Genomic DNA, 144,179 nt, shown 5'->3' with positions numbered 1-144,179 from the left:
GTACGTGAAGGTTTCATGGTGAAAATTCTACTTCTTCAGAGAAAAAATCCCCCATTTTTTTTCTTTGCTGGAAAGGGTCCCCTCTGAGTAAAATTTTATCTAGGTACATAAAAGTTTCATGGTGAAAGGTCCACTTTTTCAGAAAAAGAAGCCCCCTTTTGAAATTGCTGTCTACGGGCCTTATTGGTGTTCTGTAGTCGTGATAGAAGTCTGAATCAGACTTGGTGTTTGCAGGAACTGTTATTGTAATATTAATAATTTAGCCGGGAAATATTATTATAATGTATTATAATGTATTATAATGTATTCAGGGGTCCTTTATGCACTTATCGCAGCTGAGCTCTCTCTAGCATATTTTTGTTCTTGCCAAATTGCTGGAATCAGAAAGGAGTAGAAATGCCAAATTGGCATAATTCCTAGAAATTGTTTTCATTTTCTTCAAATCAAAGTGCGTAAACTTAAAACTTGTGACAAAACAGACACATTCTAGCGAAGGCTCAGCGCGGTAACCTTGACCATAAAAAGTGGCAGCTTTGTTTTGATTTTAAATATTTATATATTATGTATTACAAAAATAAATAAGGTTTCTGAGGGTGTTATTTAATTATTTAATTTAATTACATATTTCTTCGAATGAAATATGATTAGTTTATTGCCCGTTCATCGCGTTATTATAGTGGTAACTAATCGTGCTGCAGTAGGCCGAGCTTGGCTTTTACACGTTGAAATGCCTTGTGCATACGGACTAATTAATGCATTTGTAAGATTGCCTTGATTAGGCACAATAGCTTTCAATGCATTTAATTCTATTATAACAATTTGAAGCAGCGTAATGATTTTTAGAAAAGGCGTACAAATTAATGCCATTGACAGAAAAACTGATACATCAATTAGAGAGAGAGAGAGCGATGACGAAATGAAAATTTAATATTTTCTATTGTCAGTGACACCCTTTTACTGGAGCAATTCTCCATTCAGTCGGAAAGAGATTTTATTTGCAGATAAAATAAGGTACACTGGATATTGGTGATATACTCGCACTACCTGCGTTTAGTTTGTCATCTTTTCCTGAACAGCTAGTACTGTATTGGTGACTACCAACGGGAATAGAATAAACTCGAAGACGACATACTAACAATGCATGAGGTTGACTATCAAAACGATGTTGGATTTTTTAATAGCACCAGCGTCTCCCAAGGAAATATTAGCAGGTACGATTCGGACGACTTGAACTATACCGTGCTATCCCCAGAGCCAAACTGCTGGATGGAGTCGAAGAAATGTTGGTGTAACACTGTGCACATCCTGACATCCATTGGCCTGGTTGGTAACTTTTTCACCTTCCTGGTGGTTCTTCGAAGTCTGGGTCTTAGACAGAAATCCACCTTCGTTTATATTCTGTTCCTTGCCGGTGCGGATCAGTTACGTCTGTCGTTCCTATCTTTCTTTTGCATCTTTGTTGATGAACGAACAGGTCTGACACCTTCGTGCAAGGTAAAGCAGGCTATAAATGTTTTACAGTTGACATGTTTTTGCCTTTCCATATATTACATATTGGTGTTAACCGTAGAGAGACTTATAATGATTTTCAAACCTCTGCAAGCAGCTTCTCTGTGCACGAGACGAAAGGCTTTGCTGACTTCTGTTGTTCCTATTCCTCTGGTTTTATTATTATGTTCTCCACTGATAGTAATTTGCTATTTAAATCGAGAAACAGCATTTCATTTTATGTCCGTTTTTAAGTATGCAACGTTTGTGGTGTGGTTCGTAATCACAATAGCCATTACAGCGATGACGGTCGCCATTGTGTATAAACTTAGGAAGATCCATTCCGTAAGACATCAACTGGCTGGTCATCAGCAGCACGGTGATAGCAGTGGAACCAGGAACACCAAAGTCAATATTCTATTGTTAACGACACTGACAGCATTTATCTTGCTCACTTTGCCCATTTTTATCGTTGACGTCTACTTGGAAACTGTAATCGTATTCGATATAGGAAGTGCCAGTTTCAAAGAACGCTTTGTCCAGATCATGTACATACGGTCTATATTGTTCCTGGTAAGATTGCTGAATCACAATACTAACTTTTTTCTTTTTGTTGCTGCGGCTCAAGTATTTCGGGACGAGTTGGTGAAACTTTTCAAAGAGTGTTTTTGTTGTCGTCTGAACGCTGAAACCCCAGCTAGCGGTTCTGGGAATGATGGACAGTGCTTAAGCAGACAAAATGCGACCGCAACTCCAATCACGGCGTCCACTACTACTTTAACTACCCGATTATAAGGCTACAGTGTATGTTGTAATACTCTGTTGTTCGCCGTGTAAATGTAGATGACGGTTGCTTCTGTAAAGTACACAGGAACGATTTGAAGGTGACTCTCACCGCAAATTTAGTTTAGAGAAATAAATTAATTAATTAAACATTTTTTCATCATAGTAAACGTTTTCGGACTACGACGCGGGCTACAGCGTCTGCCTCACAAATTGCATTAAATATTTAGCAGCTTTTGATTTGCCAAGTCAATACCAAATGTTTGAACATTTGCGAACTCATCCATAGCCTTTATTTTTTATTCTCATCACTGTACTAAGGCTTTATAAAGCAATGTATTTTAGATGGTATCAGAAATATTTCTATTGTGTAAACATAGGAAGTTGTTACGAGTTGTTGCATATAATTTCTCGTCGTAAAAATGTAGTACATCATAATAATGTTAATCACAATAAAATAAATAAATGATAATGAAGATAACACATTGCCAGTACGTCAAGTATAATATTTATATCTTTCGTATATATACATGTATATATGTAGTTCTTAACATGTAATTTCCCTGCGCTTTCAGGCCTGTAATAAAATTTTTCCGAGATTTCTATTTTCTGTTAGGTTATGACTTCCAAATAACAGTATTAATTTGAAAACCTAGGGCTTCTGCCAGTAATACTTTTTATTATATTTGCTTCTCAAGTCACTACAAAAAAGAACTCAAAACATACCTTTTTAGGAAATATTTTGATTAACTCTTAATTGGTTTTATAAATTTTGTATTAATTGCATTTAATTGTATGGAATAATGGCTGTTTTACTTAGATTTTATTTATGATATTTTATGTAGTATTATTTATGATATTTTATGTAAAGTCTACTGAACATTTTAAATGGATTTTAGACTTAAAATAAATTTATTATTATTATTATTATTATTATTATTATTATTATTATTATTATTATATGGGCAGATAAAGACAAAATGAAACTCATCCTCTATATCATTTCGGTCACATAGTATACATTTTCTATCTTTTTTCGGAACACTGTGGTATCTCCCCTTTTCAATCGTGAGTTTATGATCTGACATTCTTAACTTACATATAATTTGTCTAGTTTTAAAGGAGAGATTTCTTCCTAGATAGCCTTGTAGGTCGAAAATATCCGTCAAGTGTCTATACAGTAAACATTTAGATGCTTTTTGTATTGTTTCACGAATTTCTCGAATAAAAATTGTCCCTTAAACGTGTTTCAAAGCCTTTAAGAAAATAAGATTCATCTGGTACATTTTTATCCTCCCAGACATCTGATAGTCCATCTCAAAATCATTCACGTATAACTATATAGATGTAATCGCATACACGTTGAAATGACTTGTGCATACGGACTAATTAATGCATTTGTAAGATTTCCTAAGCATGTGAACATGTGTGGAATTTTTATCTCTTCTTTCATCTGACGCAAACGGTCCTCCCTGCGAATCTCGATCTGACCACCTTTCTTTGTCGATTTCTAAATTATGCGCAGGGTCTCAAACTCGTTTTTGCTAGTGGGTTGTTTTCTTGCACTTAACTTTATTTTATTGTACATTTCATTTTTTTAGTTGGGAGTAAAATAGTCTGAAACCAGAAACGACCTCCACCCACCAAACACAGAACGTTTTATAGCGTTACCATAACGTGATCATAACGTTTTTTGGTAAAATTTACGTTAAGGTGACGTTATAGTAACGTTTTGTGTTTGCTGGGCACGTACAGAACTAAGCTGACATTCCGTTAATGAGCCTATTTCACACAAACCACGAATCCCACGAATCGCCAGGAATTAACAAATTTCAGGATTCGTGAGGATTCGTGAGATTTTGCCAATTTTCTAGTCTAATTCGACACGCTCTACGATTCAGTTACAATACAGGTGCGATTGTGTTACTAATATTCGTGAGATTCGGCTGGAACCGCACGAATATTGTCCAGAAATTCACTACGATTTTTTGGAATCGGGAGTTCGGGGCCAAAATTTTGAACAGCTCAAAATTTTTGCCACGAAATCCCGATTGATCAAGAATTGCAAGAACTGACTACGATTATATACGTATGTGTTAAGAACTACACGAACTGATTACGATTCAACCACGAATCCTGAAATTTGTCAATTCATGGCGATTCGTGGTCTGTGTGAAATAGGGGCATAAACTCGATCAGTGACAAAAACACTGTTTGCAATGACGTTGTACTGACAACCACTTACACTCAGTGTGTGATTAGGTTGAAACACTCTTTTTTGTAACTACTATTGTATGATTCTATCATAACAATTTGAAACGAAGTCCATGTTTCTTGAAATATATGGATTAATGCCATTGACAGAAAAACTAATACGGCACTTAGAAAAGTTTAAACGATTCATTGTAATGCAATTCTAAAGGATCTCTTCCAAAGAGTGCTAAATATGGTTCTGATCATTCAATCATTTCAAAGAGATGATATCGATGCTATGAAAATTTAAAGACAGTCTCAGTGGGTTAGATTAATGTATAGAAGCAAGTTCTATGTAAAACTTTGATCAGATTTGTATTTTGTGAGATTGTTTATTATTATATTAATAAGTCTGAGTCACAAAAGTCCTGTTAAGACAACTAGAATAAAGAATTAGAAAACGAAAACTATTTATCATGATTTCGGAGCACAGCCAGAAGTACTTCCGGCTCAAGGTCACGACCTCGATTTTCCCACGCTTACGACCAATCACAGCAGGCTTCAGTCAGAATGAGATAGACGTCACGACTACACAGCGAAACTTGTCAGACATGTAAGTGCCGCCTGTCCATCTTTTCGGTACGTGTACCGATCAAAAACAGAAAACGTAAAGCCCAAAACGCTCTTATACACGTAACCAACTTTGTATGAGCACAAATATTGTCATTTATTGTGAACAGGATAATATGATAATCAGACACACTTGAGACCTGTGAAGCGCATACTCACGTGTCGAGGAGTAGTTTCGCTATTGCCTCGTATGTGAGTCCTAACTCAGCTTTAAGTGTCCTCCACCGCCCCACCTCCCTCCCAACATACACAGTCTGAGTGCTTCTTCGTCTGTCTCTAATTTTCTTTCGTATCTTTCGAACTGGAGTGGCTATTTTCTTTCGTCCCCTTTTGTCGCTCTCCTCTTCAGACTTGACGCGCATCTGAGCCATGTTTGCTGTTTTGGCGCCAAATAGTAACATCCGGGTCTCAGCCGTAGTACTTCATTCATAGTAAACCGCGAGACTTAGCGAGAAATTGCGCGTTCTGAAGCCGTACTGTGAGGTGGTAGCTGAGTATTTAAGACGAGTCGTCTTTTATTATTTAATGGAACTTAAAAACGGTATTAGGTAGCTTCATTTTCTGAACGGTTTTGGATAGGATATACCTTGGTCATTATGGGGAAATTGGTGAGATTTCCAGGAAAATTCATTTTCTTGCTATTTTAAGGGTTTAACGCGCTGAGACTGTCTTTAATGTTTGGTATTGTCAGTTACAGGAAGGTTTACACACTGTTACTGGTGCATATCGCCATCCAGTTCACTACTGGATACATTCAACACACAAAATGCATAGACAGACAGACAGTTCGATATCTTATTTATTCTGAATTGTCAGCAGAAGCACAAGAAATTGGGAAAACATTTTAATTCATTTTAATTTACTCTCACAATATCAGCAAGACAAGCAGTCAAAATTGAATTACATCTTTACATCCGTCTGCATTCATGTAACTACCGTGGATGGGCTTGGTTAATATGAAATTACTGTGAAACTATCTATTGGTACTTCCACCTTGGGTCCGTTAATTATTTTTAATACATTTGAAATGTCCATAAGCACTCTCCAAGCTTTCCTTTGCTTTGTGTAAAATAATAACGGCCAAGGTCACAAGAGAGTAACCGTCAGTTTGACTGCTTGTATTGGCTAGTCAGCTAATAACATTGAAAGGAAAAAGGGTCCAGTCTCTAAATTTAAACTATAACACAATGGCACGGAATATGAAGTTGGCGGAACCAGAAGTAATTATAATTATTGTAATTAGTTTATTGCATTCCTAATATAGGTATTTTTCACTCGCAAAAATGGAATAGCATTTTCAATTCAAGACGTATTTTCCCAAACGACCTACAGTGTAATGGACTTAAGGTGAGGAAGTCGATTTACAAAAGCAAATATCACAAACTTACTCCCGCAGCTGTTGAAGTGATTGCTATCGGGTGCATTTGTAGGCCCGTAGAAGCACTGTGGTCAAAACAAAAAACTGTGTTCTTTTTTTAGCCAGCAAACTGGGTATTTGTATATTACAATGTACCTGGGAAGGCGGCTTTAGAGCCAGGGTCTTCTGGGTCTTCCGGAAGACGGTCAGATTTTCAAGTTTACATTGACGGTATCTAATTTTTTCTGTCGGAGGACGGTCAAAATGGAGGATGGAGAGCATGCCCAAATTATTTAAGCAAAAGTCGGATGTTGATGTGTTTCCCGGATACAATATTTTTCTACACATTTACCAATTTGCACTACAGAATTCAATCAGCAATTTACAACACATCATTTTAAGCTATATATAATTTTGGCAGTTTCCCTTTATTTTTGAATTGTATAGCATTAAGAAACCAATAGGTCACTTCAAAACCTAAATAGCATCTAAAATTTTTCATACATGCCTTGCCACATAACTCCGTGAATTATCCCACATCCAAGTCTAATTGCCCTCCCTATTGAATACAGTGACGTACAGAGGTCTATGCATCTGCCTCCAAAATTAATACAGCTCTACTGGCATACTTTTATCAACAGTTTTTAACATATCCCACCTAGAACTTATAACATTATAAAAAGTTATACAGAGAATCAATTTCTGTCAATATAAAAACTGAAAAAAAAGAGTGAGGATGTCACCAAATGGTGCTATTCAGTCTCAGTTTTCTCATTTTCATTCCAAGATTTCTGTCATCTTCCTATTACCACCAGTGACTCTCATTAACTGGTTTGGGTTGCCCCCTAAAAAATGGAAGAATAAATTCAGTCCTGCGACAGTTTACCAGGACCATGTCATAACATACTGATAAATCCCATGCACCACTATCTTACTACACGTGATAAGTGTCACTTTCCTTATTCTCTTTTAGTCATAGACTGGGTTCCCATACCTAGATTGATCCATCTGGATCGATCTAACTCCCTGGGGAGTCTCACCGGTCTAAATGTCTAACCGGTTTAAATGTCTGTCATGCCTACCGAATAAGCTAGAGGGTAAAATACTGCAATTAGCCCGTAACACCTTTACTAGGCGTGACAGACATTTAAGCCAGTCACGTTGACAGCAATTTAGAATTTTTTTTCACTCAAGACAAAATTAGGTATCTATGGTGTGTAACAATAGGGACTTTCCAAAGCTACGGTACTGGACCTTAAATATGTTCCAGTACCGTATGGATTTAGGCGAGCGACGTAATTGTAACCTCAGCCTGTGGTATCCCCGATGAAAGCACCAGGATGAACACTGAAAAGCATAGTACAAAAATATATTTTTTTAAATATCGATTACAACATGTTGTACAATGACAGTGAGTCCTAAAAGGGCTAAGGGACTCTTTTGACTTAAAAGCAATTCATTTCGAAATTAAAAGAAGCAAAATAGGTTAGCATAAATTAAGCAACAACCAGTATGAAGAACAACTCCCTTTTTAAGTGAGGCAAGACACCCTCTTCACACTGATTATAACCTTTAAAAAGACATTATGCAACAAGGCAAAGGAGTTATGCAAAGTTCTTTCAACTAGTGTGTGAATACAACACATTCTTTGTCACTTTTACAAGACAATGGAGGCGAGCAAGTGGAGTAATTACAATATACAATAAAAAGGAAATTGGTTTAGAAAGATTACTTCGGGTCAACCATTTGCTTGTTCGAAGAAAAGATATCTTGATGTCGCGACGCGACTCCCTTTATTAAACCTTCATGTGTTTGTGTAAAAGTGTGAAAGACAGGCAACGGTCTTGAGTCGCTGTTGATATTGTTTGCAATTAATATTGAAGTATACCTCCTTCGCCTGCATGTAAACGTGTTACTTTTCCTCATGTTGACTATGTTTCTTTTAGGTGGATGAGACAAGGCGATGAGATCGATAAAAGTAGAGGTTTATCTAAGCAATTAGATGCGATTTTTGTGAAATGACTTATTAAGTAATGTGCATGTACCTAGCGTGTTTAAATTCCTGAATTTCTAATTTATTTAATTCTTATTTGTGTAATCTTTCATACACGGCCTCATATTTGTATTACTCTCAGGCCATACTCTTCGATATTATATTGTGTTACACGGGACTCCTGGAAACCTGAATCACAGGGCATTGTGAAATTTAATTCGTTACAGAGTCTTGTTATCCCTCATGTAGTTTTATAGATGGGATGAACAATGTGAAATAGAAACAGGGTTTACTTAGCTTTACTTAATTTACGACAATTTAAACAAAACTAGTCTGCAAGGCATTCTTTGATTTGGCGTTAACCTGAAACTGGTTTTAAAAGAACAAATATAAATATGTTGGATGGATTAAATCACCGACTTCATTATATTTTAACTAAATGTCTTCATTTACACAGTAACACAGATAATATTTTTAAGTTGTCTGTCGTTCAGCACGCATTACAGGCGAGTACGTAAACAGTGACGATGATCAATCCACGCACAATCTAGGCAAGTATTGTTTCCCTTACGAAAATGTCCTATAGGATTCTATAGGGCACCTTTCCTATAGGATTTCCTATAGGATCCTATAGGAAATTGTTGTAAGTTAAAATCTTGAGAAAAATACATAACTTATAAACAAATATCATTCTAAACAATAGATATTTGATATAGGTCAATTTTATCAGTTGAATTGTCAATTATATATTACTATTAAAGCAAAAATGCTTTTTATTGTTTGTAATGCACAATCTTATAGTCTTCTATAGGATTCTATAGAAATTCTTTAATTTCTATTTTAAAGAAATCTTGAAAAATTGATCATTTGTAAAGTAATCTTTTATGGAGAAATATTTTATCATTAGGAATGATTTTTTACCAAATCATTGAAGCTGAAATTATTTTTTAAATTTATGTTCAGACCATTACAAAAATTCCTATAGGATCCTATAGGAAATCTTATAGGATCCTATAGGAAATCTTATAGGATCCTATAGGAAATCTTATAGGATCCTATAGGAAATCTTATAGGTCAATTCTTTAATTTCTATTTTAAAGAAATCTTGAAAAATTGATCATTTGTAAAGTAATCTTTTATGGAGAAATATTTTATCATTAGGAATGTTTTTGTACCAAATCATTGAAGCTGAAATTATTTTTTAAATTTATGTTCAGACCATTACAAAAATTCCTATAGGATCCTTTAGGAAATCTTAGGCTCTATTCCCATAGATTTTAGATCGATCTATCCCCGCGGGGAGTCTCACTAGATTACTTTCAGATAATCCGACTTAAATGTCCGTCCCGCCTACTACAAGCTGGAAGGGGGTAATTAACTTTCGTGTCCGCCCGGCTGACAGCTATTTAGCGTGAACCCCCAGGGAGTTAGTTCGATCTAAAGTAGGTCGATCTAATCTATGGAAATGGGGTGTTATAGGAATTTCTATAGGAACCTATTAGAACTCCTATGCTAATTCATATAGGGGATTTTTATAAGGACGGAAGATATGAAAAATAATGAATCTGGTCTAAATATCAGTATATAATTTTAATTTTTAATATATTTTCAGACCATTACAAAAATTCCTATAGGATCCTATAGGACATCTTATAGGAATTTCTATAGGAACCTATAGGAAATCCTATGCTAATTCATATAGTGATTTTTTATAAAGCCGGGTTGAATGAAAAATAATGAAACTGGTACTAAAATCAGTATATAATGTATTTTTACTTTTTGTGTGATCATATTCACTTCATATTTCTTCTATTATATTGAAAGTCAACCTTATCTAATCAGATTTTACCTGACCTTGGCTGTTTTAAAAAGTGAAAGTGCAATCCTGCCTTATATATAAAATATAATGTAAAAGCATAAGTGAACATTATTGGTATAGTACTGTCCCTCATAAAGGATGGGAAACGAGGACAAATTAATATGTTTATAAAGATACATTTTATTATAAACCATGCTCAATCACTTGTAAGGTTTAACAGTCAACTGATGTTAGCTAGAGAATACCCTACTCCACCAGCCATAACCACAGATTCAACAACTGTGAATTTCTTTTGTTAGCCTGGCATCTATTATTATGTCACTACTCCTGTAGCAGTTTAAATTCAGGAGCATAGTGGAAGGGTACAGAGTGTAGAAAAATCGGATTGAGGAAGGTATGTATTACAGTAATGCATTGGATCATTTGGGCATCTAATCAAATTGAAAATGAGATAATTATTTGACCTAATTTGTAGTTTACCTTGTAAACATCATATCTATATTGCATTAAACAAGTTATAATTTATAATGAAGAAACAAGGATACATAATGCAATCATTGCTTAGTCTCTTTATTTCTTATAAAACTGTGATATCAATTGCTCATATTTCTTTAAATGCAGTTGAATCTAAAAAAACTTTACATTTCATTGAACTTTTGGTTTGTGATTTATTAAAAATTATCTATTTAATGTTATCCACAACTGCCTCCAAGGGACCATCATGATATATAATTGAAAAAGACCCATGCTAATAAATAACATACAATTAACATGTTAGAGAGGCTGTCAGGGCAAATTTCGTTACCTCACATGTTCTTCAGGGTCGTTTATCTGCCAAGTTTTCTTTCCCTTTAATTTCTTTTCAACCCTAAATGTAAGGTAAACACCATAGTTTGTTTTAAAATATTTTTTGCTAACCTATACATAATGGAAATTTTTGTGGTTTGGACTGATGATTAAGGTCAAGCAAAGACTGGTGAGAATAGGGAATTACTGTTTACCCTCGGAAATGAGTTTTCTATGAGTTTTTGGGACTTTTTTGGGCCCTGGCAGCTCTGTAATGGCCCAATTGCATATTTAACCAGAGTAGAGTTTTCTCCACTGCGGATTTCTGAATTTTAAAATTCGTTTCTGATTGTTCCTGCGGGCTTGGTCCTATGAAATATGTTCATGTTCTTTATATATATATTTTTTTACAAATTATCCAGCTTTAATACCTTGTCTTTGAATAAAAATCAGTTAACTAATAAAGGCTATGAATTGCTCAAAATAGAATTGGTGCAATGATTATTATTGATCTTAGAAAATTTTTCCTTCATCATTTTGCATTTTTGTAGACATGTACAATTAATTGAAATTCACAATGTCTTTCTTTCAGAATACGTCTGCAAATGGTTCAACACAACTCAGACTGAGGTTAAGAAGGCTATCACAGTAAAGTTGAACAATGTGCAAAAGACTTTTATCTGAAATTCTTCAATTATTAAGTGACTAAAGCAGTATGCTGACAATAGACACGGTCTGGGCAAGGGAGGTTTTAGCCACTTATTCTGGCAGGAGTTTGAACTCACACAGGAAAAAGACAGTGACGCCACAGCTTGACAAGACATATTGGATACTTGTGATAACTTATAGAACTTATAATTAAAAAGCAGTAGCAACACCATTAAATTTGCAAAAATCTATGCAACAAGTCTAGTAAGCTGGTTGCATACAATACTGTGGAATATGTACATACATTTATACATATTGAATAAAGAATGTAAACATGATATTCTCTTTTGTTTTGAGGGACCAGTGCCTATTACCAATTTTGCCAAAGATCCAACAATATATAAAAAGCTGTAAAAATATTAAAAGCAGTTAATATGAATTTCTATATCCTATAGGATTTCCTATAAGATTTCCTATAGGATTTCCTATAAGATTTCCTATAGGATCCTATAGGAAAAAGGGACAATTTCCTATAGGATCCTATAGAAATTCCTATAGGATCCTATAGGAAATCCTATAGTAAATCTTATAGGATCCTATTGGAAATCTTATAGGAAATCCTATAGGAAATTTTCATAAGGGTTACAAAATAGATCATGATGAATAAACTTAATTACGCTTTAATAAATACCCAACACACGGATTGGTTATTGTCACTTGAAAGCTTTCGATCAAAGATGTTTAATGAAATCACAAATCATTTGACGATTAAAAAATGGACAGGTTCAAGGGGCAGTTTTTGTTTCAGCTAGAGAGACTTCAGGTTCAGGTAGAGGGTTCAGTGTAGGTGTTTCATCGGATAATAGTAGCATCACGCCCTAGGTCTAAGCGAGTGGAATAGAAGCTTTTTATCCAAGCATCCTATTCCTAACTACTGAGTTAGGACAAAGGTCTAGTTACATGAACTGTGCGATTACAATTAATAGATCAGTTGCATACTTGATTGTTTTTCCTCAGGTGTCGCACGTATGCATCCGTTCTTGAGTAATCTAAAACAAGTCACTAGTGTACCATGTTTGTAACTGTAGCAAAATATGTTCGACATGGCGTTTCTGCACGGCAAATTGGTGAATAATGCCTTACTCCTATTGTGAAAGGCGACCATCTTGGTTTTGAGGATCAGAATGGCTACAATAGGGAATGTCCGGGATACCCTATTTTGAACATCTGTGCAGCAGATGACGTCAAACGATACCTGGATTGGAGCAAGATTTCACGAGAGGTGGGGTTAAAATCTGCCATTGAAACTTCTCTCACGGTCGGGCACAAGTCTATGTTATAGGATTGCATTGAGTAAAATTTGGCGTTGTCATGTAATTTGAGATAGAGCAACGCAATGGCGAATTGCTAATGTATGGTGCATTGCAGTTAAAGTTAACATTGAAAGCAAAACACTCATGCCACTCCCATAAAGTGACAAAAAGGTTGCAAATGAATCTCTGCAAAGGCCATAAAGGTGAATAAATATAGTTGTGAAAGTCCATCATTCCTATTCAAAATGAATAACAATACTGCCCCTGTTATATAATCAAGGTTTGTTAAACTTGTATGTACACTTAGGCATTTGATCTTCAAAAATCCATCCCTGCAGCTGGAGGATTCAAGTCGATTTAGACTGGTTTACATTTGCCAAGCAATGTGATCCATCTTTATCCCAGAGTTTGCATGTGAAGTTATCCAGCCACCTTTACCGGGTATGTCCAATATGACCCTTACGAAAATTTCCTATAGGATTTCCTATAAGATTTCCTATAGGATCCTATAAGATTTCCTATAGGATTTCCTATAGGATCCTATAGGAAATCTTATAGGATCCTATAGGAAATCCTATAGGAAATCTTATAGGATCCAATAGGAAATCTTATAGGATCCTATAGGTTTCCTATAGGATCCTATAGGAAATCCTATAGGAAATCTTATAGGAAATCCTATAGGATCCTATAGGCAATCTTATAGGATCCTATAGGAAATCTTATAGGATCCTATAGAAGTTCATAATAACTGCTTTGAATATTTTTACAGCTTTTTATATATTGTTGGATCTTTGGCAAAATTGGTAATAGGCACTGGTCCCTCAAAACAAAAGAGAATATCATGTTTACATTCTTTATTCAATTTGTATAAATGTATGTACAAATTCCACAGTATGGTATGCAACCAGCTTACTAGAGAATTGTTTTATAGATTTTTGCAAATTTAATGGTGTTGCTACTGCTTTTTAATTATAAGTTCTATAAGTTATCACAAGTATCCTATATGTCTTGTCAAGCTGTGGCGTCACTGTCTTTTTCTTGTGTGAGTTCGAACTCCTGCCAGAATGAGTGGCTAAAACCTCCCTTGGACAGACCGTGTCCATTGTCAGCATACTGCTTTAGTCACTTAATAATTGAAGAATTTCAGATAAAAGTCTTTTGCACATTGTTCAACTTTACTGTGATAAGTCTTTTGCACATTGTTCAACTTTACTGTGATGGCCTTCTTAACCTCCGTCTGAGTTGTGTTGAACCATTTGCGGATGTATTCTGAAAGATAGACATTGTGAATTTCAATTAATTGTATATGTCTACAAAAATGCAAAATGATGAAGGAAAAATTTTCTAATGAGATCAATCATTATCATTGCACCAATTCTATTTTGAGCAATTCATAGCCTTTATTAGTTTACTGAATTTTTTTCAAAGACAAGGTATTAAAGCTGGATAATTTGTAAAAATATATATATATATATATATATATATATATATATATATATATATATATATATATATATATATATATATAAAGAACACGAACATATTTCATAGGACCAAATCCACAGGAACAATCAGAAATGAATTTTAAAATGCAGACATTCGCAGTGGAGAAAACTCTACTCCGGTTAAATATGCAATCCGGCCATTACAGAGCTGCCAGGGCCAAAAAGGTCCCAAAAACTATAAGAAAACTCATTTCCGAGGGTAAACAGTAATTCCCTATTCTCACAAGTCTTTGCTTGACCTAAATCATCAGTCCAAACCACAAAAAAGCAATCCCCAAGTTAAAATTTATAGCTTTTGTGTAAGCAAAATGGTCAGATTTTCACAATGCACATTTCATTTCCATTATGTATTGGTTAGCAATTTTTTTTTAAACAAACTATGGTGTTTACCTCACATAAAGGGTTGAAAAGAAATTAAAGGGAAAGAAAACTTGGCAAATAAACGATCCTGAAGAACGTGTGAGGTAATGAAATTTGCCCTGACAGCCCCTCTAACATGTTAATTGTATGTTATTTATTATCATGGGTCTTCCTCAGTTATATATCATGATGGTCCCTTGGAGGCAGTTGTGGATAATTTTTAATAAATCACAAATCAAAAGTTAAATGAAATGTCATTTTTTTTAGATTCAACTGTATTTAAAGAAATATGAACAATTGATCACAGTTTTATAAGAAATAAAGAGACTAAACAATGATTGCATTATGTATCCTTGTATCTTCATTATAAATTATAACTTGTTTAATTTAATATATATATATATATATATATATATATATATATATATGATGTTTACAAGGTACACTACAAATTAGATCAATTAATCATCTCATTTTCAATTTGATTAGAAGCCCAAATGATCCAATGCATTTCTGTAATACATTCCTTCCTCAATCCGATTTTTCTACACTCTGTACCCTTCCACTATGCTCCTGAATTTAAACTGTCTTGATAGTTGTATACTCATTAGCTGCTTGTCTCATATAAACAAAGACTTAGACAGGATACCACACACCTGATAACAGCTAATAGGCGGTTACTGTTACTAGTGTAACAATAGCTACAGGAGTAGTGACCTAATAATAGGTGCCAGGCTAACAAAAGAAATTCACAGTTGTTGAATCTGTGGTTATGGCTGGTGGAGTAGGGCATTCTCTAGCTAACATCAGTTGACTGTTAAACCCTACAAGTGATTGAGCATGGTTTATAATAAAATGTATCTTTATATTATTTTAATTTGTCCCCGTTTCCCATCCTTTATGAGGGACAGTACTATACCCATAATGTTCACTTATACTTTTACATTATATTTTATATATTAGGCAGGATTGCACTTTCACTTTTTAAAACAGCCAAGGTCAAGTAAAATCCGATTAGATAAGTTTGACGTTCAATATAATAGAAGAAATATGAAGTAAGTGAATATGATTACACAAAAAGTAAAAATACATTTTATACTGATATTAAGACCAGTTTCATTATTTTTCATTCAACCCGGCTTTATAAAAAAATCACTATATGAATTAGCATAGGATTTCCTATTGGTTCCTATAGAAATTCCTGTAAGATTTCCTATAGGATCCTATAGGAATTTTTGTAATGGTCTGAAAATATATTAAAAATTATATACTGATATTTAGACCAGTTTCATTATTTTTCATATAACCTGGCCTTATAAAAATTCCCTATATGAATTAGCATAGGATTTCCTATACGTTCCTATAGAAATTCCTATTAGATTTCCTATAGGATCCTATAGGAATTTTTGTAATGATATGAACATAAATAAAAAATAAAAATTATATACTAATATTTAGACTAGATTCATTATTTTTATTCAACCCGCCCTTATAAAAATTCCCTGTATGAATTAGCATAGGATTTCCTATAGGTTCCTATAGAAATTCCTATAAGATTTCCTATAGGATCATATAGGAATTTTTGTAATGTTCTGAACATATATTAAAAATCAAAATCATATACTGATATTTAAACCAGATTCATTATTTTTCATTCAACCCGCCCTTATAAAAATTCCTGTATGAATTAGCATAGGATTTCCTATAGAAATTCCTATAAGATTTCCTATAGGATCCTATAGGAATTTTTGTAATATTCTGAACATAAATTAAAAATCAAAATCATATACTGATATTTAAACCAGATTCATTATTTTTCATTCAACCCGGCCTTATAGAAATTCCTTATATGAATTAGCATAGGGTTTCCTATAGGTTCCAATAGAAATTCCTATAAGATTCCCTATAGGTTCCTATAGAAATTCCTATAAGATTTCCTATAGGATCCGATAGGAATTTTTGTAATGGTGTGAACATAAATTAAAAATTAAAATTATATACTGATATTTAGACCAGATTCATTATTTTTCATTCAACCCGGCCTTATAAAAATTTCCTATATGAATAAGCATAGGATTTCCTATAGGTTCCTATAGAAATTCCTATAAGGTTTCCTATAGGATCCTATAAGAATTTTTGTAATGGTCTGAACATAAAGTTTAAAAAATAATTTCAGCTTCAATGATTTGGTACAAAAAAATTCCTAATGATAAAATATTTCTTCATAAAAGATTTCTTTACAAATGATCAAATAATTAAAGAATTTCTATAGAATCCTATAGAAGACTATAAGATTGTGCATTATAAACAATAAAAAGCATTTTTGTAGAAGACTATAAGATTGTGCATTATAAACAATAAAAAGCATTTTTGCTTTAACAGTGACATCTAATTGACAATTCCACTGATGTGTATTTTTCTAAAGATTTTAACTTACAACAATTTCCTATAGGATCCTATAGGAAATCCTATAGGAAAGGTGCCCTATAGGATCCTATAAGATATCCTATAGGATCCTATAGGAAATTTTCGTAAGGGGATGCTAGAGCCACATCATGTTTTATATGGCATCCCCACTGAAAAAAAAAATGAATAATTTATGTTCACTCACAATAACAAATTTGACGTGCCGGATACTAAGCATAGCACTATAGTACTGGCTTTTTGAGAGATTGAACTTCAAACTAAAAGCGATAATGATGGCCTTTTTTAGTTTGTGAATAAATCGATTCAAAAACATCAGCTGACAAAACCTATCATACATCAGTAATATATCAACAGAGATGGGATATACACTTCATTATAAATTAAGAAATATTTCCTTACCTGGCAAAGTTTAACATTGGCCACATGAATAATTGGAAGCTGCCGGGGCATCATCCGTCCGATTCTCATTCAATCCTAGCCACTTTCATCTAAAAGGCATGCGTATCAACGGGCATGGTAACTAATGTCATTTTCCTGATGATGTAGCCTGTTTAACGCGACCTTTGCTGCGTAGCACGTCCTCCGGGCGAATTTTGCTTTGCAAGCGTCATCGGCTCTTAGCTTGGCAAATTCAACATGTCAGTTGTAAGTACATATTATATCAATACTTTTTCTTTATAAAGTGAAAAAAGAACAAGCCTGTAGCTAAAAAAATGAGTAAGTTCAGCTATTTTTCAAGTAAAGAAATCGCTGCTCTACTTCCTTGTGGTCTCCATATTTTAACCCCACCTCAAGGCAGATCTCGTAAAATCACGGGGAAATTTGGTCTTCTCGTTGAGAACCCGGACAGCCTCTATTGTCTCCAAAACGCCAAGTATGTGTTCCAGGGGCGGATTTTGGCTGTCTTCTGGGTCTTCTAGACGGTCAGATTTTCAAGTTTACATTGACGGGTATCTAATTTTTTCTGTCGGAAGACGGTCAAAAATGGAGGATGGATCAATAAAGATAATTTGGAAGACTGTCAGAAAATATCTCTGGGTCTGCCCCAGTGTTCTTTACCTTTAATTAAGCCATTTTGGTTTCATGCACTTGTTTCAAGGTCTTTAAGATGTTATGAAACATTTTGTACTAATTATACTACATGACGTAAAGTCTGTGTGATAACTTAATTAAGCCTCCATGTATATTGATTTTGGAGGCTTAAAATAGTTTGTGCTCACATTTTATGAAGCAGATAATAATAAAAATGTATTCTGCACCAGAAAAAATAAAAAACAGCGTACTTCTCATTTACAAAGACGTAATACATAAAGTTTCAAAATGGCGAATTATGCTCAATTTCAAAATGATTTTTGGCGGCCATCTTGGATTTCAGGGATAAAATGGCCACCAATGGCCTTCATAATGGTAAAAAAGAGTTTCTCGCTCATAATTTTGTCCAATATCGTTGGTTTATAAAGAAAATTGCACTGAAGTATTGAAGACAGGTTATCAACATCCATGCTTTTGCAGCGTTCACACATATATAACTTGGTAGTCACTTAAAACACCCTCTTAGCCCCTTCAAATCAACTTCAATCACCAAAACAATATAGAAAATTACTTTTGCACCTCCAAAATAGTAGAAATCTATATACAACATATATGTAGGTCGAACGCTTCAAAAATCAACATCATCATCAGTGCTCTTCGTCCCATGTGGAACATAAGGCCACAGTCACTTCTTTCCATTTGGCCCTGTCTCTGGCTACGTGCTGGGCCTGTCCCCATGTAAGGCCCCCCTCCCTCAGCTCTGCCATCACTGTTCGGCGCCAGGTGGTCTTGGGCCTTCCTCTCTTTCTTTTTCCAGGTGGTGTCCATCTCAAAGCTACCATCCGCCATCTTGGATTTGAGGCACAAAATGGCCGCCAGTTGCTTACATAATATCAAAAATGGATTCCTTGTCCCTAATTTAGTCAGGTTTGATGATCTATACGTGTTTTAGGCCAAATATTGATGGTAACTAATTTGCATAATTTATGCTAATAAATGCATCGATATAGCGTGTCTCTTTGGATAAAAAATTGTTTTGCCCAAAAAACATTCATGCCAAGTTAGACATTTGAACTACAAATGCAGCGTTTGGCCAATTTTTGGTCCTTAACAAGCCTACTGAATCTCATTCTCAACCATGCTCTTATCACACAATTAGCAAAGGCGGAGAGAAGCCTCTTCCCCCACGTAGCGGCCACTCTATAGTCTCAGCGGCAGTATTCAGCATTTAAATTGGCACAGTAATAATCTTAATGTCTTACCCATGGACAACCTAAGATATGAATTATTATTGAAGGTGCTTTTGAAAAGTATAAATGTTCTTATCTTTGACTTTTTCAGAAAGCTGTTTTTCCGTAACACCTTGTACAATTCGATGATTTCCTCATGTGCCAACTCTAAGTCTACCGCGGACGGCATAGAGAGAGCAAACCAGCTGATTTAATCTAAGCTGCTATTAGTTCTTCACTTACAGGTAGCTGGGGTTAATGTTTTAGATATGCTATAAAGCTATAATAGAATATAAAAAATTGTTTTCCGTGTTAGTGTAAAAGCTTTCTACATTACCTCGTGTATTTAATCAATACAAAACACGTCAGTTCCTATAAATTATTCTGTTTAAATACGCTTAGACAGTTATTCGTTAGCTTGTTCCTTTAGCAGCACTATTGTCTCAAAAAAGTACCTGTACTATCCGAGAAGAACCGGTCTACAGGAAAAGAAAATTTAGAAGGCGTACTCGGTTATACCTCTCATCCATGATATAATAAAACCCGCTTGCCTGGATTAAAGAACGATCAGGACTTTGTTGTTCTTTTCCTACCTCATATACCCCCGTGTCACAGATCCCGAAGACGAAAAAGCGTCATAAATAAAGGGAAGAAACCCACTACTAAAACCCCGTGACATAGTCCGGTGGCTTAGGAAAAAAAAAAAAAAAAAAAAAAAAAAAAAGCCAAATCGTGACATGGCAGATAAAAGCATCAAATTTTGCATGTGGGTACCTTTTGACATACTAAATCAAATTAGACCCATAACCCACGGAAAAATTACCGTTTGGCCAAAAAATCCAAAATGGCCGCCAATTTGTGAAATTTTGTAGAAATATATACATACCTATGTTGATTTTTATAAAATAAAGAATTTTCTCAATTTTTCCCACATCCTTATTACCCATATTATGCATATATGTCAGATAACAAACGAGTGTCCGTGGACATTTTGAAAAATCCAAGATGGCCGCCGTATGGCATAGGAATACTAGAACATGTACAAGGGTTTTCAACTAATGCCAAGTAGGAAGATGCATTGCCCACTATCTAATTTATTTTGTTTCTGAGTGCCTTATAATATATTTGTGGTGAGTAACTAACCTTTATTCTCAGGCTTTTCGAGAAAAATCCAAGATGGCCGCCATACCAAAGGAACACTATACACACATAGGGCTTCTTCTGAGAATGTTAATAGTATCCTTTTTGAAAACAAAACAAAACAAAATGGCTGCCATTAGCCATAGAAGGCGGGGTTCAGTTAATACCTGCGGGAGATAGGCTTCCATATAAAATGAAGCTAAATTCAGTTTTTATTATTATTATTATTATTATTATTATTATTATTATTATTATTATCCCTTGATAAATATATGTTAGGTAATTAATGTCCATATTTAATTATTTTGGGGAAATCCAAGATGGCCTTCTTTTTCCTATAGGAAAACTGGTGCCTTGGATTTTATAGGCACTTCTAAGGCAAATCAGGGTAATCATGATTTTATGTCAAAATACTTAAGGGATAGATTTACCCAAATATGGATAAAAATCGTAATTTTTGGTTTTTATGTCTAAATATTGGTTAAATGTGTATCTAACGTTTAACAGAATACAATTTTGAACAAAATATGTTTTTTCTGAGGATTCTGATGCTGCACACATCGGCACCGGTGGCCTGGTCTATGCCCCGCCTTCGTTATCAAGGGCCGTTGGCATGGGTAAACTCGGTTGTCGGACCTTTGCAGCATTAGCACGACTAGAGAAACAATAGGACAGGGATGCGCCATGCCCCCTTTGTCATAACAGCGATCGGCAATGTGGTGCCTATTGTTCTGCTTAAGCTGTTTTGATAGTCGCTCTTATTTGTGTTCAGCGCTAAGATGAATCTTTTTCGACACATTGGATTTGCTTGAAATACGCGTTCTCCTTTGAATTACTTGTTGCTACATGCGCTCTTTCGATTTTCTTGTTAACTTTTTAAGATACACACAAAAAAAAAAGGAAATTCCGTTGCTTGCTACCCGTGACAGCAACCGTCATACTATCGATCCATCTTCGACAACAGCTCGATGCAGTCGTTAGATTTTATAAATCTATGCAACATGGGCAATTTGGCCTAGCATTGAGGCGCAACTAGCCTCAAACCCTCTTTTAAATTTTTTCTGCTTACCAACCCTTACGAAAATTTCCTATAGGATCCTATAGGAAATCTTATAGGATCCTATAGGGCACCTTTCCTATAGGATTTCCTATAGGATCCTATAGGAAATTGTTGTAAGTTAAAATCTTGAGAAAAATGCATAGCTTATAAACAAATATCTTTCTAAACCATAGATATTTGATATAAGTCAATCTTATCAGTTGAATTGTCAATTATATATCACTATTAAAGCAAAAATGCTTTTTATTGTTTATAATGCACAATCTTATAGTCTTCTATAGGATTCTATAGAAAAATTCTTTAATTTATATTTTAAAGAAATCTTGAAAAATTGATCATTTGTAAAGTAATCTTCTATGGAGAAATATTTTATCATTAGGAATGATTTTTTACCAAATCATTGAAGCTGAAATTATTTTTTAAATTTATGTTCAGACCATTACAAAAATTCCTATAGGATCCTATAGGAAATCTTATAGGATCCTATAGGAAATCTTATAGGATCCTATAGGAAATCTTATAGGATCCTATAGGAAATCTTATAGGAACCTATAGAAATTCATATTAACTGCTTTGAATATTTTTACAGCTTTTTATATATTGTTGGATCTTTGGCAAAATTGGTAATAAGCACTGGTCCCTCAAAACAAAAGATAATATCATGTTTACATTCTTTATTCAATATGTATAAATGTGTATGTTTAAGGAATTTTTATAAGGTTGAACGAAAAATAATGAATCTGGTTTAAATATCAGTATATGATTTTGATTTTTAATTTATGTTCAGACCATTACAAAAATTCCTATAGGATCCTATAGGAAATCTTATAGGAATTTCTATAGGAACCTATAGGAAATCCTATGCTAATTCATACAGGGAATTTTTATAAGGCCGGGTTGAATAAAAATAATGAATCTAATCTAAATATCATTATATAATTTTAATTTTTAATTTATGTTCAGACCATTCTAAAATTCCTATAGGATCCTATAGGAAATCTTATAGGAATTTCGATAGGAAATCCTATGCTAATTCGATACAGTGATTTTTTATAAAGCCGGGTTAAATGAAAAATAATGAAACTGGTCTTAATATCAGTATATAATATATTTTTACTTTTTGTGTGATCATAATATTCACTTACTTCATATTTCTTCTATTATATTGAAAGTCAACCTTTTCTAATCAGATTTTACCTGACCTTGGCTGTTTTAAAAAGTGAAAGTGCAATTCTGCCTAATATATAAAATATAATGTAAAAGCATAAGTGCGAACAGCATGGGTATAGTACTGTCCCTCATAAAGGATGGGAAACGAGGATAAATTAATATGTTTATAAAGACACATTTTATTATAAACCATGCTCAATCACTTGTAAGGTTTAACAGTCAACTGATGTTAGCTAGAGAATGCCCTACTCCACCAGCCATAACCACCGATTCAACAACTGTGAATTTCTTTTCTTAGCCTGGCACCTATTATTAGGTCACTACTCCTGTAGCAGTTTAAATTCAGGAGCATAGTGGAAGGGTACAGAGTGTAGAAGAATCTGATTGAGGAAGGTATGTATTACAGTAATGCATTGGATCATTTGGGCATCTAATCAAATTGAAAATGCGATAATTATTTGATCTAATTTGTAGTTTACCTTGTAAACAACATATCTATATTACATTGAACAAGTTATAATTTATAATGAAGAAACAAGGATACATAATGCAATCATTGTTTAGTCTCTTTATTTCTTATAAAACTGTGATCAATTGCTCATATTTCTTTAAATGCAGTTGAACCTAAAAAAACTTTACATTTCATTGAACTTTTGGTTTGTGATTTATTAAAAATTATCTATTTAATGTTATCCACAACTGCCTCCAAGGGACCATCATGATATATATAACTGAAAAGGACCCATGCTAATAAATAACATACAATTAACATGTCAGGGAGGCTGTCAGGGCAAATTTTATTACCTCACATGTTCTTCAGGATCGTTTATTTGCCAAGTTTTCTTTCCCTTTAATTTCTTTTCAACCCTTAATATAAACACCAGGTAAACACCATAGTTTGTTTTAAAATATTTTTTGCTAACCTATACATAATGGAAATGAAATGTGCATTGTGAAAATCTGGCCATTTTGCTTACATAAAAGCTATAAAATTTAATTTGGGGGTTGCTTTTTTGTGGTTTGGACTGATGATTTAGGTCAAGCAAAGACTGGTGAGAATAGGGAATTACCGTTTACCCTCGGAAATGAGTTTTCTATGAGTTTTTGGGACTTTTTTGGCCCTGGCAGCTCTGTAATGGCCCAATTGCATATTTTACCAGAGTAGAGTTTTCTCCACTGCGGATTTCTGCATTTTAAAATTCTTTTCTGATTGTTCCTGTGGACTTGGTCCTATGAAATATGTTCATGTTCTTTATATTTTTTTTACAAATTATCCAGCTTTAATACCTTGTCTTTGAAAAAAATTCAGTTAACTAATAAAGGCTATTAATTGCTCAAAATAGAATTGGTGCAATGATTATTATTGATCTCAGAAATTTTTTCCTTCATTATTTTGCATTTTTGTAGACATGTACAATTAATTGAAATTCACAATGTCTTTATTTCAGAATACGTCTGCAAATGGTTCAACGCAACTCAGACGGAGGTTAAGAAGGTTATCACAGTAAAGTTGAACAATGTGCAAAAGACTTATCACAGTAAAATTGAACAATGTGCAAAAGACTTTTGTCTGAAATTCTTCAATTATTAAATGACTAAAGCAGTATGCTGACAATGGACACGGTCTGGCCAAGGGAGGTTTTAGCCACTTATTCTGGCAGGAGTTCGAACTGTAGATAAGCCGAAATCAAGGTATTTAACTTTAACTGATGCACAAATATATAATTGCAGATAAGCTGAAATTAGTATGGCATGCTAGCAAGACTAGAGCTTGATGTCATCTTGACACTTGCGTTAATTGCGTTTCAGGTGGAAGGTTATATATTATCATTGTTAATTTTTTCAATGATCATTCCCTTACGAAAATTTCCTATAGGATTTCCTATAGGATTTCCTATAAGATTTCCTATAGGATCCTATAAGATTTCCTATAGGATTTCCTATAGGATCCTATAGGAAATTGTCCCTTTTTCCTATAGGATCCTATAGGAAAAAGTTCTATAAGTTATCAAAAGTATCCAATACGTCTTGTCAAGCTGTGGCGTCACTGTCTGTTTCTTGTGTGAGTTTGAACTCCTGCCAGAATGAGTGGCTAAAACCTCCCTTGGCCAGACCATGTCCATTGTCAGCATACTGCTTTAGTCACTTAATAATTGAAGAATTTCAGACAAAAGTCTTTTGCACATTGTTCAACTTTACTGTGATGGCCTTCCTAACCTCTGCCTGAGTTGTGTTGAACCATTTGCAGATGTATTCTGAAAGATAGACATTGTGAATTTCAATTAATTGTACATATCTACAAAAATGCAAAATGATGAAGGAAAAATTTTCTAATGAGATCAATAATAATCATTGCACCAATTCTATTTTGAGCAATTCATAGCCTTTATTAGTTTACTGAATTTTTTCAAAGACAAGGTATTAAAGCTGGATAATTTGTAATATATATATATATATATATATATATATATATATATATATATATATATATATATATATATATATATATATATATATATATAAAGAACATTAACATATTTCATAGGACCAAGTCCACAGGAACAATCAGAAACGCATTTTAAAATGCAGAAATTTGCATTGGAGAAAACTCTACTCTGGTTAAATATGCCATTACAGAGCTGCCAGGGCCAAAAAAGTCCGAAAAACTATAAGAAAACTCATTTCCGAGGGTAAACAGTAATCCCCTATTCTCACCAGTCTTTGCTTGACCTAAATCATCAGCCCAAACCACAAAAAAGCAATCCCCAAGTTAAAATTTATAGCTTTTGTGTAAGCAAAATGGTCAGATTTTCACAATGCACATTTCATTTCCGTTATGTATAAGTTAGCAAAAAATATTTTAAAACAAACTATGGTGTTTACCTCACATTAAGGGTTGAAAAGAAATTAAAGGGAAAGAAAACTTGGCAAATAAACGATCCTGAAGAACGTGTGAGGTAATGAAATTTGCCCTGACAGCCCCTCTAACATGTTAATTGTATGTTATTTATTAGCATGGGTCTTCCTCAGTTATATATCATGATGGTCCCTTGGAGGCAGTTGTGGATAACATTAAATAGATAATTTTTAATAAATCACGAACCAAAAGTTAAATGAAATGTCATTTTTTTTAGATTCAACTGCATTTAAAGAAATATGAACAATTGATCACAGTTTTTATCCTATAATAAATAAAGAGACTAAACAATGATTGCATTATGTATCCTTTTTTCTTCATTATAATATATAACTTGTTTAATGTAATATATATATATATATATATATATATATATATATATATATATATATATATATATATATAATGTTTAGAAGGTACACTACAAATTAGATCAATTAATTATCTCATTTTCAATTTGATTAGATGATCCAGTGCATTACTGTAATACATACCTTCCTCAATCCGATTTTTCTACACTCTGTACCCTTCCACTATGCTCCTGAATTTAAACTGTCTTGATAGCTGTATACTCATTTGCTGCTTGTCTCAAAGCAAACAAAGACTTAGACAGGATACCACACATCTGATAACACCTAATAGGCGGTTACTGTTACTAGTGTAACAATAGCCACAGGAGTAGTGACCTAATAATAGGTGCCAGGCTAACAAAAGAAATTCACAGTTGTTGAATATGTGGTTATGGCTGGTGGAGTAGGGCATTCTCTAGCTAACATCAGTTGACTGTTAAACCTTACAAGTGATTGAGCATGATTTATAATGTATCTTTATATTATTTTAATTTGTCCCCATTTCCCATCCTTTATGAGGGACATTACTATACCCATAATGTTCACTTATACTTTTACATTATATTTTATATATTAGGCAGGATTGCATTTTCACTTTTTAAAACAGCCAAGGTCAAGTAAAATCCGATTAGATAAGGTTGACGTTCAATATAATAGAAAAAATATGAAGTAAGTGAATATGATCACACAAAAAGTAAAAATACATTATATACTGATATTAAGACCAGTTTCATTATTTTTCATTCAACCCAGCTTTATAAAAAATCACTATATGAATTATCATAGGTTCCTATAGAAATTCCTATAAGATTTCGTATAGGATCCTATAGGAATTTTTGTAATGGTCTGAAAATATGTTTAAAATTATATACTGATATTTAGACCAGTTTCATTATTTATCATATAACCTGGCCTTATAAAAATTTCCTATATGAATTAGCATAGGATTTCCTATACGTTCCTATAGAAATTCCTATTAGATTTCCTATAGGATCCTAAAGGAATTTTTGTAATGGTATGAACATAAATAAAAAATAAAAATTACATACTAATATTTAGACTAGATTCATTATTTTAATTCAAGCCGCCCTTATAAAAATTCCCTGTATGAATTAGCATAGGATTTCCTATAGGTTCCTATAGAAATTCCTATAAGATTTCCTATAGGATCCTATAGGAATTTTTGTAATGTTCTGAACATATATTAAAAATCAAAATCATATACTGATATTTAAACCAGATTCATTATTTTTCATTCAAGCCGCCCTTATAAAAATTCCCTGTATGAATTAGCATAGGATTTCCTATAGGTTCCTATAAGATTTCCTATAGGATCCTATAAGATTTCCTATAGGATCCTATAGGATTTCCTATTGGATTTCCTATAGGATCCTATAAGATTTCCTATAGGATTTCCTATAGGATCCTATAAGATTTCCTATAGGATCCTATAGGAATTATTGTAATGGTCTGAACATAAATTTTAAAAAATAATTTCAGCTTCAATGATTTTAGTCCGGTGGCTTAAGGAAAAAATCGTGACACGGCGGATAAAAGCACCAAATTTTGCATGTGGGTACCTTTTGACATTCTAAATCAAATTAGAGCCGTAGCCCACGGCAACAATTTACCGTTTGGCCAAAAAATCCAAAATGGCCGCCAATTTATTGAATTCTTTAGAATTATGTACATACCTATGCTGATTTTTATCAAATTAAGTATTTTCTCAGAGCTTTCCACACCCTTATTACCCATTTTATTCATATATGTCAGATAGCAAACAAGTTCCCTTGGACTTTTTGAAAAAATCCAAGATGGCTGTCATTTGCCATAGGAACAACCATAGGAATACTAGTGCACAACTATTACCAGCTAGAACGATACGTTGTCCACTATCAAATTAAGTCTGTTTCTCAGATCTTTGTTACCCACGTAATATGTTTGTGGTGAGTAACTACGAAGTGTTCTTGGGCATTTTGGAAAATCCAAGATGGCTGCCACGTGCCACAGGAATTCTAGTATACGGGGGATTCAACTAATGGCAACTGGAAAGATTAGTTTTTCACTATCAAATTAAGCTGGTTTCTGAGTGTTTTCCACATCCTTTCTACCCACACAATATGTATGTGGTGAGTAAGTAACAGTATTCTTGGGCATTTTGAGAAAATCCAAGATGGCCGTCATATGTAATAGGAATACTTTTAGTATTACAAAGGGTTGGAACTAATGCCAACTAATTCACTATCAAATTCAGTTTATTTTTTTTTAGTGTTTTACACATTATTATTACACTGTGATACATATCTAGCAGGTAATAAATGTGCATATCTGATCATTTTGAGAAAACCCAAGATGGCCGTCACTGGCCATAGGAATACTACTGGAATTACAACTGCACATCCATGGCTTTTCATCTACTACCAGGGTGAATTTGTGTTTGCTTATCAAGTTTTGCCCATCCTTATTAGTCCTATGATATATATCTGGTGGGTAAAAAGTGTGCATCCTTGGATATTCTGAGAAAAAGATACCTACAATTTAACATTGGAATACTAATGAGTGGGTTTCAATTGCTGCTAGAGAGGCATATGGTTCATTATACAATTACATTTCCATGGGTTTGTTTTAAAAATAATCTTTGATTTTCATTCCATTTATTATTACCCCTATGATGTATACCTAGTCTGTAGCATGTGTGTATCTTTGGGTATTCTGAAAAAATTCAAGATGTCTGCCTTTTGTCATTAGAATATTCGAACGCATAATCATATAATGCTAGAGATACACTGAGTACGATTTAAATGTCGTTAACTTTGGGTCGTTTTTAAATGTTTTTCATATCCTATTTATCCTTATGAAAGACTCTTAGTGTTTTGAAAGTGTATGTATCCTTGAGTATTATTCGGAGAAAACCCAAGATAGCTGCCAGTTGTCATAGGAATATCATTCAAATGCACATAGGTGTCAATTAATAGAACAGTTCAGACATTGATTCCAACATGAAATAAAGCCGTTTGATGTTTAAACATGTTGACATCCTTATTAACCTTACTCTTTATAAATCTGGTGTGTAGCAAGTGTGCATCTTGCGTATTTGAGGAAATTCAAGATTGCTGCAATTCACAATAGGAATAGTACAGTCAACTACTGTCAGAGAGACATTGGGTTCAATATAAAATGAATTTTGTTTCTCGGTATTTCCCACATTCCTTTTGGACTTTTAGATATCTATCTGGTGAGTAACAAGTGTATACCCTAAAGTATTTTGAAAAAATATCATGATTACCCTCATTTGCCTTAGAAGTGCCTATAAAATCTAATGCACCAGTTTTTCTATGGGGAAAAGAAGGCCATCTTGGATTTCTCCAAAATGATAAAATATGGACATTAATTACCTAACAGATATGTATCATGGGATAATAATACTAAAAAAAAAAAAAAAACAGAAGAACAACTGAATTCAGCTTCATTTTATTTGTAAGCCTATCTCTAGCAGGTATTAACTGAACCCCACCTTCTATGGCTAATGGCAGCCATTTTGTTTTGTTTTGTTTTCAAAAAGGATACACATAACATTCTCATCACATATGTATTATGTAAATTAAAAAGATGTGGAAAATACTCAGAAACAAACCTAATTTATCAATTAATATTATATCTCCATGGCAGAAGAAGCCCTATGTGTATACTTGTATTCCTTTGATATAAAGGGGCAATCTTGGATTTTTCTCAAATTGCCTGTGAATAAAGGTTAGTTACTCACCACAAATATATTATTTTGTAATAAGAAACAAAATTAATTAGATAGTGGGCAATGCATCTTCCTAGTTGGCATTAGTTAGTTGAAAACCCTTGTACATGTTCTAGTATTCCTATGTCATACGGATATGTCATCTTGGATTTTTCAATAAGTCCAAGGACATTTGTTTGTTATCTGACACATATGCATAATATGTGTAATAAAGATGTGGAAAACATTGAGAAAATACTTAATTTGATAAAAATCAACACAGATATGTATATATTTCCACAAAATTTCACAAATTGGCAGCCATTTTGGATTTTTTGGCCAAACGGTAATTTTTTTTTCCGTGGGCTACGGCTCTAATTTGATTTAGTATGTCAAAAGGTACCCACATGCAAAATTTGGTGCTTTTATCCGCTGTGTCACGATTTGGCCATTTTTTTGCCCTAAGCAACCGGACTATTTGGTACAAAAACATTCCTAATGATAAAATATTTCTCCATAAAAGATTACTTTACAAATGATCAATTTTTCAAGATTTCTTTAAAATAGAAATTAAAGAATTTCTATAGAATCCTATAGATGACTATAAGATTGTGCATTATAAACAATAGAAAGCATTTTTGCTTTAACAGTGATATATAATTGACAATTCCACTGATAAAATTGACCTATATCAAATATCTTTTGTTTAGAATGATATTTGTTTATAAGATATGTATTTTTCTCAAGATTTTAACTTACAACAATTTCCTATAGGATCCTATAGGAAATCCTATAGGAAAGGTGCCCTATAGGATCCTATAAGATTTCCTATAGGATCCTATAGGATCCTATAGGAAATTTTGGTAAGGGAAGAGTAAGGTTAATAAGGATGTTAACATGTTTGAACATCAAACGGCTTTATTTCATGTTGGAATCAATGTCTGAACTGTTCCATTAATTGACACCTACATGTATGTGCATATGAATGATATATTCCTATGACAACTGGCAGCTATCTTGGGTTTTCTCCGAATAGTACTCAAGGATACATACACTTTCTACACACCCAGAGTCTTTCATAAGGATAAATAGGATATGAAAGGTAAAATATTTAAAAACAATCTAAAGTTAACAACATTTAAATTGTACTCACAGTATCTCCTGCATTATTTGATTATGTGTACGAATATTCTAATGACAAAAGGCAGACATCTTGAATTTTTTTTCAGAATACCCAAAGATACACACATGCTACAGGCAAGGTATACATCATAGGGGTAATAATGAATGGAATTAAAAACGTAAATTGTTTTTAAACAAACCCATGTTAAAGTCATAATAACTCTTCATTTTGGCCAAAAATTGGATTTTCCTGGAGTAAACGGCAATTTTCCCGTACTTACCAATGGTCAGCGACCCCATTCCTGCATTCAAAGTTAATCCAGGGTTTTTTTTCTAAACGTACGGTTTTTTGTTAAAATCTCTTAAGAGATTTTAACTGACGGAGCTCTCTCTGACATCGCATAGTCACTGTTGACCTACTTAAAACCGCGGGAAAAGCAGACAACAACAACACTATATAAGATTCATGAGATATATTCGTCTTTTTGTTAAAAATACATTAATATCCACAATGTGTGCCATCCTGGGCTTTTCGTTATCCGACGCACTGTACAAAAACTCGCAACTTACGTCTGCGTCTGCATTAATGCGCTTGTTTTAATTCCGGTAGTATTCCTATGGCCAATGACGGCCATCTTGGATTTTTTTAAATGACCAAATATGCACATTTATTACCTGCTAGATATGTATCACAGTGTAATGATAATGTAAATATAAACTGAATAATAATGAAAAAATAAACTGGATTTGATAGTAAATTATGTTTTTCCTATCTGGCATTAGTTCTAACCCTTTGTAATACTAGAAGATTCCTATGACATATCGCGGCCATCTTGGATTTTCTCAGAATGCCCAAGAATACATGTTAGTTACTAACCACATACATATTGTGTGGGTGGAAAGGATGTGGAAAACACTCTTAAAGCTTAATAAACTTAATTTGATAGTGGAAAATTAATCTTTTCAGTTGCCATTAGTTGAATCCTCCGTATACTAGAATTCTTGTGGCACGTGGCAGTCATCTTGGATTTTTCAAAATGCCCAAGAACACTTCGTAGTTACTCACCACAAACATATTATGTGGGTAACAAAAATATGAGAAACAGACTTAATTAGATAGTGGACAACGTATCATTCTAGCTGTTATTAGTTGTGCACTAGTATTCCTATGGCATATTAGCCCTTTAGGATCTTTTCAAAAAGTCCAAGGGAACTTGTTTGCTATCTGACATATATGAATAAAATGGGTAATTAGGGTATCGAAAACTTTGAGAAAATAATTTATTTGATAAAAATCAACATGCTACATGTACATGTATTAACATATTTCTATAGGATTCCATACATTGGTGGCCATTTTGTATTTTTTGACCAAACAGTAAATTGTTTGAGAGGGCTACGGCTGTAATTTCATTTAGAATGTCAAATGGTAACTACATGCCAAATTTGGTGCTTTTATCCGCCGTGTCACGAATTTTTCCTAAGCCACCGGACTGATAGACATATCACCGTTAATATTGCACAACAATTAGTATGTAAATAAGTAGCCGCCACTTGTACGCATAGATTCCCTGTAGATAATGTGTATAAAATTTGAATGCTTGTGTGGAATAAACACACTTTAGAGTTGGAACTGATGTGAAGATGTTCTGTTATGCTTCTCTGTGCACGTGAAAGACTGAGTCGGATTTGAAGTCATGTCGGAGCCTATAGATAAGTTAATTCTTTAATGGAAATTGTTACACTGAAATTCAGTGCAATTATTCATTAAATTGAAAGTTATTCGATAGTTTCCACATGTGCCAGCTCTAAGTCGGAGGGCATAAAGAGAGAAAACCAGCTGATTTAATCTAAGCTGCCATTATTTCTTCACTTACAGGTAGCTGGGGTTAATGTTTTAGCTATGCTATTTAGCTGTAATAGAAAATTAAAATTGTTTTCCGTGTTAGTGTAAAAGCTTTCTACATTACTTCGTGTATTTAATCAATACAAAGCACGTTAGTTCCTATAAATTATTCTGTTTAATTTGATGATAAATCAAAGAAAAAAACGGACTGAGTAGGAATAGAATCCACTCCGCCGTGTTTAGAAGCCACAGATATTACCACTTGGCCAGCCGAAGTTGACCGAAATGAAAACAGGACATATATTCTAGATCAAATTTTGGTTCAAAGCGGACAATTTCCCAGAGAAAATTGCGGCTACGTCGAACCCCATGAAGCCCCCACCCCCACCCCAACCCCGGCTACGGGCCTGCAGCAAATCTTGCTATCTGACGTAGTGTTATTAACAATATATGACACCTGTCACACATGCCAAAACTTTACGGGAATTGCCAAAGGCTAGAAAATGTCTCCAAAATATACTTTTAACACTCATGATTAAATTCAAACTAGGACCACCATCTTCCCACTGCTCTTAGGTATTGCTAACACTTGTCAGTTGTTAACAGTTGTAGTTTGGATGAAAAACGTGAAAAGGGGTCCTCGGCTGATCTGCTATTACTATATAGATATTCACTGCATTTAAGTATACCAGTAGAGTGCCAACTTGCTCCGATCCTAAGACCAACTTGCCCTGCCACGGTCCGCGGATGCAAAGCCTACGCGCCTACTCCCTCTTGGTGTGTGGTTCGGGGCGCGCTGAAGGGCTATTTACAAGGTAATACGGTTTATAACTTTGATTCAGCCAAAATTCTAATTTCAAGAGGGGACCATTGGTGTGATTTTTTTACAAATCAAAGAGGGGGGGTCGGGGTTCCCTGACACCACCCCCAATAAATGGGCCGCTGCAATTCGATCAAACTGCGCACCGGTCAATACAAAGCCTGAGTTAAAATTATTTTGAAGAGATGAAGCGGACCAATGTGAAAGGAAAAATTTTTTAGCAGAGCTAGGTTTCGATCCTAGGACCTCGGGGTTATGGGCCCCGCACGCTTCCACTGCGCCACTCTGCTGTCATAATTTCTATGATGTTGTATCTTTTATATTTTTCATGACTTTTATGATGCAACACCTTGTCCTCTGGTCATTAAGGAATGTGTTAGTTGATATGCGACTGTACTCACCGACACAATGAGATAATGAAGAGAAAATAACATTCTTATTTACTAAATATGCAAATGCAAATTAGTCAGAATTTTAATCACTTTGGATCCGAGTTACCACAGAGAATAACAGTACATGAAATAACACGTCATAAAATTGTAAAATTTAATAAAACTGCAAGCATCAGGTCAACTTTGATATACGTTAAAGTTGATTGATAATGATCATAATAGCAAATATACCAATGCAGTAATGAAATTAAGGCCATTTGGTTGTCAGGTTTCATTTTTCAGAAAGTGATACATTTTATCAACTAAGAAATCCCAAAGGCCATCTAACTTCGCAATTACAATGTACAATGTAAAAAAGCGCAGTTTTTTTCAAATGCCATTGAACTTCTCATGATCAAGTATAGGATAGTGTATTTTTTTGGAAACAATGCTAAACAACATGGAATTGGTATCGCCTTAAATGTAACAGTTAAAATGTTTGTGTTTAAAAGGAAAGGGATATCATTTATCTTTACCTAAGATAGAGCATAATGGCAGAAGTCAACTGCACCTCCCCCCCCCCCCCCCCCCCCCCCCCCCCCATTCATCATATTCTGGCGCCAGCTGCAATGACAGTAACAAAATGGGCGCTAGCAGTTGTTGTTTTAATATGTCATTGTTTATATCACGGCATGTTTATTTTAGGTGAAGCCACTCACGGTAATTAGGAATGCTCTGTTTATAGTCATCTACTGGTGATGATAAGAACTAATTTATCTATATTAAAGTCAAAAAAATTACCTGATAATGACATCAAAACGAGACAGATCGTGTTATTTATAAATATGTTATTCAAGAAAAAGTTTGATAAATGTTTGTTTCTCTTTCCCCGACAAGCGAGAGTCCTTGCTGGAAAGGCCTACATATTAAACACCGCAGGCACCGCAAAACCCAGACGCTTTGGGACAGAGAAAAATATTTTCGAGTTAGGAGTTAATTTGTGTTGTGCAATTTTCATATTAATTCCGTTTATGTCAAAAAAGATATTTCGCATGAATTTTACGATATTTTTTTGCGATTGTACTTTTATATTCATTACCACATAAACAAGCACACATGCACGCACGTATCCTAGACTCTGCAATCTTGTCATTATATAACTCCCAAGTTGGTCGAGTCTAGTTGATTCGTGCTCGTGTGTGTTTGTGCGTGTGTGTTTATGCGTGTCCGTCTATGTGTTTGTGTGTGCATGCATGTGAGTGTATGTGTGTACGAGCTTGCACATACATCTATACACGTGCATTACAACGCGTATGTTTGTGAGCGCGCGTGTGCATTCATGTATGTATGTGTGTGTGTGCGTGTATGCGGCTGATGCCATAATTTTTGCAGGGTTTTTTGTTTTCGTGAAAGAACTATAATCTAATAAAAGGCTACACAACACCAATATTATCTATTGTACAAGTGTCCAGAGACCAAATGCTGCATCTTTCCGCCGGGACAGAAGAGCCCCCGGAGGCTGCTGGCATGTTGACGACCACCTGTTGCGTAACGTACTTGGACGCCTGATGGACGGTGGACATATTTTCCTACACGTAAACGAGTCCTTGGCTCTGTTTATCATCCATACACAATACCTATTGACGAGGTTTCTTTTGATTCCTGTCTATTTCGCCCCATCCCTTTTAGCTATGTTGCCAAGCTGTGTTTGGAATCACGAACGCGTATCATTGACTTAGTATTGGTTCAGTGGACGTAATACACCCATGAAGACCCCCGCGTTCACTGCATCCTCTCCACGGCGACATTTCTTTGTACAACACAACAGCCAAGCAGGCCTGTGACGTAATCGTGACGTCACCTGGGCAGTGATTAATGTCAACTGACCGAAAGATGTAATGTCGCGTGCCTGTTCTTTGACACTCCTGATTGAATGACACTCACAGACACGATCCCTGATTTCTAAGACCTTGGTTGTATTTAAAACGGCAATAGCTAAACAGCATTAATTCTACCAGTATATTCTCCAAATCAAAGCCGAGGCTGGGTTAATTTGTATGACATCCTTAAGACAATGGGATCCGTGTTGATGTATCGTGTCTTAGAAGTCCCACAAGGTCGTGTGTGCCATCCCGTGCCGAGGGATATAACGTTAAAATCCCCGCAAAACAACCCACAGTGACACTTGCTCGCGACAAGCCACGAGGAGCCCTAGGGGGAAAAATAGCAACTGACGCGCTGCCCTGTGTATTCGGTTAAACAGCGTTAAAAAAAGGTAGCTGACGCATTATAAATTTTTCTTCTACACAAGAAGTTTATATAGCAGCAGACGCTCTGACCACCTTATTTCTGAGCCGCTGCCCACTCTGGTAAACTGACCATTGGTGTGAGAAGTTCGGACAGTACGGAAGAGAGAACTAACTTAGTTGAAATTTCGGGCCCTGACGAGCTATCACAGGTAAGTGGAGTGGCCATTCTTCTGACTGCACATTTATTTATTTATTTATTTATTTTTTTTTTTTTTTTGGGGGGGGGGTCTCCAATTTTCTCCGAGTGGTCAACGTCGTAAATAACAGGACCTGATTGAATCTCAAGGTAAGCAGTCAAGCGCCATCTGTGTGATCATAAAGTGATACTTATCTCGGGTACGAGTCCTCTTACTTGGCACTTTGCACTTTCTGTGAAGGAGTGGCCATTTTTGTTGTCGTACACAAACATTGTTTGGTCACATAGCCCAGTGACGACCACCGCACAGAAGGGGAGCCGTTAAAATCTGCGGGTGAGTCTTCAACCATCAGTGAAATATATTTGTCATTGTATTTTGCACAGTGATGACAAAAATGGCCCTGTTTAGAATGTCTCTTAAGATACTTTTTCTTTTATCACATTAAAACATTGTTCAACATAGTACAGTGTAACAATGGCGGGTGATGTTTTTTAAAACGCATGTACCTATTGATTTTTGAAAAGATCCACTTATAATGTGCATATTTTTATGATGCAAACTTTAGTTATCATTGCCTTAATTTTTTTCATTTCTTTATGAAAAGCTTGCTATTAATCCTCGACTTCCAAGAGTACTCCTGCATTTTTACATCTAACTCTTTCACAGGGCTTAAAACAGTCGATGAAAAATATAGTCCAAAAATATTTTTAAAAAATGTAATTGTAAGTTTTGCATTCGATGCGGTCAGCCATTTGCAAAAATACTGAAGACCCAAAATACTATTTTGTCTTTGATAAAAAACTAAGAGTTTATTGCAAGTCGAATTTTCGCGCCAAATTGTGTGCAAGATCCTTAACAAGAAGTGAGAAGTTTTTATCATGGGGGTTATAATTCTCCCGTGACTAGAAAACAGATATAAACACACCAACAAGTGCTTCCGTTACGTAAACCGAGACCACTGTCCACTTGTAACCTGAGCCACGACGTCAACGTTTGATACATTAACTTGCTCAGTTGACACGCCGTGGACGAGTGAAAATACCGAAGACATTTTTGACCGTCTAGGACCTTTAGTGCCTTTTGTGAATAGAGTCTGAAGACATCCAGATCCAAATGCTCTTTATGGTTGGTTGAGCAAGTAAACGAAATTTCTTTCAATCACATTTGTTCACCTCTAAACAAAAAAAAAAAAAAAAAAAAAAATTCCGTCAATCATGTTTGTTCACATCTGTCCTTCCTACAGGTGCGATAAGAAATTAGAAGGTCCTGCGTTTTTAGAAAGTGTGCTGGGATTTTTGTTTAAAAAGCATTATTAGGCATTGTTAAATTTAAGACAGATAATAAAGGCTGTCTTTAATTTGCTGAATTTTCCCCGTATTTTCTTTTTCCTCGGGGGTGGGGGGGGGGGTGGGGGGTGGGGAGGGATTTAACCTCCCCCCACCTACGTCCATATGGCTTAGATCATGTATACCTGGTAACTAGAAAGTGCCGTTTTCTTTATGTATCGCTCTTGTAGAAGTGAAACATCACTTATTTTGTTTTATTGCCACAAAAACCACAGTAGAAGATGTGCATCAAAGTCATTAATATCTTCAGTCCGGGATTGTCGTCTGCTTGAAGTTCCCAGACGGGACGTATCATCTTTCTCTGGGTTCCCTTTCACAATAGCACAAAAGTATGATTTTATGCCTTTTCACTTTTAATCTTAAATTTTATTAACGCTAAGGCCAACTTTTGCCTCCAGCTTTTTGATGACGCGCACAATTATACAGATTCCAGCGCGTTCTCACTATATCTACGGGTATGCATGAAAAAAGCCTATAAAAGGGGAAAAAGAGTGAAATTAAAAACTTTACTATAGGCAAACCATTTCTGTAAAAAAATTCAATATACGGTATGCATTGTTCACATCTCTGAACCCAGACAACCAATGTTTTTAAGCGCGGAGATTTCTATACATATACATGTACAGGGGCGGATCAAGGATTATTTGCATGGGATGTCCGCGGAGCATAGCCCCTCCCCCCCCCCTTGGCGTAGGGTGAAAAAATTTGGTATTTTAGAGGGCGAACGATGAAATTTGGTAAGGTTAAGAACTATGATTCAGCTAGTCAATCTTCTAATTTCAAAAGAGGATCATTCGTGTGATTTCTTTCAGCCATCGAAAGGGGGGGCAGGACTCCCCCTGATACCCCCCCCAAATAAAAAAAATCCTCCGCTGATGTACAGTAGCGTGTTTGGAGGACATCTTGTACATATGTCAAGAGCCAAATTCCTCACATGACAAACGGTTCCCTATCTGACCTCTCACGGCACAATAAGACCTGTTCTCACCACTGACGGGGGCGGTGGGGAGGGGGGGGGTCGAACCCCTCACGTGCATCCCTCATTGCCTCTCACCGTGCTCCGCCCTATCAACATTTTAAACACTAAAAAACTAAAAATTATAGAATATTTATTCAATTCTATTTTATTTCTATACTACATACTTTATCATGTCATGGTACAATATAACATAATAACAATATGTAATTGTGTTGCCAGTTTGTAACTGAACAAATATACATCTTTATATAATGAACAGATATACTAGTGAAGTTATACTCATAAAATTGTCAATCTAAGCGGTTAGATATAACTTCTTGGTGTTACTAATACAGAGACAGATACAAATCATTTTCTACATTCCATAGTTTAACTTTAAGTATTGCTACAGTAACTGGCGTTAACAGAGACAAGTTATGTAGAATAAGTGGCTTGCGCAATGCTCTACAGGTGTGTAAGAGATGTCCATGTTGTTTGACAATTCAGGCAAGCAGAAAATGCCATTATATAAGTGAAGCTGACGTGTGCTAGACAAATATTGTCAGCAAATATGAAGATGATGACATTTCCTGCGTGCTCAGAGGAGGGGCATGGTTGAATAATACAGATTTTCTAAACATTTTGTTATTTTCAGTATTATTTATAATTTTGTTAGTATTGTCATTTATCACCATGATGTTCGAATTACACTTTCTGCCTTTATGTAACAGACTGGAAGACAAACCTGAACTGGTTATAGTTATGCTGACGTCACCAGTGGACCATTTTTTGTTTAAGTAATAAAATGATTAATTATTGAAAAATCTTTGGTCATTACTGCTAATATGAAACAAAATTTATAGTTATATGATTTTAATTATTTAAATATGTGGAATTAAGACTTGTTTAGATTGTGATTTATTATCATTACCATCATTTAATTAAACATAAACCCTACACTGACCAAATAATTCAACACTTTAAACTACACGTCAGTCAGACCATGACCGGTTTTGGTTTTTCTGGGTTGATATGGAGGCAGTTGGACAGTGTTTGAGAGCCCCATTAATCAAGTGTCACTGGCAGAAATGGTACGTGTAAGCCCGTGCCAAGCAATCCATGCACATCCCCTCCGTCTATGGTACTCTGCGCATGTATATGTCCCAAGTCTCTACCTGAGCACGTGTCACAGACGCGGCAACGAGCTGCATTGCATAAAACACCAGATAGGTCCTTAAGACAGACGCCCCCCGCCTGACTTCTTTCTCTGTAGTCGACTAACTTCCCTGGGTTTTCTCGGGAAATCTTCTTCTTATAGTATTAATGGATTAGGCATGGCATCCCCCCCTGTATCAGGTTACATTACTGTCTCTGCATGCATCATGCTCTGTGGCTTCTCCTGTCATTTGTTTTCCAGACTTCACGAAATCCTGTCTTCCTGTCACCAGTTTGTCCTCAGTGACAAAAGCAAGCTAACTATTCATTTATATACTATATGTAGAACCCCCCCTCAGAAAGCATTCGCGTAGGCTGGCAAAAGCTATTTAAAGGAGATCATTTTTAAATGAGGCTAGATATCGCACAGTTTCTTTCGGAACTGTCCATTTCTGTGAGGAAGTTTTCATTTAAATGGCTTTTATTTGAATGGTTTTTATTTAAATGGCGTTACTGTAACACAATCAGTCCTTAAAAAGATTATGTTAAAGTAGCTATAAACAAACCAAAAATCATTCGGGGATTCCTATTCATTGGCGTATCATTTGCAGTTTCAGAGAACACGCTTGGAGCAATGCCTTGCAGCACGTGCATGTATTCCTGGGTGATGACATTTTTCTTTTTTTTTAGTTTCAAATCGCTTGAACAAGTGCTGAAGCAAGAAAAGCAGGATCAAGAAATTAAAAACCTCTAACTTCCCTGCAACGAAGAATAACGTAAACCATGGAGCTGTTATTTCCGGAAGAGTTGCTATGGATGGTTATAGTCGGGTTCATCGTGGCGTTCGTTTTGGCGTTTGGCATTGGTGCCAACGATGTTGCCAATTCTTTCGGAACTTCTGTCGGATCCCGTGTGTTAACTCTAAGACAGGCCTGCATTCTAGGGACCGTATTTGAGGTGCTGGGAGCGGTACTGTTAGGTAAGTTGGCCTCATTTGGGTGGAAAATTATCATAAGACTTCTTCAGTCTTAAGTAAAGCTAAATGCAGTCTTAAGGCCCGTTTTGCAAAGATATAGAAGTAATTGATATTCAGTTGTATGAGTACATTCTGGAAGTGGACTTTAAATTTTTTCTTGAAGTTAGGACCAACCCCTTGGCCGGAATTCATTTTAAGTAGGTGCCGGAGTAACAAATTGGTCTAATTTAACAGTATAATAAAAAAGTCCAGTAAAGCGCATGACATTGGAACATCGTTTTATCGTTGATAGTGCATCTTGAATCAGCAGCTAACCCGCTGATTTTTTTTTGTCTTGAAAAAAATAGAGCGCATACAAAACATCGGACTATCAGATCGGCCGGTCAAATATGGCGATCTTCTTAAAAAGCTTAACGCTCAATTCCCAATTAGACACTGAATAGATTCTCCGCGGGGATTACGCATTCGCGTGGATCGGCCATATTTGATCCGCGAATCTGTTAGTCCGCTCTTCTGATTGCGCTCTTAGACACTTGAGCCTAGGCCGCCCGTTACTTGACATTTGGCTGCACTTGTGATCGTCTGAAGATCACTAATGATCTCCATATCAAGCTCTCAGTGGCGCGGGCTGTAGTCGTAGCCATCTCCAGAGCCGTGTCACACAAACTGAATATTAATGTCAGCTTGTCTGCTAGATGGAACACAAGATAAGAAATAAACACCCTTGTCCTTCTTAATAATTAATCACGAGGCTATATTTCGGGTTTCTATATGAAATCATCTTTGACTTAGAGAGGCACGTTCCATTATGCGGTTTAATCGTGTCTATAGTTCCTGTCTACATAGTTATGCTCATTGTTTTGATTTCAAACAATATTTTCAATAAGTTATATATAAAAGGTTTTTTGATATGTTAATACGCCTACATGTGTCAATTTAAAGGCTGAATAAATGGTTTGTTTTTGGAGATTTCCTGTAAGTAGCACATAACGTGAGATAGTTGCATCATATTTTTCATCGTAATAGCACTTCCTTGTCGAGTTCCCAAGATAAGCATCGGACAATAAACAACTAGAATGAAAAAGTGCTTGTCATTTTACGCGTATTGCATTTCGCTGCTTTCAACGATCACCATGGACTGTAAGGGCACTTAACATGCGTTTGGCTGATTTTGCGTTTGTCGTGTGTGTGCTTATTCATGTATATACATGTATATATACAACTGTGTATGTGTGTGTGTGTGTGTCTGTGTGTGTGTGTGTGCGTGTGTGAATGAGTGCGAGTGCATGGAGATTGGCGTATATATCGGTGTGTGTGTGCTGATGCACGCACGCACGCGTTACTATCTGCGTGCATGTGTATGTGGGCGTGAAGGCGCGTGAGTGCATGTCCATGTAGAATATGCAATTTAATGTTTGCATGATAAAAAAAACGTGCCATAGTTAATGACCTTGTGTGTATCTGTCTTGTTCTTGACTATGGGAGTCTATTCTTTTATCAGACAACTTTTGAAGACACCAAGGAATGTATCACGAAGGTGAATAACAAAAAATAAAAAGGTTGTTGTAAAAAGAAGGAAGTGATTTACAAGTGCTGATTTGTAACTTGCACAAATTATTTATCATTATTTATCCTCGACAGAATACAAACCGTAACATATATAATAGCACAAACACAAACATTACTCAGCTGAATTGGAAATAGTCTTTTAAAAGCGAACGCAAATTTTGTGTCAAAATTCAATGTCATAATGGTAGAAATCGACGATCTTCTGCTGTATATTTTCAACGACCACGATATCCATATCTTTCGAGATTGAACTTAATGTGTTTCTTAAAGCAGTCTTAAACGTGTAAAATATTTTTGCAATGCAGTATTTCACGTAGATATGTAAAAATATCAAATGTAAAACGTTTTATTCTTTTGACGCTGTAAATTTTTAGTTAAAAATTATACACATTTTTTTATTTAAGTATTTACTTCTGGGCATATATGTTTATCTATTAGCTGTTGTTATATGTTGACTTATTTATGTGTTTACATATTTGTCTCCGCAGGGTCAAAAGTATCGGACACAATTCGAAAAGGTATCATTGACGTTATGCCGTATAACGGTACTGAAGACCTCCTAATGCTAGGCAACGTGTGTGCACTGTCAGGTAAGGTTCTTGACTGCCGTTTTGTTTCCTGCACAAAACTTTCCCTCTACCAGGGTGGCAGATGTTATAGGAAAATTTTTAAAAAGCCAGAGAATCGAATGACTGTCTATTTATCTAAAGACATATCTGTGAATATCTTGTGAAAAAATCAATCCGTCGCCCTGGTACATGTACATAAGGAATACAAAACCCGAGGAGAGACTGAATGAGTTAACAGAAAATATTGAAGGAGTCTTTATTATTGGGCTTTTTACAGGCATAAGGTTCGCGTTTACATATAGTAAAGATGAATGTTTTTGGACATTTGAAAATTTTCCCTTTCCCCTTCAATGCCCCCTCCAATCCCCCCCTTCAGTGCCAAAATATCTCCTATGGAAAGCCGATGCAAAAATGAAAACCTGTGAACCTGTTCTAAATTTCGAAATATTTAAAGGATTCTAGACACGTTAAACTCCATTTCTCGAATTTTGACGAATCAGCACTCAATTCATACACTAGATATATGTTTTAATCGATCTTCACCTTCTAAAAAGTGTAAAAACAATCTATTGGTAGAAAAAAAACGTTTTAATAAACCTCACCACAATATGCAAAAATGAAGCAACAGATCTGGGTCACGTGGTACTTTGACGACAAAGACGATAAAGGTTTTGAGACTCAGCTGACATGCATGCTGGATACAGACATAGAAGTTTAGGAAAGTTGTGTTGAACGGGGTTGGGCAATTTTCGTTATCCCTCAGTGTGTTGCTGTGGGATTCATAAAAAAGCAGCACTCGTTGACAATCTTCTTTCTTTATCTGTGACGGTCTTCCTTGACTTATTTACTAACTTCGGTGACAATAGATGTGATGCTCGAGACTATGGTCGCCTCAAGTGGTTTAGATCATATCAAAAGGTGATAGTCTTTCAATTTAACTGTCATCAGTTGACAACCTTACTAAGTGCTGATGCATTTTAAATGCATGGTAGTTGACTACGCACCGCGGCATGCGTATGCCCAGGCATTACTCGATATTTTGTCCAAGGTGCTTGATAGAGTAAAGATTGAAAGATCATTTTAGACAAACATTGACTGGAGAAATGTCCACAAGGAGTAAAGGGCTATTGTACCAACATCTTGTTGATAATTTTACAGTTCAATTCTATTTAAATAAGCCGATTTCACAGAAATACAAGGAATTAATTGCCAAATTTAAATCTCCATCACATAATCTAGCTGTGGAAACTTAAAGGTAAATGGACACAAATAAAAATTAAGAACCTGTAAACTATGTATTTTAGATGCCATCGAGGATGAATTTCATTTTATTCCTTTAAGAATTTAAAAATGTCTTTGCTACAGAACAATCAGGCAGAAATACATCAAAAAATATATTACACAAAGCAAAGTGTTTTCAAGCTAATTAAATTGTTATCACTTAACAATGTTTCACAATTAAACAAGTTATGAAAGTACTTAAAATTTGCATCGGAGCTAAGATTAACGTCAGTCTGATGAGTTTTTATTATTTTTAGTAGTAGTTATATTGTTGTTGTTTTTATGACTTTATATTTTTATTGCATTTCATTCTGATGAGCCGTAGGGCGCAATGGAATTGAATTGAATTTCACAAATAACATGGACCCCATATCGAATGATCAAAAGTGCCCGCAAGTCATTCGTATGCAGTATTTTATACTAGTTGGGATAACCATAATTAAATGCTAGTTAAATAATTGAATAGACTCGAAAATGGCTTCACACGGCTTTACGAGCATTTAGCCCCTCGGGAATGAGTGAGTATGAACTTTTATCAGGAGTCAGAAAAATCATCTTACAGGTAGACAATGCAGGTCAGCTTGACAGCTAAACACGCTGCTTGGGGAAGAGACTCAGGTGGCACGATTGTCGTCATCGGACCACGTGACCACGTAGCTCATTAACTCCCAGGCCGAGCAAAAAGGACTTATTTCAAGGCCCAAAATTCACAAAATGAATTTGTGTATTTGAGTAAAGATATCGTTAGTTGGGCATGTTTTCTGAAGAATATGCTCCGTTCAGGCCATTCCTACAATCTGACGATAAACCTTTAATGTTTACCACCACAATTGAAATCTACCATCCTTTGCATCCCACGTGAAGATGACTCAATAACAACAAACTCGTAACTAAAAAACAGATTTGTGGGTCGTAATTCTGTGATCAGATTTGAATATGGGATACCTCAATGGCTAAGAGGTTTTTGTAAAATATCCAGAAGTTTTGCAAGATATATGTCTAAGGCTCGCTGTGTGCCTGTAACAATAAGGGAAATGCCGTGTACATAGTACAGTAACGGACATAGGAGATTTGTCACCAGATCCTGCCGCGTTTGTCAAGACACTTAAAGGCAAACTGCAGTAAATCTGTCACGATCTTGAATTAAGAGCGTTTGTGACTTTTTTGGCGGGCTGATTAAAAGTGTTGAAGTTGACAAGAAAAAGTGAGGTGAGGCACGGTCGCTTCAGGTCAGAGAGTCGGGTTAGGAAAATTACCAAAATGATTATTTATTTATTTACTATTTATCGTTCTCGCTTGGGAAAATTAGGAATTTAGGGCAAGGAAATTACCAAAAAGACTTATTGGTTTACTATTTATCATACTCTCTTAGGAAAATTAGGAATTAGGGTTAGGAAAGTTACCAAAAAGATTATTTATATACTTTTTATCTCTCTCTCTCTCTCTCTCTCTCTCTCTCTCTCTCTCTGACACACAAGTGAAATGTAATGGCGGGATCTCACCACACTTGTGGAAACGGTTCATTTCAGAGTTACTATGCCTTGAGGCTAAAGCTCGTCTAAACAAAACAGAGCAAGAAAACTAGTGTACCTGTACATAAACTGTTTTAACCAACGAGAAGAAATGCTGTCCTGCAATTATTTTTTCCATCGTGCTGTTGCAGTTTACTTTAACCACTATTAACGAGTGTTAATAATTATCGTGATAAAATGGTTTATGACAAGGCCCATTACAGTCTCAAAGCACTTTCACAAAATATCAGATACTTCTGGCGTTTTAGTTACCCTGAATTGGATTTTAATTTTAAAGTTTTTCATTTATATCGTACGTCAAACTCCGGTTTACTTTAGTCAAATATTCGAAGGCACTGTATCCAAAACTTGGCAGGGTTATAGTGTGAAGCGGGTGACGCCTTATCTTGTCGTTAGTTAATCTTCCAGGGTTATGTTAAGACGATTTTTTGTAACATCTGATTAAACCAAAATAATTAAAAGGTGGTTATTTCGGTATTTTTTTTAGTAACTGGGGTACATTGTATCGGTAACAATGCTCAATTTCAGTTTCAAGGAACTTTACAATAAATGCCTAAATACAGCACTTGTGTCTTATATGTTTAAAATAAATAAATAATCAAATAAATAAATAAATAGAAAAAGTGGGTTTGGAAAGGCTGATGACAAGAACCAGTCGTACCATGAAACAGCAGAACGTGCTGGATCTTACAGTTTGATATACGACTTTCTGTGAAAGCTAATTGCCTTATATGTATGTCGATTAATAAATTGCTTTTCTTGGCTTGAACTATTTTTGTCCTGGGACCAAAGACGTTTTGTTTCTGGTAATAAGTCTGTACAGCAGCATCCTGCCGTGATGTCGGGCGATAAGCCCACCCAAGCTGACCTTTGAGAGGCAAAGTTTATCTTCTCGGCCAGGACCCCGTCAACCGCTGACTGCTGGCTGTTATCAGGCGTTAGATCACTGCCCACCTGAGAGAACTAATGATTGCTGAAATAAGAATAAATCAGAGTGTTTTCTGACCCGAGGCAGGTGCTTGCGCGTTTCTGTCTCTTGTTAATGACAATAATACTTCTTGGAGGTGAAACGCCTTTTACTTGAGAAATTAAGGTTAAGACATAATATGCGTTGTCCTTAAAGAATACTCTTAATGTGTGTTTGTCCGTCTAAAAGATTTTGATCAAGTTTTATCTATTATCATTTTTTTTTTGCGAATTTGAACAAACGAACGCATACACACGCACACACCCAAGTAAGCACACACATACGCGCGCGCATATACGCACACATGCACTACGCACACGCACACACACACACACACACACACAGAAACACACACCATTCCACTGGGTTAAAAAGTGACATTTTCCATTCACACTACCATATCCAGAACATTGCCAATTATAAAAATATAAACATAGTTAAACGATGCGTCTTGAACGCTTATCATACTGTGTACGTTGTTTGTTGACGGCGAGTGGAATGAATGACAACGTCATGGCATGGCAGGAAGGTGCGCAGCAAGCTCAAAGACATGCTTATAGAAAAGGACAATGGTCAGATGATGGAATAAAACATGCTGGTGTAACAGGAATGGTAGTCCGTGTTCTAAATATTTACGTGTAAGTCGTTATTGGAAAACCCAACGCTGACAACAATAACCAGTTTCAATCATTCGATGTTCACTCGTTAAGTGAAATTACAAAAAATACTCATGGACTCCCGTCATATTTCTCCCATAAGGCAAAGTTTATTCACGTTGTTCTCGTTCTCAGACGTCGGAATTTCCATTCCGAGTGCAAAATTAACAGATAAAACAATATTTTGCAAGGTGGCTAATTCATGTACATAGATTCGCGACACGAATTGTGGTTAGCTTTCAGAAGGTGTTCTTTGTTGAAATTCTAAGATGTGACTATTCCATTGTTTCAAAAATCTCCGTCAGCTTTCATCTTAGAGTTGCACCTGGTGCCTGTACAAAGTCTCTCACTCAGTTTTAATACGGACACTGTGGAACTTGTAATTGTCCGCGGCACGTGGAGTGGTATTTGAACTCATAATTCACAACAAAGTCGTGCGCAAAATAAGCAATTCTTCATTTTGGACCCTGGAGAAGACACAGAAGCCGAAATCTCGGGCACCGTTTACTTTTTTATTTCACTTATTTCAAAAGAAGCAAAGAGACAATTAAAAAAAAAAAACGTCACCTTTTGTGACAAATTCTGGATGTTCAAATTTTGTCAGAGTAGCACACGTGCACGCGCACACACACACACACACACAACACAGAGAGAGAGAGAGAGAGAGAGAGAGAGAGAGAGAGAGAGAGAGAGAGAATTGCATCATATAGAAACGACGCAAAGCTCGATCCAATGTCATCTCACACATCACACCAGTTTCTAAATTTACCATTATTTCAGACAGATAATCACACTATATATATATATATATATATATATATATATATATATATATGCGAATGCCTTCCTCGCCTTCTTTCGTGACAGGTGACATAAATAAGAGTGACATGTGCTATATAAATGGATCAGGGCTAAATGTAATGATCAGGCTCTAAAATTGCGCGAGTCACGAGCAAAGGTCTCTTCAGAATGCACATGACGTGCGATTAATTTTCTCTCTTGCTGTTTGATTGATTTTTCATTTCTGTACTTTTTCAAATGCACATTGTGTAAAATCTTCGTTTTCTTAAATCTCTGTTGGTTTCGTATTTGGATGAATTTGGTTTGCCGTTTAAAAGTCATGTGATTGACCAGATGGTACCCTAGTATTAAACTGTCCAAGAACTCTCGAGGTATGACACGGCCATGCTACACTTCAACTAGACAACTCTGGGGTGAATAAAACAGGGTTTATTCAGTTTAACACACCGTAGTGGAAAACTTTGAGAACGGAACTTAACGACTTGGCACCTGGACATATGAGCTCTGTGGGGGGGGGGGGGGGGGGGGGGGACTGCCAGAGACAGAGAGCCGGAGCCATCAAAGAATTTTACACCGAAATAGGCCATTACATTTAGCCCAAACATTTTGTCTACGTTAGGCAAGAAGAAATCCGTCGTACAGTGTAGCTCAGGATAGAATAGAATAGAATAACTTTGGTTAGTATTAGACGTGCTAGTCCAGTTTTTAAACGGTGGCAATTTTTCATTAAATTGGAATAGTAAAGCTCATTTATCTTGGGTCAAGATTTATTATAATTCCTGTCTTTTAAGACAATTTTTGAAAATTTACACAAGTGTTTAGGCTAATTTTATTTTTTGAAAAAAAAGGTCCTTGGTTGAATGTCAAACTGTCGAGATCGCCTCAAAAGAGACTAATAAGTACCATAGTAAAAATGGCACTGAAGGTCGCACAACGACTGAAACTGATGGCAAGATATAGAAAAGTGTATAAGAATAAGGTTAAAGTAATGCTCAGATAACCAAAAAAATTGGGGAAGTTATACAGACATGACGACAAAAATGTTGCGTAAGACACGTGGAGATATATTCTAGAAGATTGCGAAATATGCGTAACAGATCGCGTGACGAAGACGTTCGTATTGTTGATAGATTTTATAACTGCGAATATGACAAATTGAGCTGACTGAAAATGTGACGTGAGTGTTGGTATTTGAGTATGTGTGTGTTTATTTGTTTGTTTGTTTGTTTGTGTGTGTCAGTCATGTTTCCATCAGATACAATCCTCCCATGGTCTGATGTCGTAACCTTGGCTGAACGCCGTGGCTCACCTTAACTGTCATCCATCAGGTGACGCTTTAAGGCGGTCTTCCACCAGAGACGCCTTAGCTGGTGATCATGACAAACGATCTGCCGACAATAATGGATAGGCTGTGAGAAAGTTCTCGCCTTGTACTTTCCACTACAGAGCCAATCTGTGAGAGATTGCTAGAACGTTGCGTCTCTCAAATAGGAGGCCAATTTTAGACAGACACATTGGAGGACAACACTGTACGTGTATTGCAAGGCGTCTTCAGAGCTTCATGCAAATAATGAAATTGACTCTATCCCCCTCCCCTTCGCCCAACACACACACACACGCACACACATACACGCGCGCGGGCGCGCTCGTTTGGGCGTGCTCAAATGTTCATCAGTTTCATGTTCTGTACTAAGATCCGTGTTCTCTTCACATCCCGTGCTCTCATTTCAAACAATGTTTACTGCAGTAGTACGTACGTCTCCTAATTTAAAAGGGACCTATCAAGTTAAGTGGCATTGCCATTATAAAAAATTTCAGTTGGGTAGACCGAAGACGCAAGTAGCCGACAGCTTGGTTCTCATCAAAATGCCCGGTGTGACAGGAATGATAGTTCTAGGAATGGACGTCTGGGCTCTCGTAGGATTATTACAGTTAGGGTTAGTTGGGGTATTTGGGTTGGTTTTGGGGACTAATGTCACCTGCGCAAATTAGGGGGGGCGGACTACGTTTCATGGCGGACTAACATCCTTGTTACCTCGGTGTGAATGCAGCTCAGATCTTCTGCTTGACCACTGCCATGGACAACGACTGAACATTACATATCAGAATAAGCTGGGTCAGTCACTTTCTGAGCCTGTGGTCGAAAGTTCTTCCCGCCAGTGGTCCAATCAGTCAGTGACCAAGTGAGGGGACAGAGTAATTGCTCTTTCCACTTAAATTTCTCAGGCGCAAACCAGCGGCAACAAGTCTCAAAGCGACGAGTCTCTTGTTGTCATCGTTGGCTCCCACGCAAAAAAGTTGCCGCCGTCATACCTGTTTTCTGAATACAGTGGCGTGTACGTGACAGCCGATAAATGCGCCTCATGTGAAGAGACGGAGCACAATTTTGTACTTTTTTTTCTTTTCTCTTCCTTTTTTATGATGATTTTCCTGAAGACGATGACAATTTCACTCCATGTCTTCGCGTGCTTCACTGGTGACAACGCTTTACGACACTTCCTCCCATACAAGCGATATTGCCGTCAAATAATTATAGCAATTTGTCATTTTCTCATGATATCACGCGTGATTATGATGCCAAAACAATGGTAATAACACGGTGATAAAATGCTCACCTTTCAATCAAAACCCCAAGCAGAAAGCGGCTTTCACGAAATGACAGATATCTGTCTACGTGAGAAGAGACAGGTAATATGTTAACTGGAATGTTACAGAGGAGGTCGCCAAGTCACGTGAGGCTTTACATTAAAAGAAAAAGAAAAAGAAAATTCAAGCAAGAATAAAAAAATGTCTAATAATAGTCGAAACAAACATTGCAGTTCACATTGGTAGAAAATAAATCAATAAATCAATAAAAAATAATCAATAATCAATAAAATTGATCAATAAATCAATAAACAAATAAATCAGCCCCTGTGGTCTTATTAAATATTTTGCACCTCCAGAAACGCAAGGCTAATGTTTGAGACTAAAACGTTTTCAATGCGGATTAATACAGATAAATCTTTCAGAGAAGTAGATCCAATTTGGGATTTAAAGTTGAGAACAGGATTTGAGCAAGTTAAAAAACTTAGTAGCCGTACACACCAGTAAATAGTCATTGGCGCATTGTTCACACTAATATTTCACTGAGGAAGACGGCCAAACAGTTTGATAAGTTTGAGTAAATTAAAATTTTTCACTTAATTAGGAAAGAGGTGATCTTGTAATTGCTTCAAAAATAACAAAAGGCAAAGAAAAACTGCAGATAATTTTTGAACAATTAACGTTTGAAGGCAAGATGTTTGAATTCCCTTCTTATTATCAGCCCATGGATAATGACAATTATTTCACAATATCACATCATGGTCATAAAACCATTTTTTCTCGTTCCAGGTTCCTGTATTTGGTTGCTAGTGGCAACGTTCTTTAGCATGCCAGTTTCCGGTACGCACAGCATTGTGGGGGCTACTATGGGATTCGCCCTTGTTGCGCACGGCGCCGCGGGAGTCAACTGGAAGAAAATTGGAATGATAAGTACGTGTTCAACTTCAGAGATGATATGGGCACCTGCTTTGTGATTTTCCTTGCAAAGATTTATGTAGTGAAATTTGTAGTATTAAACGCAAATTAATGTTTTTTTTTACTATCGAATGATTTCATAAGATGCATGTACATGTGTTACTTGACGTCTCGAAGAGATGCACGTGCACACATTTGCATGCGTTTTTTGTTCTTTTGTTTTTTGTTTTAAACAAATAAATTTATTTTGTTTTTCGTTATTTTACATGTTGTGATCTTCAGTCGCCTCTTGGTTCGTGTCCCCCATATTGTCGGGCCTGGTGTCAGTGGGAGTGTTCTTCTTCGTCTATTACTTCATACTGTCCAAGGTAAGTATACAAAGATAGAAGTAAGAACATGTCTTATGCCAAACTTTAGATTTCCATAAAAACGCTTTCATTTGTCAACGTTTGGTAAAGCTGAAACCTTGGACAAGCTGGGCTTCGTAACTCGAAAGCATCGCGCATTGCGACCTAGCGCAAGCGTCTCGATTCCATAACTCGCCCAAACCCGCCCCATATACAATGTAATACATTGTAGCCTCTATGTGATATCCCTATTCGCAATACGCTATGCTTTCGAGTTACGGGGCCCGGTCGTCTTGATTTGTAAGTAAATTGTAGCCTGATGTGGCATAGGGAACGACTCTTCGGTATAACACGCATGGTAATATTTTCCTTTGACCGCTGTTTTTAGTCAACAGAACAAGCTCTTCAAGGAGTAAAAGACTGACTTCAATTCCTCAACGACTAACATGTATCTCATACATACAATCTTTCATATAGGGATGTGGCATAAGATGTAAGTATTTCATGTATATTTTGAAGTCGTATTGATGACTAATATTTCACGTGGCGAGGATTGTGATACACATTGTGGTCTTTTTCAGCCGGACCCGCTGTTATGGGGGATGCGATTTCTTCCCCTTTTCTACGGCGCTACCCTCACCATCAACCTGTTCTCCGTGTTCTACGAGGGTCCGCAAAGTAAGTTACAGGTGGTGGTTTTTACACAACTAATTATTTTTTTTTATATAAAAGATGAAAAACATTGATTAAGATTATATCCACTAATCTCAGGTCCCTAGCCGGGGGTGGGGGGGGGGGGATAGGGGGTTAGGAGGGTTCGAACGAAGCCACCTTTTTGCCGGGAAAAGCCCCCCTCTGGGTCAAATGTTATATGGTACAAGAAGGTTTCACAGTAAAAGGCCCACTTTTTCAGGAAAATAACCCCCTTTTGAAATTGCTGGCTACTGACCTGAATCGTGACTTATCAGAGTAAGATTAAATGTTTTGCAAAATATCACTTTAATTTATATCATCACATTCACTCCCAAGTATCACTTTATCCCTCATAGTGCTCTACTTCCACCTGATCCCGATATGGGGGACGTTCTCGGCAGCGTTCGGGGGCGGACTTGTCTGCGCTCTCCTGGTCTGGCTGTTTCTCGTCCCTTGGCAACGGAGACGGATAATAGGCAAGTAGAACCTACCTTACACACTGGAGAGTCACAGAGTAGTAAGCAAGGGTTTGATTGTAGTTGACCGCGCTAATCATAAACTTGCGTCCAGTTATTCCTATGGGCGCTTGGTGTTGTTAACAGGCATGGCTAACAGCTGTGATTGGTGATGTTAACTTTTGTCAAACATTGAACTTCAGACGCGACGAGCGGTCAGGTTTAGACAATTGAACATCGAATAAGAAAAATAATAAATATTTATATTGTTATCAGTATTACTTATTCAAATAAATAATAATCACAATCATAGTTTATATGGTACTAAATATATTAAATAAGAATAATTTAGGATGAAGAAGCTATTTGATGCATTGTTTCTTCTGTATTGAAGTTTGATATTTGAACATTGTAATCTTACAGCACAGTGCGCGAAAGAACGGAATGGTGAAACGGAGGACGAAGAAAATCAGATTGAAAGCGACTCTTCTAACGGTATAACATTTTAGGATGTATTTGTTTTTTTTTATTCATTTTTATGTTTAACAACCGCGGCGATATTGAAGAATTTACTTTCTCCTAAATTTTGGCTCTGCAAATTCAGTTGATGTGTTTCATTCAATCGGTGAGCATTAGTATATTACTTACTCTAAATGTTTTATGTTTATTTCCCAACTATTGCAGACCCAAAAACCGTGGTCAGTGAAGACGATAAGGAAGCAGTGACCAAGGAGAAGCAGGCAACGGAAGTAGAACTGAAACAAAGAATTGGAAGCGCCAGTAGCAGTGACTCTGGAGAACGGAATGATTTTAGTAGAGAGGCAAGTAGTGAACAAAAGTAAATAAATAAATAGTCAAATGAATACACACTGTAAATAAGTGAATGAATTGCCATATGGCTGATTAAACAGGCAGTATATCGATATTTTAATTAAAATTAATGGTGTACTACAAAGATAAACAAACAGACAAACAGAAATAAATGATAAATTTTGTTGCAATAGTTCTGGTAACCGGTCCTTGCCATAAAATCTGAGTATGTTGTTTACAGGACTCTTTGCCACATTCGCCTTCCGTGAAACCCCTGCTGGGCCTCAACTTCAAGAAAGACAAAGGTATTTCTCCGGAACACCCTCAGCAGTCACTTTTATTGTACACACTACATGTTTAATAAAGGGACACTATGAGTGTTAGCAATTTATAAAGTAGCAAATATTTTTTTCTGGAAATTTCAGCTCGTCCACATTTTTATAGTTAAAATCATTAATAGATACTACATAACCATCCTAGACCCGTTTTTCAGATAAGAGTTTCTAATTTTGGAAATCCTCTTACAATGGTAAGAAATAGATGGTGGTTAGAACTCAATTCGTGACGGTAAAAATGATTACTTTTGAATTAAAAAAATTGGTTATAAATTCTGTGAACACTTTTGGATATAGCTTACCGAAGCGAATAAGGTTAAAATGGCAAAAGTGTTGAAGAAACTTTATATTTTGCGATAAAAATGGCCGCTAATAACGCAACCTGTATGCTTTTAAAGATCTTGCCTCTCTTTAAACGATTTTTAAAGGTGCGTGACGAGCTGATGACGGGCAAATCTACCGGTTATATACCAGTCTTTACACAAACCAAGTTTATGCCTTATAAAGCTATGTTGTGCACACAGTGACAAAAAAGGGTATAGACCACTATGAAATGCACATGTACTAGTACATATAGCACTGATGCAAAGTGTACATAGTACAACGTGGTTATTTAGATACATTAATATTGTTCGTTTTCAGATCTTGACAATGAGTCTGTCCACTCGCACAAATCCTACCGAAGGAGCTTGCAGTATGAACAACTTAGTATCGACGAGGAGAAGGTAAAGAGAATGACTAATACTGGCATTTCTACGCTGTATTTTACAACACAATACTGTATTACTATCACTCATTATGATGAAATTTAAAACTGTACAGTTTCTGCACAATTTTACTCAAAGCATACATGGAAAGCTTTCGTCCCAACTCATAACACTACTACACAGGTCAATTTTCAATAGATTACTTCTATCACCTGTACGCCACAACATGTACATAGTAATTAACTGCTATTACTGCTCGCACCACCACTACTAGTACAAGTATAGTAGTAACACCCTGCAATAAGCCATTCCAAACATTAACTTGGTTCAAAATTAAGTAAAAATATGTTGCCTTTCGCTAGAAATACTGGCCTATAAATAAAGCCTTTAAGGCTAATGTATTGAATTTTGTTCCTTTTCTGACCTTTTAAAACGTTTGATTCTGATTCCTGTTCCCAGGAGAGCGCCAGGAAAGAGGAAGGACGGGAAAACATCCAAGATTCACCGGAAGCCGCCAAGCTGTTTTACGCACTCCAGATTCTAACGGCAGTGTTTGGGTCTTTTGCGCATGGCGGAAATGACGTCAGGTGGGGAAGCGATTAGTCTTTACTACGGCCGCTAGGGCTGGTTTTACAAAATGACTTGATGTTATTTAAAAGTTAGAGAACAAAAACATTGATTAACATTTGTTAAAGATAAATGTTCAGTTTTCTGCTAAAGAACTTAATGGGTTACTTTTGCTTTAATATAGCATCCGTACTCATTATTATTAACGATCGCAATGTTTTGTTTATGTGGTCCATTACTGCTGTAACTGATTTATTATCTCGATACAAAATCGCAAGTCTAATATATTTTTCAAACAAAACCATTCGTTCAAAAGAAATACAATCTGACTGAAATAAAATTATATAATTATTTGATAAAAAAGAACATAATAGCCCTCAGTGCGTACTGAATAAATGTTAAAATAGCCCTGACGATAGTGATCTATAGTACTTTTTAATCTAAAATCTCATTTTGTTATTATTTTACCGTCTTTGTTTATTAATTAATTTATTGCAGCAACGCTATAGGGCCAGTGGTCGCCCTGTGGATAATTGGTATAGAGGGAGAAGTTCACCAAAAGATGGCGACACCGATATGGATCCTGTTCTATGGCGGCCTAGGGATTTCACTGGGGTTGTGGGTGTGGGGTAGACGTGTTATCAAGACGCTCGGAGATGACTTAACGAAGATCACACCGTCAAGGTAGGGCGTGTTGATAACGTACAATTTCAAATGAAATGAGATCAATGACGCTTGTTAACCTAAGCTTTGCGTTCCAAAAATTATGATGTAAACACCTGAGCGTAAAATTAATGGCGTTCTTCTCTAGATACACGTATAATGTTACTCAACAAATCTGTAACCTCGTAAGCAAAACCCTTTTGTGTAATACATTTATAATGACCTATTTTATCTTCAGTGGCTTCTGCATCGAGATAGCCTCAGCGCTGACCGTGCTGGTCGCCTCCAACATCGGCATCCCCATCAGTACCACCCACTGCAAGGTCGGATCTATCGTCGGCGTCGGTCGTTTCCGGTCTCGCGAGAACGTGGACTGGAAGCTGTTCCGGAACATTTTCTTCGCCTGGATTGTCACGGTACCCGTGAGTGGTGCAATCAGCGCCGCAATGTTTGCTGGGCTTCGGTTGGCGCTTTGATCACTTTCTGCATCATTGCGCTTCTAGAGATAAACGAAAAACTAAGACACGCGTTTATGCCGGATTGCGACCTATGGCTCGAATATCGTGGACTGAAAGGCACCATATGACGTCACCATATGACGTCATGTCAAATTTGACGTCATCGGACGGAACGCACAATGGAGTCTTCGTATCATTATATATATATATATATATATATATATATATATATATATATATATATATATATATATAAACTCAACCTCTCAAATTCTCATTTTATTTTTTATCTTCAGATCTCTTGGACCTTATATAGAGGGCATGACGTTACATCAAATGGCGCGCGGTTACTTCTGATACTGAATCTCTGATACAATTTTACTCAATTTTTATAATCGACGAACAACACTTTATTTCTTTCAGGTTACGGATTGAAATAAGCAATGAAAAGTGGTGAATTGTACTTTTGGTGCAATAAACTCGGTTGTAAAAACTGGACTCTGATTTTGACAATAATGATCTTTATTACGGTACGGTATCTAAAACATTTTTACAAAAGGTTATGCCGTAACAGTTTACTAAGATACAGGCTATGGCATATATAACTGTGATGACACATTTGAAATATTTTTGAAGCCCTGAAAGTCAAGTGCTGATCATGATTTCTGTACTACAGCTCATGTAATGTGATGACGTTATAAACCTTATGTGTCTACAGATTGACTTATTTCATAAAGTGTAGAGCCATGGTCCCGGAAATAGTAGACCGGAAGGGGAAATGAACACATGGAAACAAAACTTTTCCCTTTTCTTAAAATGTTCTAATTGAAATTGTTTGTTAGTATCATTTTTATCCACTAAACCTTTTGATTCATGTTTGTATCGGAGTTCTACGCTTCAAAAGCAGGTTCAGACGGGTTACTCCATTGTATAGCTGTGTCAGTCTCAACTTTTAGACGTCATCACACAACGATTAGTATCAACCTATAAGTTATCTACTGTGAATTTCTTAAGGCTCAATTTTTAGAGCCAAATTTGTCATATTCGAACCACTGTATTTTTCGCAATTCTTGTAAAGAAATTAAGTTGACCGCAAATGTTTTCTTTATTTTGTCACTTTTTTCATTGCTTTAACAGGGGTGGGCGGTAATCTATGGGACCATTCCCAGAGCATATCGTACTAACTTTGGATCGATCTATCTCCTAGGGGATTCTTGCTAAATTTCATTTTACTTAGACGGCTTAGATGTCTGTCGCACCTACTGAAGTTGATAGGGGGTAATTAAATATCGTTTAGCAGCTTAAGTTGGCCAAACATCTAAACCGCTAAAGCTGAAAGTAATTTAGCAATAAACCCCTAGGAGATGGACCGATCCTGTTAGATCGATCTAGGTATGGGAACCCAATCTTAGACTCTATTCCCATAGATTTTAGATCGATCTATCCCTGAGGGAAGTCTCACTAGATTACTGTCAGCTTAGCCGGCTTAAGCGTCTGTCCCGCCTACTAAAAGCTGTAAGGGGGTAATTAACTATGGTGCGCGCTCGGTTGACTGCAATTGAGCGTGAACCCCCAGGGAGTTAGGTCGATCTAAATCTAAATCTCTGGATCGATCTAAATCTCTGGGAATGCACCCTTAGTGGTAACTTTTTCTTTTTTTTAATATATGGCTATCGATCGAGCAAACATTATTACTTGGCCGCTCGGCGTTTTTAGGGTAATATTTAAGAACACCCTGCATTTATCAGATGATGCAAACATTTACAGTTAATTTGTGTGATCAGAAAAAAATCCACACTAACACGGCACTTTCTTTCTGTATTTAATTATTTCTGCTAACTTTTGTGTTCCAATACTGAAATCTGATCTTTAATGTTTGCATTTAGTTGTGTACGTTAATTTTGTTCTACATAGAGAGCATCTAATGCTTTTAGCGCTTTGCCTCCATTTCCTATGAATAAACATTGTTTTAAAAAAAAATTAAAAAAAAAAAAATGGCAGCCGGTGGGTGTGGGGTGGACAATCCTATTCCAAGGCCTTCTCTGCCCGGTTTCTGCACTTTATGATGTACAACCAAATCTTTTGTCAAAAATATCAATTATTTTATTTATTTATTTATTTTGAAAATTTGTAAAGCACGTATTTGCAAAACAGACGAATAATCATATTACAGAATACAGTTTTTAAATAAATGAAGCCATATTTGCAAAATGAATAGTTCAGTTTAAGGGACGCCCTTTACGAACATTATTAAGAAAGACAAACGCGCTAAGCTACTTTAAAGGTACATACGAACCGAGCATCGGTGGAGCGTGGATTCCCAGTAACACATGTAAACCACTTCTACTAGTTTCTTATACGACATGCCAAGGGATAAACTGAATAGATCACTCGATCAGCCATAAAAGAGCTTTAGACTGCTCCTTTTTTTTAATTTTTGGTCGGAAATTTAACCTACTTTCGTGACCTACTTTTCCGCTCCATTGACATACAGCATAAAATGCTAGCAGAAAAATCAATTCAAACATCATTTTCAGGTAAAATTAAACAATGCCTTTTGGTAATTCTCTTAGTTATAGTTATACTACTTGAAACTATACGCTGGCATTTGGTTGGTTTTTGTGACAAAAAATTGACTTTGTATGCAGCTTTAACCGGTGAGAAGGCCTCTTCTTGCCATCTTCGTGTAAATATCTTCCAGGCAATGCTCGAGAGCGCCACTTCTGGAGTTTTTCTTGGAGACGCTGGTCACCCCCGTGCACGTGTCCACACAGACACCCATCCAGCGAACCTTAAAGCCGGGGTAGATGTTCACGTTCCAGTTGATGGCGCAGTTATTTCCGCGATCCACCTGGAACAAATTTACACTTGCGTTAGATAGCACCGGGTTTTTATTGCTCTTCATTAAATAAGTAATGATAAATAGTGCATGTAAATCACTGATAATCCCTTTTAAGAATGTGAACATCGGTTTGATAAAACAGATATTTAAAAAAAATAAAGATTTAAAAGGAAGATTTATTTACAGTAATAAAAAAAACATGACTGTACGAAGGGCCGAAGGGGCATGCTTACGGGGAGATATCGACCAAATTATTGGAGAGAGAGAGAGAGAGAGAGAGAGAGACTCACCTGTCCATTTATACCAGTGAGTTGGTCAGCAATCCTTACTCCTCCCCTTAACAAGGCTATCAACCCCTGGAGCGTGAACGCTGGAACAAATAAATAAATAAATAAATAAATAAATAAATAAATAATATTTGCTGGGGATTTTCAAATCCAGTCATAAATGCTATTACAAAAAAAAAAAGTATTTACAAAGATACTACGGTCACAAAATTGAAAAAAAAAATGCTTCAGTTTTCAAGTGAATAACAATGATGGTTAGAAAAACTCCCGGAGAGTTATGTTATGACGCTATGAGTGTGGAGCTATGGTCCGGGACCGCTACGTTCCCACGGCGTTACTCATCATTTTCAACCCGGGACTTAATGTGAATAAGATGTGTCTTTCCTGACCGATGTTTGAAGGATGTTTGATCTGCACTTATTTTAATAATTTAAAAAAATTAATATATGAAATTTATGCTATGGATTGCGAGGGATTGCGTTAACTTTAATCTAATAGAAAGCATGGATGAACGAATTGTATTTAATGTTGTCATTTTCCTACTACCTGCCACTGCGTTGAAATCAAGAAAGGAAATTTCGCTGTCGTTTTCTCTCTTTCTTTCTCTTTCTCTCTCTCTTCCCTCCAACTCTCTCGCTCTCTCTATCTCTCTCTCTCCTCTCTCTCGCTGTCTCTCTTCTCTCTCTCTCTCCCTCTCTCTCTCTCTCTTTCTCTCTCAATTGTGAATGTGTGTGCGCGAGAGCGTGATTGAGAAAGCTAATGGAAGATCTAGAGCTGCGAAAAAACCAGCCGTTGCAACTTCAAGTACTTACATGACTGTAGGCCTACGCCTTCCATAACAAACCCTGGAAAAACTCTACGCACGCACTGTTCTACTTACATGATCCTTGTACCGGGCTTTGACACGTTACCACCACCAACACGACCACAGCTAGCAGCAAGGGAACGCGAGCCATGGCGTTGCAATGAGTCTCGAAAGTTTTATCTTAAAAGATAATTGTAGAGCGACCAAGTTGAGGCGGGAATTCAGCGTACTGCGCTCTCCACTTCCAAACACAGTACCACAGACAGGAATTGAAGTTGCTCTTAAATGTTTTCCATATGAGGAGATTTAAGGGGGGTGTCCATTACTGCACAATGTATTTTAAATTTTTGAACTGAAACGTTTTTTTTTCTAGGTGTGTGTATGATAATTGTATATACACGAACAGTAAAATTCAAGATAATTTCTCTTCAATTCAAATCACAATTAAAATATATTTAGTGGTTTCATGTAGTGCAAATTGAAAAGAAACGGTCGAAACCCCCTCTGTACAAGCCTTCTCCAGGACACACATTTTTTACCCTAATCTTCATTCGTCACATTAAATAGGATTGTCAAAAGCTGGTGATATCTGAAAACATGTCCTGAAATTCGAGAACCAGGATTTTTCACCTTCGCTTGGTAAAGGAAATGGGTTAACCATATGTCTTAGAAGACAGGAAAAGTTAACTTGTCCAGAAGCTAGCTAGGCTTCAATCCTAGGACCTCGGGATTAAGGGCACCAGATCCTTTCACTGCGCCCTCTGCTTTTGTAAATGGTACACTCAGTAACCAATTTGTATAGGAAGGCACTATCCCCTGGGGCGACTTGTCCGACTGCTTTTGCTGAGGAGGATTTTCAAATTCATTTCCAATTTCCTTCAAAATTTTGCAACTTTTTACTAAGCCCTGGCCTGCTCTAGAACGCTGATACATGTTCTTATAAAATGCACGCCAACTTGTAATTTACAGAAATTTATTTTTATTTGTGTGACCGCTTCAATGAGAAAAAAGTTTATATCGAAAATGTCTATAACTTCTCCGACGACAATACTTATTTCTATATACGTTGAAAAATTTCCAGTAGTAAAAATACCATTCGCAAGCTTTAAGGCCTACTATATTTTTAGAAAGTTTATTTTAAAAATCTGGGCCATATTTTTACCCAGTAGGCTACATATAAAAGTCCTAAACAACTCTTTATGTTTTTGCTCTCTCAAAGCGCTCTCCGACCTGAAATCCGGGTTCATAAAAAAGGGAACACCACAATAATCTTCCCAGAACCCGGGTTCCCGCTGATTCATAAATTGAACACAGCCGTAAATGATATGTACTAATAAATTGAAATGATAACATCAAAGGCAAAAATCACTAGGACAGCATGTGCAATTAAAGAGCTTGAGTTTTATACAAATCAAAACAGCAAAAAACGTTGTAGTTGATAATGACTGCCCTGGTTGCCGTACACCCATAATTTGACCTGATGACCTCGCATGTCAGATGGGAACGACCGTCGTGCTGTATAAAAACAACGACTGCTCTCAATTCCGAACAAAAGAGAACACAACAGCCATAACAGACATGGGAGGTAGACTGACAAGTGCTTGCATTGCAGTTCTTTTGCTGCTGGGTAAGTTCTGACATTTATTCATTTTGTTTTTAACTGCGTGATTAATTTATGTTTCTGCATGTGAGTGATTTTAGTTATCAATTGTTCAACACTGAGTGAATTTGAGTCTTTTTCTTCTTCCAGCTCTAGTGTGTGCCTGTGATGCCTTGAGTGGATCGGTAAGTTACTGCATGAGTTATACTGAGAGAGAGAGAGAGAGAGAGAGTTAACAAATTAAGTCATTAAATAGTTTCTGACGAGGCGTTTTCCACATCACTTAGTTATAAGTTTTGTTTTTTTTTTTTTTATTATTATTATTATTATTTTTTTTTTTTTTGAGAAATTTGAGTTTATTTTTGTCTGTGTTGTACAAAAACAGCTATGGCGAAAAAAAGCGTGCGTTTACAACTGGGCATGGCAGGCAAAAGTACGGTAATTCCCTTCGCAAACTTGCAGGCTGCTTAACTAAAATGATTTTACTATCTTTAAGTGAAATACAAATGTACCATATGCTACACAGAAGTGGGTTACAAGTTTGCGGATGTAGCATTTACCTACGTAATCGTCTACGCTACTCACATTTTCTCATTTCTGACTAGCGCATGTATGCCAATCGCATACATGTACATGTAGCTTGGATTCAGCTTCGAAGCATCTGAATCTGTTCAGTTGTTTCTCACAAATTTGGAAGCAAAATAATAATAATAGTAATAATACTAATTTACATGTATTTAATTGTGCTTTTTGCTAGAATAATAATTAAAAATGCAAGTTCCAAGTGTTGAGCTGTTCCCTTCTGGTATAGGAGACGTTATAGTTAGTAAAGTATAATACATCTATATATGATTAGCATGGTATTCCAACTTGATAATTTCTGGGTTATTGAGCTTTTCAAACAGAATAATGGAACGTACCTGTTCCATACATGTATGATCTCACAGATTACACTCATTACACTCATAAATGTTTGGTATTTCGCTTGCGTCCAAAAGAAAGTGGAGCAGCATGCGTAAATTTGTTATACCGATAATTTCTATTTAAATTGCAGTAAACACAGCACATGCCGTTAGTTTATATGCACGGAAAATGGTTACTGAAACCTTGAAGGAAAATTATTTTCATTTCGACTGAAAAAAAAAATATCCCATTGCCTTTAGATTGAGCGGAAACCTGGGTGCAGAGTCAACTACAGCGTTCATGGTAGAGTGAGCGGCTGGAAGTGGAAGTGGCGAGCTCAGTGCACTGATTGCACTCAAATTAGCGAATCCGCCACGAAAAGTTCCCGCAGCGGCGCCATTGAACACTGCCTGGAGCAGCTCATGGCCAAGTTGGCGCGAATGGGAAAACTGTGAAAGATGCGCGCGCAGATGTAGGTGTCGTCTGCTGCTCACCCTGTACGCAGTGAGAAGACGGGGCTTTTGTCAACACGGACACATTCTGAGTAATTATTATAAATAATAAAACCCTGATATACTGCGAAATAATGTTTTACTATTATTTTTATTATTTTACATGACATTATTTGTGAAAGCAAATATGACGTGATATGACGTAGAAATTCTTTTGTGATTCATTTCTCATTAGTATAATGCTACTGTACGCAGACATCCAAACATGCTTAAATTAAGTGCTATTTTCGAAATTAAATGACGCATCTCGCGGGTTCATTTTCTTTTTGTATGTAACATAATTATAAAAACACATACATGCCACTTCAACTCTGTTTTAGCAAGTGTTTTTCTAGAGCATCAAAGTTTGAATGCTACTACTGTATGTATATTAAAAAAAACGCACACACGAAGACCGCCACGCTCACTCGTGCATTACTATACAATACATACTGTCGTCTGTCTATATGCTCTGCAAGAACCTGCCTGTGAAACTATACATAAGAGGGGATCCTCAATATTACATATGTGACATTTTACTTGAAAATAAATAAACTACAGTATGTACGGTATTTAATACAGACATATTTTGAAATGTCTTGTTGTGTTTGTTTTTTAATTATCCAACAGCTATAATCCTAGCTGTACATGTGTGTCAGTACAATTTTCCCGTTACTGGGTTCGTGTAATCCATTCTTGGTCTTAAGGCCACACTTTTTTATTTTTATGGATGACATCCTCTGGGTACCCCAAAATCGGTGCGAGAGGGCGAAAAAAAAAAAAACAGTCCAAAAAAAAAAACGGCTTAAGTAAAGGAATGCTGTCAGTACACAGCTGGAAACACAAATTTAACCACAGAAACACGTATCAAACTAACAATATGTCTTTATCCATGCTTTCAAAATATTAAAGCATTGTGAATACTTCGTAGAAATGTAAAAAAAAAGGTCATGAATTGATATACTTCATATTACCAAATCTATTTAAGGTTATTTCATGCATTCATTTGGTATAGCAATCAATAAAACAAATATCAATCAAACAGTGTCTTTATTTGTATTCTCAGAATATTAAAACATTTTGAACACTTCACAGAAATGTTTAAAAAATGATGCAAAGATATGCTTAATACTACCAAATCTATTAAAGGTCATTTCAGACGATGCCATTTTGTCAACTTCAACTCACACGAAGCTGCGAAACTGTCAGGTGGCCTGTCCGACCTTCAGCCCACCAAATACCTCGACGCCCTTGTCGACCCTTTTTTCGCTACAGAAAACCTGGTATTAATGTGCTGCTTTATACAGAATGTCACAGAAATGTTTCGGCCGCCGCCAGCCTTTCGCACAATTGTAAAAAGGGGATATCTCCATGCCCAATATCAATAGCATACCAATCCAAAACGATGGCGCCCGTTCTTTTTATGGCTTTTATTGTTGTGTAATTTGAAAGTAATCCTAGAGATGAATTTGACAGCAAAGTGGCCGCATTTCCACGTGGCGAAAATACGCATGCGCAGAAAGCTCATTTCCTTGCAAATTCAATAACAATGTTTGCGACAACCGACTTCGTTGGGGGCTGGGGGGGGGGCTTTTTTTTTTTTTTTTTTTTGGAGAACGGGCGAAAATCCGTGCGCGCGCAGGATGTCATCCATAAAATTAAAAAAGTGTGGCCTAAACTGAGGAAACCTGCACCCGCGTCACAGATCACGTGGCTTCATCATGCGATGATCATCCCTCTGATATGGGACCCCGAATGTGACTTTATCTGTCCGAATTGGCAAGGGTAACCATCTCACAACTCAGTCAAAAGACGACCAGGAAATGACCGAAAGGCTTCATCCTTGTAAAAAATATGTCGTATCATCATTCACTTATTTATCATAGTTATAATACAAATACCAGTGGGTCGCTTCTTGCATTCAACTGTCTTGCTAACGAACGTCTTCTATTGCGATATATGTTTAGAATAAAACAACGTGATATGTAGCTTTTCCTTTCGTCAATTTGTGATATGTCTTCCTTTGTGGTTTAATGTACATAGTGATTTTACACTCCTATTTTAATCGTGACGTCACTACCTTACGCAAAGCTCCTTTCAATCATTGAGCCCTTAACGACTCCTCTGAAGACATTGAAGTACCTGTACCAGTATAAACTTTTCACTGTGAAAAGCTGATTTAAAAGCCGCCTCTCCTTAGGCATTTATAATCCCCCATTCCAAGGTGGCCTCGTGGTAGTATACAGGTGTCGAATATTCATTCAAAAACCTTTCTCGTTTCTGGAAAACCAGGAGGTCAATTCTCGTATCATCACCAGCCTTTGGGATCACTTTGAATTGACATTGATCACGTGTCTTGTGATCACGTGACTTGCCTCCATGTTCTATGTTAAATGTTCGCCGTCTCCTCCTCCATTGTAGACATGGGTTTCTCGTATTTGTAATCGTCCTCGTCCTCCTTGTTATAACAGCAAGACAACCAGCAGGAAAATATTATGATCAACAGCTGTAAATATAACAGAGGAGCATTTTCAGGTGAAAGAAGTTACCTTGTGGTACAATAATGGTTACTTTAACTCAAAATGGGAAAATAATTGGTTTGACCATCAGCTAATGGAAGAAAAAACTGCAAACGTTTAAAATCTCAAAAAACTAAAAATTTCTTCTCTTTCTTGAAGTTAGAACATATAATTATGAAGTCTAACAATAGAGCATGTTGCTTACTTTGTACTGAAGTATCTAGTCAGGCTCACATAAGTACTCACTTCGATCCGAAATATGTCTAATGACGTCACTATAGCAGTGCTTAAATAAATACCAATTAAGTCCGAAAACACACCAAACCACAAACGGACATATTCCGTCCCTGATTTTTTTATACTTATCCCGACCCATATCACTAACCCAATGCGTTGTTTTTTATCACTCACCTCCAACAGGGCGATTCCTACCCCGATCCCTATCACTAACCCGAGGTGGTTTTCTATCACTTGTTTCACTGCATTGTAACACCCCTGAAAAAGAGAACATACGATGCATACGAGTATATAGTAATACAAGATTCAATATACATCTAACCATTACTTGCTTTTTCATTTTTCTTCATACATTTTCACTCCGTATCTTCATCCTAGTTTTTTATTTGTTCGTGTATCCATTTATCTATTCTCTGTCTACAAATAACAGCGTGAGAAATTAATATGAGAAGAAAAAAAGAAAATTAAAAGGACGAGTATTTATTTGTTAGACATACAAGCGTGCACACATAACAGTAAAAAGTTATTCTGTTCACATTGACAGAATTATTAATACACATAACACACTGATAACTATTCGTACCGTCTGTATATTAGAGTTGACGTCATTTGGTGATGTGGCACAACCGTATAGGTCCACGTAGTCATTGTCATCTATTGACGTCATCTTTCCCAGTTGGAACTTTTCCTTCCCTTCCGCCGTCATCTCACAGCAAAATCGCGGCACTGTCGCTGTGAAAGGGAAGTAAAAAGACAAAACGATAAGGAACATTGTATAACAGATGTGAACTTTTTCAATAACTTTGTATATTTATTAACCAAATTTAAAAACCAAATTTTAACGCGGTTATTGAAAATGTGAAATTTTATTTCTCTGACTGGATTATAACTATATTTAACATTTAACATTAGTATTAAATTAAATTATAATCTTAACAATGGTAAAATCGGGATGACAATGTTTTCCTACATATACAAATATAAAATGTGCTTTTTACATTACATACGAAGCGTAAGGGAAAGGGCGGGGAAGTCAGCAAAACAGAAGTCGGCTTTACTAGAGAGAGGGAGAGATAAGGAGGGGGAAGAGAGAAAGAGAGAGAGTTAAGGGACACTGAGAGAGGGGGGTATGAGAGAGAGAGAAAGAGAGAGAGAGAGAGAGATTTAATGGAAAGAGAGAGAGAGAGAGAGGGGGGGGGGGGGGGGACTCACCTGGGACTACTTTCCCAGTGTCCACTATAGTGTGATCCCATCTGGTGGCATATCTGAAGTCGTCGCCGCCGTCAATACCACAGCACCGCATCTGTTAATAAGATAAATCTTTAAACAACAAGCTACATTATACGTGCACGTTTTCTTTAAATACACATAACACCTGTACGTAAATATAATATTCATAACTTATTTTTCCTTGTGTGTAAAAAATTGGAACTCGCGCATCTTTTCACTGGTCAGACAAAATATAGGTAACATCATCATTTCTACACAGATTTCAAAATATTAATAAAATCGTATCATAAAATAATAAAAAAGGGGGGGAGGGGGATTAGAGTTTCTGTTGGGTTTTCATTATTCACAGGTAATTTTGAACCCCACTTTCTAACCTGTTGCTCTTAACTGGCGATTTCAGCCAACGAGGTTTATATCATATCCTCAATCAGAATAACGCTTGGCAAAAAAAAAAAAAATAAAATAAAATAAAATAAAATAACGGTGACAACATTACGTCGCAGAGGGCCAGCATAGATGTAATAAAAAGAAATACACCTAGAAGCATACAGACAATGCCCTCTGTGGCATCATCATAATATTAAGTCTGTCGGATACAGTAGTTTACGCATTAACCACACAATGTGTGCAGGGGCCGATCTAGGACTATTTGAAGGGGGGTCCGCAGATGCCAAGCCGACTCCATCTCACCCCCTCTCGGCGCGGGGTTCAGGGTCTGCTGAATGACCCCGAAATTTTGGTAATTTAGAAGGGGCCATTAAGCACGGTTTAGAACTTTAATTCAGCCAGTCTAAATTCTGATTTTAAGAGGGAAACATTGATGCGATTTTTTTTTCAGAAATCAAGGGGGGGGGGATCATGACCCCCCTGACCCCCCCCCCCCCCCTCAAACCCGCCACTGGTGTGCTCTACTAACTAATACTTCTGTCTAACCCAGAGCAAAGTTTGTGGCAGCGAACGCATTTCTGTCTCACCCTACACAATGTGCGTACACCTAACACACTCGCTACTCACCCCCATCATGACTGCGTCCCAAGCGAGAGACGCCGGCTGTGATGTATTGAGCCGTCCCTCGTACTGGTCCACTATGGTGGTATTTAAGTAATTACGAATTGCTACCTCCACCTGGAAGAATATGAACTACCTGGTTAGTCTTAAATTAACTAATAAATTAATTAATCGATTGCCTTAGTATGCAATCTCAAAATTTAATAATAATAATAATAATAATAATAATCCATTGGATCACTTACCTTGTTCTGGAATATAACTACAAGTATGGCGCCCGCTATACCAGCCAGTAATATGATGGCCATCAGCACGGCAAACTGAAGGGGAAAAAACATTAACATTTTTCTCATTAAATATAAAAAAAGTATTTCTGTTTATACCTGTCACTTACATGTAAATGTCAGTACTGCTTATATCATGTGTGACATATAATTTGTAGTGCAATCTGATCGATTTGATGCCCGATCAGAGGCAAATTAAGGCAAATAAAGGAAAATAGACCCTGTGACACCAACTTTTTTATACTCAAGAGAGATATTTTGACGTGTCATATCGGTCATTTTCTTCAGTCTCAATGAGACAAAGGTCCGATATCTCGCGAGCAAAAAAATCCAAGAATGTGACAAAAGAGCTTTTGATCTCTGCTATTCACCATTATGATGAAGCTTTTCAAAGATCCTACTGGGCCGACGGAATGCCAAACCAAATAGAATGATAAATGCTATACGTCCCTGCACCGATACTCCCCCCACAATTACAGATAGGCTATAATAAGGGGGAGTATCGGTGCGGGGATCTATCGGTGTGGGGTCGTTTCGATGCGCATAATACAAAAATTTACTAAGGGGGATTATCGGTGCGGGGGAGTAATGATGCGGGGAAGTAACGGTGCGGGGGAGTATCGACATGACCCCGATAAAGAATACTTCTTTTTGCGGTGTGTGTTTACTATAGGTTTCAAATGTGAAATTATCAACAAAAAACTTCATAACCTAATGTTTTGGATCTCACAAATAGTCGGTTGCTTAACATTGTAATCATAGCTCAAACGTCACAGACGCAAAAATATATATTATCTCATGAGTTAAAGATACATTTGGGAATACGAAGTTGGTTTTCAGTTTGTGTCATGGGATTATCTAAAAAAATTGAAAATACATCGAACTAAGGCGGTAAAAAGTTAAGACTCACCACTTTCAATAACACCTTCGAAGATTTGATAATTCCACAACATCCAAAGAAACCAATAACAAATATGACACCGCCCGTCCCGATTACAACATAAGCACCGCTTTTCAGCAGACCCCCCACGTTGAATGCGCTGGTTTCCCCCTGGATGTCAGCGTTCAGTCTGAGCAGACGATCAACTCCATGATTTGCGTTCTTGTCTAGGAGGAGCCATAACCCAGAGCCAAGAAGAGCCGCTCCCAGCAACTGAAATGTACAAATAATAATTACGAAAATGTCATTTATTTGGTTCAAATTAAAAAAAAATTAAAGCTGGTGCTCAAATCTACAAAAAGACTTACATCTTATGAACTTTGTCTTTTTCATTTTTTATTTATCTATTTTATCATCAACCGTTCTACTAAATCTATTTGTTCTTGATGAATCATTGTTGATAAATCCAAAGCTCATTGCACGTTCGTAATTAAAATAACGGACTTCCATTTGTACATTTCATCCGTATGCCAAAAACCATGCAAATAACGTCATCTTAATCTTTTAACGCCTTCATCATACTATAAAACTATATTATACTAAGGCAACGGATTGATTATCATTGGATATTCAAAGATAAGCCTCTAGCTAATTTGTAACCATTTTTAACAGGGATTTTGGCAGGGAATCAATTTCATCACTCAGTTGGCCTCTAGAATAAAGCACTAAAGTTGATAAGAGACAATTAAAAAAAAACTGTTTATTTATATAGTTGCCTGAGTATGAGCTTCACAGATAAGAGATAACGGTCATACTTACACATATCAACACAGTCAATATCAGAAGGACGTATTTTATACAGGTCACCCCAGCCCGCCACATTCTGGAACCTAGAAATAAAAAATATTGATATGAAATAGAGAGAACCATTCCTCAGGCACAAAGATGTCGACACGTCTTGGGAAGAACAATCGATCCTAATTCTAGGACCCAATCGACATTATTTCATTTGTATGAAGTATATGATTTTTCTTAATGTGGAAAACGATAAGTAATTGATCTTAATACAGCAAAAATCTAATTGTCCTGTAAATTTAAGCATCCCCCTAACCACAAAAGAATACCATACCTTATATTTCGTACTTCACCAGGCCAAAGTTTAGATTTCGTTTCTGACGCACTTTCACGTGGAAATGCACCTTAAATATGCAGACTTGTAGCTACCGCATACTTCGTGTTCAAATTTTATTTCAGCTGAAGTAACCCTGTGAGTCAAAGCTCATTGGAAAGTAATCTCTGTTATGTTAAGACATCTGACGTACATATATCTCAATCTCTGAGATACCAGGTGATCAGCAGAAGCAGGTATGGTATTCCACGGGTGTTAACAGCGGTATAGCCTCATACCGGTAGCTGCTGCCAGAGAGTAAGTCACTATACCCTGTGTCAGAGATCCCTGGAACCCCCCCCCCCCCCCTCCCGTGCTGTTCTTGTTTCCAGAACCCTGGACCTCTGAACCTCAGGGTAGTGTACTGAAATTCTCGGCAACTACTCACCTGTGAAGTGTTAAAGGTCTTCTCTGACTGGAGTTAAACACCTGTATATTATGTCAGTGCTGATATTTTAACCCTCAGCTGGTTGAAATCGCAGGTAGAACCACTGCCATCTTTAACTCCATGTTGGTACTGTAAAGTCTATGTACTTAGTAGAGTACGTAAGTCTCGCGATGCTTGCACTGTGTCTCTGTCACTCTTGAAGCTGTAAATAAAAATGGCCAGTTCAGTTCACGTGCCGGTATATAAGGTGTGATATCTGTACACTACACAAAGTACAGTTCAAACAAAGGAACAAGGCCCCTTCATGCCTCTTCCCCCAGGGTTGAAGATTATATGTACTTGTATATACCTTAAAGCTGTGCGTAAGTCACGCGTACATGTGTGTGGCAACAATTGATATATTTATGCCCTGTGTGTACGGATGTATGATGTACTTTGATGTATTGTACCCAGAGCTACCTCTCTCTTCTCTCTCGCTCTCTCTCTCTCTTCTCTCTCATTCTCTCTCTCTCCTCTCTCATTTTCTCTCTCCCTCTCTCTCTCTCTGTGTTTCTTGACTCTTTCTTTCTCTCTCTCCCCTCTCTCTCTCACTCACACACACAAGAACGTTCTCTTCTCCCCCTCTCTACTTCTCTCTCTCTCTCTCTCTCTCTCTCTCTCTCTCTCACACACACACACACACACACACACACACACACACACAGTAACACCAACCCACAGGTACAAACAGCGCCTTCACATACCTTGTAATTAAGTGAACGGTCTAAGACGATCACGTAGAGCTCCAGCCGTACATTACACCGCACTGTGCATAAACCCGACCAGAACAAGACCTGCGCTTTTACAAAGTCTGCGTGGTTCACACTTCAACAACAGCCCGGCATTTCACTGGGTTATTCTAACCTCTTGCATGTTTAGAAATGTCTAGTGTGCTTTTGGCGCGGGGCCTTGTATCTTGGTCTGCTCCACAACTAGCATTGTGCGCACACACTGTGCTTGTTTGTTTGTGTGGCCGTACAGCAAGTGTATCTGTATTATTGGTCTATATTTGATATCAAGGTTTTATTGACTTGACCTACTTTCAACACGTGCTTGCCTGTCAGAATATGCAGCCTCGGAGATAGCTAGGCCTAATGCAAAATACAAGAGAAACTTAACGTACTACAGGCTAGGAAACAGTAGAAATAATGAAGAAGACGTAATGTTTTAAAGAAAACTCTGTGGGTAAAACGAATGCATATGCCTGTATTTGATAATTTGTTTTCTTTTCAAACAAAAAAGTCGGTATTTTTTTCTCTGGGTCGTTGCAAAGCAATTCGGAACCAATTAGTGGGAGAATTGTTAGATTTCAGGAAATCAGAGCCACCTGTCCGTCCTCACGAAGATTAACAATCCTTCATGCACAGCAATTATCGAGCTCAATACTCTTGATTGATTTTGGCGCGTTTTTCTTTGAAGACACTGTCGGGGAATGTTAAGGACGCTGATGTCAATTCAGGATAAAATGATGCATTTTAAAAAACACTGCTCGGTCTTCAGTCGTAGATCCGAGGCAAATGACGGTACAGGCACAGGTAGATTATGTGCTGGCACGATTATTATAACTGATGTTGTATAACACCATTTGTTCCATCAGACAAATAGAAATCTTATTGATTATTTTCCATTATCTATGAATTTCGTGTTTGGAGAAATTAACTCTGAATCAGACCAGTAATTCCTCCAGGTCACGTGACCGGTGGGCAGCCTAGACAGCCTTAGGAGGTATTTCAAAGCTCATATCTAGTACAGTGATACATACATACATCTGGAAATATATACTTTTTCAGAACTAAACAGACACCCAATGTACATGTACTTGTATGAACACATGCACAAACACACTAAACCAAACCCGTAGTCACACTCACACACACACACACACACACACACACACACACAAACACACTTGCCCCCACATTACCCTCTACCAGGGCGACTGATAGATTTTTACGGATATTCACAGATATGTCTCTAGCTAGATAGATTGTCATTTTCAACTGAAGTTCAAGCTGAAGGGTACCCACACATACACACAAAATTAAAGAAGAATATCACTTGTCAGAGACAAGCCACGATACACTCGCGCTCACATACAATACCCGCAAACACACATAAGCTCACATACACACGCGCTCATGAGTCCTGACGTGCGCACACAAATATAAACATTTGTACATATACATGTACATTTGCTCACAGACACATTTGCTCACACACACATGCACGCACATACTTGTTTACACGCACATGCACACCAACACCGACTGACTCTGTCAGTTCCCTTCATAAAGATGTCTTTAGTTACATGTAATAAGCTGAACCCAAAAGTCAAGTGTGTCCACCACTTTCTTGTACTCGCATTGTATATTACCATCCGCATTTTTATTATGTGGATATTTTTTTCTGAGCGAAGTACGGAAAATAACCGTTAATTTAACCAGAAAGCTGTGAATATCTAGGGAAACATTAATCTCTGGCCCTGGTAGAGGGCACTTGTACATACTTGCCCTCCGCGGTTGCCTCTTCACCTTAGCGTCCACTAGCTGTCCCACTCGACCTGGTCTTCCTACACCTTTCTCTAACTAACCTCCCCGTGTGCTGTGTGCTGTTGAGAATCGAATTCTATAAAGCTGAAAATGTATTGTAGTCAGGAATTCAATCTAGTAGAGTGCAGCCATTAGTGTCACACTGACTGTGTGTAATGTGATCTTGCAATCATCTTATAACGACTACACAGGTGCCTTTGTAACCACAGACACATCCCAAGTCAATTTCCAAGCGGTCCTATTTACATTTATTCACACACTTATCTTGCCATATTCTGGTCCAAATGGAAAAAAATAGCCGAATTTTATTCAAAACGACAAAGCAAACTAACACCCCATTTCCATAGATTTTTAGATCGATCTATCCCTGTGGGGAGTCTCACTAGATTACTGTCAGCTTGGCCGGCTTAAGCGTCTGTCCCGCCTACTAAAAGCTGTAAGGGGGTAATTAATTATGGTGTCCGCTCGGCTGACTGCAATTTAGCCTGAGCCCCCAGGGAGTTAGGTCGATCTAAAACTTAATCCTTAGATCGATCTAAATCTCTGGGAAAGCACCCTAAGTCTGCCTTCATGAAGTTGTTGCGGTTTTAGAACCCGGAAGTAGGCGTTTGATTGCAATTCTCCAGTTAAGCACATTCCATCGCCACCTTTTGTGTTGATGACTTCACACAAGTCCCCTCTTTCATAAATGAATAAATAAAAAATATAAATAACGATAAAAAGAAAAAAATAGCTCAAAGTCTGTACCTGGAGATCATAATTTTAGCCTACTATGGACAAATTGAAACCAATGTCAATTCAGTTGAATGAGATATTGTTTTTATAACTGGAAATATTCCCGTATACGGTCAATGTTTCTGATCAATAGTCTAATTATTGTTTAACTATTTAATTTAAATGTATTTGAGTAGATTGTTACGGATCTATCTTAAACCGAAGCAGGCAAATTTTAAGGCTAAAAGTTTCGACCAATTTTCTATCTAAAATTCTTAAGTGAAACCGCTCTATGGAAGTCAGGATAATGACGTCATACGGGGGAAGTGCAATCCGGCCACCGTCTCCTGTAGCTGTCGTTTTAGGACTTGAATTTGTTCAATAAAGTCGCCCTAACTGCGTTCCTAGTTGATCTCCGTTCATCCTAATATATGTCAACGTTGACAATCCCCAAAGGGAAAAATTGTACATACCGTACTGTACTATTGATTTTATCTTCTCGGTAATGGATTAAGGCTTTGTGCAATTGTTGCTGATAGCTTTATATTATCAATTTCAATATAGTATTTTTTCTGTTAGAACGGGGATAATTATCCAAAACTCTCAGATAAAACTTACGTGCTATGCCACAGGCCCAACAAAAGCTTGATGTTGGGTCCATTACGCTGCTTGCATTGTTAGCATTATAAGTTCAAGTAAAATGCGCTCGTATGTTATAGACAAAGTTTTAGATATCTTGTGTGTTTGTTTGCGTGTGTGTGAATGTGCGTGTGTGTGTGTGTGTGTGTGTGTGAGAGAGAGAGAGAGAGAGAGAAAGCGAGAGAGGCGCAATGTTCATGCAAACACTTACCATGACCGGGAAACGCACTCGTCCAAGTTAACACACACACACGTTCCCTTCTGCACCGCGTCGTCCTACATATAACCACGTATTGATTCCTTACCCAGGACAATAGAGAGCCTTTAAGACACTAAGTAAGACAACTAATATTTGCTTTGTGTGGATAAGTACACCGATCGAAGAGGAATCGATGCGAGGATTACCTAACCCCTGCCACCGTGTAGACAGCTGGAGTGTGTTCTTCTCCTCTACCGCAGCCACGGGGCGGAAGATCTGGCAAGAAGTTTTTATCAGAAGAAAAAAAAAGTGGTGTTAAACGTTGAAATAATAATGATCGTTATAATTACGAATTCAGAACCAGGAAGGAATAAATGACAAATATCAACTGTCTGGCTTATGGATCGTAATTTTGTGAACGGTTTTGGATAATATTATGTCTTTTCATTATTTATGAAAGGAAATGTCCATGACAATTAATGTTTGGGTGTTTAAAGGTGTAATGCATATTTTGCGCTTTTAAAGCAATGCTAAAACGACTTTTTTCTTGCTTTTATCCACGCCTTTATTACTACATATCATTCTTTGCAGATATTTCATGTCAGCAAAATCAAATAAGCTTATGGCTTTTCTAAAGCCTCTTTAGATCTCATTAAAAGCGATGTGTCCATATTTGACAATATAAAAATGTATGACCAAGAAAAACAATAACTAATAAAAAAATAAACAAACTCGAGCTACAGAGGTAAGTCTTGTGATGTTTATTTCCGTTTACGTATACATAGTTTTTAACACATGCTCATACATTTCCTAATAATGATAAAATAACAAATTTTCTTCCATGTAAAATAAGTACATCAAAATCATATTACGCAACAACTGCAAATGATACCAGATAGTCAGATTATTATATCAGACACAGAGCGAGGGAGGGACTTAAGTGTGTCAACGTACTTGACAGAACACAACATCAGGCTGTCCTGAGCCATGTCAAGATTTGGCGTCAGCTACAAATGTTTGGTGTATGATCATAGCCAGGAGCTTCCCCAGGAATTGTGTTACTGGGAGTCCAAAATGTGAAGCTGCTCTTTGGCTAACAATTTACAGGGAGACCAACTCAAGCAAGCCCATCCAATACCCCTAAAAAATTTCGAAAGCCGTCCAGTCGCCTTTGGACATACACGTATAGGTCGTCCTCTGAGGCTTATGGCCGTCCAAATGACAGCTGGACGGTTCTTTGAGGAAAACCTTCATTATGACGTAACTTCAATCTGTTTCATATCATGTTGTCACAATAAAAGCGTTGTTACGTCACAAAGTGCAGAATCACACGTGGTTCTGTAACTGGCGCCAAATCCTCAAATGACGTCACAACAAGTCGTCATTGCCGTGTCTGTTGAAGTCGCCAATTTTCCAGTAGCCAATCTCATAACAAAAATGACCAATACATCTAAACCTCTATGAACAAATTGTGATGAAATTGAAAGTTAGAAATATTCACAGCGTGCAGTAGCAGGTCAATTATATCTAATAATCGGGTTATCCTAGGCTTAGAAGGCAATCAGCTGTAATATCTTAACAGATAGTTCAATATTTTTTCAATATTGCGAAATAGGAATGTTCACTGTTTTTAAAAAGTCCATGTCCCTTTCCAACTGGACCACCTCACCCTTTTATTTATTTATTTATTTATTTATTTATTTTGATCAGCTACTGCACATTTATGAACTTCAAATCACCACTCTGACACTTGGAAGCAAGGCATCGAAAACGAACATAGAATTGTTCCATAAAGTGTGTAAATTGTACCATAGCAGAAGTGCAAATATTTATAAGGCATGGGCATATGATATACCTGTAGTTTACAACGTATGTAAAATAATTGTACACAAAAATATATTCTATATAACTATCACAGTAACATTAGTTGGAATGTGACGTATGTATTGGACAAAATGTCATCATTACGAATTCAACGAAATGGGCACATACATAGATTTGATAGGTATACAATTCATCAATAAAAATAATTTGAGACTTGACTATGTACAGACTACAACGATCAATTTAACTTTTAAATAGATAATGCTTACAGTGTTAGAAGCTAAAAAAAAATTTAAGAGTTTTATCAGATTCCTTTATCTATGAAAGCTGCCCTAAATCTCGGAAAGCTGAAGAACAATGGTGTTTTTTTTTTCAAAATGTAACCGTTGTAAAAGCGCTTTTTGTTGAGTGAAACCTTCCACTGGTAAGAGTAATAACAATAATAATAATATAAAAAAGAGCAAGGAAATGTGCACTCTACATAGAGATTTAGGGCAACAACCCAGTAAGTCTGATTATAATATAATATTATAACATATTCCAATTTTTCATCACAGCAACCGTGCTCCAAGTTGATCTTGTTATAAATAATTCCACTCTAGTTGCATGGCAATAATGAAATTCATGACAAAGTCCATTTACTATAATGTTGTGTTACATATACAGGCATCACATTCCGCGTTACTCAATCCTTAGTCGTCGTCCTTTTCGTCTCCAATAGCTTTGCACAGACAGCAAGCGAATATGATGCCCAGGAGCTATAAAGAAAGTAGAATATATAAAAAAATTGTCGCTTTTATAATATAGGACTTGGAAAAAAATCAGTGCTCTCCTTTGAAGCAATACATCATAACAAGCTTTACACAACACTCATCAACTAAAAACACATGCAAAATGTATTTCACCATCTTGAAGAGTATGTAAATAACATTCCTTCTTATCTAAATAACTTCTCGTGTGCATTATCAATACGGAGAAGCTGGAGCTAATCCTTGACATTGGATAAAATGACGTATATTCGCACTAAACAACCAAGGCTCAATTTATAACTTTAAATGAAGTAATGAAATACTGCTTTTGGTACAATTGGCAATACTTCTCAGCATTTATTTACAGCACTGTGAAGTGACACGACTGAGAAATATCCCTGCGTACAGGTATCATAATATATGTGATATATAGACTTATTTGTCTGATCAAAAACCTTCAAATAAAACATAAACTTGATCTTAAATAAACTACGCGAGACTGGGTATATGTCAAAGATATAAAACAATTACCAGAACAAGGAACACGGCTTATTAACATTGCTGAAAGCTGTGTTATCGATGTAAGGTACTTAGTAAAAAAAAAAAAAAACATTCATCGTAAATAAATAAATAAATAAATAAATGATACACAATATATATTAGAGATGATCTCTGTTCTAAACAGTTTCAAGAAAGTCTAGTAAGGCTATAATTCAGATATCTCGAAGAAACGTGATCAGATAAAGTTAAAATAAAGTCTCGTGCAAACGGGATGTGATTAGTCCTCCTCTTTTCCAATGGCCCGACACAGGCAGCATGCGAAAATGATACCGAGTAACTGAAAAGAACAATAGAGGGCAGTGTAAAACCACAAAAGACAGGAGGGAGAAAACATTCAACATAACACGTTACAGTTGTTAGCCTTAGAATAACTCATACGTTAATGCTGAGGAAGCCGGTTGATTGGTCAGTGAGATAGTTACGTAAGACTTGGAGGTTACAATACATCAGGATTACATAGTAGTACAGCAATTAAAAACATTAACACAAACAAACAAATAAATAAGTAAGTTATTTTTTTTTTGGTTACAATTACATTAAGAACTCCATCCACTCTGTCCAGTTATGTCTATGTGGGGTACTGACGTTAGTTCTAGATTCTAGGTTAAATATTTAAAAGACTAAACAGGAAATGAAGAGGGTGCAGTGCGGTTAAAAGCAGCTTGTAGAGATTAGTATGTATGCAGCATAATTTTGATTTATTATTATTTTGGGTGGGGTGGGGGTGGATGAGGTCTACGTGAAACAGAACCGAAATTTTGTTATGTGTGGGATGAAGATTTCCATAATGAAATATGAAATAAAATAAATAAAATCAGAATGGAAAACAATTATGATGTAACAGACTAAGACAATTACATTATGATATGCAGGGTATAAGAGGGGAAACGATTTGCTTGTTATACTCTGTTTAGAAGAAGGGGTACTAAAACGGCTATACTAACGGCATTTTGAATGACTATTCCCGATGATTCACAACGCACTATAAGCAGTGTGTAGAGGAGTAAACCAAAGCACAGGGAGGAGTTACAGGAACATTTTTTTCAGAACTGATGCAGAATTAGGTGATTTCCAATGAAATCACAAGAAAGAAACAAAACAGGATTTTTGAAATCAATCTCCTCATTAAGCGTGGGAGTACTCTTATCAGGCGCGCGGTATCAGAAATGTACGCAGTAACAAGCACTATGCAGCCAACTATCCACATCTAATGAGAAACAGGTTCTAGCTTACAAGAAAAAAGCTGCTAGAAGTTGTTCGGGATCTAAACGACTTCGTTCAAGTTCTTCGTGATGGAGCGACAAAGGCAGCATGCAAATATGATGCCCAGCAGCTGTAAGGCAAGAAACAGAAAGTACAGCTAAATGTAACGGATGTGGCAAATTAGCCCTCACGACCTTCTACTTTGCCTTTAAAAGATTAAAGCATTAGGCTTCAGGCCCTTTTTTTCTCTTATTTGCGTGTTTTGCAAAAACATTTGGTCTCATTGCGTCGTCTTTGATAGAAGCAATTCAAAAGATCAAGGGCGTTTGTAAGGAATAAACCCTTGCCTTGTTTCAACCAAGTTTTTTTTAAGACCGGGAAATGATCTTATTTTTGGAACCTTCTGGGTCTGGATTAGGAGAAGTTAATGATAGGTTAAAAACTTCTAAGCAAAACACTGTTAGCAATATGTTAAATGCCCCTGTCTGAATTCACCTACTGCACAAAGACTCCCAGCAGTGAAAAAAAATCTACCAAGCGGTTAGTTGCGCCCAGCCGCCATGTTGTCACACCTAACACACTCTAAGTACCCCGACCCTCTCTTCTACTTGCCCTCACACACACACACACACACACACGCGCATGCACACACAGACACAAACGCACCTCACTCAGAAAGCGCTGAGGGCAGCGTCATATCTAGGCTACGGCAGGTATGGCACGTGCTAACTACAACACCAGGACGCGGCTGTTCAACTGTTTGCGCCTAAATGTTCCCAAATGGAAACGTGTACTTAGATAAATCCCCGTGCTTGTCGGTGTTACGAAACTAAAGGTCCTTGTAATAAAAAGTCCGCCCTCCCTTCTGTTATAATGGTTAGGGTTAGCCTGACCTAAGTGGATCAAAATCCAGGGCGAGGCTTGCCTGTACAAATGAATGGGAAACGGACTCTATCATGGGGGACTCTCTGTCATGTTACACCGGACCTGCTACAGTGTTATATGCCGTACCGTAGATGAGCCACTGTCCCGCTACACGGGCGGTCAAACTGACTACTGCACCCTTGCAATAGTTCAGTGCACTAGACCAGTACACTAATGAGCCGTGTTCTAGCTACCACAAAGATGGCTGACAAGGATGAGGTGGTGGTGACAAAGGGACTGAAATATTTACCTGCACGACAGCGATGCCAATGCCGATCCCGAGAACGATGCTGCTATACGACATCACCAAGTCCTTTACTTTGTCGTAACAGCCCTGGAACACAGGCAGGATAATTAGTATATGTTACGATAAGAAAAGCCTACAGTGCTATATATTCTGTTCTGGTTGTCAAGTTGTTTCACAATAACTGTTGGAATCAAAAGGCAATGAGAGTTTTTAAATTATAAATCACAAATCAGCAGATATCACAAGTATATTGTTACTAACTTTAAATTGAGGGCTTTATTTTTCTTAGAGCATTTTCCTCTGAGTGCAATAATTATCTCTATCCTTTAGGAACATGTCATTCAGAAACAAATCTTCTAAAAGATACAATATCAAATTCACCCAGCGAAGTCTACCAATACATCCCAAAAGCTCCCGTCTTCTCACGCGAGATCTACACATTTCGCGAGAGGAATCGAGAAGCTGCGAGGTTTCAAAGCAGGTAGCATACTTATACTTACAATGTCGATGTTAGCGTTGGTTGTGGATGGGCTATTGACGCAGTTAGCTATGTCCACGTAGTCGGAGTTAGAAAGACTGCCGATTTGACCGTTCTTGTACTTCGTTTTCCCAGAATCCGTCAACTTGCAGCAAGACAGCGGATAGGTGACTGTGGACGAGAAACATCAGGAGACTTAAACGTAACCTTGAATTGGTATGGCAGTTGTGGCTGTGGACCATTTTAAACAGTTATTTGGGTATGGAACTTTTTAAACAAACAAATGCATCCTTACGAAGTGCGAGACCTAATTTAAAATCGTACGTGTAGCACTAGAGCACGTGTTGCACTAGCTGCTACTGAAATATTTGTGACTTATAAAACACACATGAATATGTATCTACTCTTTGGAAGGCACAGCAAGTGGGTGTGGGTATATATGACTGCAGGTATTGCACATGCGGGGCTAATGAAAGGCGATCCCATCATGCCCTGGCTTTCCTGTATACGAGATTCAGTGTTTGTGTGTGTGTGTGTGTGTGTGTGAGAGAGAGAGAGAGAGAGAGAGAGAGAGAGAGAGAGAAATTAAGGGGAAGAAAACGTTACCAGTGACCGAGGCTCCATTGTAAGTGACAGTTTTGTCCCAGGCGCTGGCGTTGCTGAAGTCGCTGCCGTTAGTGACACCACAACATTGCAACTGCAATATCAATGACATTCTGTTAGAACATCATTCAAATAAATACATCCTTAGTACATGGAACAATAAGGAACCGTATCTGTACATGTGACACGGGTTTATACCCTAGTAATTTCAATTTTAGGGACTTCGCTGCATGAATATGTTTTATGTACGTAGACGCCTTCAACAGGGACAAAATATTTTTACTCCACAAAAAATAATTTAGGCATAATTCTCGTCACTTTCGTCCACTGCATTATATTCACTTCACCCTGTTCATTTATCTACATGTAACACACATTCATTACGATTTACAATTAAAACGAAGAAGTCAACAATAATATTCAATATGCAACCAAGAAGGTACATGTACCCGGTATGTTACGCCATAAAGAGAGAGAGAGAGAGAGAGAGCATCCATCAATCCTCCAGTGAACCGAGAATAAAACACAAATCATACAAATCTCAGCTGAATCGAGACTTTGCGAGAGCAGGGGAAGAGCCCGTATGAAGTGCCCGTATGTTGACTCACCTCTCCCATGGCGTAGTTCCAGGCCAGAGAGATGGGTTCAGATGTGTTCAGTTTGCCGTCAAATTTGTCCTTAATGGTGCCGGTCAGGTAGGTCTTCACCTCTGTCTGGACCTGGGGGGTGGGGGGTGGGGATATGTTAACATGTTATAACACAATTCGTACTGCATTTAGTACTGTGATATTATATTTATTTAAAACTATTGACATTTTCAATACTGAATCATAAAATAAGATAAATAGTGTCCCAGCTGTGCAGAAATGCAGACCCAGACTGCAGCCTCCCATAGAAGCACTTATCAGCTTATATTATACAGCATTTTGTCATAACACAAGTTGTCATAACACAACTTACTGCATCAGTACTGTGATGATATATTAATTTAAAACTCATTTTACCATGTTAGTTAAAATAATGATTGCATTAGTTTTTAACCGTATCTGGGTAAAAAGTAGCAGATTTGGTAAAAAGTGCAGGCACATTTGTGATAGCCTTACAAAAAAATAAATGCATTAGTGAGATACAATTTTATCTGTTTAAACATCACTTTACAGTGTCAGGGAAATATATTGAGTCCTAGGTAAAAGTTATTATAACATTTGTTTTTAACCGTAACTGGATGAAAGGAAGAGAATATGGGAAAAATCGCACGCACGATGAGGCCTTTTAAGATTGCATGTGTGTGCGTGCATATGTTTTAAGTCTCACCCGTCCGTTAAAGACCACGGCCAACACACCGCCTGTTATCTCAATGATGAAGATGATTCCAATGAGAATGGCGTACTGGAAGAGAAATTTTATCAATTATACGAACATCCTGTTTTGTAATATCGCTTGCATAAGATAGAGTTGACGAGCTTTCAATTTCACTATATATGTCGCATGCGAAATGCTCATTTTAATTAAAAAAAATTTTGAGTGATAATTATAATAAAAATATTAACAATCAAGGCAATCATTTAATTTATCAACACAGATATATTCTTAGTAATAAAAGTAATTCAAGGTATATTGTTTTGACACATTTACCCCTCCAGATTAAATATATAAATACTCTTTTTTTGTCCTCCCTGCACCATTTAAGGGGTATATTTTACAAAAATCGACTCTGCTTTTGTCCATCACGTGGCACTCACCAAAACCAAGAGGGGGCGCCACTCTTTTACAGCTCCACAGCAACCGAGGAAGCCGATGACGAAGACTGCTCCACCGCCGGCGATCAGCATATACGCTCCTGTCTTCAGCAGTCCAGCGACATCGAAGGAGCTCGTAATGCCCGCCACATCGGAGTTGATATTAAGAAGCTTGTCGATCCAGTTGCTGGCGTTCGAGTCCAACAAGACCCAGATTCCAACCCCAAGACAGGCCCCTCCCAAGAGCTAAAATCGATAAGAGGGAAATCATTGTACGTTCTTTAAAATCGATATCATTACAGCTTAATTAATGTTAACATGTGCTTTTTGATGTTTTTGGTGTTTTAACAAAAACTTAAACATGCGAAAAAAGATAATAGAAATGGAGAAATTGGTAACATGTTCACCAAACTACTCGTCAAATAAATCCCTTTATACATTTTGAAATTAATTTTTGAAAAACTCTGTCATGTTCCACGCTGAAAATAGCCGAACACCGAAACACTGAAAACACACACACACACACACACACACACACACACACCGATACTCTAATGACCAACTATACAACAGGCTTTGTCATGCTATACTTACGAAAAAGATGATATTGAAGACAAATAATATGTATTTTGCGCACTTGGCTCCGCAACCTAGACCCATTTTGATTCAGTCTGCAAAGAAAAGAAAACATATATATCCAAGTTCCTTCACATTCATAAAAACGAAAATTAAATTTTGTTACAATGAAAACTAACTGCCTTTGTCATATTGCAAAACAGGGGTAGTTAGAATATTTAGCTTTGTCTAAGCTGGTGCACCATGCGAAAGTCACGGATATTTTATCATAAATTTATGGGTAATAAATTTCGTTGCTTTTTTTATTTTAAGAATCACAGAGAATCACGTGTTGACAGCAGGCTAAGAATGCCTTTTAACTTGTTTGCTAGGTTAGGAGGCAAAATTTTTACATTTTGCTCTTGGAGCTTCATCGCGCACATAGGTATATATAGGAAGGAAGTAAAGGCATCGTACCGAGACTGTCAAATCTTAATAACGCGGTCTTTGTAACAGTGTCAGACTTTCGTCCTTATCAAATGGTCGTGATAAAATTGGTTGGAGTTTAAAGTTTCCTTCATGGCTTGTTGTCAACAGTTTAAGATTTCAATTGTCAGATGTGGCGATCATTAACCTGTTTAACGTAAATCGATTACAACCAGTAGACGTTAAAGGTAAAGAAATACTGTTGATTTAACAAACTGTACACATTGTTCCACAAAGGTACCTGTCACACATCGTTGTGGAACCTTAATTTAAAACACAGAATCTCTTAAAAACAACCTTACAGGCAAATCTTACAGATTAGAGTTTACTCAAGGGAGGGAGACCTCCTCATAGAATCACCGCGTCACACACTGATCACGTACAACCAATCAATTACTTGATATCGCTGGGAATGGCTTCCTGATTAACTGACGTCTAATCTATTAGAAGTCTGATAACGCCATAAAGCCCTACCCTCCACCCGAACCACAGAAACATTATTTTCTTTAGACATTTCTATTTCTGTAGATATTCACGAGGTGTGTGCATCTCTGTGCAATAAGGGTTTTTACACAGGCCATCACTGAACAGCCCTCTGGTGGAGGGTAAAGAAGTCACATTTCTGTTCCAGATTGGTATTTTTATTGGTAGAATAGGTTCTGCACACTATACGAAGCATGCTTCAGCGTCCTTATGCTAATTAAGCGTCGATATTTTAATCAAGTAATAGTTGTCTACGTGATAGATGGGTTCCATTTCCGCCATTGTTTTCAGCAATCCCCTGACGTCTTACTGGTACTTCAACGTGATCCAAAATGGCTGCCATGATTCTGTGACAATTGGGTCAAATTGGTGTGTGTGTGAAAACAGTATGGCGTTTGACAAGAGCAAAGAGAGAGGGTTAATTACGTGTATCTTCACCTTTCTGATCCCCACTGCCGAAGACGCTTGGCTTCTGGTTTCACCAGTATGCTTACATGTAATAGGCCAGTAACTGACGAGAACTTTGAATAAAGTAATGCATGCGCCAGTTAGTAGAGGTGGGCATAGATTATCATCATCATAATAATAATAATGCTGATTGTAAAACTATTAAATAATAATAATAATAATAATAATAATAATAATAATAATAAAATGACAATTTACTAATTTACAGTGATAAGAGCAACCTTTGTATTGGGTTGTGACATACATTGTGATACGTGTGATAAAACTTGACACACACTGTGGGAGGAATTAATATTTCATGACGCCAAAGACAAATATGGGTCAAGGGGGGATTAGATCTATATAATAAACATGACATCATTTCATATCCCCTGCTGTGTACACAATCTTCAGAATGATATACAAATAGAATGTCACGGCCGTGGGTCCACTCTGTGGTCCTGATATAGAAGAGCTATTCTGTTAGAAACGTTGGCGACATAATCGACTCAATAGGCTCGGCATTGTCAGGAAAGCGACCGCAAAAATCGATTGTGCACTTTCGATGCTTTTAGAAAGATTACGCAACGCCGGCAAATAGCTTGACTACAGAATTTACCGTTGCCATAATTTGTCATACGTGTTATGATTTATGGGCGTGTATGGGACTCACCCAGCACGAACTGCAAATGAAAAGTGCTGGTGAGTCAATCTGACAGAAACTGGTACAATATAATCACATCATGCTCATTACGAGAGAGAGATCTAATGCTTTGACGACGTCGCTGCCCAATTCCTACTGTGACACGCTTTAGCAAAGAAATTTCAACATGGGCATTGCTATGAGAGAGAGAGAGAGAGAGAGAGAGAGAGAGAGAGAGAGAGGGGGGGGGGGGAAACGCTGACATAATAAAACTGGCGGATTAAGCGTATATCTTGTGTTGGGAGGACATCGGTAAACACACCCCTGCCTCAGATATCACAGCGCTTGTCATGGGTGGGTGTGGGTTCCGAGCTTATTCAGGGCGGGGAAATTCTTGGTCGGATTAAGGGTGTACAAACACTGAGTCACAAATATTTGGAAAACTTGTTTCTTTCGATTGGCTGTCACTCACATAGAGTGCACGTAGCCAGTGGGGTGTGTCTTTGGACCCAGATGATATTCCAATCAGTATTAGTCAGTATTTAACTTGATTTCAAATTAAAACTGCATGTTATGGTTGTGCGCACATCATTTATAAAAAAAGTCAGCAAACAGAATTCTTGTTGGCGGACTTTAAGGGAAAAAACTGAAGTAAAAAGGTTCACAAATCGGCACAAACATACAGCTTATTTTTGTAGAAAGCCTACCCCACCCACCCTCACTCCCACCCCACCCTCAACCCCACCCCCACCCCCAAGACAATCAAACCCGTGGCTAACGGAGTGTATACAAAAACTCGTGATGTTGGGACTCAGAGGGTAAAGTAACGCAGTGAAAACGGGCGTGGTGCATTACTTTATCTATACAGAAGGGACAGAACGCACCTTTCTGGCATATACCACACAATTATAAATTGAAAAAAAAAAAGATTTATAATAATGACAGTAAAAATAATTATGATGATAATGGTATAATTGATTAATAGACTGAAATAGTAAATAGCAGTCGGTGGCCGCTTTCTATCTTGGCACTTGAATATTTTAGACAATCAAGCACTGTGAAGTCAATCCGTACTTTTCGTGTTTACTTTTCTTGTTAAAAAAAGGAAACGCTTTGTGACTGTACAAATACACTTACAGACCCTCCAGATCTAAAATCATATTGGATCCGACCAGGAGCTGTAAAACTGCAGAGCCATATAGTAAATAATTAAGTGTATATCATTTTTATCCACTGGCTTGCCGATCTCTACGCAGCACTTTTGAAAGAAGCTTTCCTGGACTTTATAAACAGAGTTCCATATAAAGACAAAGGAATGTGAAAATAAGCCCTAAAATAATAAGGACAAATCAAAATGAAATTTTCACTCTCATATAAGATTTACTTTATCCTCTGTATTCAGAAAACATCTTAGTTGTTCTTTAGATTAGATATCGTGCAGATAAATATTTTTGACGGTAATCAATCTCCTTAACCACTGCCATCGCATGTCCCTACTGCTATTATTACCAATACACGACAGCGTTGTTTTTTTTTTCTTTTCCTCGGCAGTACAATAAACTAATCAATGAAGAATCGACGTCTGTGACCTGCCTATATGTCAGCATGGTATTTGCTAACTGTACTTAGTTATTATCTAATTTGTTCTTTATGCATAATACAACAAAAGGAACACAGCGGTTGCTTTTCAACACAAATTACGCTGAATTCGAATCCTTCCTTATTTGATAATTCATTACTTTAATTTTCTCTTTGTCCTTTTATTCTACATAACGACGGGCTAGTAATACAGAGAAAAATAATATACAGTTTGGTTCCTCCTATCTGATTTTTGTTGCTTTTTAATACATGTCATTCTGTTTGGAAATTACTCTGCCTCCGGGAACAAAAATGTCTGACGATGGAGAGAGGCTTTCAAGCACGTGCACGAAACCCTTTCTAAAAAAAAATTCGATCCTCCCCTGCAGCACACATATTCCTAACATTAGTCTCACGTTGTCTTTGTCCTTGGCAAACATGACTTAAGCCTTTAGTAGATCTCCTTATCATATCTGGTAACACCTAGCTATTTCAAATAATTAAGTGATAATTGACCTAATATGGATCGTATAAAACATCGGGTAGCTTTTATAATAGAAAACATAACTGTCTTCAAGAATACGAACATTCAGAAAAGCTGTAAATTTCCAAAGAGAAACATATCTGAACGTTTATTCCCACATCCTTGTTGTGTTCCACAAAATGCATCGTCTCTCTCTCTCTCTCTCTCTCTCTCTCTCTCTCTCTCTCTGCCCCCACATCCACACACACACACGCACACACAAACACACATACACACACACACACACACACACACACGCACACACACACACACGCACAAGCACCCCACCCCTCCCTCTCCCGCGAATACAAAATGTTAAGGCCTCTGGGCGTGATTAGTTCCGCCTTCTTACATTGTGAACAGATATATCACTCTTCAAACTAAAACTCTACACGCTACCGACCAGAATATGACGGCTACTACCTTAACCAAGAGACCAAATAATCGTTATGTATATTTACATATGTTTACAAAAGCTCACCCCAAAATTGGCATTAACAGATATTATATAGGGTGCGCCTCCAAATATACACAACGCGCAAGCTATTTTTTTAGCCGGAAATAATTGGGGTTTAGCTCGATGCTGTCTATTATGTTATTTCTATTTATAATGCGTGCGTGATGTATTAGTTTCACATGCATGTATCCTTAGAACTGACTCGATATCATAACAGCATATATATAGCGCCACATTCATGTTAATATCATTAAGCCACCAAGGTAGTTATATTCCACCTGTAGAATTTCACTGCAAGAGAATGTTATTTATACAGGCGATGTACTGCTATGACTTAATATTGCTCAATCAGTGAAAGGAGAGATTGAGAGAGAGAGAGAGAGAAAGGAATGTTAATGTATGTGTATGTGTGTGTGTGTATGTGTGTGTGTATGTGTATGTGTGAGTATGTGTGTGTGTATGTGTGTGTGTGTATGTGTGTGTGTGTATGTGTGTGTGTATGTGTATGTGTGTGTGTGTATGTGTGTGTGTATGTGTGTGTGTATGTGTATGTGTGTGTGTATGTGTATGTGTGAGTATGTGTGTGTGTATGTGTGTGTATGTGTGTGTGTATGTGTGTGTATGTGTGTGTGTATGTGTGTGTGTGTGTATGTGTGTGTGTGTGTGTGTGTGTGTGTGTGCTGGAGAGGAGGAGAGAGAGAGGGGGTGAGAGGAAGAGGAGGAGGGAGGGAGGGATAGATATAGCTAGATAGAGAAAGATAGAGAGATAAGGGCATCACATTAAAAAAAGACACAACAGAAACCGACATCCAGCCAAATCTACTACATGTTTATGAGATCGTATATCATACAGAGTAAGATAATTAAACAGCGATCAATATATCTTTATTCCTAATCAGGTGCGCGTTCCTTAACTCACAATAGGTTGTAGAGTGGGTTATTAGGCTGCAAGCTTCGGAAAATGAATTCCTTTTTGTTTCAGGCTAATTATAGCCAGAGACGGGGCTTGAAGCTTAAAAAAGGCATACATATATAATGTACTAACTAACTTAAAAAAAGTGCATTGTGAAAACACGACAGAGGGAAGGGGATAAGGGGGAGGGTGCCTCTACCCCCAACCGCTTACCCCCATCTGACTATCACCCCATTTCCATAGATTAGATCGACCTACTTTAGATCGACCTAACTCCCTGGGGGTTCACGCTAAATAGCTGTCAGCCGGGCGGACACGAAAGTTAATTACCCCCTTACAGCTTGTAGTAGGCGGGACGGACATTTAAGTCGGATTATCTGAAAGTAATCTAGTGAGACTTCCCGCGGGGATAGATCGATCTAAAATCTATGGGAATAGAGCCTATGTTTACTATTGTTTTATCGAGAGAATCGAAATCAGGGCACACATTTTGGAAATTACGCACATAATTATTGTATCACTGATATGCTGATAGAGCTCCATTGTAAAGATAAAGATATGAACATTTCACAGGGTCGTGTGTTTTCCATGCTACATCTACGCTGTAATCACCATGAAGATTACATATTATTGGAGATCAACTCCCACTGATGTCACAGTAAACCCCAGGGGGGGGGGGGGGCGCTGCACTGTACTAACTTTACCCTCAGCCCACAGGGGCCGCTAGTAGCCTCTTATAATTACATAATTATTGTATCTTTTCAATTTTGTAAACTTTTCTAGCGGCCCCTGTGATTTCAGAGGGAATGGCGGGGTCCTGGTAGTTACATAAGAGTAGACATCTTGATTGGGCGATTTCTCACGGGGGCTTCTGGGATTTCGTAAACTTTTCTGGAGATATCAGAGAGTGTGTTAGCTTCAGCCACAGGTGTATCAAATCCTGCCTACAGACCACGCACGTGCTGATTACTGCCTCCTAGCGACACTAAATTGGCCTTTGATAATGTGTCCTATCTGTATTTGACCAACTCTTTGACACCAATATTAGCTGAATCACCTGTCGATTATAAAGCGTGTAGGTGGTATCAGCTCAACAGCTGTTAGGGTACCAGCGTGACTGGGAACCGTTAATTAAATGTACATTAAATGTTCTTCTGAAAGGGCGAATTGTTTCAAGGGATCAAAAATTAAACAGTACTCTGAATTTGTACAAACTTTCTAGATTTGTGCAAGAATTGTTACGATCGATATCAGAGAGAGAGCGAGAGGTCAAATATGATTACAAAACAATAGGGCGAGATTACATTCATAAATATATATTAAAATATAAGTGTTGGACATTGTTTTCCTTTGAGTCATCTGAACTTATATGATAGACGTATTTGGCGACCCAAATGTCTCGACAAATCCTCTAGTCGATTAGATAGAGTGCAATCTAGAAGACATAGCCCCCTGCATGCACTGGAAACTTGCACAAAGAAAAGCAATGTACTTGCCCCTTCTTCTCTCCATACGATTTCTTTAACTTACCATTATGTTAGAAGCATGCATAAATCCTAATTCTAATTGTTGTGTTTATTACGTATAATACAAACAAAAGGAAATTACATGGTATATTCATTCTATGACTTGTACTTAGTAACTCTATTTATAAACATTACAATTGGTATTATTATAAGTTACAGCAAACTGTTGCTGAAGGCCGGTAATATAATAGGGGTGTTTTGCAGCACGGTGGGATATTATAATATTATGGAAGGCCCGTAGCCAGCAATTTCAAAAGGGGGGTTCTTTTTCTGAAAAAGTGGACCTTTTCCCATAAAAACTTTATGTACCTAGACCAAATTTTACCCAGAGTGGACCTTTTCCCAGCAAAAGGGGCGGTTCTTTCGAACCCCCCGAACCCCCCCTGGCTACGGGCCTGTTAAATAATATGGACATTGGACACAGTGTGACGAGATGGAGGAAATATATTACCTTCACGATCGTTATGCATGTACATGTAACAGGGTTATATGTATGGTGACTCTGAGGCACACCCCCACCCAAAATCATAGATTCTTACACCCCCTGCCCCAACCATAAACAGAACAGACAGACATATTCAAATGTCACGTTGTCAAAGCCAAATCCGTTGTTTTCAGGTAAAACTCAAGAGCTACATGTATTGGCAAAAATCAATAAGAGACCCCAGTTGTACATGTTTTCTTTTAGTAATTTGTTCAACAGTATGCAATAAATAACAGCCATTCCAAGCAGCGACTGAATAAATATTTAACCAGAGGACAGCTCAGGAAATGAAATAAATCGGGATTTATCAACCATAATCTTTATGGAATCGGTCAATGAATTTGCAAAATTATATAGTGTGAAAATTAGTCCTATTCTAACAGCAGAGTGGCGCAGTGGAAGCGTGCGGGGCCCATAACCCCGAGGTCCTAGGATCGAAACCTAGCTCTGCTATCCTTACTTTATTATTTATTTACTTTATCTTTAAAAAAAATCACGCTTTTAAAATGTGTACATAATTAACACTTAACTGATTTTATTGAAAACTGGATTGAAAAATTAGTGAAAAAAGGAAATCGCAATATATCCTGCACGAACCTAATCCCCACCCCACCCCTGCCTACAAACCGCGTTTCTCGTGGTATATAAAAGACTGTTAAATACAGGAGCGGGTCCAGAAAGAGAGAATCGGGGAGGTGACATTAAGCCACTTGCCTTGGCCCTAAGCGCTGTAAGTACCCCTTCTATCCCGTCTTCCCCTCTTATCTACAGAAAACATGCTCAACCAGATTTATCTCCATCTCTGTGTCCTCTATATTAAACCGTAACCGTCCTCGTCAACCTTAACTCCAGATTCACGAGCGTCGTACACCTAAGAAGTCCTCTTTATATCAAATATTGAAATTTGAACCGCCTAGCAACAATCATCTCGACAAGAAACGCTGACAACCACTACAATGATCGGGTCAGGTGGAAGAATGGGAGGCCATGACACATTCCAATCTTTTGTAGAGAGGGGAATTTTCACTGTAAACCTACAAAGGCGGGGAAGCTTAACTAACATGATATAACATATCGACATTGAATGGAATAACCTACAAATTTCACCCACGCAATATTGTTCCCCAGATGACTTTAATAAAGATGTGAAAACCGGTATTTTTAGAAAAAAACATCAAACTGTAAAGTTTGACAGTGATCAGACTTATATCTTAGATAAATTGATCACTACGATTCAGTAAACCAAAATTAAGTCTTCTGTAATTTTTAGGTATAACTGCGGTAATCTTTTAAAATTCACTAAAATATGTATAGGCTACTGAACATCTGATGGTTTATAGACTTTAAATAGTAAATAATATTATATAATTTAGTGCTGAAAGAATGAACTCGAGCGACAGGAGCATTATTTACACACTAGTTGAACGGCTAGCCCAAAGTCATTCACCAAATCCGTAGATGGATGTGTGTGTGTGTGTGTGTGTGTGTGTGTGTGCGTGTGTGTGAGGGGGGGGGAGAAAGGTGGAAGAGGATGACGGAAAGGTACCTGGCCTCTTTAAAATACCCCTGAAACCTCCCCCCTCCTAACCGTAAAGCTCCCGGTGATCGGCAAATCCTCCTGATATTGGGTATTGCAATGTAGAAAGCGCTAAATAAGGTGCGCATATTTTAATCATATATTAATCCCTGTATCTATATGTATTCGTAGCCTCTAACTATCTCCCTTGCAAGAGTTTGATATAGCTCAATGCAATATTCATGATTAACGCGCCTAGATGCTCTTGAAGTCAACAGATTTCGTCCCGTGGTCAATAATTTACAAATACTACGTTACAAAAACAACGCACGGCTCCTGATCAAATCTATGTAGTTTATGGTTCATTTTATAATTACAGGAGATTGTTCTCGACCAGTCGTTATTTGTTCACCAAAAGCCGAGATTCTTCGATTTAAGCCATGACTTCGATTTTGCCGTCACTAATCATTGCTATTCTCTTTAGATTTCTCGCTGGAAACTACCTGTACGTTTAACAATCACATATACGGCTATTGTACAGCTAGTGTACAGCATATACATTGCATAGAACGAAAATGTCACTTACTTTGATTTCAATTCAGAGATATTTTCACCGTGTCTAAAGATTTCGACGTCCACGCGTTTATGACAGCCAGAAATATTATGCCTCGCCCTAGATTCCACAATAGGCACTCGATATTTCAAAGTATGGTCGCAGGTAAACAATTAATAACCGAAGTCAGGCGGAAATAGGCAGTGACGTAGGCAAGGTGATTCAGTTTGCCATGACATTGATGCTATATCGGGACTAAATCCGGCTCCGCCAGCCATTGCGCAACTTATCTACGTGACTTTTATGTCCCTTCCTTAATGTGTACTTCGCTGTGTACATCTTTCATATCAATTTAAGCAAAGTGCACAATAAATGTGGTGCAATAAAGATGTTAATCATGACCAAGAATAGTAGTGGAGAGGAGTGCATTTGTAATGAACGAAAATACCGGTGGCGTTCTCTTTTGAAGAGTTTAACACCTGACCGTGTTTTGTCTAAGAGGGTGATAAAAACCACAAAATAATGATAATAGTTAAAAATAAAATCTTCGAATTAGGACTAAATATATCCTATCGTTTCCGTGATGCCACTCATTGCTGTGGAAGTCCCAATGTACCAAAATAAAAAATGACCCTTGTCATCGTGACAGTAAAATGACGCTGTTTAGTCCCGCGAGTGTGGAATGAAGAGACGGACGTGTTACGATAGATGTGACACGTGATGACGTCAAAACATATACCTCAGATCCGCGTTGCTAAGGTAACCGGTGAATCACCCATATTGTTTTCCTGGGAGAGTATAAATTAACCTGACCACAGAAGGCGGCCTTGATCTCGATCCCAGGTTTCTTACTTTGTCTCTCCTGAGATTTAGGACCCGTCCCCAATGAACGGTAGAATTCTCTGAACCGGTACATTCTGAGAGGGCCTAGGACCTAAAATCTATCCTAGCATACATACATACATAATATCTTTTCCTGATATTAAATCAATTTGTAGCAGAGAAGATAGATTAATTTGAAGTAAAATTGAACGGGAAGCTCGCAAATGAATGAAAATTACAAACAGGCTCGAAATGCGGTCACCGCTGTATTCTTTTAGGTTGGATAGCGCGTTAATACTAATTTCCAAGAATCGTGGTCAAAATATTTACGTGTAAACCGCTATTAGGAATTCCAAAACTAACGACAATAGCCAGTTTCAATCATTTAAAGTTCACTGGTTGCTTGCTCAGTTACATTCTAACCATTTGTGGGGAGTACCACTCTTTAACATCAAACCAAAACAAATGAATCTTGGACTTAACTTCTTGATTCAGATTAACAAACCAGACATCTTTACTGCTTTAGAATTTACACAACGTGCAGAAGAATTACGAACCATAAACAAAAATATAACGTGAAGTCACCGAAAATGCTTGCGAATTTTTGAATTTCACTGTTGGGGGGGGGGGGGGGGGGTATTTCAGAATAAGCAGGCCCAGCTAGTGTACCACTCGTAGTGACCAGTAGTTTACACTGAGGCACGTTCTCTATGCATGCACGACGTCAGAGGCGATCATCAGCATGTTCATAATAGCCCTCAGCAATATTGACTTTCATATCACTTATATAGATAGTGCTCACAATGAATGGGGATTAATTAATTCTTTGTCGTGTTAATAACTACACGTATGTTTAATCAAGGGGGTCAAACTTTTGGAACATCTTAGTTTAATCGAAGTGAATGAATACTTTGATATGAGCTGAGTGCGTTTTTTTTTATTTTGAAAGATATGTCGACTAAGTGCTTCTTGTCAATCAGATTAAAAGGTACATGGTAAAGGCAGAAGTACTGTACGCATATCATATCAAACGATATCATTGTTCTGACGTTTTAAGATCCGTGAGTTGCGTAACATGCACTCAGAGGTCGCCGTAACACTGTTCAAACATCATTGGGCTTGTCACGTCGTCTTATCGCAATGACGTCTTGGGGAAAGTAGTCACGTTATACATCTCTTCCTCGTGGCTGACTTCAAGAGATTACCACGATTTTATTGCATGCGGCTTATTTGTTTATGTTAATTCAAAGATATTTGAATGATAATAATGAAAATAAGCTGCTTAATTGGCTTCCGAGATATTTATGATACGCGGAGTTTTTTCTGTGGCACTGTGTATCTATCTCACTTTGTTTTCCGACTGAGCCTGTCACACTATCTTTTATTATCCTTTATCTTTAATTATCAAATTACCCACCTCGCCCTATCTCACCTTTTTGTTAGTTTTTAACCTTCAGGTATAATTAAATCCAGTGCGCTGTTTACTTTTGGGCTTAAAATTTGTTTACAACTTACGAAAAATAGTGTTAAGTATATTATTAGATAGCGGTGGTTGTTAAATCTGGGGTTAACTAGTACATTTGATAATAGCTTGAGTTGCACAAGAGGAGCAGTAAGTGGATTTTGTGTAACTGTTTCGAGGCTTTGTTCTGTGCTTGTGGACATATTGTCCAAGTTCGTCATTTTCTTCTCCTTTCTCAGTCACTTTCATTGTCCTCACTATTTGTTAAGACGAGAACACAGAAAAAACATAAGCCAAAACTTAAACTAACATAGGCAAGTCATGTTAAGTACGTCGCTGCGACCCGACCATCATCATTAAAATAGTTTCACTGTAGTATGACGTCATTAAGTCGTAGTAAAAACCCCGCCTGGTAGTTTTGTTCAATACCACACAGCATTCAGCGAGCCGTCCCAATCGCCTATCGACCAAGGTGCTTAGTACGGAAATTCTCCAGAAATTTGAGCCTTGAATTTTTTATTTTTGTCGAAGAATCGGGGTATTATTACGACTTTTCACCTTAGTCTTTGACAGAGGGTTAGGGTCGCTTGCTTCAACAAAGTGGAGTCGCACAGCGGTTTTGTCACTAAGGTATAACGGCGGGTGGTAACGACAACAATAATAATAATATTTATACACAAATAGACTGGTCGTTAATTTCGCAATAATGTATTTGAGACCGGCCACTTCAGTTTTTGCACCTGTTATCACGTGCTACTCGAAAGGGGACAATATAATACATGTGACTGTACGTGTGGACTTTTGTCTTAGTATATCTGAGATAGGTCAACTACCTGTGCATGGTCTTAAATGCGATTAAAAACACTTAAGCCTTTGTTGGACATGATTGTTTTAATTTTAAATTTCAAATAAGGCATGATTGCGTAACATTTTCTTAGAAGTCGACGAAAGCGGTGATATTGGTAAACGGCACGGATAGAATTTTGATCAGTTCAAGGTTTTCATATTCGTATTCATCAGCATTTTATTCACTTATGCAAAATGATATCTCCATCTTTATCTACCTGTAGGCCCTATTTTACTACAATATATGCTTATTTTTTCATTCAAAGTTCGGTCACTGTGATTCCTGCACATGACATCGACATTGTTTGAATATTGTTACATGCACAGGAAGGCGAAATTGTAATATTGGAATCAAACTGTATTTAAAATCCCTGTCCCTCGTACCTCCACGCAATGACACAGGGACACATACGTAGGGCCTATACATGTCGCTGTCACAGTATTAAACACTGCTATTAAAACAGTTTTAGAGTGAAAACTCGTCACATGTATTACCATGAATCAAATATAAACAAGCAACCAAAACAATGGCGCGCTCATAAAAAAATAGTCTGACAATTTATTTATGCAGATTTACATGTATGTGTATATTTAGCCAGCTATAAGGTAATGTTCAATCGTCTCATTGTGACGGCAAGCACCGCCTCGTCTCAACTACTACATTTCAAAATGACCAGAGGAAAAAAGGTATTGCATCAGAAAATTCAATGAAAGAGACTTAGGATTCAACTCATAACGTAAAATAACAGCAGAGTGGCGCAGTGGAAGCGTGCGGGGCCCATAACCCCGAGGTCCTAGGATCGAAACCTAGCTCTGCTAGAATCAGTTTTGGTACGTTCCTTTTTTTTCCTGGCTATTCTAAACCTACTAATCATCACCAAAGTCGCTTTGAAGTATAAAGCATTTGGCATGTTGTTTGCATATAAAATTATTTAGACGGAGCGCGCAGACTTGACATGACGTACTGCTCTTTGATAAGAAAAATGCTTAAATTGTTTTTAAAATAGTAATGATAAAATACACCCTGCTTTTATAATTACGAGCAATTACTGATCACGAGAAGTTCACAACAGAAAATAATTTACCTGAATAAAAGAACCACCAGCATGGCCAACTGCATATACTGAGATATTTCAAGCCCCATGGCCATCATTAATATTTTCCAGCTGGTGAACTTTTTCATTTTCTTATCGTTTCATCGCGTCAGCTAAGACCCCATTCCCAGAGATTAGATCGATCCGACTAGATCGACCTAACTAACTTGGGGTTCACGCTAAATAGCTGCCAGTCGAGCAGGCACGAAAGTTAATTACCCCCTTACAGCTTGTAGAAGGCGGAACGGACATTTAATTCGGTTTATCTGACAGTAATCTAGTGAGACTACCCGCGGGGATAGATCGATCTAAAATCTAAAATCTAAGACAAACATGTCTAAACTGGTACGTTCCTTACTATGAGTACCCTCTACCAGGGCCAAAGGTTGATTTTTCACCAGATATTCACAGATAATGTCTCTGGTTAAATATCGTCAATCTTGTAAGTGTGGCTGGTGTAAAATGTGATAAAATATCTGTCGCCCCGGTAGAAGGAAGTTCCGCACAGCCCCGAAAACAAGGTGTTGCATCAAAAAATTCGTTGAATAAACTTAAAATACTGCCAAGTAATGTCTATGACAGCAGAGTGGCGCAGTGGAAGAGTGCGGGGCCCATAACCCCGAGGTCCTAGGATCGAAACCTAGCTCTGCTACTTTATCTATTAGTTATTTTTGTTTTCGGTTAATTTCACATCCTCAAAATATCACCAAAGCCGCTGTGAAGTATAGACCTGGGCCCCGTATCTCGAAAGCTTCGCTGTGTTGCGCACGTGCGCAAGCGTCTCGATTCCATAACTCGCCCATACTCGTCCCATATAATACATTGTAGCCTCTATTTGATATAGAGATTCGCAATACGCGATGCTTTCGAGATACGGGGCCCTGGGCTCCGTATCTCGAAAGGTTCCCTATGTTGCGCACGAGCGTTAGTGTCTCGATTCCATAACCGATTTTATTTCGAGATACGGGGCCATGGAATCGAGATACTTGCGCACGTGCGCAACATAGCGAACTTGCCGAGATACGGAGCCCAGCTCTGATGTATGCATATAAAATTATTTAGACGGTGTTGAGAAATATAGAGTGACGTACTGCTTACAGATTTGAAAAAAAAGCATTTCGGAAGGCTAATATAAAAGAAACAAAATCAAGATGAAGAGTGTCCTGTACATATTTTGCCAACAAGACAGTCATATTTCATTCAAATTGTTTTATTTATCTTTAATTTCAAATATGCACTTTGGGTCGCAATGTGCGTCGTGGTTGTCTATAATATTAGTCTTAAGTCATTGTTGTGCAAGGGAGCAAACGAGCAAACGAGTATAGATTTGTATAGTTGTTGTAAAGTTGTTATGACCAGTGAAGAGCCTGTAAAATGTAACGTATACACATTTTAGTGCTCAATAAAGATTGTATTATATAATATAATATAAAGATTATATTATATAACTAATAAATCACCTGAGTTGGAAAATAATCCAAAGTTATATTTTCTTTTTCAATATACGGTGCAATGCTAACACATTTTCCTATTGCAGACCTTAAAATGATAAATCTATTTAAATAAAAGTAATTAAAATAATAAATAATAAAAATAAAAAGATATTCCCTTTTGATATGTGCAGGAAGACATACATGTAACGGTTAAACTGAGAGAGTTCTATACGATATATAAAACACTGTGCATGGAGTAGAAAAGGCGAAAATGTTTTTTTTTTCGAGGAAAATTCTATCTACCTGGAAAATCCCGGATAGGATACCTTGATGTCTCATGGGTCCCACTGACGAGTGAAAATTTTCAGGCAATGGGACAGAAAGAAAATTCCAATATTCTGTTGACTTGCAATTATCTCAACAGTTTAAAGGGATAATAACTCTTCGTATGAGATCTATATTTCACAATAAAAAAAAATTGTGAACAATTCATACAAATATATTATATTCTGTTTTACCACATAAACGGTAGTTATAGCTATTATTCTGATATCTGAGCTTGTCATCTGACCATGTGACCTTCATTGATGGCTATACTCTGTTATAATCTCTTAAGAGATTTTTACAAAAAAAAAAGGTTTTTAGAAAAAAAACAGGGACTAACTTTGAATGTAAAAATGGATTCATTAACCATTGGTAAGCATGGGAAAATTGTTGTTTACTCTAGGAAAATTCATTTTTGGTTAGAACGAAGAGATATTATCCCTTTAACGACGTTGCAAGTTATACGCGACAAGATATGCATATACATGTATGGAGACACTTAGTACGAAAAAAAAAGGAATTGTTAAATGTAACAAAACTCATGTCATAATATAAATACATATACTTAGTAATGACATAACAACACTTAGTTATATTAATAATTTAAACCAATCATACGCTCAGTGGGTATTTCATAGCACTGGAAAATGGTCGTCATTTTCCATAATCAACTACAGGGAAGAGAGGCTTTGAGCGCATTTGAAACAAGTTGATCCGCGTACTAACTGATCCGCGGACGAAATATGGCCGATCCACATGAAACAGGAGCCTAGCAATTAAAATTCGGGATCGAGATTAAATCCGTTTAATGGCGAATGTGATGGCGGGGAAACCGCCAGGAGGTTAGTCGGCTTGCTTTTAAGAGGGGTCGGCCTTATTTAGTCGGCGGATCAGTTAGACAGCGGATCATCCGTTCTGAAGACGCTCTTTGACCTCAAAATACAACATACAGAGACGTAGTGTACAGTTCGTACGGTAATAAAAGAGGCTGGACGAGAGCGACGGACTAGTAAATGTTGGTGCTGCAAGTGTTACTGAGAAAAAAGTGCGATTTTTTCCGATTCGTAAGTTGCTAATAAGGTGTTGCTTAGAAGACTGTTAATGAAAATATAACACTTCATGAATTAGTTTTATACATAGTACAATATTAAGAATGCAGTAAAATTTCCTTTAGTCAACAGCTTAATATTGAAATAGTTTTACAGTACCTCCAATATTTCGATGTCTAACAGGACATCTTGATCAGGGGATGATATTGGAGGTAAAGCTGTTTCAATATTAAGCTGTTGACTGGAGAAAAAAAAATACCTCATTCTTATAACATTATACAGCTGTTGAAATTCTTCTCTGAATAGCAAAACATTGCTTCCCGGTTGTTTTTATCAACACAGTGCGTTGTCATGTAGTAGAGGCCCATACAATCACGTCTAATTGACTTGAGGGATAGATGATAGTCCTTTCATTTCAAATCATCTACCAACTGTATAGAAAACATAATGTAGGTATTAGTAGACGAGGGAGACTATGAAAACGAGTAGCCGCTGCGCCAGAGGCTTTCGAGCTCCCTAGATTTGCGACATTTGGTTTCCATTGCAGTGCCTCGTCGAACTCTTTATCGTTCATCTCGAAATTGGCACACCTTGGGATTTTACTGGGTACTGGGGGCATTTCTGACTGTTCCCCCTCCTGGAGGACCATAGCCATCCCTTCTACTGTGTGGACCTCTATGTGACAGTGAACAAACCACCAGCCTGGAAACAAGAAAACAATTATCTAGGTACAAATACTAAATTGGTCAAATAATTAATTATTTGAGATAACAAAAAACAATATTGGCCCCCCCCCCCTATTTCTATAATATTAATCAGAATTGATATAAAATTAACTAAATTAAAAATTAAATAAGACAACTATTTTGCCGATTAAATGACATCAAGTGAACCGTACTTTAAAAGTGATATTCTTTAAAACAGAGGCAACTTTAAAGGAGCTCTCAGCTGTCTGTTAAATCGTTTGGAACCGATCACTGTACGTTATCTGGTCACCACTTTACAGTATACTAGTATAGTTTTTATTTATTAACGTGTGATAGTATAGTTTTTATTTATTAACGTGCAATATAGTTATACAAATCAATCGGCCTCATGGGCCTACAAGTCACCGAACTTTGTACAAAAATCAGAAAAAAACATACCTGGGTTGTCCGCCCGGAAGCGAACCACCACGTACCCTCCTACCGGTACGACCACGGTATCCTTCAAGGGCGGGTCGATCACGTTTATCTCCGGAATCCACGGCTCCGCTGCCCCGACGCCACCTGCCCCGACGCCACCTGCTCCAACGTCACCTGCCCCGACGTCACTGGTGTTAGTGTTGGCGTTGGCGTTAACATCAGGCGGTCTAATTCGCCTGGCAGTGTTGTTCCATACTGTGTAGTCATCCCAGGTGGCATCGCTCCACTCAGCGCTGCTGCAGAAGGGGTCCTTACACCTGATATCGTCGGTGTCGGCCAGGAACCGGAAGTCGCTGTCGTATTGTGGGTAGCCTATCTTGAGCACGTGGAAGTGGTGGCCGTGAATGTGGACTGGATGAGCGGTTCCCGGCTGACCTGAAATATCGAACAAATATGTGAAATATATCGGACAAAGTCAGTCACGTAGGCCAGAACCGCTAAATCTCAGGCTTCGTTCACATGCAATGTCTATTTTCTAAAAATCTATTTTCTATTCGCGCTATCTTATGATCACGGTCTGTGCCCTGAATATCCCGCCGCGTAATTACTGGCAGCGCGAGCCAGTTACTTATAGTAACTTATAGTAACTGGCTCGCGCTGCCAGTAATTACGCCGCGGGATATTCAGGGCACAGACCGTGATCATAAGACATACCGCGAATAGAAAATAGAATTTAGAAAATAGACATTGCATGTGAATGAAGCCTCAGCTTACGCAGCTTATATTTCTTGCACGCCTACTGAAGCTGCTTAACGACAGTTTATTGCCCTCTAATAGCTTCAGTAGGCGTGACAGACATCAGGGCCGCTTAAGCTCAAAGCAATTTAGCGAGATGGAGATGGGTCGATCCTGCTATATCGATCTAGTTATGGGAATGGGGTCTAAGTACCTAGTTATTTCTTACTCCTTTATGTGTCTATTATTCCATGAAGCGAATGCAGAGAATGTCTCTTACCTTGCGTATTTATTAATGCTTAGAAACGAATGTCGAAAAATGTGGCTTACCTTACTTATTTATGAATGCTTTCAAACGAATGTAGACAATGTGTCTGACCTTAATTATGTGTGAATGCTATGAAACGAATGTAAACAATGTGTCTTACCTTACTTATTTATGAATGCTTTCAAACGAATGTAGACAATGTGTCTGACCTTAATTATGTGTGAATGCTATGAAACGAATGTAAACAATGTGTCTCACCTATCCCCATGTTCATTATGACGATCTGTATGACGTTGTTTAACTTCAGTTTCTCTGAATACGTACAGTAGCAATCTCCTGTACAGGGCTCATCACACTCATAGAGAGGATCCTGGTCCGGATACAACTAGAAACAAACATCAAAAGGCAACTTCAAACAATTAATGATCACGTTCATATCACAGCATATGTGAAGTGTGTATTGGCCGCTGCTTCACAAAAAAACTTAAGTCAGGTTCCCCAGCTAAGAACTTAATTACCAAGGTTACGAGGTCACATGGGCACATTTTACCCTATCAGGAGCAGTGTTACAGAATTCTCATGGAAATCCTAGTCGTCTAAACCAGTAAACTGACTTAATTTTTTTTTTTTTTTTTTTTTTTTTGTGAAACTGGGGCCTGGCTTGATTGTGACTCCAACGGTTTGTTTAAAGCCTAAAACGTCATTAGTAAATGAGAAAAAAATCGCGCATGTTTGACCAATTTCCCTCGAACTATGTCGGTCTATAAAACATGTATGTCCAGTCTATTGTATAATGTTCTATTCTATTGTCGTCTAAATGTCAAGGAGATAACTTTACCTGCGGGGGAACCCTTGGGAAGCGAAACAAATGGCCGTTGATTGATGATCGCACTGCGTTGGAACCTGTCGTCACAAAACTGAGATACTGAGAATGCATTTTTTAAAAATTAAAATGTAAGCAAATATTTCAAAGTAGACGTGAAGTGCAATTTACTACTTTACACTAGTATGTGCATTATATCTTTTTTATACAGTTGTCTTTTATTCTTTTTTTAAAATCTAATTTACTAATTCTGTGTAACAGCCTAACAAGAATGTTAATTAAACTCTTTTTGCTACATTTGGATCAGATTAGCTGAAGTGGAGGGCATCGGTCCAAAAGTTTACAAATACGTCATTGCAGCAACTTACCTGAGAAATGAAAGTTGAGGAATATCTGTTGGAAGTCGTCATCAGAGGTAGGCATGGGAACAGGGTACCTGTCAATAATGCTGCCGAGAGCTTTGGTCCGGCTTATTGGGATACAGGTGTAATAATTGCCTCCCACGGGTCGGTAGTCCCTGTGTAAACAGACGTGTAGATCGCTTCTTTAACCAATAATCCTGGATATCGCAGGAGGCTAAGACGGCGGCAATGCCTTCTTCTCTCTTTCTCCTCTCTCTCTTTCTCCTCTCTCTCTCTCACTCAAACACGCACACACCCATACATGTACTCTAATGCTCTTGCTAACACACACACACACACACACACACACACACACACACGAGTGCGCGCGCTAGCACACACTCACACGCACATGCGAAATGGTTCGTTTCCTAATATATTTTATCACACTTCCGGATTGCTTTAAGACATGAACTAGCAAAGGCATTTGTTAGTTAATAGCTAAATGGTTTAATAATTCCCATTTCTCCGCGTCGAACACAGTTGGTACATTGTAGAAGCATGCAGTTAAAGAATAACAGTTTGAGAATTCCTCACCTAAAAGGACAGTTGAGCACCTCACATGGGTTGGACTGGGGGCATTGCTTGGGTGTGGTGAACGGCTTCGCTCTGCTGGGACTTCCTTCATACTTCAGAATTGCCCAGCCTGTTTTGGGATTGATAATTGGTTTTAACTGCGATGAAATAAATGAAATCACATAAAATCGATGTATTTCTGGGAGGATGTAGCTGTAGTTTTAGTTGAATTAGATTCCAAATTCATCGATTAATGGCATGTACGCGTCACTGTAGAAAACTCAAGAAGCACATGCAGGTCGCCTGCGCAGTTGGAATTTCCATTACCAATGTAAATTCTTTACCACCTGAATAATTGTCTGTTCTTTTAATTTTGTCATTATTTATGAAAATGAGAGGCCTTAACTGACGTAGGGTATTACGTCATATGACGTCATAGATACATGTACTCACCTGGTCTGCTTCTTCCAAAGACTCAACTCTTATCCAGAAATGTCCGTCATTGACGGGTTGTATGGGATGCTCCCTGTATTGGTCAGTGGCGACCTCTATATCATATCTCTCGCCAGTGTGGATTATGAGATAATCTACCACCTCCATGTCTTGTATACGATTACCGTCCAGGGCTTCTACTGTCATTGAATGCTGGAAGAACATTAAGAAATGTTGAGGAGAATTGTTAATTAGGGTGGTAATTGGGTCATAAATAAAAATTATGAAATACAAGCCGAAAAACTTACGGTAAGCTAACGGTATGAAAGCTTTTCGGCTTTTGTTTAATAATTATCATTTATTAAGAATAGGTATTTTACAAGGCGAACATGATGTCAGGATCGTTTGAAAAATAGTTTTCTCTTCAAGAAACGGAGGTGTATAAACTGCTAGACTACAGACGCACGTGCTACAGTTGCCTCATTCATTAAAGCCGTCTTGTGGAACACGGAAATTGGAGTGAAAATAACTTGGAGTTTAAGGGCGTATCCCCAGAGCTTTTAGATCGATCTATCCCCGCGGGGAGTCTCCCTATATTACTGTCAGATAATCCGGCTTAAATTTCCGTCCCGCCTATTACAAGCTGTAAGGGGGTAATTAACTTAGGGAGTTAGGTTGATCTAAAGTAGATCGATCTAATTTTTTGGGAATGGGATCTAACTGTTGCCTGGGTGAACTACATGCACTATAACATATACCGGCCATTCAGAATAGAAGATCCGAGAATTTACAGCGCGTGTGGAGGTGGGAGGACCGTTAGCGGACCGCCATATTTGATCCAAGGAACAATAAATCCTCGGATCTTGTGCTCTGAATGGTCTCCTAGTTGAAAGGAATGTGATCCCTTACGCTGTCAATGGATACCCGGAGAGAATACTGGGCGGCACCATTGATGATCCGAATTCGTATTTTCTTATGTCTGGGGACAACGAATTCCTCCAGTCTGTTGTTACAACGGTAACCACCCACCGTCACATCTCTAGTGGCATCGCACACGGTGCCTGCAAATATAGAGACCATATATATATGCTATGTGATCTGTACTGGTTCCTACCTTGATGACGTCACCAGTTCAGCCAGATGCGTGCGTCCATTGTGACCGCCATTCGCGTGAAAAATCAGACTGTTACAAAATGATATGTTTTTTAAGATTAAATCGCTATTTTAATGTGTTTATAGCACCCTAGCTGTCTTGTTAGGTCTTACATGTAAGATATACTGTTTACAAAATTGATAAATAAATAAATCAGCTATCAATTATACATTAGTACTGTCTTTGCTGGCATGCATTTTATATAAATCTCCCCAAAACCCATATTTTTTTTCATTTGAAAATAATAAGCAAAAAATGTCCTAGTAAAACACAGAAATACTCTATTTAGCAGGTGCCTTTTTCAAGACACGTGTTCGGAATGGTGATGCGGCCAAGCGAGCACACGTGAAAAAAGATCACAACACACACTAACATGTAAAAGCATAACTAGTACTATTGCAACATTGCAAAACACAAAAACGCACAACGCACACAAAAAAAGGGGTACTCAATAAAACAAAATCACCAACAGTTCCTTTTCCATTGACCAGAATGTAAACTGCACAATTGCAACGCATATGCAAAACACATACAGCAAGTACACAACAAAAACACACACACGTGTAAACACTAGGGGTACCAAATAGAAAAAAATACTGAAAAACAGGGAAAAGGTTGTGTAACTTTAAAAAATAGTCTGACCAAGCTGATTTTCGAACTCGACCTGTATTTTAGTAAGATTGGTCACTCCTGTGAGTTTCAAGACAATAGGCTTATCGGTTTCCCTTGAAATGTGTTATCAGTGTTGTATATATGCTAAAAAAGAAAAAAACAGAACAGCTTTAAAGAATAGCCCAATCATGCTGATTTTTGAACTTGACCCGCGTTTTATGAATACGCTTCAGTTCTGTAAGTTTCAAGCCAAAAGGTAAAACGTGTTTCCACTTATCGTGTTATCAGTGTTATCGGCGACGACGGCGACAACAGGCACAGGTGACGGCAATTTGTACAGACACATCTGTGTTTGTACATAAAAATCGATCACCAACTTAATGTACACACACAAATATAAGTAAACATGAGCTGGGGTTCATGTACCGCCAGGGCTCCCAAATCAAAGCTATGGCCAACACTTCCTTTCCATTGCCCACAGTGGTCAATGCACAATTGCAGCACATGTACAAAACACATACCGCATTACATAACACACTTTTGTGAACACACACTACAGTGCCTCCAGGGTTACCAAAAAAAAAAAAAACGGCAACACTATAGACCTCTACCTTTTCCATTGATGAGAATGGACTGCACTGGCCACACTCCTATGTCCGTCCCATCGTGCTGCTTGGTTTGATAAAAACAAGATGATGATGGTGTAAAACTGTCCGAACTCTGCAAGAAGGGTGCAAAGCGTTCCAGTTCCCAAATGACACTGGAAGACATGGTGGAGGTGTCTGTGGAGAACCAGTCACTCAGCATCAGTGTCATGTCTGTCTCTTTCCTTGCCTAGAGGGAAAAATCGGGTTAAAGTTGGAACTTATTTCCAAATCTTTTAAGATTTAAAAATCTGATACTATTGGGTAAATTTTTTAAATATGTCGTGAAAGATCAGGCTGACTTTGGGCAATGTCCGGAATCTATCGAAACAAGCCGCTCCAGTATTCTGAAATATTTCATTGTCACTACAGTTAAGTTTCCATGGACGTTTAACGATAAGGTCGCTTCTGGGTAAAATTATATTTAGGTGCATAAAGATTTCATAGTAAAAGTTCCACTTTTTCAGAAAAAAGAACCACCCTTTGGAAATTACAATGTATGCAGTTCAATCTTTTGCTCAATCGGTTGAATTAAGCCGAGATTAAATTACAGTGACCCTGCAGGGACGACGCGTGGGAAGGCGCGTGAAAGACGGAGAGACCATTACAGGATTAAGCGGTCTTCCCTTCATGTAGGTCCGCCATATTTGGGTCGTGGCCTAGCTAGCCCTCGGCTCTTCTCATTTTAAATGGGACCTATGATGTCTCACCCTAGTTCTTTCTTCCTCAGGGTCAATGACGATCAGTGCTCCATACAGCCCGTCTGTCCTCATACTTCCCAGGTGGGCGTGGTACCAGTGTGTCCCTGGGGGGTACGCCACAAACCTGTGAACAGTTTATATTAACAAGCATTTTCTGAACAGTTAAGTGCCATAATTTGTATCTATCAGTTTGATTATACGTATTATGTAAAGATTGTCTAATTGGCGTGATATTACGATTTTTTATCGTAACGTTATTAAAATCGTAATTTGTAAACGTACTAGTTATCAGTAAAGTATTATATTTTGTAAAACTATACTTCACTAAAACAAATGCTCTCTCTCTCTCTCTCTCTCTCTCCTTCATAAGCTTTGGATAGAGGTATACCGACCGAAAGCAGTTTCTACCTCAGCATTGTGGCACATACGTACACACATACATATAGCTATTTTGGGCACAAACAGATAGCTATGTAAAAAATCAGAAACGTGCCATATGGGATTATTTTCTCATCAATATGGGGCACAAAGCAGGGGCAGATTTAGGCCATCTTCTGGGTCTTCCGGAAGGCGGTCAGATTTTCAAGTTTACATTGACGGGTATCTAATTTTTTCTGTAAAAAGACGGTCAAAAAATGGAGGATGGATCAACAAATATAATTTGGAAGACTCTCAGAAAATATCTCTGGATCCGCCCCTGCAAAGGGCTACGGGTACAAATTCCTTCGAGCATCGGAGAATATCCACCCCCTGCCTCCACCTCCAATAGTAGTGTAAGTGGCCAAGTCTTTGCTTTCCTCTACTCTTGTCCAATTTTTGATATTCCCCTGCGTCCCCTTTCAATCTAATCGCAAACTTCAGTGCTCTGGGCTCCGTATCTCGAAAGGTTCGCTATGTTGCGCACGTGCGCAAGAGTCTCGATTCCATAATCGATTCTACTTCGAGATACGGGGCCATGGAGTCAAGACACTTGCGCACGTGCGCAACATAGCGAACCTTTCGAGATACGGAGCCCTGTTTGTTCATTCGCTCGTGAACGTAATGCAGGAATCGGATTTATTACTAGTTTCTCAACATGATTTTATCCTACACTAGGTACAAATAATCAGTGTGTGTATCAGCGCTTCTCATTTGTCACTGAAATCAACAAAAAATAATACACCAAAGAATTTCATTGGATATTGATGTACCTATAGACGAATGTCTCCCCAGGGTTGATTGCGCATTGGGTTATGCGGGCCACGCCGTCCATGTATGGCGTGTTTCTCTGCACGATGCCATGCCAATGGATGGACACGCCCTCTTCTTCTAGATTGTTAGTTACACTGATAATCAACTGAAATAAATTAGTCAATATTCAGGGGCGGATCCAGGATTATTTGAGGGGGACGGGGGGAGGGGGGTCCGGAAATACAGGCATCGGATGCAAAGCCGACCATCGACCCCTCGGTGTGGAGTTCGGGACCTGCTCAAGGACCGCAAATTTTTTTGTTGTTGTTTTGGAGGGCAAGCGGTGCCCTTTGGTATGGCTCAGAACTAATGTTCAGCTAGTCAAAATTCTAATAACAAGAGGGGAATATGGGAATATTGGTGTGATCTGACCCCCCCCCCCCCCCCCCGTCTTAATCCACTGAATATCCAAGTCGACTTCTGTAAAATATTATCATGAAAACAGTCCTAAAATAATACAATACAAAAAGGACACCAAATAGTTCTTTATTAAAGAAAAATAAACTCTTCTGAAAGCATGGTCTACACGGGTTACAATTAAAAAATGATCATTCCATTGTCATGAGGTGACGTTATAATATATAAATAAACATTACAATATACTCAGTACATGTACCTGTGTCCCGTTATACGCAACTATTGTCTCCCCTGGAAACTGACCGTTGATGGTGTAAATTCTACGGTAGCTTCCGTCTGCCATTATGACGTCATCAAGATCTGGAGAGATACAACAAGAAGCCAATATGAGGTCTCAATAAAATGAAAATGAAAATGTCGTCCAGATCGGGAGAAATACAGTAAGAAAACAATATCAGCTATACTGGGCATCAATAAAATGTCCATGTTGTCAAGATCTGGAGAAAAAAAGCAATAAACATGATGAAATACACGTGCTTTAATATAAAAACATCGGAGCAAAATCGGCTGCCGTCTATTAAAATGTAACTATGCACCTTTTGAAAAAAAAAGCAAAGAGATTACGACTGTTATAGTCTTGATATTCCTCCTCAATTGAAGTAGACCTTAAAAAAAGTAAAATTTTTGGTCTAGAATTAACAACTGCTTTCACTTTTGCGGCCCAAAGTCTACACAATATCCAGGTTACCTACGAATAGCAAAATCCGCTCTAAGCCACAAGGACAAAAGGTGCAAAAATGTCGACTGCATTGTTACTGATGCTTCGTTCTGACCTCATTTTTTTCCATTGATTTTTATAGAAAGGGACCCTAGACCGCCTCACCTGAACCACGCCAATTGTTATGTCAATGTGGCAGCTTTTTCAGTGCACTGTGCCCACTAAATCATATCTCTACCATTCAATATAGTCATCTCACCCGCATACAAAAGATGAATACCTGGCGAATATTTTACCCATCCCATCACTTGCATTGGCCATTCTATCTATTTTGAACAGCGCTGTTGCAGGGGCGTAACCAGGGTCCCGTATCTCGAAAGCATCGCGTATTGCGAATCGCTATATCACATAGAGGCTACAATGTATTATATGGGACGAGTATGGGAGAGTTATGGAATCGAGATGCTTGCCCACGGCTGCAATGCGCGATGATTTTGAGATACGGGGCCCAGACCTTTTAAAATTGTACGCACAGATTTTCAAAATTCCCAGGTACAGCTAAATGTAGACTTACGCAACAGATGAAGGGAAGTTTAGATTATATGTGCCAAAAATAATATCTCAGTTTTCACCGTTTATAAAATAATAACTTAAAGTTTAAAATATTCCCACAGTATAATTAAGTTCCAGTATATTATTTCATCCAGAACCAACGCTTTTTTCAGGATTGGGGTACAGGCCATCCATAATTGCCATCTGTATCTTACTTCAAAATTTTAGGACGTCAAACTTTTCCAAGTACCGTGAGCGGGGGTTGGAAAAAAATTAAAGATATAATAAATTTCATTGGGAAGGAGGGTTAAAAAATATAATAAATTTCACGCTCTTTCGCGAACGAATACTGTGTATCTAGTTTCAATGTGAACAAAACAGATAACTGATGTGCAATGTAGCAGACCCCTGTATCTGCCCAGTTAATAAGCGCTATAGTGTCGGTGTGAAGCACTTCGATTAAGACCAACCCAGTCTGACTTAAAAAGCTACCATTTTATTTTAATTCTGCAGGCCCCCGGTCGTATTTTACCTGTATAAACAACTGTATCAAATATTCTGGGCGTGGTGGTTAAAAATGGTGTTCTTAATTAACCGGTGCAATTTCTGCGCCGTACAAACAAGTCCCAGGGCGACACTCACCAGACTCAGACATCGAGATATTTGAACAGTTATATTGCTCCCCGTAGAAATACTGGTCAGGTTTAGCATCAGTCTTAAAGACGGGTTTCCCGGTGTTTCTTCTCTCGTTGTACCACACCCCTGTCATACGGTAGTCGATGGTAAAGTTATAGACACACTTGCTGGGGATTTGGTCACCTCGACGCTCACATTCGGGTTTAAATGCAACATTGTGGTTGTAACCTGCCTCAGTTACCTTAAAGATCTGTACTGTTAAAAGAACGCCGAAAAGTAAAAATACAACCGACATTTTATCCGCCATTTTTACACCTGTAGGAGTCGCCGCTATTGTTGATCGGATTTCAGTTCTTGGAATTGGGTCATAACTGCGAAAAAACGCACTGCGACCTCGAACACATTACACGTTGTTGTTTCTCACAATACCCTCACGAGGTGAAATAAAAACAAAACGCTGCTGCTGAAAATCGTGCCAGAATGATAAAAAAAAACGTGATAAAGACGCCGGTTACAGCAAAGCCTTTCCGACAAAGAAATATCAACAATATATGGATAGAAGGTTGTTTTTCAATAACCCTTAATGTATCCTTCCGTCTCCCCCCTTTAGATGCACTATTGACAACAATGGGGCATTTCAACTCCTCGCCCGTTTGTTGCACTAACCTGAATTATTAAATATAGATGTTTGTCGCATTACACATTTATGGGTAATGATTTAGCTGTTGTCCTAGCATTAACAACGGCATACAAAGAGAAATACTGTTCTGCGACTCTCGCATTATACCTGCACACCTAACACAGGGCTGATGTTTTCTGCTGGCTTTCATCAAACGCCACTGGATGCATAGAGGCTCAGCAGCCGCGTTGCTGGTGGTGTGTGTGCTTGTGCCTCCCCCCCCCCCCCCCCCCCCACACACACACACGTTTCTACCATGCTTTAAGCGCAGGAAGCAGAGGGGCTAAGTCTAATCCCTCCTTTGCAAATTTTTTTAGCACTTAGCGCCCCCATCCGCCCCCATACACACGGTTAAATGTTGCCCTTCGCACACCTGGCTTGTACGTGTGCATGTAGGCGCGGACTAACCTTGAAATATATTGGCGTCCAAAAGTCTGCGACCTTCAAGAAACCTTTTATTTTTCTACCTGTCCTGCAGTCTTCCAGAAACAAGCTTGACAAGATAGCTTTATAGGCAGAGTAACACTTCACTTAAAACTGTCAGGTTCAAACCCAGAACGGCACCATTTAGTTCCTTTTCATAGGTATCGGCATTCACTAGAAGAAACCGATCATCCCTTATATATATATATATATATATATATATATATATATATATATATATATATATATATATATATATATATATATATATATATATATATATATACCGGTAAAAACATAAGGAAATAGACAAATTACCTGACAAAGGAAATAGACAAATTACCTGACTAGAAGAAACCGATCATCTCTTATATATATATATATATATATATATATATATATATATATATATATATATATATATATATATATATATACCGGTAAAAACATAAGGAAATAGACAAATTACCTGACAAAGTGTAAAAATTTAAACACGAATTGAGGTCATGTAATTTTACCACTACTCATTTAACATAGAGGACAAGTAATAATATTCTTTATAGTCTGTGTTAAAATCAATAATGGGGAGTACATATTATCTTTCCCAAAACACAAAATTTTCTATATATGTTTTATAGCGTAACTGTAAAGCTGAAACATATAAAAATAGTGGTATGCATTCTTTCAACACCTATTAATATAAATAACCTTTCACCTCTTAATACTTGATACATTTCTTGTTAACCTAAATGGTTTTATTTTTATTTCAATGAAATTTGAATCGCATATTAATAAGTAAAATAAAACCGATCGAATAAAAGCCTTGAAACTTAGGTGAGTACATTTATTTCTAAAAGTCAACTGGTGCGAAAATAGTTTTCACATTCAGGCAACAGTGCACATTGTCAAAGCTACATGATATTAATAATAATAATAATAAAATTCTTATATGGCGCCTTACATTCTATCTCAAGGCGCTTTACAAAAATGGCTAATATACTAAAATCATTAAAATGACTACAATATTTTAATCATAAACTCTCATTGGAAACCATTTAAAATTTACACCACTAAAAATCAATCTTAAAAAACATATATATATTTTTAAAAAATCTAAGAGATATAGACATAATTAAAAATGTGGGTCTTTAAAAGAGATTTAAAATTGTCAAAATCTTCTGTTCTTCTAATAAAATTTGGTAGACAATTCCACACTTTTGGGGCGTAGATTATAAAAGCACGATCTCCATAACTTTTTAGGCACCCCTTCTCTAAAACAGAATGTTCTTAAATAAAATCATTCTCAGTATTAAAACGTGTGGACCGCCGTGGTAAGTTATCAGGCATTTCTTGTTCAGTCGTTCGGTAATGACCCATAAATTTTTCAATCTATTTGTCGTTGAGTTCAGAAATACATAACTTTTTTATTTTGCCGATAACGCGTTCAACAAGAGTTCTGAGCCGAAGTACATTTTTCTTCGTATGTCTCTATCAGTCTTGATAATTTGAGCCCCATTTGTAAACATGAGCAATACGTGACTGGATACAAGAAGTCGTGAAAGTTCTTGAATTCTTTATAAGTAGCAAACCCCGTGTAAAACTCAAGAGCTTTTAGTTTCTTTTTCCATAAATTCATGCTTAGTCTTTCCTTTCTTTGTAATCTTCAATTTTTTATTCAGATCTTTATCACGTTTTTTTTCATGCATTGTTTTCCCCAGAGTTCTATTTGCCGATACTTCGTTAGATCCGCTGATTAACTTTTCTGGTTTTTATTTAAACACCGTTGATCTCCTAATATTATAGGTTTTTTTCCCGCCTTCGAAATGTTCGGCGCAAACGCGGTGCCCTGCTCTTGATCCTAACCTGCTAAAATTTTCCTTTTTTTCTTCCGATGTTGTCTACCCATATTTTTCATTCAAACCGGTTTGTGGAAACTTATAAAAACACGTATAAAAAACACGTATATAAAACACTTATAAAAACACGATCTCGGTTACTGTTATAGTAGCCACGGGACACACAGCATGTAAATTCAGGCGTGGTTTTTCAGCACAGCAGTAAGTTTCAACATAGCAAGGACCCATATTCCCACAATGCAATTTCATGGAAAAGATGAAAAAGGTCTATACGCATCTCTCTCTCTCTCTCTCTCTCTCTCTCTCTCTGGCTTCCGATGGCCATGAAAAGGATAGCGGGGGGGGGGGGGGGGGGGGGGGGGTGCATGGGGCCAACCCTGTCCGCGGACATACCAGTCCTTTGTAAACAGGGGCGTAACCAGACATTTCAAAATTGTACGCTCAGATTTTCATAATTCCCAAGTCTACATTACAGCTAAATGTAGACTTACAATGCACAGCAGATGTAGGACAGTTTAAATTATATGTACCAAATATCATTGCTTACTTTTCACCAGTAATAAAATAAAATTATCTCTTAAAGTTAAAATATTCCCACGATATAATTAAGTTACAGTGTATAATTTCTCCAAGAACCAACACTTTTTCTAGTACTGGGGTACAGGCCGTCCAAAATTGCCATCCGCAATTTCCTCGGAAATTTCAGGGCGTCCTACTTTTCCAAGTGCCGTGACCGGGGGAGGGGGATGTGTGTGAAATTAAATGAAAAAAAAAAAATAAAGAATAAATTTCAAGGGGGATGGGGGTAAAAATAATCGATAACGATCTCTCGCCGACGCGCTTTTGCAAAAGAAACATCCCAGAATGAATATGAAAGTTGCCTTCTCGTCTCTCGTTCGGGTCGGCAGCGGTCTCCGGCTGACAACATACCGCGAACGAAGTCCCTTGAACGAATATGAAAATTGCTTTCTCGATTCCCTCGGTTTGCGATTGATCTCCCGCTGAAGAGATGAGAATGACCCTCCCTTTCGATTTCTGAAAAAAAAATCACACCAATGGCCCATTCCTGAAATTAAAATTTTGACTACCTGAACGATACTTCCAAAACGTCTAATGTACGAAAAAAATTGGGTGTGTACATCACGAACTTAACCGTTCATGTCGAGGACTGGGGTTGCGTGGGCTGAAATGCGGCACCCGGATTATCGATTGCGACAGCAGGTCTACACATGTACACCCAATCTGGCGCTTTCCGTGACGAGGTTGAAAGTTTCCATCCGATGACTTCATGTCAACGGAGCTGTCGTCGCTGCGTGGTAACTCTGCTGTCTTGCCAGCCAGCAGACACTGAAACTCCGGTTCGAGTCACAGCAGCTACGGTGTCAATGTTTTTGCCAGAATTAATTTTTTTTAAAATTGCGATTGATTACTATAAGAGGAAACTGGCACGTACGGAGGGTGGGCGTTTCAGTCACGGAGCAGTCGGTAGCGTGCATGGATGCAAATGAGACATCCAAAGCGTCATCAACATTGGTAACGCAAAGTCACGGGTTCGAGTCCCGGATGAGGCACGTCAGTCCATCACGACAACGACCTGGCCCCTGAATCGGGATGTCACTAGACGAGAACGAATGAGGGCGCTCGTGGGTATAATAATACGGTATACTTTAGAAAGTTTACATCTTTGTCGACAATTTTATTTCCTTTCTCTTCAGTTAAAAGTCCTGATATTGGTGTCACAGATATAACTAACCCCGTATGGCTTGCATTTCATCAAAATCTGCTGTCTTTTTGGTGGGATTAGCAGAGAGAAAACTTTTGATTTTTTACAAAAGTCGCGTCACCTCTACTCCTTTTATCAGGCACACGTTTTGTCTTATTATGCCCCTCCTTTCCAGTCTTTGGCCCTTGGTTCTCAAGACTGTTCATATGTTCATACGGTACCCGGGGCAAGTCCGCAGTCGACATTGGAAAGAGTAAAGACTACTCAATACTAAAGCCGCCGAGGTGTGAACGGCTGTTGACGTCAGCGTGCTCTAAAACGTCAAAGGTGAAACCAAACGTTATCTCAATGCAAAACCAAATGAAAATAAAAGCATCCGAAGTCATATCACTAGGAACGTACAGAGCAGACCTATCAATTAATACGATCCAACTTGTTTTAATTCTGTAGCTTTTCCGGCCGGCCGTATAACAGCACGTCATACCACTTGTTAACCGTGTGCGGTAGAAAAACGATATCTCCTCGGCGGAATTATTTGCCAAATATGTTTAACTCAAAATTCCCAAGACTGCAATCGCACCAGTAATTAAACACTTGAATGTTTTGTATTTTTTTTTTATTCTCTCCTCTTATGGTCCCGCTAAAAGTAAAACCCGCCTGTTGTGCACCGCCTCTGATCCCCCTGTACTCTTTAATAACATGGGTAAAGCCAAAATCAATCTTGGTGTAGAACAAACTCCGAGCTCCGACTCGGGTTGTCAAACACGACTTCGTGTACATCACGAACTTAACCGTTCATGTCGAGGACTGGGGTTGCGTGGGCTGAAATGCGGCACCCGGATTATCGATTGCGACAGCAGGTCTACACATGTACACCCAATCTGGCGCTCTCCGTGACGAGGTTGAAAGTTTCCATCCGATGACTTCGTGTCAACGGAGCTGTCGTGGCTGCGTGGTAACTCTGCTGTCTTGTCAGCCAGTAGACACTGGGACGCCGGTTCGAGTCACAGCAGCTACGATGTTAATGTTTTTGCCAGAATTAATTTTTTTAAAAATTGCGATTGATTACTATAAGAGGAAACTGGCACGTACGGAGGGTGGGCGGGTCAGTCACGGAGCAGTCGGTAGAGTGCATGGATGCAAATGAGACATCCAAAGCGTCACCAACCTTGGTAACGCAAAGTCACGGGTTCGAATCCCGGATGAGGCACATCAGTCCATCACGACAACGACCTGGCCCCTGAATCGGGATGTCACTAGACGAGAACGAATGAGGGCGCTCGTGGGACCTAACAAATTACCTTTTGCATAATAATACGGTAAACTTTAGAAAGTTTACATCTGCGTCGACAATTTTATTTCCTTTCTCTTCAGTTCAAAGTCTTTATATTGGTGTCACAGATATAACTAACTCCGTATGGCTTGCATTTCATCAAAATCTGCTATCTTTTTGGTGGGATTAGCAGAGAGAAAACTTTTGATTTTTTACATCTGCGTCGACAATTTTATTTCCTTTCTCTTCAGTTCAAAGTCTTTATATTGGTGTCACAGATATAACTAACTCCGTATGGCTTGCATTTCATCAAAATCTGCTATCTTTTTGGTGGGATTAGCAGAGAGAAAACTTTTGATTTTTTACAAAAGTCGCGTCACCTCTACTCCTTTTATCAGGCACACGTTTTGTCTTATTATGCCCCTCCTTTCCAGTCTTGGGCCCTTGGTTCTCAAGACTGTTCATATGTTCATACGGTACCCGGGGCAAGTCCGCAGTCGACATTGGAAAGAGTAAAGACTACTCAATACTAAAGCCGCCGAGGTGTGAACGGCTGTGGACGTCAGCGTGCTCTTAAACGTCAAAGGTGAAACCAAACGTTATCTCAATGCAAAACCAAATGAAAATAAAAGCATCCGAAGTCATCTCACTAGGAACGTACAGAGCAGGCCTATCAATGAATACGATCCAACTTGTTTTAATTCTGTAGCTTTTCCGGCCGGCCGTATAACAGCACGTCATACCCCTGTTCAGCGTGTTCGGTTGAAAAACGATATCTCCTCGGCGGAATTATTTGCCAAACATGTTTTACTCAAAATTCCCATGGCTGCAATCGCACCAGTAATTAAACACTTGAATGTTTTGTCATTTTTTTTAATTCTCTCCTCTTATGGTCTCGCTAAAAGTAAAACCCACCCGCCTGTTGTGCACCGCCTCTGATCCCCCTGTACTCTTTAATAACATGGGTAAAGCCAAAATCAATCTTAGTGTAGAACAAACTCCGAGCTCCGAGTCGGGTTGTCAAACACGAATTCGTGTACATCACGAACTTAACCGTTCATGTCGAGGACTGGGGTTGCGTGGGCTGAAATGCGACACCCGGATTATCGATTGCGACAGCAGGTCTACACACGTACACCCAATCTGGCACTTTCCGTGACGAGGTTGAAAGTTTCCATCCGATGACTTCGTGTCAACGGAGCTGTCGTGGCTGCGTGGTAACTCTGCTGTCTTGCCAGCCAGCAGACACTGGGACGCCGGTTCGAGTCACAGCAGCTACGGTGTCAATGTTTTTGCCAGAATTAAGTTTTTAAAAATTGCGATTGATTACTATAAGAGGAAACTCGCACGGGCACAGTCACGGAGCAGTCGGTAGAGTGCATGGATGCAAATGAGACATCCAAAGCGTCATCAACCTTGGTAACGCAGAGTCACGAGTTCGAATCCCGGATGAGGCACGTCAGTCCATAACGACAACGACCTGGCCCCTGAATCGGGATGTCACTAGACGAGAACGAATGAGGGCGCTTGTGGGACCTAGCAAATTACCTTTTGCATAATAATACGGTATACTTTAGAAAGTTTACATCTGCGTCGACAATTTTATTTCCTTTCTCTTCAGTTCAAAGTCTTTATATTGGTGTCACAGATATAACTAACTTCGTATGGCTTGCATTTCATCAAAATCTGCTATCTTTTTGGTGGGATTAGCAGAGAGAAAACTTTTGATTTTTTACAAAAGTCGCGTCACCTCTACTCCTTTTATCAGGCACACGTTTTGTCTTATTATGCCCCTCCTTTCCAGTCTTGGGCCCTCGGTTCTCAAGACTGTTCATATGTTCATACGGTACCCGGGGCAAGTCCGCAGTCGACATTGGAAAGAGTAAAGACTACTCAATACTAAAGCCGCCGAGGTGTGAACGGCTGTGGACGTCAGCGTGCTCTAAAACGTACGTCAAAGGTGAAACCAAACGTTATCTCAATGCAAAACCAAATGAAAATAAAAGCATCCGAAGTCATCTCACTAGGAACGTACCCAGCAGGCCTATCAATGAATACGATCCAACTTGTTTTAATTCTGTAGCTTTTCCGGCCGGCCGTATAACAGCACGTCATACCCCTGTTCAGCGTGTTCGGTTGAAAAACGATATCTCCTCGGCGGAATTATTTGCCAAACATGTTTTACTCAAAATTGCCATGGCTGCAATTGCACCAGTAATTAAACACTTGAATGTTTTGTCATTTTTTTTTAATTCTCTCCTCTTATGGTCTCGCTAAAAGTAAAACCCACCCGCCTGTTGTGCACCGCCTCTGATCCCCCTGTACTCTTTAATAACATGGGTAAAGCCAAAATCAATCTTAGTGTAGAACAAACTCCGAGCTCCGAGTCGGGTTGTCAAACACGAATTCGTGTACATCACGAACTTAACCGTTCATGTCGAGGACTGGGGTTGCGTGGGCTGAAATGCGACACCCGGATTATCGATTGCGACAGCAGGTCTACACACGTACACCCAATCTGGCACTTTCCGTGACGAGGTTGAAAGTTTCCATCCGATGACTTCGTGTCAACGGAGCTGTCGTGGCTGCGTGGTAACTCTGCTGTCTTGCCAGCCAGCAAACACTGGGACGCCGGTTCGAGTCACAGCATCTACGGTGTCAATGTTTTTGCCAGAATTAATTTTTTAAAAATTGCGATTGATTACTATAAGAGGAAACTCGCACGTACGGAGGGTGGGCGGGTCAGTCACGGAGCAGTCGGTAGAGTGCATGGATGCAAATGAGACATCCAAAGCGTCATCAACCTTGGTAACGCAGAGTCACGAGTTCGAATCCCGGATGAGGCACGTCAGTCCATCACGACAACGACCTGGCCCCTGAATCGGGATGTCACTAGACGAGAACGAATGAGGGCGCTTGTGGGACCTAGCAAATTACCTTTTGCATAATAATACGGTATACTTTAGAAAGTTTACATCTGCGTCGACAATTTTATTTCCTTTCTCTTCAGTTCAAAGTCTTTATATTGGTGTCACAGATATAACTAACTCCGTATGGCTTGCATTTCATCAAAATCTGCTATCTTTTTGGTGGGATTAGCAGAGAGAAAACTTTTGATTTTTTACAAAAGTCGCGTCACCTCTACTCCTTTTATCAGGCACACGTTTTGTCTTATTATGCCCCTCCTTTCCAGTCTTGGGCCCTTGGTTCTCAAGACTGTTCATATGTTCATACGGTACCCGGGGCAAGTCCGCAGACGACATTGGAAAGAGTAAAGACTACTCAATACTAAAGCCGCCGAGGTGTGAACGGCTGTGGACGTCAGCGTGCTCTTAAACGTCAAAGGTGAAACCAAACGTTATCTCAATGCAAAACCAAATGAAAATAAAAGCATCCGAAGTCATCTCACTAGGAACGTACAGAGCAGGCCTATCAATGAATACGATCCAACTTGTTTTAATTCTGTAGCTTTTCCGGCCGGCCGTATAACAGCACGTCATACCCCTGTTCAGCGTGTTCGGTTGAAAAACGATATCTCCTCGGCGGAATTATTTGCCAAACATGTTTTACTCAAAATTGCCATGGCTGCAATTGCACCAGTAATTAAACACTTGAATGTTTTGTCATTTTTTTTTATTCTCTCCTCTTATGGTCTCGCTAAAAGTAAAACCCACCCGCCTGTTGTGCACCGCCTCTGATCCCCCTGTACTCTTTAATAACATGGGTAAAGCCAAAATCAATCTTAGTGTAGAACAAACTCCGAGCTCCGAGTCGGGTTGTCAAACACGAATTCGTGTACATCACGAACTTAACCGTTCATGTCGAGGACTGGGGTTGCGTGGGCTGAAATGCGGCACCCGGATTATCGATTGCGACAGCAGGTCTACACACGTACACCCAATCTGGCACTTTCCGTGACGAGGTTGAAAGTTTCCATCCGATGACTTCGTGTCAACGGAGCTGTCGTGGCTGCGTGGTAACTCTGCTGTCTTGCCAGCCAGCAGACACTGGGACGCCGGTTCGAGTCACAGCATCTACGGTGTCAATGTTTTTGCCAGAATTAATTTTTTAAAAATTGCGATTGATTACTATAAGAGGAAACTCGCACGTACGGAGGGTGGGCGGGTCAGTCACGGAGCAGTCGGTAGAGTGCATGGATGCAAATGAGACATCCAAAGCGTCATCAACCTTGGTAACGCAGAGTCACGAGTTCGAATCCCGGATGAGGCACGTCAGTCCATCACGACAACGACCTGGCCCCTGAATCGGGATGTCACTAGACGAGAACGAATGAGGGCGCTTGTGGGACCTAGCAAATTACCTTTTGCATAATAATACGGTATACTTTAGAAAGTTTACATCTGCGTCGACAATTTTATTTCCTTTCTCTTCAGTTCAAAGTCTTTATATTGGTGTCACAGATATAACTAACTCCGTATGGCTTGCATTTCATCAAAATCTGCTATCTTTTTGGTGGGATTAGCAGAGAGAAAACTTTTGATTTTTTACAAAAGTCGCGTCACCTCTACTCCTTTTATCAGGCACACGTTTTGTCTTATTATGCCCCTCCTTTCCAGTCTTGGGCCCTTGGTTCTCAAGACTGTTCATATGTTCATACGGTACCCGGGGCAAGTCCGCAGACGACATTGGAAAGAGTAAAGACTACTCAATACTAAAGCCGCCGAGGTGTGAACGGCTGTGGACGTCAGCGTGCTCTTAAACGTCAAAGGTGAAACCAAACGTTATCTCAATGCAAAACCAAATGAAAATAAAAGCATCCGAAGTCATCTCACTAGGAACGTACACAGCAGGCCTATCAATGAATACGATCCAACTTGTTTTAATTCTGTAGCTTTTCCGGCCGGCCGTATAACAGCACGTCATACCCCTGTTCAGCGTGTTCGGTTGAAAAACGATATCTCCTCGGCGGAATTATTTGCCAAACATGTTTTACTCAAAATTGCCATGGCTGCAATTGCACCAGTAATTAAGCACTTGAATGTTTTGTCATTTTTTTTTTATTCTCTCCTCTTATGGTCTCGCTAAAAGTAAAACCCACCCGCCTGTTGTGCACCTCCTCTGATCCCCCTGTACTCTTTAATAACATGGGTAAAGCCAAAATCAATCTTAGTGTAGAACAAACTCCGAGCTCCGAGTCGGGTTGTCAAACACGATTTCGTGTACATCACGAACTTAACCGTTCATGTCGAGGACTGGGGTTGCGTGGGCTGAAATGCGGCACCCGGATTATCGATTGCGACAGCAGGTCTACACACGTACACCCAATCTGGCGCTTTCCTTGACGAGGTTGAAAGTTTCCATCCGATGACTTCGTGTCAACGGAGCTGTCGTGGCTGCGTGGTAACTCTGCTGACTTGCCAGCCAGCAGACACTGGGACGCCGGTTCGAGACACAGCAGCTACGGTGTCAATGTTTTTGCCAGAATTCATTTTTTAAAAATTGCGATTGATTACTATAATAGGAAACTCGTACGTACGGAGGGTTGGTAGGTCAGTCACGGAGCAGGCGCTAGCGTGCATGGATGCAAATGAGACATCCAGGGCGTCATCAAACATAGTAACGCAAAGTCACGGGCTCGAGACCCGGATGAGGCACGTCAGTCCATCACGACAACGACCTGGCCCCTGAATCGGAATGTCACTAGACGAGAACGAATGAGTGCGCTCGTGGGACCTAGCAAATTACCTTTTGCATTATAATACGGTATACTTTAGAAAGTTTACATCTGCGTCGACAATTTTATTTCCTTTCTCTTCAGTTCAAAGTCTTTATATTGGTGTCACAGATATAACTAACTCCGTATGGCTTGCATTTCATCAAAATCTGCTATCTTTTTGGTGGGATTAGCAGAGAGAAAACTTTTGATTTTTTACAAAAGTCGCGTCACCTCTACTCCTTTTATCAGGCACACGTTTTGTCTTATTATGCCCCTCCTTTCCAGTCTTGGGCCCTTGGTTCTCAAGACTGTTCATATGTTCATACGGTACCCGGGGCAAGTCCGCAGTCGACATTGGAAAGAGTAAAGGCTACTCAATACTAAAGCCGCCGAGGTGTGAACGGCTGTGGACGTCAGCGTGCTCTAAAACGTACGTCAAAGGTGAAACCAAACGTTATCTCAATGCAAAACCAAATGAAAATAAAAGCATCCGAAGTCATCTCACTAGGAACGTACAGAGCAGGCCTATCAATGAATACGATCCAACTTGTTTTAATTCTGTAGCTTTTCCGGCCGGCCGTATAACAGCACGTCATACCACCTGTTCAGCGTGTTCGGTAGAAAAACGATATCTCCTCGGCGGAATTATTTGCCAAACATGTTTTACTCAAAATTGCCATGGCTGCAATTGCACCAGTAATTAAACACTTGAATGTTTTGTCATTTTTTTTTAATTCTCTCCTCTTATGGTCTCGCTAAAAGTAAAACCCACCCGCCTGTTGTGCACCGCCTCTGATCCCCCTGTACTCTTTAATAACATGGGTAAAGCCAAAATCAATCTTAGTGTAGAACAAACTCCGAGCTCCGAGTCGGGTTGTCAAACACGAATTCGTGTACATCACGAACTTAACCGTTCATGTCGAGGACTGGGGTTGCGTGGGCTGAAATGCGACACCCGGATTATCGATTGCGACAGCAGGTCTACACACGTACACCCAATCTGGCACTTTCCGTGACGAGGTTGAAAGTTTCCATCCGATGACTTCGTGTCAACGGAGCTGTCGTGGCTGCGTGGTAACTCTGCTGTCTTGCCAGCCAGCAAACACTGGGACGCCGGTTCGAGTCACAGCATCTACGGTGTCAATGTTTTTGCCAGAATTAATTTTTTAAAAATTGCGATTGATTACTATAAGAGGAAACTCGCACGTACGGAGGGTGGGCGGGTCAGTCACGGAGCAGTCGGTAGAGTGCATGGATGCAAATGAGACATCCAAAGCGTCATCAACCTTGGTAACGCAGAGTCACGAGTTCGAATCCCGGATGAGGCACGTCAGTCCATCACGACAACGACCTGGCCCCTGAATCGGGATGTCACTAGACGAGAACGAATGAGGGCGCTTGTGGGACCTAGCAAATTACCTTTTGCATAATAATACGGTATACTTTAGAAAGTTTACATCTGCGTCGACAATTTTATTTCCTTTCTCTTCAGTTCAAAGTCTTTATATTGGTGTCACAGATATAACTAACTCCGTATGGCTTGCATTTCATCAAAATCTGCTATCTTTTTGGTGGGATTAGCAGAGAGAAAACTTTTGATTTTTTACAAAAGTCGCGTCACCTCTACTCCTTTTATCAGGCACACGTTTTGTCTTATTATGCCCCTCCTTTCCAGTCTTGGGCCCTTGGTTCTCAAGACTGTTCATATGTTCATACGGTACCCGGGGCAAGTCCGCAGACGACATTGGAAAGAGTAAAGACTACTCAATACTAAAGCCGCCGAGGTGTGAACGGCTGTGGACGTCAGCGTGCTCTTAAACGTCAAAGGTGAAACCAAACGTTATCTCAATGCAAAACCAAATGAAAATAAAAGCATCCGAAGTCATCTCACTAGGAACGTACAGAGCAGGCCTATCAATGAATACGATCCAACTTGTTTTAATTCTGTAGCTTTTCCGGCCGGCCGTATAACAGCACGTCATACCCCTGTTCAGCGTGTTCGGTTGAAAAACGATATCTCCTCGGCGGAATTATTTGCCAAACATGTTTTACTCAAAATTGCCATGGCTGCAATTGCACCAGTAATTAAACACTTGAATGTTTTGTCATTTTTTTTTATTCTCTCCTCTTATGGTCTCGCTAAAAGTAAAACCCACCCGCCTGTTGTGCACCGCCTCTGATCCCCCTGTACTCTTTAATAACATGGGTAAAGCCAAAATCAATCTTAGTGTAGAACAAACTCCGAGCTCCGAGTCGGGTTGTCAAACACGAATTCGTGTACATCACGAACTTAACCGTTCATGTCGAGGACTGGGGTTGCGTGGGCTGAAATGCGGCACCCGGATTATCGATTGCGACAGCAGGTCTACACACGTACACCCAATCTGGCACTTTCCGTGACGAGGTTGAAAGTTTCCATCCGATGACTTCGTGTCAACGGAGCTGTCGTGGCTGCGTGGTAACTCTGCTGTCTTGCCAGCCAGCAGACACTGGGACGCCGGTTCGAGTCACAGCATCTACGGTGTCAATGTTTTTGCCAGAATTAATTTTTTAAAAATTGCGATTGATTACTATAAGAGGAAACTCGCACGTACGGAGGGTGGGCGGGTCAGTCACGGAGCAGTCGGTAGAGTGCATGGATGCAAATGAGACATCCAAAGCGTCATCAACCTTGGTAACGCAGAGTCACGAGTTCGAATCCCGGATGAGGCACGTCAGTCCATCACGACAACGACCTGGCCCCTGAATCGGGATGTCACTAGACGAGAACGAATGAGGGCGCTTGTGGGACCTAGCAAATTACCTTTTGCATAATAATACGGTATACTTTAGAAAGTTTACATCTGCGTCGACAATTTTATTTCCTTTCTCTTCAGTTCAAAGTCTTTATATTGGTGTCACAGATATAACTAACTCCGTATGGCTTGCATTTCATCAAAATCTGCTATCTTTTTGGTGGGATTAGCAGAGAGAAAACTTTTGATTTTTTACAAAAGTCGCGTCACCTCTACTCCTTTTATCAGGCACACGTTTTGTCTTATTATGCCCCTCCTTTCCAGTCTTGGGCCCTTGGTTCTCAAGACTGTTCATATGTTCATACGGTACCCGGGGCAAGTCCGCAGACGACATTGGAAAGAGTAAAGACTACTCAATACTAAAGCCGCCGAGGTGTGAACGGCTGTGGACGTCAGCGTGCTCTTAAACGTCAAAGGTGAAACCAAACGTTATCTCAATGCAAAACCAAATGAAAATAAAAGCATCCGAAGTCATCTCACTAGGAACGTACACAGCAGGCCTATCAATGAATACGATCCAACTTGTTTTAATTCTGTAGCTTTTCCGGCCGGCCGTATAACAGCACGTCATACCCCTGTTCAGCGTGTTCGGTTGAAAAACGATATCTCCTCGGCGGAATTATTTGCCAAACATGTTTTACTCAAAATTGCCATGGCTGCAATTGCACCAGTAATTAAGCACTTGAATGTTTTGTCATTTTTTTTTTATTCTCTCCTCTTATGGTCTCGCTAAAAGTAAAACCCACCCGCCTGTTGTGCACCTCCTCTGATCCCCCTGTACTCTTTAATAACATGGGTAAAGCCAAAATCAATCTTAGTGTAGAACAAACTCCGAGCTCCGAGTCGGGTTGTCAAACACGATTTCGTGTACATCACGAACTTAACCGTTCATGTCGAGGACTGGGGTTGCGTGGGCTGAAATGCGGCACCCGGATTATCGATTGCGACAGCAGGTCTACACACGTACACCCAATCTGGCGCTTTCCTTGACGAGGTTGAAAGTTTCCATCCGATGACTTCGTGTCAACGGAGCTGTCGTGGCTGCGTGGTAACTCTGCTGACTTGCCAGCCAGCAGACACTGGGACGCCGGTTCGAGACACAGCAGCTACGGTGTCAATGTTTTTGCCAGAATTCATTTTTTAAAAATTGCGATTGATTACTATAATAGGAAACTCGTACGTACGGAGGGTTGGTAGGTCAGTCACGGAGCAGGCGCTAGCGTGCATGGATGCAAATGAGACATCCAGGGCGTCATCAAACATAGTAACGCAAAGTCACGGGCTCGAGACCCGGATGAGGCACGTCAGTCCATCACGACAACGACCTGGCCCCTGAATCGGAATGTCACTAGACGAGAACGAATGAGTGCGCTCGTGGGACCTAGCAAATTACCTTTTGCATTATAATACGGTATACTTTAGAAAGTTTACATCTGCGTCGACAATTTTATTTCCTTTCTCTTCAGTTCAAAGTCTTTATATTGGTGTCACAGATATAACTAACTCCGTATGGCTTGCATTTCATCAAAATCTGCTATCTTTTTGGTGGGATTAGCAGAGAGAAAACTTTTGATTTTTTACAAAAGTCGCGTCACCTCTACTCCTTTTATCAGGCACACGTTTTGTCTTATTATGCCCCTCCTTTCCAGTCTTGGGCCCTTGGTTCTCAAGACTGTTCATATGTTCATACGGTACCCGGGGCAAGTCCGCAGTCGACATTGGAAAGAGTAAAGGCTACTCAATACTAAAGCCGCCGAGGTGTGAACGGCTGTGGACGTCAGCGTGCTCTAAAACGTACGTCAAAGGTGAAACCAAACGTTATCTCAATGCAAAACCAAATGAAAATAAAAGCATCCGAAGTCATCTCACTAGGAACGTACAGAGCAGGCCTATCAATGAATACGATCCAACTTGTTTTAATTCTGTAGCTTTTCCGGCCGGCCGTATAACAGCACGTCATACCACCTGTTCAGCGTGTTCGGTAGAAAAACGATATCTCCTCGGCGGAATTATTTGCCAAACATGTTTTACTCAAAATTCCCATGGCTGCAATCGCACCAGTAATTAAACACTTAAATGTTTTGTCATTTTTTTTTATTCTCTCCTCTTATGGTCTCGCTAAAAGTAAAACCCACCCGCCTGTTATGCACCGCCTCTGATCCCCCTGTACTCTTTAACAACATGGGTAAAGCCAAAATCAATCTTAGTGTAGAACAAACTCCAAGCTCCGAGTCGGGTTGTCAAACACGAATTCGTGTACATCACGAACTTAACCGTTCATGTCGAGGACTGGGGTTGCGTGGGCTGAAATGCGGCACCCGGATTATCGATTGCGACAGCAGGTCTACACACGTACACCCAATCTGGCGCTTTCCGTGACGAGGTTGAAAGTTTCCATCCGATGACTTCGTGTCAACGGAGCTGTCGTGGCTGCGTGGTAACTCTGCTGTCTTGCCTGCCAGCAGACACTGGGACGCCGGTTCGAGTCACAGCAGCTACGGTGTCAATGTTTTTGCCAGAATTAATTTTTTTTAAAATTGCGATTGATTACTATAAGAGGAAACTCGCACGTACGGAGGGTGGGCGGGTCCGTCACGGAGCAGTCGGTAGAGTGCATGGATGCAAATGAGACATCCAAAGCGTCATCAACCTTGGTAACGCAGAGTCACGAGTTCGAATCCCGGATGAGGCACCTCAGTCCATCACGACAACTACCTGGCCCCTGAATCGGGATGTCACTAGACGAGAACGGATGAGGGCGCTCGTGGGACCTAGCAATTTACCTTTTGTATAATAATACGGTATACTTTAGAAAGTTTACATCTGCGTCGACAATTTTATTTCCTTTCTCTTCAGTTAAAAGTCCTGATATTGGTGTCACAGATATAACTAACCCCGTATGGCTTGCATTTCATCAAAATCTGCTGTCTTTTTGGTGGGATTAGCAGAGAGAAAACTTTTGATTTTTTACAAAAGTCGCGTCACCTCTACTCCTTTTATGAAGCACACGTTTTGTCTTATTATGCCCCTCCTTTCCAGTCTTGGGCCCTTGGTTCTTAAGACTGTTCATATGTTCATACGGTACCCGGGGCAAGTACGAAGTCGACATTGGAAAGAGTAAAGACTACTCAATACTAAAGCCGCCGAGGTGTGAACGGCTGTGGACGTCAGCGTGCTCTAAAACGTCAAAGGTGAAACCAAACGTTATCTCAATGCAAAACCAAATGAAAATAAAAGCATCCGAAGTCATATCACTAGGAACGTACAGAGCAGGCCTATCAATGAATACGATCCAACTTGTTTTAATTCTGTAGCTTTTCCGGCCGGCCGTATAACAGCACGTCATACCACTTGTTAACCGTGTGCGGTAGAAAAACGATATCTCCTAGGCGGAATTATTTGCCAAATATGTTTAACTCAAAATTCCCAAGACTGCAATCGCACCAGTAATTAAACACTTGAATGTTTTGTATTTTTTTTTTATTCTCTCATCTTATGGTCCCGCTAAAAGTAAAACCCGCCTGTTGTGCACCGCCTCTGATCCCCCTGTACTCTTTAATAACATGGGTAAAGCCAAAATCAATCTTGGTGTAGAACAAACTCCGAGCTCCGACTCGGGTTGTCAAACACGAATTCGTGTACATCACGAACTTAACCGTTCATGTCGAGGACTGGGGTTGCGTGGGCTGAAATGCGGCACCAGGATTATCGATTGCGACAGCAGGTCTACACATGTACACCCAATCTGGCGCTCTCCTTGACGAGGTTGAAAGTTTCCATCCGATGACATCGTGTCAACGGAGCTGTCGTGGCTGCGTGGTAACTCTGCTGTCTTGTCGGCCAGCAGACACTGGGACGCCGGTTCGAGTCACAGCAGCTACGATGTTAATGTTTTTGCCAGAATTAATTTTTTAAAAATTGCGGATTGATTACTATAATAGGAAACTGGCACGTACGGAGGGTGGGCGGGTCAGTCACGGAGCAGTCGGTAGAGTGCGTGGATGCAAATGAGACATCCAAAGCGTCACCAACCTTGGTAACGAAAAGTCACGGGTTCGAATCCCGGATGAGGCACGTCAGTCCATCACGACAACGACCTGGCCCCTGAATCGGGATGTCACTAGACGAGAACGAATGAGGGCGCTCGTGGGACCTAGCAAATTACCTTTTGTGTAATAATACGGTATACTTTAGAAAGTTTACATCTGCGTCGACAATTTTATTTCCTTTCTCTTCAGTTAAAAGTCCTGATATTGGTGTCACAGATATAACTAACCCCGTATGGCTTGCATTTCATCAAAATATGCTGTCTTTTTGGTGGGATTAGCAGAGAGAAAACTTTTGATTTTTTACAAAAGTCGCGTCACCTCTACTCCTTTTATCAGGCACACGTTTTGTCTTATTATGCCCCTCCTTTCCAGTCTTGGGCCCTGGGTTCTCAAGACTGTTCATATGTTCATACGGTACCCGGGGCAAGTACGAAGTCGACATTGGAAAGAGTAAAGACTACTCAATACTAAAGCCGCCGAGGTGTGAACGGCTGTGGACGTCAGCGTGCTCTAAAACGTCAAAGGTGAAACCAAACGTTATCTCAATGCAAAACCAAATGAAAATAAAAGCATCCGAAGTCATATCACTAGGAACGTACAGAGCAGGCCTATCAATGAATACGATCCAACTTGTTTTAATTCTGTAGCTTTTCCGGCCGGCCGTATAACAGCACGTCATACCACCTGTTCACCGTGTTCGGTACAAAAACGATATCTCCTCGGCGGAATTATTTGCCAAATATGTTTTACTCAAAATTCCCATGGCTGCAATCGCACCAGTAATTAAACACTTGAATGTTTTTTTTTTTTTTTTTATTCTCTCCTCTTATGGTCTCGCTAAAAGTAAAACCCGCCTGTTGTGCACCGCCTCTGATCCCCCTGTACTCTTTAATAACATGGGTAAAGCCAAAATCAATCTTGGTGGAGAACAAACTCCGAGCTCCGACTCGGGTTGTCAAACACGACTTCGTGTAAATCACGAACTTAACCGTTCATGTCGGGGACTGGGGTTGCGTGGGCTGAAATGCGGCACCCGGATTATCGATTGCGACAGCAGGTCTACACATGTACACCCAAACTGGCGCTTTCCGTGACGAGGTTGAAAGTTTCCATCCGATGACATCGTGTCAACGGAGCTGTCGTGGCTGCGTGGTAACTCTGCTGTCTTGCAGGCCAGCAGACACTGAGACGCTGGTTCGAGTCACAGCAGCTACAATATTTTTGCCAGAATTAATTTTTTAAAAATTGCGATTGATTACTATAAGAGGAAACTGGCACGTACGGAGGGCGGGCGGGTCAGTCACGGAGCAGTCGGTAGAGTGCATGGATGCAAATGAGACATCCAAAGCCAACCTTGGTAACGAAAAGTCACGGGTTCGAATCCCGGATGAGGCACGTCAGTCCATCACGACAACTACCTGGCCCCTGAATCGGGATGTCACTAGACGAGAACGAATGAGGGCGCTCGTGGGACCTAACAAATTACCTTTTGCATAATAATACGGTATACTTTAGAAAGTTTACATCTGCGTCGACAATTTTATTTCCTTTCTCTTCAGTTAAAAGTCCTTATATTGGTGTCACAGATATAACTAACTCCGTATGGCTTGCATTTCATCAAAATCTGCTGTCTTTTTGGTGGGATTAGCATAGAGAAAACTTTTGATTTTTTACAAAAGTCGCGTCACCTCTACTCCTTTTATCAGGCACACAAAACACACAGTTTTGTCTTATTATGCCCCTCCTTTCCAGTCTTGGGCCCTGGGTTCTCAAGACTGTTCATATGTTCATACGGTACCAGGGGCAAATCCGCAGTCGACATTGGAAAGAGTAAAGACTACTCAATACTAAAGCCGCCGAGGTGTGAACGGCTGTGGACGTCAGCGTGCTCTAAAACGTCAAAGGTGAAACCAAACGTTATCTCAATGCAAAACCAAATGAAAATAAAAGCATCCGAAGTCATCTCACTAGGAACGTACAGAGCCGACCTATCAATGAATACGATCCAACTTGTTTTAATTCTGTAGCTTTTCCGGCCGGCCGTATAACAGCACGTCTTACAACCTCTTCACCGTGTTCGGTAGAAAAACGATATCTCCTCGGCGGAATTATTTGCCAAATATGTTTTACTCAAAATTCCCATGGCTGCAATCGCACCAGTAATTAAACACTTGAATGTTTTGTATTTTTTTTTTATTCTCTCCTCTTATGGTCTCGCTAAAAGTAAAACCCGCCTGTTGTGCACCGCCTCTGATCCCCCTGTACTATTTAATAACATGGGTAAAGCCAAAATCAATCTTAGTGGAGAACAAACTCCGAGCTCCGAGTCGGGATGTCAAACACGACTTCGTGTAAATCACGAACTTAACCGTTCATGTCGAGGACTGGGGTTGCGTGGGCTGAAATGCGACACCCGGATTATCGATTGCGACAGCAGGTATACACACGTAGACCCAATCTGGCGCTTTCTGTGACGAGGTTGAAAGTTTCCATCCGATGACATCGTGTCAACGGAGCTGTCGTGGCTGCGTGGTTACTCTGCTGTCTTGTCAGCCAGCAGACACTGGGACGCCGGTTCGAGTCACAGCAGCTACGATGTTAATGTTTTTGCCAGAATTAATTTTTTAAAAATTGCGGATTGATTACTATAAGAGGAAACTGGCACGTACGGAGGGTGGGCAGGTCAGTCACGGAGCAGTCGGTAGAGTGCATGAATGCAAATGAGACATCCAAAGCGTCACCAACCTTGGTAACGCAAAGTCACGGGTTCGAATCCCGGATGAGGCACGTCAGTCCATCACGACAACGACCTGGCCCCTGAATCGGGATGTCACTAGACGAGAACGAATGACGGCGCTCGTGGGACCTAGCAAATTACCTTTTGCATAATAATACGGTATTCTTTAGAAAATTTACATCTCCATCGATAATTTTATTTCCTTTCTCTTCAGTTAAAATTCTTTATATTGGTGTCACAGATATAACTAACTCCGTATGGCTTGCATTTCATCAAAATATGCTATCTTTTTGGTGGGATTAGCAGAGAGAAAACTTTTGATTTTTTACAAAAGTCGCGTCATCTCTACTCCTTTTATCAGGCACACGTTTTGTCTTATTATGCCCCTCCTTTCCAGTCTTGGGCCCTGGGTTCTCAAGACTGTACATATGTTCATACGGTACCAGGGGCAAGTCCGCAGTCGACATTGGAAAGAGTAAAGACTACTCAATACTAAAGCCGCTGAGGAGTGAACGGCTGTGGACGTCAGCGTGCTCTAAAACGTCAAAGGTGAAACCAAACGTTATCTCAATGCAAAACCAAATGAAAATAAAAGCATCCGAAGTCATCCCACTAGGAACGTACAGAGCAGGCCTATCAATGAATACGATCCAACTTGTTTTAATTCTGTAGCTTTTCCGGCCGGCCGTATAACAGCACGTCATACCACCTGTTCAGCGTGTTCGGTACAAAAACGATATCTCCTCGGCGGAATTATTTGCCAAACATGTTTTACTCAAAATTCCCATGGCTGCAATCGCACCAGTAATTAAACACTTGAATGTTTTGTCATTTTTCTTTATTCTCTCCTCTTATGGTCTCGCTAAAAGTAAAACCCACCCGCCTGTTGTGCACCGCCTCTGATCCCCCTGTACTCTTTAATAACATGGGTAAAGCCAAAATCAATCTTAGTGTAGAACAAACTCCGAGCTCCGAGTCGGGTTGTCAAACACGACTTCGTGTACATCACGAACTTAACCGTTCATGTCGAGGACTGGGGTTGCGTGGGCTGAAATGCGGCACCCGGATTATCGATTGCGACAGCAGGTCTACACACGTACACCCAATCTGGCGCTTTCCGTGACGAGGTTGAAAGTTTCCATCCGATGACATCGTGTCAACGGAGCTGTCGTGGCTGCGTGGTAACTCTGCTGTCTTGCCAGCCAGCAGACACTGGGACGCCGGTTCGAGTCACAGCAGCTACGATGTTAATGTTTTTGCCAGAATTATTTTTTTAAAAATTGCGATTGATTAGTATAAGAGGAAACTCGCACGTACGGAGGGTGGGCGGGTCAGTCACGGAGCAGTCGGTAGCGTGCATGGATGCATATGAGACATCCAAAGCGTCATCAACCTTGGTAACGCAAAGTCATGGGTTCGAGTCCCGGATGAGGCACGTCAGTCCATCACGACAACGACCTGGCCCCTGAATCGGGATGTCACTAGAAGAGAACGAGTGAGGGCGCTCGTGGGACCTAGCAAATTACCTTTTGCATAATAATACGGTATACTTTAGAAAGTTTACATCTGCGTCGACAATTTTATTTCCTTTCTCTTCAGTTAAAAGTCTTTATATTGGTGTCACAGATATAAGTAACTCCGTATGGCTTGCATTTCATCAAAATCTGCTCTCTTTTTGGTGGGATTAGCAGAGAGAAAACTTTTGATTTTTTACAAAAGTCGCGTCACCTCTACTCCTTTTATCAGGCACACATTTTGTCTTATTATGCCCCTCCTTTCCAGTATTGGGCCCTGGGTTCTCAAGACTGTTCATATGTTCATACGGTACCCGGGGCAAGTACGAAGTCGACATTGGAAAGAGTAAAGACTACTCAATACTAAAGCCGCCGAGGTGTGAACGGCTGTGGACGTCAGCGTGCTCTAAAACGTCAAAGGTGAAACCAAACGTTATCTCAATGCAAAACCAAATGAAAATAAAAGCATCCGAAGTCATATCACTAGGAACGTACAGAGCAGGCCTATCAATGAATACGATCCAACTTGTTTTAATTCTGTAGCTTTTCCGGCCGGCCGTATAACAGCACGTCATACCACTTGTTAACCGTGTGCGGTAGAAAAACGATATCTCCTAGGCGGAATTATTTGCCAAATATGTTTAACTCAAAATTCCCAAGACTGCAATCGCACCAGTAATTAAACACTTGAATGTTTTGTCATTTTTCTTTATTCTCTCCTCTTATGGTCTCGCTAAAAGTAAAACCCACCCGCCTGTTGTGCACCGCCTCTGATCCCCCTGTACTCTTTAATAACATGGGTAAAGCCAAAATCAATCTTAGTGTAGAACAAACTCCGAGCTCCGAGTCGGGTTGTCAAACACGACTTCGTGTACATCACGAACTTAACCGTTCATGTCGAGGACTGGGGTTGCGTGGGCTGAAATGCGGCACCCGGATTATCGATTGCGACAGCAGGTCTACACACGTACACCCAATCTGGCGCTTTCCGTGACGAGGTTGAAAGTTTCCATCCGATGACATCGTGTCAACGGAGCTGTCGTGGCTGCGTGGTAACTCTGCTGTCTTGCCAGCCAGCAGACACTGGGACGCCGGTTCGAGTCACAGCAGCTACGATGTTAATGTTTTTGCCAGAATTATTTTTTTAAAAATTGCGATTGATTAGTATAAGAGGAAACTCGCACGTACGGAGGGTGGGCGGGTCAGTCACGGAGCAGTCGGTAGCGTGCATGGATGCATATGAGACATCCAAAGCGTCATCAACCTTGGTAACGCAAAGTCATGGGTTCGAGTCCCGGATGAGGCACGTCAGTCCATCACGACAACGACCTGGCCCCTGAATCGGGATGTCACTAGAAGAGAACGAGTGAGGGCGCTCGTGGGACCTAGCAAATTACCTTTTGCATAATAATACGGTATACTTTAGAAAGTTTACATCTGCGTCGACAATTTTATTTCCTTTCTCTTCAGTTAAAAGTCTTTATATTGGTGTCACAGATATAAGTAACTCCGTATGGCTTGCATTTCATCAAAATCTGCTCTCTTTTTGGTGGGATTAGCAGAGAGAAAACTTTTGATTTTTTACAAAAGTCGCGTCACCTCTACTCCTTTTATCAGGCACACATTTTGTCTTATTATGCCCCTCCTTTCCAGTATTGGGCCCTGGGTTCTCAAGACTGTTCATATGTTCATACGGTACCCGGGGCAAGTACGAAGTCGACATTGGAAAGAGTAAAGACTACTCAATACTAAAGCCGCTGAGGTGTGAACGGCTGTGGACGTCAGCGTGCTCTAAAACGTCAAAGGTGAAACCAAACGTTATCTCAATGCAAAACCAAATGAAAATAAAAGCATCCGAAGTCATATCACTAGGAACGTACAGAGCAGGCCTATCAATGAATACGATCCAACTTGTTTTAATTCTGTAGCTTTTCCGGCCGGCCGTATAACAGCACGTCATACCACTTGTTAACCGTGTGCGGTAGAAAAACGATATCTCCTAGGCGGAATTATTTGCCAAATATGTTTAACTCAAAATTCCCAAGACTGCAATCGCACCAGTAATTAAACACTTGAATGTTTTGTATTTTTTTTTTTATTCTCTCATCTTATGGTCCCGCTAAAAGTAAAACCCGCCTGTTGTGCACCGCCTCTGATCCCCCTGTACTCTTTAATAACATGGGTAAAGCCAAAATCAATCTTGGTGTAGAACAAACTCCGAGCTCCGACTCGGGTTGTCAAACACGACTTCGTGTACATCACGAACTTAACCGTTCATGTCGAGGACTGGGGTTGCGTGGGCTGAAATGCGGCACCAGGATTATCGATTGCGACAGCAGGTCTACACATGTACACCCAATCTGGCGCTCTCCTTGACGAGGTTGAAAGTTTCCATCCGATGACATCGTGTCAACGGAGCTGTCGTGGCTGCGTGGTAACTCTGCTGTCTTGTCAGCCAGCAGACACTGGGACGCCGGTTCGAGTCACAGCAGCTACGATGTTAATGTTTTTGCCAGAATTAATTTTTTAAAAATTGCGGATTGATTACTATAAGAGGAAACTGGCACGTACGGAGGGTGGGCGGGTCAGTCACGGAGCAGTCGGTAGAGTGCATGGATGCAAATGAGACATCCAAAGCGTCACCAACCTTGGTAACGCAAAGTCACGGGTTCGAATCCCGGATGAGGCACGTCAGTCCATCACGACAACGACCTGGCCCCTGAATCGGGATGTCACTAGACGAGAACGAATGACGGCGCTCGTGGGACCTAGCAAATTACCTTTTGCATAATAATACGGTATTCTTTAGAAAATTTACATCTCCATCGATAATTTTATTTCCTTTCTCTTCAGTTAAAATTATTTATATTGGTGTCACAGATATAACTAACTCCGTATGGCTTGCATTTCATCAAAATATGCTATCTTTTTGGTGGGATTAGCAGAGAGAAAACTTTTGATTTTTTACAAAAGTCGCGTCATCTCTACTCCTTTTATCAGGCACACGTTTTGTCTTATTATGCCCCTCCTTTCCAGTCTTGGGCCCTGGGTTCTCAAGACTGTACATATGTTCATACGGTTCCAGGGGCAAGTCCGCAGTCGACATTGGAAAGAGTAAAGACTACTCAATACTAAAGCCGCTGAGGAGTGAACGGCTGTGGACGTCAGCGTGCTCTAAAACGTCAAAGGTGAAACCAAACGTTATCTCAATGCAAAACCAAATGAAAATAAAAGCATCCGAAGTCATCCCACTAGGAACGTACAGAGCAGGCCTATCAATGAATACGATCCAACTTGTTTTAATTCTGTAGCTTTTCCGGCCGGCCGTATAACAGCACGTCATACCACCTGTTCAGCGTGTTCGGTACAAAAACGATATCTCCTCGGCGGAATTATTTGCCAAACATGTTTTACTCAAAATTCCCATGGCTGCAATCGCACCAGTAATTAAACACTTGAATGTTTTGTCATTTTTCTTTATTCTCTCCTCTTATGGTCTCGCTAAAAGTAAAACCCACCCGCCTGTTGTGCACCGCCTCTGATCCCCCTGTACTCTTTAATAACATGGGTAAAGCCAAAATCAATCTTAGTGTAGAACAAACTCCGAGCTCCGAGTCGGGTTGTCAAACACGACTTCGTGTACATCACGAACTTAACCGTTCATGTCGAGGACTGGGGTTGCGTGGGCTGAAATGCGGCACCCGGATTATCGATTGCGACAGCAGGTCTACACACGTACACCCAATCTGGCGCTTTCCGTGACGAGGTTGAAAGTTTCCATCCGATGACATCGTGTCAACGGAGCTGTCGTGGCTGCGTGGTAACTCTGCTGTCTTGCCAGCCAGCAGACACTGGGACGCCGGTTCGAGTCACAGCAGCTACGATGTTAATGTTTTTGCCAGAATTATTTTTTTAAAAATTGCGATTGATTAGTATAAGAGGAAACTCGCACGTACGGAGGGTGGGCGGGTCAGTCACGGAGCAGTCGGTAGCGTGCATGGATGCATATGAGACATCCAAAGCGTCATCAACCTTGGTAACGCAAAGTCATGGGTTCGAGTCCCGGATGAGGCACGTCAGTCCATCACGACAACGACCTGGCCCCTGAATCGGGATGTCACTAGAAGAGAACGAGTGAGGGCGCTCGTGGGACCTAGCAAATTACCTTTTGCATAATAATACGGTATACTTTAGAAAGTTTACATCTGCGTCGACAATTTTATTTCCTTTCTCTTCAGTTAAAAGTCTTTATATTGGTGTCACAGATATAAGTAACTCCGTATGGCTTGCATTTCATCAAAATCTGCTCTCTTTTTGGTGGGATTAGCAGAGAGAAAACTTTTGATTTTTTACAAAAGTCGCGTCACCTCTACTCCTTTTATCAGGCACACATTTTGTCTTATTATGCCCCTCCTTTCCAGTATTGGGCCCTGGGTTCTCAAGACTGTTCATATGTTCATACGGTACCCGGGGCAAGTACGAAGTCGACATTGGAAAGAGTAAAGACTACTCAATACTAAAGCCGCCGAGGTGTGAACGGCTGTGGACGTCAGCGTGCTCTAAAACGTCAAAGGTGAAACCAAACGTTATCTCAATGCAAAACCAAATGAAAATAAAAGCATCCGAAGTCATCCCACTAGGAACGTACAGAGCAGGCCTATCAATGAATACGATCCAACTTGTTTTAATTCTGTAGCTTTTCCGGCCGGCCGTATAACAGCACGTCATACCACCTGTTCAGCGTGTTCGGTACAAAAACGATATCTCCTCGGCGGAATTATTTGCCAAACATGTTTTACTCAAAATTCCCATGGCTGCAATCGCACCAGTAATTAAACACTTGAATGTTTTGTCATTTTTCTTTATTCTCTCCTCTTATGGTCTCGCTAAAAGTAAAACCCACCCGCCTGTTGTGCACCGCCTCTGATCCCCCTGTACTCTTTAATAACATGGGTAAAGCCAAAATCAATCTTAGTGTAGAACAAACTCCGAGCTCCGAGTCGGGTTGTCAAACACGACTTCGTGTACATCACGAACTTAACCGTTCATGTCGAGGACTGGGGTTGCGTGGGCTGAAATGCGGCACCCGGATTATCGATTGCGACAGCAGGTCTACACACGTACACCCAATCTGGCGCTTTCCGTGACGAGGTTGAAAGTTTCCATCCGATGACATCGTGTCAACGGAGCTGTCGTGGCTGCGTGGTAACTCTGCTGTCTTGCCAGCCAGCAGACACTGGGACGCCGGTTCGAGTCACAGCAGCTACGATGTTAATGTTTTTGCCAGAATTATTTTTTTAAAAATTGCGATTGATTAGTATAAGAGGAAACTCGCACGTACGGAGGGTGGGCGGGTCAGTCACGGAGCAGTCGGTAGCGTGCATGGATGCATATGAGACATCCAAAGCGTCATCAACCTTGGTAACGCAAAGTCATGGGTTCGAGTCCCGGATGAGGCACGTCAGTCCATCACGACAACGACCTGGCCCCTGAATCGGGATGTCACTAGAAGAGAACGAGTGAGGGCGCTCGTGGGACCTAGCAAATTACCTTTTGCATAATAATACGGTATACTTTAGAAAGTTTACATCTGCGTCGACAATTTTATTTCCTTTCTCTTCAGTTAAAAGTCTTTATATTGGTGTCACAGATATAAGTAACTCCGTATGGCTTGCATTTCATCAAAATCTGCTCTCTTTTTGGTGGGATTAGCAGAGAGAAAACTTTTGATTTTTTACAAAAGTCGCGTCACCTCTACTCCTTTTATCAGGCACACATTTTGTCTTATTATGCCCCTCCTTTCCAGTATTGGGCCCTGGGTTCTCAAGACTGTTCATATGTTCATACGGTACCCGGGGCAAGTACGAAGTCGACATTGGAAAGAGTAAAGACTACTCAATACTAAAGCCGCCGAGGTGTGAACGGCTGTGGACGTCAGCGTGCTCTAAAACGTCAAAGGTGAAACCAAACGTTATCTCAATGCAAAACCAAATGAAAATAAAAGCATCCGAAGTCATCCCACTAGGAACGTACAGAGCAGGCCTATCAATGAATACGATCCAACTTGTTTTAATTCTGTAGCTTTTCCGGCCGGCCGTATAACAGCACGTCATACCACCTGTTCAGCGTGTTCGGTACAAAAACGATATCTCCTCGGCGGAATTATTTGCCAAACATGTTTTACTCAAAATTCCCATGGCTGCAATCGCACCAGTAATTAAACACTTGAATGTTTTGTCATTTTTCTTTATTCTCTCCTCTTATGGTCTCGCTAAAAGTAAAACCCACCCGCCTGTTGTGCACCGCCTCTGATCCCCCTGTACTCTTTAATAACATGGGTAAAGCCAAAATCAATCTTAGTGTAGAACAAACTCCGAGCTCCGAGTCGGGTTGTCAAACACGACTTCGTGTACATCACGAACTTAACCGTTCATGTCGAGGACTGGGGTTGCGTGGGCTGAAATGCGGCACCCGGATTATCGATTGCGACAGCAGGTCTACACACGTACACCCAATCTGGCGCTTTCCGTGACGAGGTTGAAAGTTTCCATCCGATGACATCGTGTCAACGGAGCTGTCGTGGCTGCGTGGTAACTCTGCTGTCTTGCCAGCCAGCAGACACTGGGACGCCGGTTCGAGTCACAGCAGCTACGATGTTAATGTTTTTGCCAGAATTATTTTTTTAAAAATTGCGATTGATTAGTATAAGAGGAAACTCGCACGTACGGAGGGTGGGCGGGTCAGTCACGGAGCAGTCGGTAGCGTGCATGGATGCATATGAGACATCCAAAGCGTCATCAACCTTGGTAACGCAAAGTCATGGGTTCGAGTCCCGGATGAGGCACGTCAGTCCATCACGACAACGACCTGGCCCCTGAATCGGGATGTCACTAGAAGAGAACGAGTGAGGGCGCTCGTGGGACCTAGCAAATTACCTTTTGCATAATAATACGGTATACTTTAGAAAGTTTACATCTGCGTCGACAATTTTATTTCCTTTCTCTTCAGTTAAAAGTCTTTATATTGGTGTCACAGATATAAGTAACTCCGTATGGCTTGCATTTCATCAAAATCTGCTCTCTTTTTGGTGGGATTAGCAGAGAGAAAACTTTTGATTTTTTACAAAAGTCGCGTCACCTCTACTCCTTTTATCAGGCACACATTTTGTCTTATTATGCCCCTCCTTTCCAGTATTGGGCCCTGGGTTCTCAAGACTGTTCATATGTTCATACGGTACCCGGGGCAAGTACGAAGTCGACATTGGAAAGAGTAAAGACTACTCAATACTAAAGCCGCCGAGGTGTGAACGGCTGTGGACGTCAGCGTGCTCTAAAACGTCAAAGGTGAAACCAAACGTTATCTCAATGCAAAACCAAATGAAAATAAAAGCATCCGAAGTCATATCACTAGGAACGTACAGAGCAGGCCTATCAATGAATACGATCCAACTTGTTTTAATTCTGTAGCTTTTCCGGCCGGCCGTATAACAGCACGTCATACCACTTGTTAACCGTGTGCGGTAGAAAAACGATATCTCCTAGGCGGAATTATTTGCCAAATATGTTTAACTCAAAATTCCCAAGACTGCAATCGCACCAGTAATTAAACACTTGAATGTTTTGTCATTTTTCTTTATTCTCTCCTCTTATGGTCTCGCTAAAAGTAAAACCCACCCGCCTGTTGTGCACCGCCTCTGATCCCCCTGTACTCTTTAATAACATGGGTAAAGCCAAAATCAATCTTAGTGTAGAACAAACTCCGAGCTCCGAGTCGGGTTGTCAAACACGACTTCGTGTACATCACGAACTTAACCGTTCATGTCGAGGACTGGGGTTGCGTGGGCTGAAATGCGGCACCCGGATTATCGATTGCGACAGCAGGTCTACACACGTACACCCAATCTGGCGCTTTCCGTGACGAGGTTGAAAGTTTCCATCCGATGACATCGTGTCAACGGAGCTGTCGTGGCTGCGTGGTAACTCTGCTGTCTTGCCAGCCAGCAGACACTGGGACGCCGGTTCGAGTCACAGCAGCTACGATGTTAATGTTTTTGCCAGAATTATTTTTTTAAAAATTGCGATTGATTAGTATAAGAGGAAACTCGCACGTACGGAGGGTGGGCGGGTCAGTCACGGAGCAGTCGGTAGCGTGCATGGATGCATATGAGACATCCAAAGCGTCATCAACCTTGGTAACGCAAAGTCATGGGTTCGAGTCCCGGATGAGGCACGTCAGTCCATCACGACAACGACCTGGCCCCTGAATCGGGATGTCACTAGAAGAGAACGAGTGAGGGCGCTCGTGGGACCTAGCAAATTACCTTTTGCATAATAATACGGTATACTTTAGAAAGTTTACATCTGCGTCGACAATTTTATTTCCTTTCTCTTCAGTTAAAAGTCTTTATATTGGTGTCACAGATATAAGTAACTCCGTATGGCTTGCATTTCATCAAAATCTGCTCTCTTTTTGGTGGGATTAGCAGAGAGAAAACTTTTGATTTTTTACAAAAGTCGCGTCACCTCTACTCCTTTTATCAGGCACACATTTTGTCTTATTATGCCCCTCCTTTCCAGTATTGGGCCCTGGGTTCTCAAGACTGTTCATATGTTCATACGGTACCCGGGGCAAGTACGAAGTCGACATTGGAAAGAGTAAAGACTACTCAATACTAAAGCCGCCGAGGTGTGAACGGCTGTGGACGTCAGCGTGCTCTAAAACGTCAAAGGTGAAACCAAACGTTATCTCAATGCAAAACCAAATGAAAATAAAAGCATCCGAAGTCATATCACTAGGAACGTACAGAGCAGGCCTATCAATGAATACGATCCAACTTGTTTTAATTCTGTAGCTTTTCCGGCCGGCCGTATAACAGCACGTCATACCACTTGTTAACCGTGTGCGGTAGAAAAACGATATCTCCTAGGCGGAATTATTTGCCAAATATGTTTAACTCAAAATTCCCAAGACTGCAATCGCACCAGTAATTAAACACTTGAATGTTTTGTATTTTTTTTTTTATTCTCTCATCTTATGGTCCCGCTAAAAGTAAAACCCGCCTGTTGTGCACCGCCTCTGATCCCCCTGTACTCTTTAATAACATGGGTAAAGCCAAAATCAATCTTGGTGTAGAACAAACTCCGAGCTCCGACTCGGGTTGTCAAACACGACTTCGTGTACATCACGAACTTAACCGTTCATGTCGAGGACTGGGGTTGCGTGGGCTGAAATGCGGCACCAGGATTATCGATTGCGACAGCAGGTCTACACATGTACACCCAATCTGGCGCTCTCCTTGACGAGGTTGAAAGTTTCCATCCGATGACATCGTGTCAACGGAGCTGTCGTGGCTGCGTGGTAACTCTG

General features: G+C 39.0%; 6 protein-coding genes and 3 non-coding genes across 15 annotated transcripts; 4 read left to right on the top strand and 5 right to left on the bottom strand.

Moving 5' to 3' along the window:
* Nucleotides 1-33,936: 33,936 nt before the first annotated feature.
* Nucleotides 33,937-34,008, bottom strand: Trnam-cau (transfer RNA methionine (anticodon CAU)). Its single transcript has one exon. It is a non-coding gene; the product is annotated as a tRNA-Met (tRNA).
* Nucleotides 34,009-36,025: 2,017 nt separating this feature from the next.
* On the top strand, nucleotides 36,026-57,092 carry LOC106155451 (sodium-dependent phosphate transporter 1-like). 3 transcript variants are annotated; one of them, XM_086994163.1, is made up of 14 exons: nucleotides 36,026-36,364; nucleotides 40,685-40,973; nucleotides 43,028-43,129; nucleotides 51,721-51,861; nucleotides 52,129-52,214; nucleotides 52,775-52,871; nucleotides 53,243-53,362; nucleotides 53,765-53,836; nucleotides 54,026-54,162; nucleotides 54,393-54,456; nucleotides 55,129-55,211; nucleotides 55,653-55,780; nucleotides 56,259-56,444; nucleotides 56,662-57,092. In XM_086994163.1, the coding sequence occupies exons 2-14, from the start codon at nucleotides 40,778-40,780 to the stop codon at nucleotides 56,897-56,899; spliced, it is 1,650 nt and encodes a 549-aa protein (XP_086850289.1). In that variant the 5' UTR covers nucleotides 36,026-36,364; nucleotides 40,685-40,777; the 3' UTR covers nucleotides 56,900-57,092. The 3 variants fall into 3 exon arrangements, with proteins under 3 accessions (XP_086850289.1, XP_086850288.1, XP_086850290.1); XM_086994162.1 differs by having other exon boundaries at nucleotides 36,027-36,547; XM_086994164.1 differs by lacking the exon at nucleotides 36,026-36,364 and adding an exon at nucleotides 36,697-36,868.
* Nucleotides 57,093-57,385: 293 nt separating this feature from the next.
* Nucleotides 57,386-61,086, bottom strand: LOC106180713 (uncharacterized). The gene is made up of 3 exons (XM_013564791.3): nucleotides 60,891-61,086; nucleotides 60,014-60,093; nucleotides 57,386-59,732 (listed from the first exon to the last, which is right to left on the bottom strand). Exons 1-3 carry the CDS (start codon nucleotides 60,964-60,966, stop codon nucleotides 59,532-59,534), a joined length of 357 nt encoding a protein of 118 aa, XP_013420245.2. The 5' UTR covers nucleotides 60,967-61,086; the 3' UTR covers nucleotides 57,386-59,531.
* Nucleotides 61,087-62,277: 1,191 nt separating this feature from the next.
* LOC106180694 (uncharacterized) lies at nucleotides 62,278-64,408 on the top strand. The gene is made up of 3 exons (XM_013564769.2): nucleotides 62,278-62,442; nucleotides 62,566-62,600; nucleotides 63,579-64,408. The coding sequence occupies exons 1-3, from the start codon at nucleotides 62,313-62,315 to the stop codon at nucleotides 63,771-63,773; spliced, it is 360 nt and encodes a 119-aa protein (XP_013420223.2). The 5' UTR covers nucleotides 62,278-62,312; the 3' UTR covers nucleotides 63,774-64,408.
* A 1,081-nt stretch (nucleotides 64,409-65,489) lies between these two features.
* LOC106155454 (tetraspanin-18-like) lies at nucleotides 65,490-72,532 on the bottom strand. Its single transcript, XM_086994290.1, has 10 exons — nucleotides 72,267-72,532; nucleotides 71,524-71,725; nucleotides 70,787-70,857; nucleotides 69,998-70,240; nucleotides 69,049-69,123; nucleotides 68,810-68,920; nucleotides 67,778-67,868; nucleotides 67,149-67,297; nucleotides 66,740-66,823; nucleotides 65,490-66,315 (listed from the first exon to the last, which is right to left on the bottom strand). The coding sequence occupies exons 3-10, from the start codon at nucleotides 70,847-70,849 to the stop codon at nucleotides 66,199-66,201; spliced, it is 933 nt and encodes a 310-aa protein (XP_086850416.1). The 5' UTR covers nucleotides 70,850-70,857; nucleotides 71,524-71,725; nucleotides 72,267-72,532; the 3' UTR covers nucleotides 65,490-66,198.
* Nucleotides 72,533-76,401: 3,869 nt separating this feature from the next.
* Nucleotides 76,402-94,400, bottom strand: LOC106155457 (tetraspanin-18). Of its 4 annotated transcripts, none has more exons than XM_013530321.3 (10): nucleotides 94,189-94,400; nucleotides 84,586-84,662; nucleotides 83,995-84,237; nucleotides 83,567-83,641; nucleotides 82,861-82,971; nucleotides 82,256-82,346; nucleotides 81,672-81,820; nucleotides 81,175-81,258; nucleotides 80,031-80,130; nucleotides 76,402-78,245 (listed from the first exon to the last, which is right to left on the bottom strand). In XM_013530321.3, exons 2-9 carry the CDS (start codon nucleotides 84,649-84,651, stop codon nucleotides 80,062-80,064), a joined length of 888 nt encoding a protein of 295 aa, XP_013385775.2. In that variant the 5' UTR covers nucleotides 84,652-84,662; nucleotides 94,189-94,400; the 3' UTR covers nucleotides 76,402-78,245; nucleotides 80,031-80,061. The 4 variants fall into 4 exon arrangements, with proteins under 4 accessions (XP_013385775.2, XP_013385774.2, XP_013385778.2 ...); XM_013530320.3 differs by having other exon boundaries at nucleotides 76,402-79,074; nucleotides 94,189-94,399; XM_013530324.2 differs by lacking the exon at nucleotides 80,031-80,130 and having other exon boundaries at nucleotides 94,189-94,392.
* Trnam-cau (transfer RNA methionine (anticodon CAU)) lies at nucleotides 92,468-92,539 on the top strand. The gene has a single exon. It is a non-coding gene; the product is annotated as a tRNA-Met (tRNA).
* Nucleotides 94,401-98,032: 3,632 nt separating the features above from the next.
* Trnam-cau (transfer RNA methionine (anticodon CAU)) lies at nucleotides 98,033-98,104 on the top strand. The gene has a single exon. It is a non-coding gene; the product is annotated as a tRNA-Met (tRNA).
* A 1,736-nt stretch (nucleotides 98,105-99,840) lies between these two features.
* LOC106155452 (uncharacterized) lies at nucleotides 99,841-112,464 on the bottom strand. 2 transcript variants are annotated; one of them, XM_086994324.1, is made up of 14 exons: nucleotides 112,094-112,464; nucleotides 110,441-110,541; nucleotides 109,785-109,930; nucleotides 108,604-108,718; nucleotides 107,861-108,083; nucleotides 106,394-106,545; nucleotides 105,506-105,697; nucleotides 105,074-105,210; nucleotides 104,504-104,652; nucleotides 104,151-104,215; nucleotides 103,571-103,697; nucleotides 102,484-102,744; nucleotides 102,331-102,438; nucleotides 99,841-101,887 (listed from the first exon to the last, which is right to left on the bottom strand). In XM_086994324.1, the coding sequence occupies exons 1-14, from the start codon at nucleotides 112,392-112,394 to the stop codon at nucleotides 101,610-101,612; spliced, it is 2,355 nt and encodes a 784-aa protein (XP_086850450.1). In that variant the 5' UTR covers nucleotides 112,395-112,464; the 3' UTR covers nucleotides 99,841-101,609. The 2 variants fall into 2 exon arrangements, with proteins under 2 accessions (XP_086850450.1, XP_013385769.2); XM_013530315.2 differs by having other exon boundaries at nucleotides 102,331-102,744; nucleotides 112,094-112,462.
* Nucleotides 112,465-144,179: the final 31,715 nt, after the last annotated feature.

Source organism: Lingula anatina, chromosome 8 (genome assembly GCF_051362555.1).
Source record: "Lingula anatina isolate TDL-2025a chromosome 8, LinAna3.0, whole genome shotgun sequence".
NCBI lineage: Eukaryota > Metazoa > Brachiopoda > Lingulata > Lingulida > Lingulidae > Lingula > Lingula anatina.
This window is presented reverse-complemented; position numbering and strand designations above follow the sequence as displayed.

Excerpts from the sequence above, each read along its gene's own strand:
- LOC106155451 (XM_086994163.1), top strand. The coding sequence starts at position 40,778 with ATGGAGCTGTTATTTCCGGAAGAGTTGCTATGGATGGTTATAGTCGGG. Across the intron at positions 54,457-55,128 it reads CAACTTCAAGAAAGACAAAG|ATCTTGACAATGAGTCTGTC; the intron begins GTATTTCTCCGG and ends GTTCGTTTTCAG. Across the intron at positions 55,212-55,652 it reads TTAGTATCGACGAGGAGAAG|GAGAGCGCCAGGAAAGAGGA; the intron begins GTAAAGAGAATG and ends TCCTGTTCCCAG.
- LOC106180713 (XM_013564791.3), bottom strand. The coding sequence starts at position 60,966 with ATGGCTCGCGTTCCCTTGCTGCTAGCTGTGGTCGTGTTGGTGGTGGTA. Across the intron at positions 60,094-60,890 it reads AAGCCCGGTACAAGGATCAT|CGTTCACGCTCCAGGGGTTG; the intron begins GTAAGTAGAACA and ends TATTTGTTCCAG. Across the intron at positions 59,733-60,013 it reads TCACTGGTATAAATGGACAG|GTGGATCGCGGAAATAACTG; the intron begins GTGAGTCTCTCT and ends AATTTGTTCCAG.
- LOC106180694 (XM_013564769.2), top strand. The coding sequence starts at position 62,313 with ATGGGAACGACCGTCGTGCTGTATAAAAACAACGACTGCTCTCAATTC. Across the intron at positions 62,443-62,565 it reads TGCAGTTCTTTTGCTGCTGG|CTCTAGTGTGTGCCTGTGAT; the intron begins GTAAGTTCTGAC and ends TTCTTCTTCCAG. Across the intron at positions 62,601-63,578 it reads GTGATGCCTTGAGTGGATCG|ATTGAGCGGAAACCTGGGTG; the intron begins GTAAGTTACTGC and ends CATTGCCTTTAG.
- LOC106155454 (XM_086994290.1), bottom strand. The coding sequence starts at position 70,849 with ATGTGGCGGGCTGGGGTGACCTGTATAAAATACGTCCTTCTGATATTG. Across the intron at positions 70,241-70,786 it reads TATTGACTGTGTTGATATGT|TTGCTGGGAGCGGCTCTTCT; the intron begins GTAAGTATGACC and ends TGTACATTTCAG. Across the intron at positions 69,124-69,997 it reads CGAAGGTGTTATTGAAAGTG|TTTGCCGTGCTGATGGCCAT; the intron begins GTGAGTCTTAAC and ends TTTCCCCTTCAG.
- LOC106155457 (XM_013530321.3), bottom strand. The coding sequence starts at position 84,651 with ATGGGTCTAGGTTGCGGAGCCAAGTGCGCAAAATACATATTATTTGTC. Across the intron at positions 83,642-83,994 it reads GGCGCCCCCTCTTGGTTTTG|TACGCCATTCTCATTGGAAT; the intron begins GTGAGTGCCACG and ends TTTCTCTTCCAG. Across the intron at positions 81,259-81,671 it reads CCAACGCTAACATCGACATT|GGCTGTTACGACAAAGTAAA; the intron begins GTAAGTATAAGT and ends CCTGTGTTCCAG.
- LOC106155452 (XM_013530315.2), bottom strand. The coding sequence starts at position 112,394 with ATGGCGGATAAAATGTCGGTTGTATTTTTACTTTTCGGCGTTCTTTTA. Across the intron at positions 105,211-105,505 it reads CTTTGGAAGAAGCAGACCAG|TTAAAACCAATTATCAATCC; the intron begins GTGAGTACATGT and ends ATTTCATCGCAG. Across the intron at positions 104,216-104,503 it reads CCTCAACTTTCATTTCTCAG|GTTCCAACGCAGTGCGATCA; the intron begins GTAAGTTGCTGC and ends TTGTGACGACAG.